Below are 144179 nucleotides of genomic sequence, written 5' to 3'. Positions count from 1 at the left end.
ACAAAAACAAAAGACAGTAAGGGAAATAAGAAAAGTGATAGGCAGAAAAATCAAGGGCCAGAATCAAACAGGGCCACAGTGAAAAATAGTGGGAAGGGGACAAGTAATGTTAAAAAGACAAGCCTTAAGGCTTTGTGCCTTAACACACGGGGCACTTGCAATAAAGTGGATGAATTAATCGCGCAAATAGATGTAAACGGGTATGATATAGTCAGGATTATGGAGACATGGCTGCAGGGTGACCAGGGATGGGAAATGAACATACAGTGGTATTCAGTTTTTAGGAAGGACAGACAAAAAGTAAAAGGTGGTGGAGTTGCATTGCTGGTTAAAGAGGAAATTAATGCAATAGTGAAGAAAGATATTAGCTCTGACGATGTGGAATCTGTATGGGTAGAGCTGAGAAACACTAAGGGGCAAAAAATGTTAGTGGGGGTTGGATATAGACCCCCAAACTGTAGTGGTGTTGTTGGGAATGGCATTAAACAGGAAATTAGAGATGCATGTGATAAAGGAACATCTGTAATTATGGGTGATTTTAATCTGCATATAGATTGGGCAAATTAAATTAGTCACAATACCGTAGAGGAGGAATTCATTGAGTGTATATGAGATGGTTTTCTGGACCAATACGTTGAGGAACCAACTAGAGAATAGGCCAATGTAGAATGGGTATTGTGTAATGAGAGAGGAATAATTGACAATCTAGTGGTGCGAGACCCCTTGAGGATGAGCGACCATATTATGATAGAATTCTTCATCAAAATGGAGAGTGACGTAGTTGATTCTGAGACTAGGGTCCTGAATCTTAATAATGGAAACTATGAAGATATGAGGCGCGAGTTGGCTCTGATGGATTGGGAAACGTTACTTAAAGGGATGACGGTGGATAGGCAATGGCAAACATTTAAAGAGCGCATGGATGAATTGCAACAATTATTTATTCCTGTCTGGCGCAAAAGCAAAACGGGAAAGGTAGCCAAACCATGGCTTACAAGGGAAATTAGAAGTAGCATTAGATCTAAGGAAGAGGCATACAAATTCGCCAGAAAAAACAACAGACCTGAGGATTGGGAGTAGTTTAGAATTCAGCAAAGGAGGACCAAGGGATTGATTAAGAAGGGGAAAATAGAGTACGAGAGTAAGCTTGTGGGGAACATAAAAACTGACTGTAAAAGTTTCTACAGGTATATGAAGAGAAAAAGATTAGTGAAGACAAATGTAGGTCTGTTATAGTCACAAACGGGGGAATTTATTATGGAGAACAAAGAAATGGCTGACCAACTAAATGCATACTTTGGTTCTGTCTTCACAAAGAAGGACACAAATATACCAGAAATGTTGGGGAACACAGGGCTTATTGAGAGAGAGGAACTGAAATAAATCAGTATTAGTAGAGAAATGGTGTTGGGGAAATTGATGGGATTGAAGGCCGATAAATCCCCAGGCCCTGATAATCTACATCCCAGAAAATTTAAGGAAGTGGCCCGAGAAATAGTGGATGCATTGGTGGTCATCTTCCAAGATTCTATAGACTCTGGAACAGTTCCTACAGATTGAAGGGTAACTAATGTAACCCCACTATTTAAAAAGGGATTTAGAGAGAAAGCAGAGAATTATAGACCAGTCAGCCTGACGTCGGTAGTGAGGAAAATTCCAGAGTCCATTATCAAAGATTTTATAGCAGAGCATTTGGAGAACAGTGGTAGAATCAGACAGAGTCAGCATGGATTTACAAAAGAGAAATCATGCTTGACAAATCTACTAGAATTCTTCGAGGATGTAACCAGTAGAGTTGATGAGGGGGAGTCTGGTTTATTTGGACTTTCAGAAGGCTTTTGACAAAGTCCCACATAAGAGATTAGCGTGTAAAATTAAAGTGCATGGGATTAGAGGTAGTGTATTGCGATGGATAGAAAATTGGTTGGCAGACAGGAAACAAAGAGTAGGGATAAATGGGTCTTTTTCCGAATGGCAGGCAGTGACTAGTGGGGTACCGCAGTGATCGGTGCTAGGACCCCAGCTATTCACAATATATATTAATGATTTAGATGAGGGAACTAAATGTAATATCTCCAAATTTGCAGATGACACAAAACTGTGTGGGAGGGTGAGTTGTGAGGAGGATGCAGAGAGGCTTCAGGGTGATTTGGACAAGTTAAGTGAGTGAGTGACAGATGCAGTATAATGTGGATAAATGTGAGGTTATGCAATTTGGTAGCAAAAACAGGAAGGCAAATTATTATCTGAATGACTATAAACTGAGAGTGGGGAATATCCAACGAGACCCGGGTGTTCTCGTACACCAGTCGCTGAAGGTAAGCATGCAGGTGCAACAGGCAGTTAAAAAAGGCAAATGGTTTGTTGGCCTTCATAGCGAGAGGATTCGAGTACAACAGCAGGGATGTCACTGCAATTATACAGAGCCTTGGTGAGACCACATCTGGCATATTGTGTGCAGTTTTGGTCTCCTTATCTGAGGAGGGGTGTTCTTGCTATAGAGGGAGTGTAGCGAAGGTTTACCAGACTGATTCCTGGGATGGCGGGATTGACGTATGAGGGGAGATTGAGTCGGCTAGGATTATATTCGCTGGAGTTCAGAAGAGTGAGGGGAGATCTCATAGAAACCTATAAAATTCTAATAGGACTTGACAGGGTAGATGCAGGAAGGATGATCCCGATGGTGGGGGAGTCCAGAACCAGGGGTCATAGTCTAAGGATATGGGGTAAACCTTTCAGGACTGAGATGAGGAGAAATTACTTCACCCAGAGAGTGGTGAGCCTGTGGAATTCACTACCACAGAAAGCAGTTGAGGCCAAAGCATTGTATGTTTTCAAGAAGGAGTTAGATATAGCTCTTGGGTTTAAAGGGATCAAAGGATATGGGGGAAAGCGGGAACTAGTTACTGAGTTGGATGATCAGCCATGATCATAATGAATGGCGGAGCAGGCTCGAAGGGCTGAATGGCCTACTCCTGCTCTTATTTTCTATGTTTCTATGACACCCATGTCTCACTGCACCTCCCCCTTTCCCAATCTGTCACCATTCAGATAATAATTTGCCTCTCTGTTTTTACAACCAAAGTGGATAAACACACATTTATCCACGTTATACTGCATCTGCCATGCAGTTGCCCACTCACCCAACTTGTCCAAATCACATTGGAGCTTCTTTGCATCCTCCTCACAGCTCACATTCCCCCCTCTATTTGTACATAGCTAGACAAATTGGCAATGATTTGGTCCTTTTAGCTCTGGAATCTTCAAGACTCAGTTTAAGAGATCCAGTGAAGCCTTTGCAAAGCCCACTGCATGAAACAGGCTGGAAAGGACTGGTCCTTTATTCAACCAATTCCTACTGTCAGCATCCTCAAATATGAAGCTGAACCGATAGGCCATGAGCTCAACTGGCAGACAACTAAAGCACAAAGCTTCAGAATTCCAAATCCTCCTGTTTACAGCACTATGAACGACAAAACCATGGAGATAGCTGACAATTGCTACTACCTTGCAATGACACACAGCTGAGGTGCCTGTGAAGGAGAGGTATATTGGTGAATAGAGCTTGCCAGAGGTGTTACAAAATCTCTTGTCAAGTGTTGAAATCAAGAACCCAACTAGTCACCATACTAAGATTATTGTTATCCCAGATCTAACAAATGAGCTCCTACAGTTTGTCACCAATCCAGATTGGATACCTTTGACCGAATGGCACCTCTGACTTGGAGTCCACTGGTACAATGGTGCCAAGCAGCTGGACAGCAGAAGGCACACAGAATAACCCACTTCTGCAACAACATCAGTCTCCAAGGATTGTAAATATTCAGGCATATTGGCTGGTGAGATGAGGACTTTTATGTGAAGGGAGCCTTGCAGGCATCTGAATCAAGGCTCTCTCCAGACTGGCCTGGACCTCAAGGCAGACTAAGAACCCCTTGTTCTTCCCAGACATACAGGTTCAAAAAATGGTCAGCTTAGACTTCCTCACTGCATGGCAAGACAGAGAAGGATGGAAACGCCACATATTCAGCACTACGCTCACACATGTGGAGCGGCTGAGCAGTGGCAGTGACAGTCCAGCCAGCACAGAATCAGTTCAATCCTTGAGCAATTCCCTCAGTTCCATTCCCCTGCCTTTTCCCCATGACCCTGCACATTCATCCTTTTTCATATAACTGTCTAATTCCCTTTTGAATGCTTCGTTTGAATCTGCCTCCACCAAACTCTCAGGCAGCGCATTCCAGACCTTAACCACTCGCTGCGTGGAAAAAGTTTTTCCTCATGTCACTTTTGCTTCTCTTACCAAATACTTGAAATCTGTGCCCTCTCGTTCTCGATCCTTTCATGAGTGGGAACAGTTTCTCTCTATCTGCTCTGTCCAGACCACTCATGATTTTGAATACCTCTATCAAATCACCTCTCAGCCTTCTCTTCTCCAAGGAAAACAGTCTTAACTTCTCCAATCTATCTTCATAACTGAAATTCCTCATCCCTGGAACCATTCTTGTGAATCTTTTCGGTAGTCTCTCCAATGACCTCATGTCTTTCCTAATGTACGGCGCCCAGAACTGGACGCAATACTCCAGCTGAGGCCAAACTAGTGTCTTATACAAGTTCAACATAACTTCCTTGCTCTTGTACTCTATGTCCCTATTAATAAAGCCCAGGATACTGTATACTTTATTAACCACTCTCTCAACCTGTCCTGCCACCTTCAATGACTTATGCACATATACACCCAGGACCCTCTGCTCCTGCAACCCCTTAAGAATTGTACCCTTTATTCTACATTGTCACTCCATGTTCTCCCTACCAAAATGAATCACTTCACATTTCTCTGCATTGAACTTCATCTGCCACCTGACTGCCCATTCCACCAATGTGTCTATGTCCTTTTGAAGTTCTACACTATCCTCTTCACAGTTCACAATGCTTCCAAGTTTCATATCATCTGCAAACTTTGAAATTGTGCCCTGTACACCAAGGTCTGGGTCTTTAATATATATCAGGAAAAGCAAGGGTCCCAACACTGATCCCTGGGGAACTCCACTACAAACCTTCCTCCAGCCCGGAAAACATCCATTAACCACTAATCTTTGTTTCCTGTCACTCGGCCAATTTTTTATCCAAGTTGCTACTGTCCCTTTTATTCCATGAGCTTCAAATTTGCTCACAAGTCTGTTGTGCAACACTGTATCAAACGCCTTTTGATAGTCCATGTACACCACATCAACAGCATTGTCCTCATCAACCCTCCCTATTACCTCCTCAAAAAACACTAGCAAGTTAGTTAAAAATTATTTTCCCTTACGAAATCCATCTGGCTTTCCTTATTTAACTCACATTTGTCCATGTGACTATTGATTTTGTCCCAAATTATTGTTTATAGAAGTTTTCCCACCCCGACATTAAATTAACTGGCCTTTAGTTGATGGGTTTATCTTTACACCCTTTTTTGAACAAGGGTGTAACGTTTGCAATTCTCCAGTCCTCTAGCACAATCCCCCGAGTTTAAAGAAGGTAGAAAAATTATGGCCAGTGCCTCTGCGATTTCCACCCTCACTTCCCTCCGTATCCTTGGATGCATCTCATCTGGCCGTGGTGCTTTATCCACTTTAAGTTCAGACAGCCTATCTAATACTTCCTCTTTATCAATTTTAAACCCCTCTAGTGTCTGACCTACCTCCTCTTTCACCATTGCCTGTGTTGCATCTTCTTCCTTGGTAAAGACAGATGCAAAGTATTCATTTACTACCTCAGCTATGGCCTCTGCCTCCATGTGCAAATCCCCTTTCTGATCCCTATTTGGCCCCACTCCTCCTTTTACCACCTTTTACTATTCACATGTCTATAGAAAACTTTGGAATTTCCTTTAATGTTAGCCGTCAGTCTCTTTTCATGCTCTCTCTTTGCTTCTCTTATTTGCTTTTTCACTTCCCCTATAACCCTTCTATATTCAGCCTGGTTCTGGTATCTGTCATAATCACACTTTTTCTTGTTTATCTTAATCTCTATCTCTTTTGTCATCCAGGGAGCTCTGGATTTGTTTGCTCTACTTTTCTCCTTCGAGGGAACATACCTTGACTGTGCCCGAACTATCTCTTCTTTGAAGGTAACCCATTGTTCATCTACCAGTTTTGCTGTCAGCTTTTGACTCCAATTTATTCACCCCAGCTCCATTCCTACCCCATTGAAATTAGCCTTCCCCCAGTTAATTATTCTTACCCTGGATTGTTCTTTGTCCTTTTCCATAGTCAGCCTAAACCTTATGATACAATGATCACTGTCCCCTAAATGCTCTCCTACTGATATTCGATCCATTTGGCCCACCTCATTCCCAAGAATCAGTGCCTCCTTTCTTGTTGGACTAGCAACATACTGTTGTAAAAAAAATTCCTGAACACACTCTGGGAACTCTTGCCCCTCACTGCCCTTTACACTACTATTATCCCAGTCTATGTTTGGATAATTAAAGTCCCCCATTATAACTACCCTATAATTTTTTCACCTTTCTGTAAATTCCTTGCAAATTTATTCTACTGCGTCCTTCCCACTAACTAGTGGCCTATAGACAACAGCGAGCAATGTAACTGCACCTTTTTTGTTCCTTAGCTCTAGCCAAATTAATTCTGTCCTCGACCCCTCTGGGACATCCTTTTTCCCAGCACTGCAATGCTCTCCTTAATCAATACTGCCACCCCTCCCCATTTTTCCCTTTCCTATCTTTCCTGAACACCTTGAATCCAGGAATATTTAACACCCAGTCCTGCCGTCTTTGAGCCAGGTCTCTGTTATAGTCTCAACATTATATTTCCATATCTCCAAACCTCCACTGACAGCCCAGAGCCGACCTCCACTGACAGCCCAGAGCCGACCTCCACTGACAGCCCAGAGCCGACCTCCACTGACAGCCCAGACCGGACCTCCACTGACAGCCCAGAGCCTACCTTCACCCATGTCGTCACTGGGTGAAGTGATGCTTGCGTTTTAAAATATATAAGGTTGCAGGAAGCAGTAAGTACTGGGGGGTGGGGGGTTGGCGGGGGGGAGACGCTATAGCGTGGATTGAACAACATTGAGGGAACCACAAGATGGTTGCAAGGACATTTTCCTCCTATGTATCTACAAATGTGTCCAGCCTCACACTCAGTATTTAATCATTTGGGATGGCTTGGCTCAGGGACTTTGTTCTCAAAGCCTCACAAGTATTCCTGTAACAGACACAGATCAAAATGACTCACCCCTGCCAACCCAACTCCTGGGGGTGCCCACTGGATCCCACAGAATACATGGCTGAGTATTTTGAGTATGCTTAGACTAGCCATTGGCCAGGCAGCCCAACCTGTGTTATTTTCCACAGTAAGAAAAAGGGGAATGAATTACCACCAAGGCTCTGGTTCTGATTTGTCTCACATTTTGACAGGCCTTGGAAACCGGGTTAGGTCATGGGCTGATGTCATCCAACAACCTCTCAAGCCCTAAAAAGGATAAAGTTAGGGCCTTCAGCAACCACATTGATGGTATTATTCAAATTGTAAAGGTTGCTGGGATCAATGGGGGGGAGAGGCATTACGCACTGTATGAATTGTTGTTGATTCAGGGCCTAGCTTAATTAACACTTTCCAAGCTGGCTCAGTGTGTTGTGCTGAGTTTCACCACAGAAGAAGTTATAAACTATAACTCTGAAGCTGCCTTGAGTATGCTCACTGAATTCCGCATACTTTTACTAAAGAAATGAAAGTTCTCAAATGCAACAAAACAGATTAAAAGAAATTGGATACATCATTTTTGCTACAACTGCAATCATGAACTTTCTTAGTGAATGGAGATTTTCAATCTGTGAATCAGCTGCTTTTTTAATTTTACAGTTTTCATATTTATTTCACACTATCATTGGAACTTCCAGAAGCAAATCAAATAGGTTTTTTGTGGTGCAGCTACTATTAGTATATTTTTCTTAAACAAAAAAGCATCTGTAATTCTTGGAACTGTCAGAAAATCAGCAACAGCGTCCCAAAAAAATCCAAAAATATAACAAAAATTAAATCTCTTTTTCTTATGTTTGGGTATTTTTCATAAAGGTTTGCTTTCTGTCGAGTGATAACTTGCCAACCATAAAACACACCATTACAGCATAAAAAACATTTAGTACCCTGGAATATAAATTGAACAGAAACTGCTAGTGCAGCTTAGAACTGCCCGTGCTAGGCCTAAAACATTTTAGCATTTTTATTATTGCTATACCAGTATTCCTGAAAGCTGTGGAAGAAAATCTCTTTTTAGAATGAAACAATTTTTTATTTTAACAAGCTAGGCCTAAAACCTGGCTTAGGCTATAAATTTCCACATGCATATTTGTAATTGGTCAATTTGGGCCAGATTTTGCTGTTATTTACATAGGAATTGTACAGTAACTTCAGCAAGGGATCGTGTTAAACATGAAAATCAGGAAGTTGCTGTCTGAGATGCAATGTCCCTGATGCATTTTGCCAGAAGGGATTGGGAGAGGCAATATCGATTTTGTGGTACAGTTCTAAAGAATGTACGGGGGCAGAGGGGCCTGGGGGTGCATCTTTGAAGGTGGCAGGACATATTGTAAGAGCAGTTCATGTAATGAGAAGTTTTTTATGTTATCTGATGCTCTATAAATGAGATGCATGGAGTTCAGTTGATTGAAGATCTCAAACGGGTTTATTAACAGCTAATGGGTATATACCATGCAGTGCTAACTATTTACAGGACTTGCCTCTTGGTGTTCCAGTTACAGAGAGAATCTGGCAAGCAGTCACGTGACTGCATCCTGGCACATAGCTCATTAGCATACTAAGATCTTAAAGGTACATTACTCTTAAAGGCAATCACACAACCATTAGGAAAGCATATGGGATCTTGGGCTTCATAAATAGAGGCATAGAATACAAAAATAGGGAAGTTGTGCTGAACATTTACAAAGCCCTGGTTAGGCCCCAACTAGAGTATTGCTTCCAGTTCTGATCACCATATTTTAGGAAGGATGAGAGGGTTCTTGCGATAGTGCAAAGGAGATTTACCAGAATGGTTCCAGGGATGATGGATTTTAGCTACAAGTTTAGGTTGGAGAAACTGGGGTTGTTTTCCTTGGAGCAAAGGTGGTTGAGGGTACAAGATTATGACTGGTTTAGATAAGATAGCCAAAGAAAAACTGTTCCCATTAGTTGATGGTACAAGGACTAGGGGACACAGATTTAAGGTTTGGGGCAAGCGATGCAGGGGGATGCGAGGAAGAACCTTTTACACAGCGAGTGGTAATGACCTGGAACTTGCTGCCTGTAAGGGTGGTGGAAGCAGAGACAATCAATTATTTCCAAAGGAAATTCGATGGGCACTTAAGTAAAATAAACTTGCAGGGCAATAGGACTGATTGGATTGCTCGACAGAGAGCCGACATGGACTCGATGGGCCAAATGGCCTCCTTCTGTGCCATTATGACTGTGTGACTCTATGACTGTGTCCCTCTATAAGTTTCCCAAAAACAGCAATTTGTTGTCTGCCTCATTATTCAAATGTTTGAACAGCGTTAAGTTCCTGTACTGATATTGTTGATATGGTCTAAATGCTCCAGAAAAAGTTCGAGCTTGACCTTTCCAGCATAAGTCTCCTTTTAACAGCATGATCAGTCCTAATTACCGACAAGCAACCTCTCTAGCACTGAAAATTAACTTTTAAAAGTATGCAGTCTCATTCCTTCAATTTTTAATTATTGTTGGATATTGAAAAAGAATTAAATGTTTTTTACATGATCTTTCTGCCTCTTTTATCTCTCTCCCTTAATCCAATCTTTCTTTCCCTGTCTTTATTTCACTTTCTGTACTAAATTTGACAATGAAGTAAATAGAACTGACATTTCTTGGCTTAGGCTCTGCACTGACCTGATTGGTTAAGGAGGCACATAATTGCTGCACTGTTCAGATGCTCTATAGAGGGTGCTGCACTGTTCAGGTGTTTGGCTGACATGAATTATCATGCAAAAACCCAGATGAAGTCTGTGGGCAAGTGCAAATCTAATGAATGGCTGGTGTTACTCTGAATTGGTTTCCCATGCAAAAGGTTCTAAAGTTCTTCTCCCTGCTTCCTGCTCCGCAATTTTTCTCTGCTTTTCCTTTCATTGCATGCTGCATATTTGACTAATTTACTAGGTACAGCCTGAGCCTCTCCAGAATTCCCTTTGGCTGCTTTTCCAAGTCAAAGCTCACTTTTTGAGGAATGTCACAAACAGTTTCTGTGGAGCATGCTGATTGGCTGGGTATCCTTGGCCAATACTTATTCCTCAAACAATGTCAACACAAAAAAAGATTATCCAGTCATTATCACATTGCTGTTAGTGGGAGCTTGATGTGTATAAACCCTAACAGAAAATCCAGAGCGGAACCCCGTAGGCGGTCATGTGTCACCTTTGGCATGTTTCCGGCAGTTCCTGCAGCCATATTGGTGCCAAACGTCGTGCTCTGCACTCCTTTGGACCTCACCAGAAAAGCCGAGAGGGGGGTTTTGGCACTTGGGCAACTCACAACCTCCATACATTCGCCCAGGCATGCGCCATGGAGAGGTCACTCCATAGTCGCCTCACAGCAACCGAAACAACACGGAAGGCAGCAGTTACGGGTTATAAGTCCAGCTCAATTGGTGCAGAGATTGGGCGCCACGGGTTGCCTTTGTTGGTGGGAGAGGTCATCGCACCTCACTGGACAGCTACCGCCCGCCTCAAACCGGGCAGCCCCCGGTCAATAAGGTTCTGTCCCACCACAGTCCACCTGCTTCAATGGGTGCTTGGAGCTCAGGGTCATTGCCCGAAAAGCGGACTGCAACTCCGCACCAAATAGCATGAAAAAAGGAAAGAAGGTACCAGCCCTCCGTTTTGCAAGCTGGAACGTCAGAACTATGTGTCCTAGCCTGTCGGAAGACCTTACACAAATCAACGATTCTCGGAAGACCGCCATCATTAACAATGAGCTCAGTAGACTCAATGTAGACATTGTAGCACTTCAGGAGACACGCCTCCCTGCGAGCGGATCTCTAAGAGAGCAAGACTACACCTTCTTCTGGCAGGGTAGGGATCCTGAAGAACCAAGACAGCATGGAGTGGGCTTCGCCATCAGAAACTCCTTGCTCAGCATGATAGAGCCTCCCTCAAATGGCTCGGAACGCATACTGTCCATCCGACTGCTCACCACCTCTGGTCCAGTACCCCTACTCGGCATCTATGCTCCAACACTCTGTTCCCCACCTGATGCTAAAGACCAGTTCTACAAGGAACTCCATAATATCATTAGTAGCATCCCCAATACCGAACATCTGTTCCTGCTGGGGGACTTTAATGCCAGGGTTGGGGCCAACTATGACTCATGGCCCTCCTGCCTTGGGCGCTATGGCATTGGAAGGATGAATGAGAATGGACAGAGACTGCTTGTGTTGTGTACCTATCTGCATCACCAACTCGTTCTTTCACACTAAACCCTGTCACCAGGTTTCTTGGAGGCACCCAAGATCACGTCATTGGCACTAGCTGGACCTCAATGTCACAAGGCGAGACTCTTTCAACAGTGTTCAAATCACACGCAGCTTCCACAGTGCAGACTGCAACACAGACCACTCCCTGGTGTGCAGCAAGGTAAGACTCAAACCAAAGAAGCTGCATCACTCCAAGCAAAAGGGCCACCCGCGCATCAACACTAGCAGAATTTCTTATCCACAGCTGTTACAAAAATTTCTAAATTCACTTGAAAAAGCCCTTCAAAACACTCCCACAGGGGATGCAGAGACCAAGTGGGCCCACATCAGAGACGCCATCTATGAGTCCGCTTTGACCACCTACACCTATGGCAAACGCATGAAGCGGAATGCAGACTGGTTTCAATCTCACTTTGAAGAGCTGGAAGCTGTCATAGCCGCTAAGCGCATTGCACTGTTGAACTACAAGAAAGCCCCCAGCGAGTTAACATCCGTAGCACTTAAAACAGCCAGAAGCGCTGCACAAAGAACAGCCAGGCGCTGCGCAAATGACTACTGGCAACACCTATGCAGTCATATTCAGCTGGCATCAGACACCGGAAACATCAGAGGAATGTATGATGGCATTAAGAGAGCTTTTGGGCCAACCATCAAGAAGATCGCCCCCCTCAAATCTAAATCAGGGGACACAATCACTGACCGCAAGCAAATAGACCGCTGGGTTGAGCACTACCTAGAACTGTACTCCAGGGAGAATGTTGTCACTGAGACCGCCCTCAATGCAGCCCAGCCTCTACCAGTCATGGATGAGCTGGACGTACAGCCAACAAAATCGGAACTCAGTAATGCCATTGATTCTCTAGCCAGCGGAAAAGCCCCTGGGAAGGAAGGCATTACCCCTGAAATAATCAAGAGTGCTAAGCCTGCCATACTCTCAGCACTACATGAACTGCTTTGCCTGTGCTGGGATGAGGGAGCAGTACCACAAGACATGCACGATGCCAATATCATCACCCTCTATAAAAACAAAGGTGACCGCGGTGACTGCAACAACTACCATGGAATCCCCCTGCTCAGCATAGTGGGGAAAGTCTTCACTCGAGTCGCTTTAACCAGGCTGCAGAAGCTGGCCGAGCGTGTCTACCCTGAGGCACAGTGTGGCTTTCGAGCAGAGAGATCGACCATTGACATGCTGTTCTCCCTTCGTCAGCTACAGGAGAAATACCGTGAACAACAGATGCCCCTCTACGTTGCTTTCATTGATCTCACCAAAGCCTTTGACCTCGTCAGCAAATGTGGTCTCTTCAGACTACTAGAAAAGATCAGATGTCCACCAAAGCTACTAAGTATCATCACCTCATTCCATGACAATATGAAAGGCACAATTCAACATGGTGGCTCCTCATCAGAGCCCTTTCCAATCCTGAGTGGCGTGAAACAGGGCTGTGTTCTCGCACCTACACTGTTTGGGATTTTCTTCTCCCTGCTGCTCTCACATGCGTTCAAGTCTTCAGAAGAAGGAATTTTCCTCCTCACAAGATCAGGTGGCAGGTTGTTCAACCTTGCCCGTCTTAGAGCGAAGATCAAAGTACGGAAAGTCCTCATCGAGGAACTCCTCTTTGACGATGCTGCATTAACATCTCACACTGAAGAGTGTCTGCAGAATCTCATCGACAGGTTTGCAGCTGCCTGCAATGAATTTGGCCTAACCATCGGCCTCAAGAAAACGAACTTCATGGGACAGGATGTCAGAAATGCTCCATCCATCAATACCAGTGACCATGCTCTGGAAGTGGTTCAAGAGTTCACCTACCTAGGCTCAACTATCACCAGTAACCTGTCTCTTGATGCAGAAATCAACAAGCGCATGGGAAAGGCTTCCACTGCTATGTCCAGACTGGCCAAGAGAGTGTGGGAAAATGGCGCACTGACACAGAACACAAAAGTCCGCGTGTATCAAGCCTGTGTCCTCAGTACCTTGCTGTACAGCAAGGTAGAGGCCTGGACAACGTATGTCAGCCAAGAGCGACGTCTCAATTCATTCCATCTTCGCTGCCTCCGGAGAATACTTGGCATCAGGTGGCAGGACCGTATCTCCAACACAGAAGTCCTGTAGGCGGCCAACATCCCCAGCTTATACACACTACTGAGTCAGCGGTGCTTGAGATGGCTTGGCCATGTGAGCCGCATGGAAGATGGCAGGATCCCCAAGGACACATTGGACAGCGAGCACGCCACTGGTATCAGACCCAGCGGCCGTCCATGTCTCCGCTTTAAAGACGTCTGCAAACGCGACATGAAGTCCTGTGACATTGATCACAAGTCGTGGGAGTCAGTTGCCAGTGATCGCCAGAGCTGGCGGACAGCCATAAAGGCAGGGCTAAAGTGTGGTGAGTCAAAGAGACTTAGCAGTTGGCAGGAAAAAAGACAGAAGCGCAAGGAGAGAACCAACTGTGTAACAGCCCTGACAACCAATTTTATCTGCAGCACCTGTGGAAGAGTCTGTCACTCTAGTATTGGCCTGTTTCGCCACTCCAGGCGCTGCTCCACAAACCACTGACCACCTCCAGGCGCTTACCCATTGTCTCTCGAGACAAGGAGGCCAAAGATGAGAAGATGATGTGTGTAAATTGGCTGCTGCATTTCTTAAATTACCACAGTGACGACTCTTCAAAAAGTAAGGTCATATAAATGTAGGTTCACATTTTCTTTCCTTATCGGCCCTCCAGACATATCAGTGACATCACCCCATTCACACCCACCATCTACGTAAAGAGTTCTGGTGATGATACAGCATAGATCATCAAAAAAACCTGCGCCTTGGGACATTAATTTCTTCTTCCATTCATGTATTCTAGTCTCACAAGGTGCTTTAATACACTCTCATGTGTCTGAAAAAGGTTTGAATTCCTGCAGACCTTTATTGAAAACAAGAAAGCTGATCTCAATGACTTTCTCAATATTTACTCCATTGATATCTCTAGTGATCTATTAGGCAATGAATGACCGATTGGAACAATAGATATCCAAGAGTGAGTCTGTGATGAAATATAGGTATAATAAGCTTAATTAGGTAGAATTTAGATATAATTAATGCATTATACCTTTTCGAATTAAAGATTGAATAAATGGTCAGTTTTCAAGACTCACTGAAATTCCCTTTAAGGGCGGTGTTAAAAATCCATGAACATGTTACAATGGAATGTGTACCAGAAACACCTTTTAAGTTAAATGAGACAGGCTATATATGGTCTGTACTGATAATTATAATCCTAATTAGTTGATAATGTTAATGATATAGACAGACTGACTTAAGGAGATGGCACAAGGTGCCATCAAAGAACCATCACAGATGATCAATCACAAAATGAAATGTTACCTACAAAAACAGATGCCACGTAAACCCAATTTAACCCAAAAAGGAAAAAAACTGTTACTGCACAAATTTAATGAAAAAATCTTTTAAGTATAAAACACATTTATAAAGTTAAGTCTTAGCGTTACTATAAAACACTACAAACATTTTGAGCAGATCAAAGCTCACAACTTCAGGAGAAGGGAATTCTCAACAGAAAATCAATTGGGAATAAGTAGCTAATGATATTACCATATGTGGATAACGAAAGCGGGAAAAACATGCACAAAAAGGTAACACCTACATTCCAAAAGATTAGATTAGAAACAGTATAAACGTGAGAGTTTTGAATTGAAAAATCAGAGGTATTGAAATTCCTCATCAATGCTTCTCAACCTATGGTAAGAATGGCTGACTGCATGACAAGAGAATTCTGCTCTTAACCGAGAGTGTTTTGCCTTGTTAAGCAGGAGCCTTACTCAGGGAATTTAAGGTAATAGTTTACTTTGAATTTTGACGGATATTCTAAGATATGTTACCGTAACATTGTCAAGGTTGAACTTTTGCATTCTATTTTAGAAATAAGATTATGTTTTACATCTCTTAGTAATCTTTGATATTGTAGTATACTTATCCACTTAAAAATAAATACATAAAAGTTAATAAATCATCTCATGTAGCATTCTGTATACAACTACAAGAACCCCCTCTCTGTGTCTCTCTAAGTGGAGAGATACGTATTGAAGAATTTCTGGGATATTTATGACTGAGCCATAATTATTTTTTTTTTAAAGCTATCCAAAAGATGGCAATATTCTCCGTTAGTTTTCTTTCTTTAAGGGAAATACAGTTCAATTCTCTGGACCCAAATAAGTGTCTATAAGAGTTTGTCTGGTTTGAACTTAATTAAAGGAGATTCATAGGGAAGTACTCCTAATTTGGTTTAGTCCCTATAAGGGGTTAAAGTCATAAATCACTTCAAGTCACAGGCTGGAATTTAACTGAGGGGTTCGACTGTTTATATATAAAATAACAGACACCCAGGAATGGGTTACAGGCTGACATTTAACCAAGGGGTTTGGGTGGTTTATATATTGAATTACAGATACCCGGGAGTGAGTTACAGGCTGGAATCAAATCCAGCGGTTTAGGTGGTTTATACATAGAATAACAGATACCTGGGAATGAGTTACAGGCTGAATAAAATGCCACAAAAAACTTGTTAGCAAAATTGGAGGCCTTAGGATTAAAATGACAGTGTGGATGTGAAATTGCTGAGACAGAAAGCAGAAAGTAGTGGCGAATGATTGTTTTTCAGACTGGAGGGGAGAAATACACTGGTATTTCCCAGGAGTTGGGATCAAGCCCAATGCTTTTTTTGATATATATTACTAATCTGGACTTGGGTATAAAGGGCATAATTTCAAAGTTTGCAGATGACATGAAGCTTGTAAATGTAATAAACAGTGAGGAGGATAGTAGCAGATGTCAGAAGGACATCGACAGACTGTAAAATGGGCAGACGGATGACAAATGAATGCAGAGAAGTGTGAAGTGATGCACTTTGGAAGGAAGAATGAGGAGAGTCAATATAAACGAAATGGTGCAATTTTAAAGGGAGTGCAGGAACAGTGAGACCTGGGTGTTCACATACGCAAACCTTTGAAGGTGCTGGGATAAGTTGATAAAGCTGCTAAAAAAAATAGACACTGGCTTTATAAATAGAGGCACAGAGCCTCAGTGGGGCCGGAAAAGGGTGCTGTTCCTATTCATCATGTAGGCGGCCGACCCACTACGATTACGTGGCAGGTGACCATTTTGCCTAGTGGAGGCACGGGCCTCCCCACAATCACGTGGTGGGGATGGGAGGCGAGTCGCCCATTATGCCGTCAGATGATTCCAGAGCAGATGCTGGTGCCATATTTAAAGGCCTGCCAGCCCTGCATTCACTCCTGCCTTAGAGTCACAGGCAGCTTTCAGTGTATGGCTGAAAAAGTCACCGAACTGATTCATGGACACCCCCAAACCCGCAAGGGGCTCAGCAAAGGATGTCCGAACAAAGACACAGGGCGGCCCTATGGTTCAGTGATGCCTCCTTGTAGATTCTCCTCCAGGCTGCGAGGGAAAGGTTTAGAGATACAGCACTGAAACAGGCCCTTCGGCCCACTGAGTCTGTGCCGACCATCAACCACATATTTATACTAATCCTACATGAATTCCATATTCCTACCATATCCCCACCTGTCCCTATATTTCCCTACCACCTACCTATACTAGGGGCAATTTATAATGGCCAATTTACCTATCAACCTGCAAGTCTTTGGCATGTGGGAGGAAACCGGAGCACCCGGAGGAAACCCACGCAGACACAGGGGGAACTTGCAAACTCCACACAGGCAGTACCCAGAATTGAACCCGGGTCGCTGGAGCTGTGAGGCTGCGATGCTAACCACTGCGCCACTGTGCCGCCCTGTGGCACAGAAGGGGAGTCCTCTTCCCCTGTGATGGAAGAAAGGCGTCCTCCACACAAGATCAGGTGGCAGGTTGTTCAACCCTGCCCGTCTAAAAGCGAAGACCAAATTACAGAAAGTCCTCATCAGGGAACTCCTCTTTGCTGACGATGCTGCATTAACATCTCCCACTGAAGAGTGTCTGCAGAGACTCATCGACAGGCTGCCTGCAATGAATTTGGCCTAACCATCGGCCTCAAGAAAACGAACATCATGGGACAGGACGTCAGAAATGCCCCATCCATCAGTATCGGCGACCACACTCTGGAAGTGGTTCAAGAGTTCACCTACCTAGGCTCAACTATCACCAGTAACCTGTCTCTCGATGCAGAATTAAACAAGCGCATGGGAAAGGCTTCCTCTGCTATGTCCAGACTGGCCAAGAGAGTGTGGGAAAATGGCGCACTGACACAGAACACAAAAGTCCTCGTGTATCAAGCCTGTGTCCTCAGTACCTTGCTCTATGGCAGCGAGGCCTGGACAACGTAAGTCAGCCTAGAGCGACGTCTCAATTCATTCCATCTTCGCTGCCTCTGGAAAATCCTTGGCATCAGGTGGCAGGACCGTATCTCCAACACAGAAGTCCTCGAGGCGGCCAACATCCCCAGCATATACAACCTATTAAGCCAGCGGCGCTTGAGATGGCTTGGCCATGTGAGCCGCATGGAAGATGGCAGGATCCCCAAAGACACATTGTACAGCGAGCTCGTCACTGGTACCAGACCCACCAGCTGTCCATGTCTCCGCTTTAAAGACGTCTGCAAACGCGACATGAAGTCCTGTGACATTGATCACAAGTCGTGGGAGTCAGTTGCCAGCGATCGCCAGAGCTGGCGGGCAACCATAAAGGCGGGGCTAAAGCGTGGCGAGTCGAAGAGACTTAGCAGTTGGCAGGAGAAAAGACAGAAACGCAAGGAGACAGCCAACTGTATAACAGCCCCGACAACCAGTTTTATCTGCAGCACCTGTGGAAGAGTCTGTCACTCTAGAATTGGCCTTTATAGCCACTCCAGGCGCTGCTGCACAAACCACTGACCACCTCCAGGTGCTTACCCATTGTCTCTCGAGACAAGGAGGCCAAAGAAGAAAGATTCTCCTCCAGGCTGCAAGGGAAAGGTGGGAGTCCTCTTCCCCCGTGATGGAAGAAAGGCGTCCTCCTACCAGACCAAGTAAGCCTGGGTGGAGATCGCAGAGGAGGTCAGCAGCCATGGGGTCACCCCCCCCGGAACTGGGTCCAGTGTCGACAGAGGGTCAATGACCTCCTGCGTTCTACCAAGGTGACTGATCCATAACTCTCCTTTTTGGGGACTGCATGTGATTACGCACGAGGGTGTGCAACATGGGGAAGGTGGTACTGCAACAGTGATAGCAGAGGGGCTAGGGTATTACCTCATCCTGGCACATGGATAGCTGCATCTCAGCCACAGGCCACCTTCCTTCATAGCTCACCCCCGTTAACTTCCCTGACGGCATGTGTCAGCATGATCCGCCAGTAGGGGACAAGGGGCTGACATTAGCAGAACTATCATGTTGATCTCTCTGCCATGCTCAATTATCTCCATCCTTCCTCTTGCAGGACAACAGGAGGGAGACGGCCTGGACTGGCAGAAGAGTTCCATAACTGTGTCCTCTCACTTCCATCAAGGAAGGGGCCTTGCAGCTGGCGGGCACTCAGGGTGGCCGCACAATATCAGATGGGGAGCCTGGAGTCCCTATGCAGGAAAGTGAGGACTGGCTCTCATTGGCATGCGCATTAATTTTGGAGACGCACATCACACATGGTTGACATTGGGAGATCTGCACAGCCTAACCCATGCGTTTTTTTTCTCTCACGCAGGTCAGTGCACACAGGGGTCCGCAGTCACAGGGTGACAGTTGTTCACCTCTGAGGAGGAGTAGGGCCACTCAGAGGATGCACCATCCCATGAATCTCCTCCACTTTCCATCAGTGCAGATGCTTCACCTCAGTGGGTTTGCGCTCGGCTTTAGAATCAGGCTCACAAGCTGGTGAGAGCATTGCACATGCACTCGAGCAGCTGGCTGAGGCCGAGACAGGCGAGGTCTCTGACAGGTGAAGGACTGTGGGGAGCCGGGCCGATGCTGAGCTCCAGGCTGATGACGAGCCTCTGGTGTCGACAGCATTGGGCATTATGGAGTTGCAGAGAGAGGTAAGATAGCATCTGGTGGTGATGCCAGAGGCCATACACAGCCATGACCGGATGATAGAAGAGTCCATCCATGCCATGACTGTTGCCATGTCTCAGGCATGTGAGTCCATGGCTTCCTCCGAGAACTTGGCGACCCTCATGGAGAGTCAGATCCCACAGATTGTGCGCCGACCTGCACATCATCACCTTGGCCATGAGCTCAACTCAGCAGTGGCAAAGTGAGAGAAGGAACAGGAGCCTGGAGGTTTCTCCAGCTCCTGGTCCTTCTCTGGTCAGCAGGGAGGCTCAAGAGAGTCTTGAAAGGGAGGAGAAGAGGCTGATCTCCACAGCTGGGGTCTCCCCTCAGGGTGCTGTTATTGTGGACACTGGCTCCTCTGCCAGTGAGTCCAGCTCCAGCAGCTGCAACACCTGAGGAGAGTCCTGCACCAGTCCAGGGCACCACCAGGCAGCCGGGGGTCTCCAGGCCTCAGGCAGCCAGAGGATGCCCGCCAAAATCATCACAGGCCAAGGAGCAGCCTGATCAGCAGCCTGCCTCCAGCCCACTGCTGCCACAGGGATCACTCCGCATAGCAGCACCGCATTACGAAGTGGGTATTCACATATTAAGAAGACCACCTATTCACATTTGGGTCTCATGGGTGCAGCTAATATGTTTTGTAGTTATTAATTAAAAGTTCCTTTGTCCAAATCATTAGCCATCATTGTCTGAAAGCCATGTGCCATTATGTCTTAATTGTGAGCTACTGACCTCTCCTGCGTAGGCGGGGCTGTGCCAATGTGACCACGGCCCTCATTAACATGCCAATGTGACGAGAGCCCTCGTTAACATATGGTCTCCCATGGGCACTACCTCGCCTTCCAAGACACAGAAAACAAATGGAAAGGGCAACAGAGTTCAGGCATTATGGTGAACCTTTATTTGACTCTCTGTGAATGGACATCAGTGTGGCTGGAACTGAATCATTACGAGGTTGTCTCTGGCCTCCTTTGTGCATCGCTCAATCCATCTGGCCTCCTGCGCAGGGTCTTCATCATCCATTTCTACTTGGCCCTCTCCATCCTCCTCATTGGTGGATGAGTGTCACTCAGGCATCTCATTGGCACATAAGGCCTCCCCCCTTTGCAGCGCTAGATTCAGGGGTCGGCAACACGTCCGTACAGAGACACCAGTGTCCGTGGTAAAAGTTTTGAGGTCCATGGTAATTTTAAATGTCTTGCTCCAAGCCTTTAAATTATTTTTGAAAATAATTTGGCAGCCAGAATCTGGCCTGCCAAAGGTTTCCATCTGGCCTGCCAATCCTCTGTGACTAACAGTGGCTCGGCTTTGATTGATGGCTCTCCTATTAAAGTGTAGGTAAAGCAAAGAGGATAGGCCGGACCTGCGTCTGACGGATAGCAGCCGTCTGTCTGTGATTGCTCAGTATCTGTGACTGACAGCGGGCTTCCCAGGCGGGTGAGCCCTCATTGGCAGTTTGTGGCGTAGGCATGTTGGAATCGGCCGCTCCTGCTTTTTTGGCGGGGTTCAGGGAGTGAGCAGGAATGGCTGCTGCCGGGGAGAGGGAGAGAAAGGCCAAGTGGAGAGCAGGAAGCCGGCCAACACACAGCCAGAGACACAACACAGAGTCAGGCAGCCCCTTAAACAAGTACTGGCCCGGGGAGCAGGTGGAGATAGAGAGAGAGAGAGGGGAGTGAGAGAAGAGAGATAGATAGGGTGGGGAGAGAGAGCGAGGGAAGAGAGAGATGGGGGAGAGAGAGAGGGCAGAGGAAAGAGGGAGAGAGGAAAGAGAAGGACACGGGGGGGGGGGGGGAGAGGGATGGACACAGAGAGGGGGCGAGAGATGGTCACGGGAGAGAGAGAGGGGGAGAGAGATGGACATAGTGAGGAGTGAGGGGAGAGGGATGGACACAGAGAGGGGGAGAGAGAGAGAGAGAGAGAGGGGGCGGGGGGAGAGAAAGAGATCAAGATAAATGGACATCTATCCGGATTCTCTGCATTGCTACATCAAGTGTGTGGACAGACATTGACTACTTATGCAAGCAATAAACAGTACTCACTAAATAGGGAGAAATGTGTTCTAAATCAGACTGTGTTTTGATGGCATTATGTTGCCTATGCACTTTATATACAGCTTAATTGCCCCCATGTCTGTGGTTGAGTCAATAATTTTGTCAAATGTTCATGGTGCAACATGTTGATGCCTATCCCTGGCTAGATTGTGTAGACCGCAGCAGACACCCTCGATGGGGCATACTGCAGTGCTCCACCTGATCCATCGAAGCAGCAGAATCTCATCTTCAGCAGTCCAATGGGTGCTCAATGTCGCTTTGGTGAAGCCGTGACAATTGCTGCACCTCTCCTCTGCTGCATTGCAAGGGTTCCTCACAGGTGCTAGTAGCCATGTCTTCAGTGAGTAGCCCTTGTCCCTGAGAGTCCATCCCTGGAGGCAAGCAGGGGACCTGAAAAGCTGTGGTACCTCGGACTGTCGAAGTATGTAGCCTAACCCTAACCCTAACGTGTTGTGGCTGCTTCTCGGGAAATGGGCGCACACCTGCAGAAAACGCATTTGATGATCGCAGACCAGTTGAACGTTGATTGAATGGAAGCCTTCCTGTTGGGCTGGTCCATAGGAGCCTTGATGGCCACATTTGTACAATCTATCACACCTTGCACCCGGGGAATCCCAGCAATGGCCCTGAATCCAATGGCCCTGACTGTCAGGGTCGGTCTAGTAGCACTCATAGTCACCGGCACTCTCAAATAGGGCTTTGGTCACCTCCTTGATGCAGCAGTTGGCAGCTGCCTGGGAAACCCCACACATGTCCCCGGTGGATCCCTGGAAAGATCCAGGTGTGCAGAAGTTCAGTGCAACGGTGATCTTCAGGGCCACTGGCATAGGGTGACACCCAAATCCCAGAAGTCGCAACTGGTCCTGCAGCGGGACGCATAAGTCAGTGACGACCTCCCTGGAGAGCTGTAGTCTTCACTGACAGTGGCACTTGGACATGTGGAGGTAGCTAATCCGAGTCTGGTACACTCTCTGGTGAAGGTGAGCCCTTCTTGGCCTGGCTGGTTGCTGTTGATCTCCTCGTGGAGATTCACGGGCAGGCACAGCAGCCTGTTCTCTCTCCCTCGGTCATAGGGACTGCATCATACCATGAGCATCTAAACGTACAGGGTGTATGAGACCTGTGCAGGTGACCAGTGGGCCTACAGATCGCTGATGATGCAGAGACGACCCTGTCTTGGCAATTCAGGTTCTGACAATTCTCTCGGCGGAGTCAGTGATGGACCTCAGAGCCCAACCTTGATGATGGCCTACCCTCTGTTTCAGCAGTTTGCGAGCAACCAAACAAATCACACAGCAGTTTGAAAACCCTATACTGCACCCCCCAAGTCACTGTAGAGTCTCCCCGACCCAGACCTCCTTGCAGAACCCCTCAGACCCCCTTGCAGAGCCCCCGACACCCCGAACCCCTTGCAGAGCCCCCGAGACCCTGAAACCCCTTGCAGAGCCCCCCAGACCCTGAAACCCCTTGCAGAGCCCCCCAGACCCCGAAATTCCATTGCAGAGCCCCCCAGACCCCGAAATTCCATTGCAGAGCCCCCCAGACCCCGAACCCCCTTGCAGAGCCCCCCAGACCCTGAAACCCCTTGCAGAGCCCCCCAGACCCCGAAATTCCATTGCAGAGCCCCTGAGACCCCAGGCCCCCTTGCAGAGCCCCCCAGACCCCGAAATTCCATTGCAGAGCCCCTGAGACCCCAGGCCCCCTTGCAGAGTCCCCGACACCCCGAACCCCATTGCAGAGCCCCCGAGGCCCCAGTCCCACTTCCAGAGCACACAGAAACACAGTCCCACAATGGTCTCTTATTCCCCTCTCTTCCCCTATGCAGCCTCCTCATTACAGCAATGTGGCCTCTTGCCTCAGTACCACCAGGTTTTAATGTTTGTGATTCCGAAAGCACGTGAGTGCCGCCCACGGTTCACAAAATCGAAGCCAATCATTAAATTGGAATTCATTGTATTTAAATTCATTTAAATCAGCATTTTAAAGTAGCTTCCCATCTTATTGCGGCAACAATGATGCCATGGTGCTTTCCCACCAGTGGCAAAATCCGGATCTGATGTCACGGCGCTAGTTTTCCAGGTGGACAGTTCCAATCCGGCACTCTGTCCCTCAAGCCATGATACCCGCTTTCAACAGCCGCACTAAATTCAGCCCATAGAGCGCAAAAGCAAGAAGGTTCTAGTAAACATTTATAAATGACTGGTTAGACCTCAGCCAGAGTATTGTGTCCAATGCTGGACACCATACTTTAGGAAGAATGTCAAGGCCTTAGAGAAGGTGCAGAGGAGATTTATCAGAATGGTACCAGAGATGAAGGACTTCACTTGGAGACTAGAGAAGCTGGGATTGTTCTTAAAGCCGAGAAGGATAAGGGGAGATTTAATAACATTCAAAATTATGGCAGTTTTTAATAGAGTAAATGGGGAGAAGCAGTTTCCAGTGACAGAAGGGTTGGTAAACAGAGGACACGGATTTAAGATAAATGGCAAAAAATGAGAAGTGAGTCATGATCTGGAATGTGCTGCCTGAAAGGGCGGTGGAAGCAGATTCAATAAGAACTTTCAAAAGGGAATTTGGTATATACTGGAAAAGGAAAATTTGCAGGGCTGTGGGGAAAGGACAAGGGAGTAGGACTAATTGAATAGCTTTTTCAAAGAGCCAGCACAGACATGATGGGCAGAATGGTCTACTTCTGTGCTGTAAAGGTTCTATAATTCGATAAATCTGAAAGCAGGAGCTGGCTGGTAGCTCTGGTCTTTCGATATATAGAAATGCACATGTGACATTTCGAGCTGTTGCACTGAATGCTGCTGGAGGGCACAGAGTGTGAAGAAGGGAGTTTAGTAAGGAGGGGAACTATAAATTAATTTAAAAAAAAATTGAGTGCACAGAGTGTAAAGTGGGAGTTTGATGCATGACGGAGGGGCTCCTTTCTTTCTTTCTTTCGTCTGCCTTTTTTCAGCCTCCAGTAGCTGCCTCTCTCTTTGGTACAGGAGAAGAAGTTGATTGGTGAGTAACTGGTAAGTTATTCTCCTTGTCATTATAATAAAAAGCTTTTTAAATTACATTACGGCAGGTCAGCTCGGCCAAGTGGAAAGTACGTCCTGCGGTATGTGGAACATCGTGGACGCACCATGTGTCCTCGATGAACACGTCTGTAGGAAGTGTCACCGGCTGCAGAAGCTTGAGTTTCGGAACTCGAGCGGCAGCTGGAGTCACTGTTGTGCATCCGCGAGGGAGAGAACTATTTGGATAGCATGTTTAGGGAGGTGGTCACACTGCAGGTTAGGAGCATGCAGGCAGAGACGAAATGGGTGACTGCCAGGCAGTCTAAGAGAACCAGGCAGGCAGTGCAGGAGTCCCCTGAGTCTATCTTGCTTGCTAATCGGTTTTCCATTTCAGATACCGGTGAGAGCAATGGTTCCTCGGGGGAGTGCAGCCAGAGCAAAGTCTGTGGCACCATGGGTGGCTCAGCAGCACAGGAGGGAAGGAAGAGTGGAAAAGCAATAGTGATAGGGGATACGGTAGTTAGGGGATCAGACAGGCATTTCTGTGGCAGTAAATGTGACTCCAGGATGGTATGTTGCCTCCCTGGTGTCAGGGTCAAGAATGTCATGGAGCAGCTGCAGGACATCCTTCAGGTGGAGGATGAACAGCCAGAGGTTGTGATCCACATTGATACCAATGACATAGGTAAGAAGAGAGATGAGGTTCTGAAAGCACTTTTTAGGGAGTTACGAAGGAAATTAAAAAGCAGGGCCTCCAACGCAGTAATCTAGTGAGCATAGGAATAGGAGGATTGATCGATTGAACATGTGGCTGGAGAATTGGTGAAGGAGGGAAGGAATCAGATTTTTGAGGCATTGGGACTGGTTCTGGGACAGGTGAGACCTCCTGTACAAGATGGACGGGCTACACCTTAACAGGACTGAAACTAACCTCCTCGCAGGGAGATTTGCTAGTCTTGTTGGGGAGGGTTTAAACTAGCTTGTCAGGGGGATGGGAACCTGAGGGGTCGCTTAAATTGGAAAGAAGTAAAGCTGGTAACAGGAGGTAGAAAAGTAGCAAGTGACATTAGATGGCAGGCGAAACAAAGTCGAGCATCAACTAGGCTTAGAATGCAGAATAATGTCAAGAAGACAAGGTTAAGGACATTCTACCTGAATGCATATAGCATTTGCAATACGGTAGATGATTTAAAGGCACAAATAGAGGCAAATGGGTATGATCTAATTGCCATAACGGAAACATGGCTACAGGGTGACCAAGACTGGGAACTGAAAATTCAAGGATATTCGACATTTAGGAAGGACGGGCAAAAAGGAAAAGGAGGTGGTGTTGCACTGATAATAAGGGATGGGATCGGTACATTAGTAAGGGAGGATCTCAGATTGGAATCTGTTTGGGTGGAGCTAAGAAACAGCAAGGGGCAGCAAACATTTGTACGAGTTGTTTAGAGGCCACCAAACCATAGTGGAAGTGTGGGACATGAAATTATTCAGGAGATTAGCGAAGCATGTAGCATGGGTAATACAGTCATGAGAGTAGACTGGGCAAACCTAATGAGCACTAATGCTGTGGAGGACGAGATTTTGGAGTGTGTTAGGGATGGTTTTCTGGAGCACAATGTTGAGGAACTGACTAGAGAACAAGCTATTTTAGATCTATTATTATGTAATGAGAAAGGGCTAATTAATAATCTTGTTGTAAAAGAACAGGGTAATTCCAAAGATTCACAACTCTCTGAGTAAAGACATTTCTCCTTATATCTGTCCTAAGTGGCTTCCCCCTTATTTTGAAATTGTGTCCCCTGGTTCTAGACGCCGCAACCAGGGGAAACATCTTAGCAGCATCTACCCTGTCTATCCCTTTAAGTATTTTGTAGGTTTTAATGAGATCACCTCTCATTCTTCAAAACTCTAGTGAATACAGGCCCAGTTTCCCAATCTCTCTTCATAGTACAGTTCCGCCATCCCGGGAATAAGTCTGGTGAACTTTTGTTGCACTCACTCTATGGCAATAATATCCTTCCTAAGGTAAGGGGACCAAAACTGCACACAGTACTCCAGGTGCGGTCTAAAAAAGGTTCTATACAATTGAAGCAAGACTTCACTACTCCTGTACTCAAATCTTCTTGCGATAAAGGCTAACATACCATTAGCCTTCTTAATTCTTTGCTGCACCTGCATGTTAGCTTTCAGTGACTTATCGACAAAGACACCCAGGTCCTAATCTACACTTTCTAATCTCTTACCATTCCTCCTACCAAAGTGGATAACCTCACATTTTTCCATATTATATTCCACCTGTAATGTTCTTGCCCACTTACTATGTCTGTCCAAATCCCCTTGAAGCTGCTTTGCATCTTCCTCACAACACACATTCCCACCTAGTTTTGTGTCATCTGCGAATTTGGAGATATTACATTTGGTCCCCACATCCAACTCGTTGATATATATTGTGAACAGTTGGGGCCCAAGCACTGATCCCTGCTGTACCCCATTAGTCACAGCCTGCCAACGCGAGAATGACCCTTTTATTCCTACTCTCTGCTTTCTGCCTTTTCATCAATCCTTAATCCATGCCAGTATATTACCTCCTATCCCATGTGCTTTAATTTTGCTAAACAACCTCCTGTGGGGGACTTTATCAAAAGCCTTTTGAAAATCCAAGTATACCACGTCCACCAACTCCCCTTTATCAATTCTGTTAGTAACATCCTCAAAAACCTCCAACAGGTTCGTCAAACATGATTTCCCATTCATAAATCCATGTTGACTATGCCCTATCAGATTGTTATTATCCAAGTGTCCATTTATCACATCCTTTTGAATAGATTCTCACATTTTCCCAATGACTGATGTAAGGCTAACAGGTCTGTAATTCCCTGTTTTCTCTCTCCCTCCCTTAGTGGGGTTACATTTGCAACCTTCCAATCTGCAGGAACCGTTTCAGAATCGATAGAATTTTGGAAGATGATCACCAGTGCATCCACTATCTCCATAGCTACCTCTTTCAACACTCTGGGATCAGGTCCTGGGGACTTATCAATCTTCAGCCCCATCAATTTCTCCAATACAACCTTCTCATTAATACTAATTTCCTGTCCAACATCAACAAGGCACTAGTCAGATGTGTGATGGAATAATCTCCACTTCCCTGGATGTGTGCGGCTCCAACACCCCACAAGAAATTTGACGCCATTCAGGACAAAGCAGCTCACTTGATCGGCACCCCATCCACAACCTTAAACATTCACTCTCTTCACCACCAGCGCACTGTGGTAGCAGTGTGTACCATCTACAAGATGCAATGCAGTAACTCGCCATGGCTCCTTCAACAGCAGCTTCCAAACCCACGAACTCTCCCGCCTGGAAGAGCAGGGGTAGCAGACGCATGGGAACACCACCAGCTGCAAGTTTCCTTCCAAGTCACACAGCATCCTGACTTGGAACTATATCACCGTTCTTTCACTGTCACTGGGTCAAAATCCTGGAACTCCCTTCCTAACTGCACTGTGGGTTGACCTACACCACAAGGACTGCAGCGGTTCAAGAAGGCAGCTCACCACCACCTTCTCCAGGGCAATTAGGGATGGGCAATAAATGCTGCCCTTGCCAGCAACACTCATACACCATGAACGAATCAATAATAAATGTCCCACAAACAGCCCTGAGATAAAGGTCCAGATAATCAGTTTGTGTTGATGTTGGTTGAGCAGTAAATGTTGGCCAGTTAGGCCGATCAGTTTTGCACTCCAGTGTCACTCTGGCGCATTTCCCTACATTACATCAGTGACTGCATTTCAAATATATTTCACTGGCTGTGAATCCCTTTGGGACATCCAGAGATTATGAAAGTCACTGTATAAATAGAAGTTTCAATCTAATTAAAAGAATTCTAAAATGAGAAACATGTGATCCTCACACACTTTCATCTATCTACTGGGAAAAGCTGGAAGGAAATTTGAAAATCAGAGCAGGCTGCCCAAACGGCATATAAAAAGTCAGAGGAACCAGACACAATGTTACACGTCTCCCAGGCAGGACTGAACACAGCTTGGGGAATCCAGGAGGATCGGCAGACACAGTGGTGTATCTATTTGGGTGCACAGTCTTCATGAGTGAGTGTGATGCTGACATGAGAAGGACCTATCCCAGGCGAGGAAGATACATGTCTCATCACAGGATTTCTGACAATGCTATCATCAGGAGACCTCAGTGCACTATTTTAAAAATGTTACTATTGAGTTATACTGAGTGATCAAGGGGTTAAATTCATAGCAGGGCTGGAGATGTGGATTAAGATTCAAACAGGGTGTCTGAAGGGATCGATTAAGAAGGGGAAAATAGAGTACGAGAGTAAGCTTGCGGGGAACATAAAAACTGACTGTAAAGGTTTCTATAGGTATGTGAAGAGAAAAAGATTGGTGAAGACAAATGTACAGTCAGAAACAGGGGAATTTATTATGGGGAACAAAGAAATGGCTGACCAACTAAATGCATACTTTGGTTCTGTCTTCACAAAGGGGGACACAAATATCATACCAGAAATATTGGGGAACACAGGGTTTAGTGAGAGAGAGGAACTGAAGGAAATCAGTATTAGTAGAGAAATGGTATTGGGGAAATTGATGGGATTGAAGGCCAATAAATCCCCAGGGCCTGATGGTATGCAATCCAGAGTACTTAAGGAAGTGGCTCTAGAAATAATGGATGCATTGGTGGTCATCTTCCAAGATTCTATAGATTCTGGAACAGTTCCTACAGATTGGAGGGTAGCTAATGTAACCCCATTATTTAAAAAAGGAGGTAGAGAGAATGCAGGGAATTATAGGCCAGTCAGCCTGACGTCAGTAGTGGGGAAAATTCTAGTGTCCATTATCAAAGATTTTATAGCAGAGCACTTGGAGAACAGTGGTCGAATCGGGCAGAGTCAGCATGGATTTACAAAAGGGAAATCATACTTGACAAATCTACTAGAATTCTTCGAGGATGTAACCAGTAGAGTTGATGAGGGGGAGCCAGTGGATGTGGTTTATTTGGACTTTCAGAAGGCTTTGGACAAAGTTCCACATAAGAGATTAGCATGTAAAATTAAAGCACATGGGGTTGGGGGTAGTGTATTGCGATGGATAGAAAATTGGTTGGCAAAGAGTCAGGATAAATGGGTCTTTTTCCAAATGGCAGGCAGTGACTAGTGGGGTACTGCAGGGATTGGTGCTAGGACCCCAGTTATTCACAATATATATTAATGATTTAGATGAGAAACTAAATGTAATATCTCCAAATTTGCAGATGACACAAAACTGTGTGGGAGGGTGAGTTGTGAGGAGGAGGCAGAGAGGCTTCAGGGTGATTTGGACAAGTTGAGTGAGTGGGTGAATGCATGGCAGATGCAGTATAATGTGGATAAGTGTGAGGTTAGCAAAAACAGGAAGGCAGATTATTATCTGAATGGCTATAAACTGAGAGAGGGGAATATGCAGCGAGACCTGGGTGTTCTCGTACACCATTCGCTGAAGGTAAGCATGCAGGTCCAACAGGCGGTAAAAAAGGCAAATGGTATGTTGGCCATCCTAGGGAGAGGATTCGAGTACAGGAGCAGGGATGTCTTGCTACAATTATACAGGGCCTTGGTGAGGCCACACCTGGAATATTGTGTGCAGTTTTGGTCTCCTTATCTGAGGAAGGATGTTCTTGCTATAGAGGGAGTGCAGCGAAGGGTTTACCAGACTGATTCCTGGGATGGCGGGATTGACGTATGAGGAGAGATCGAGTTAGTTAGGATTATATGTGCTGGAGTTCAGAAGAGTGAGGGGGGAATCTCATAGGAACCTATAAAATTCTAACAGGTCTTGACAGGGTAGCTGCAGGAAGGATGTTCCCGATGGTGGGGAAGTCCAGAAGCAGGGGTCATAGTCTAAGGATACGGGGTAAACTTTTCAGGACTGAGATGAGGAGAAATTTCTTCACCCAGAGAGTGGTGAACTTGTGGAACTCACTACCACAGAAAGCAGTTGAGGCCAAAACATTGTATGTTTTCAAGAAGGAGTTAGATATAGCTCTTGGGTTTAAAGGGATCAAAGGATATGGGGGGAAAGCGGGAACATGTTACTGAGTTGGATGATCAGCCATGATCATAATGAATGGTGGAGCAGGCTCGAAGGACCGAATGGCCTACTCCTGCTTCTATTTTCTATGTTTCTATGAAGCAGCATGCTTTGGACAATTAAAGCTAGTTTGGAAATTTCTATGATCATCAGCATCTATTCTCGTTGGTGACTTAATTTATTTGAGTTCAGTAAGAGTATCTGTCAGGATCATCTGGTGAAAGTTTGCATCCTGGGGGACCAGGATTAAGAAAAAAGGACCGAAAACCCGAAATTCTGGGTCTGTGAAAAGCCATGTCCTGGCCTGAGCTGGGAATTAAGAGAGAGCCAAGTCACTTGTCTAGCTAGAAACTGACCTGAAAGGACATAAACCAAGAAATGAATATTCCATGTCACTTGTCTTTGTTGTTAGGGGAAGGATTGTTGAAGTCACTAACTCTTGTTCATCTTATCATATTATTGAAAGTAAACCAATTTCACGCTTGGTCATGGACCTTGTCTCTCTCAGCCCCTCTACTGCCTCTAATTGGTCACACTGCTTGTCTGACAAACAGTATTGGATGAGCTGAAATTTTCCCCAACTAAATATTGGGACGACCAAAGCCATTGTCTTTGGCCCCCACCACAAACTTGGTTCCATAGTCACTGACTCCATCCCTCTGGTCACTGTCTGAGGCTAAACCAGACTGTTCGCAACCTTGGTGTCCCATTTGACCCTGAACTAAGCAGCTGACACCATATCCTCTCCATCACCATGACCGCCTACTCCTACCTCCGTAACATTGCCTGTCTCAGCTCATCTGTTGCTGAAACACTTATCCAGGCCTTTAATTACCTTCAGACTCGACGATTGCCATGCTGTCTTGGTTGGCCTCCCATCTTCTATCTGCTATAAAGTTGAACACATCCTATGCTGCCACATCCTAACTCACACTAAGTCCCATTCACCCATTGCCTCTGTGCTCACTGACCTACACTGGCTCCCCGTCCCATAATACTTCCATTTTAAAATTCTTATCCTTGTTTTCAAATCTCTCCATGGCCTCACCCCTCCTATCTCTGTTACCTCCTCCAGTCCTATAGCCCTTGAGATCTCTGCGCTCTTCAAATTCTGGCCTCTTGTGTATTCCTAATTTCCATTGATCCACCATTAGCAGTCGTGCCTTCAGCTGCCTAGAACCTAAGCTCTGGAATTCCCTCGCTAAACCTCTCCACCACTCTCTTCACCATTTAGACATCCTTTCAACGCTTGGGCAAGCTTTTGTTCACCTGTCCTAATATCTCTTCATGTGGCTCAGGGTCAATTTTTGTCTGATAACGCTCCTGTGAAGCAGCTTGGGACATTTTGCTATATCAAAGGTGCTATGTAAATGCGAGTTGTTGTTGTTGTTGTCGATATTGGGCAGTGGGAGTAGGCTCTGGAATGTAGCAGCCCTGTGACCATATACAGCAGTGACTAACATCACTGAAGCCAAGCAGATAAATACTGCTCTGCATTTGTAACAATTAAGAATTAACCATCAATTATGTAAATCTGAGTCCATTATGTTAGTTATCTAATTGTGGGAATGTTTTAAACAAACCACATGAAGAGAGAGAGACAATTGTATTGGCGCCTGCTGGTCCCAGGGCAGGTTGGCCCAGTGATGTGTCCATGTAATAAAAACAAGAAATGCTGGAACCACTCAGCAGGTCTGGCAGCATCTGTGGAAAGAGAAGTAGAGTTAATGTTTCGGGTCACCTTCCGAAGAAGGGTCAGGCATGCCCGACATATGACCTTTGATCTGTGTTGACCTCACAAAAGCTTTGTTATCCAGCACTTTTCCAACCGGCAAGCTCTATTATCCGGAATTTCCAAAATCTCCCAAAGCTCTCACGGGCTGAGTTTTCCCAAGTGCAGTTGATTGCTCACGGCATTGGTTCGTGATGCTCATTGGGAAGGGCTGACTCTCAAACGTACTACAGGTATATTGGGGCGTTGAACCTGAAGGACTAAGGGAAAATTAAAAATCAGCTTTCCCAATGCCAGCATCCTTCAGTCCTCTGGCAATAACTTCGGGACGGAAGGTCCGATCTCCTTGTGGACAATGGCAGATGACTGTGCTTGGTGAGGCGCGGCAGGCAGTACCAGTGCCCTTTGGCTGCACCTCTGCCTGGCCGAGTGACAGCAGGAAAGGCGGAAGCCATTTTCCGTCTCTTGAATCCGCAAGGCTGAGGCCGACCTTTTCTGTGCGTCGGTTGGCAGTAGCAGGGCTCATGGGGCATCCAACGGTACTAGAAACAACCCGGTTGGACACCGGGAAGCGGGTTGGGAGACTTCTCAACCTATCAGGTTAGACCACCAAAAACTGTGGGCATTAAGGTTGCCATTTGCAGGTGGAAATACTACCTTGCCTCGGTGACTGGTTCCCCATTCACGATACTGGGATTCTTGGTCCCTGCAATCAGATGCATTTTGCTACTATAAATCGCACTTTGGTGATGTGGACAATTGTGTAAGAGTTATGGTCAGACCCCATCTGGAATACTATGTTCAGTTTTGGGCACCGCATCTCAAAAAGGATATTCAGGAGTTGGAGGGGGTGTAGCTTAGATCCTCCAGAATGTTACTAAAGCTTAGAGGGCTAAATTATGAGGATGGTTGCATAAACTTGGCCTGTATGAAGATTGAGGGGTGATTTGAATGAGGTGTTTAAAGGATTTGATAGTTTCTATCTGGCTACCCTATAAAGATTAGTGAAGACAAATGTAGGACCCTTACAGTTAGAAATGGGGGAAATTATAATGGGGAACAAAGAAATGGCAGAAGAATGAAACATATACTTTGGTTCTGTCTTCAGAAAGGAGGACACAAATAACCTCCCAGAAATGTTATGGAACCAAGGGTCTAATGAGAGGGAGGAACTGAAGGAAATCAGTATTCATTAAAAAAAAATTGCTAGAGGAATTAATGGGATTAAAAGATGACAAATCCCCAGGGCCTTGGAAATAGTGGTCATCTTCCAAAATTCTATAGACTCTGGAGCAGTACCTACAAATTGGATGGTGGCAAATGTAACCGCACCATTTAAAAAAGGAGAGAAAAATCAGGGAATAACAGACCAGTTATCCTTACATCAGTAGTGAGGAAAATGCTAGTGTCTATTATAAAGGATGTGATAGCAGAACACCTGGAAAGCATAAATGGGATTGGACAAAGTCAGCATGGGATTACGAAAGGGAAATGATGCTTACCAAATCTGCTGGAGTTTTTTGAAGATGTAACTAGTAGAATAGATAAGGGAGAACCAGTGGGTGTGGTGTCTTTGGATTTTCAAAAGGCTTTCGATATGGCCCCACATAATAGGTTGGTGTGCAAAATTAAAGCACATGGGATTGGGGGTAATATACTGGCACGGATTGAGAATTGATTGACAGACAAGAAACAGAGAGTTGGAATAAACGGGTCTTTTTCTGAGTAGCAGGCAGTGACTAGTGGGGTACCTCAGCTATTCACAATATATATTAATGACTTGGGTGAGGGAACTAAATGGAACATTTCCAAATTTGCAGATGACACAAAGCTGAGGGGTAATGTGAGCTGTGAGGAGGATGCAAAGAGGCTCCAATGTGATTTGGACAAGTTGCGTGAGTGGGCAAATGCATGGCAGATGCAGTATAACGTGGATAAATGTGAGGTTATCCACTTTGGTTGTAAAAACAGAAAGGCAGATTATTATCTGAATGGTGATAGAATGGGAAAGAGGGAGATGCAATGAGACCTGGCTGTCCTCGCACACCAGTCGCTGAAAGCAAGCATTCAGGTGCAGCAAGCAGTTAGGAAGGCGAATGGTATGTTGGCCTTCATTGCAAGAGGATTTGAGTACAGGAGCAAGGATGTCTTACTGCAGTTATACAGGGCCTTGATGAGACTACATCTAGAGTATTGTGTGCAGTTTTGGTCTCCTTATCTGAGGAAGGATGTTCTTGCCATGGAGGGAGTGCAAAGAAGATTTACTAGGCTGATTCCTGGGATGGCAGGATTGACATATGAGGAGAGATTGGGTCAACTAGGCCTATATTCACGAGAGTTTAGAAGAATGAGAGGGGATCTCATAGAAACCTATAAAATTCTAACAGGACTAGACAGGCTAGTTGCGGGATGTTCCCGATGGCTGGGCAGTCCAGAACAGGGGTCACAATCTCAGGATATGGGGTATGCCATTTAGAACAGAGATGAGGAGAAATTTCTTCACTCAGAGGGTGGTGAATCTGTGGAACTGTCTACCGCAGAAGGCAGTGGAGGCCAAGTCAGTAAATATATTCAAGAAGGAGATAGATATATTTCTTAATGCCAAAGAGATCAAGGGATATGGGGAGAAAGCGGGAACTGGGTACTGAATTAGACGAGCAATCATGATCATAATGAATGGTGGAACAGAGCTGAAGGGCCTACTCCTGCTCCTATTTTCTATGTTTCCTCTTGTGGTGGAATCAAGAACCATGGGGACGTTATCTTAAAATTAGAGCAAGACCATTTAAGGAGTGAAATCAGGGAACACTTTCACATGAAGGCTAGTAAAAATCTGGAATTCTCTTCCCCAAAATGCAGTGGGTCAATTTGAGTTCAAGACTGAGACCGATAGATTTTTGTTAGGTAAAGGTATCAAGGGACATGAAGGGGCAGGTAAATGGAGTTTGTACAGAGCAGCCATGGTCTAGTGAATGGTGGTGCAGTCTCAAGAGGATGAATGGTCTCCACTTGTTCTTGTGATCGGGCAAGACTCACACGTAAAGATTGACACCTGAGCCGGTTACTGCAAGACTGGTGACATTCATGGAACCCTCGCCAAGTACAAGTCATCCATCACCAGCACAGCAGGTAAGAGGAAATCAAAACCTAATCCCTCGGCTGACAGGGCCGGAAGACATTATCATAATTAATTGTCATAGGGAGTGACAAGGTATTGGAGGTTTTGGCAGGCTTAAAAGTGGACAAATTTCCAAGTCCGGACGAGTGGCGCAGTGGTTAGCACTGCAGCCTCACAGCTCCAGGGACCCGGGTTCGATACTGGTGTGCGGAGTTTGCAAGTTCTCCCTGTGACCGTGTGGGTTTTCGCCCGGTTCTCCGGTTTCCTCCCACAGCCAAAGACTTGCAGGTGATAGGTAAATTGGCCATTGTAAATTGCCCCCAGTGTAGGTAGGTGGTAGGGAATATGGGATTACTGTAAGGTTAGTATAAATGGGTGGTTGTTGGTCGGAACAGACTCGGTGGGCCAAACGGCCAGTTTCAGTGCTGTATCTCTAAATAAATAAATGACACGGCTGTTTTAGTGACTGGAAGCCAGTGTCCAGTGGCATACCACAGGGATCTGTGCTGGGTCCCCTATTGTTTGTCATTGATATAAACGACATAGATGACTATGTGGAGGGCAGGATCAGTAAGTTCGCGGATGACACAAAGATTGGCCGAGTGCTTAACAGTGAGGTGGAGTGTCTTGGGTTACAGGAAGATATAGATGGGATGGTCAAATGGGCAAAAAATGGCAGATGGAATTTAATGCTGAAATGTGTGAGGTGATACACTTTGGAAGGAGTAATGCGACATGGAAGTATTCAATGAATGGCCTGACACTGGGAAGTTCCGAGGAACAAAGGGACCTTGGCGTGTTTGTCCATAGATCTCTGAAGGCAGAAGGGCAGGTTAATAGGGTGGTGAAAAAGGCATATGGGACACTTGCCTTTATCAATCGAGGCACAGATTACAAAAGCAGGGAGGTCATGTTGGAGTTGTACAGAACTCTGGTAAGGCCACAGCTGGAGTACTGTGTGCAATTCTGGTCACCACATTATAGGAAGGATGTGATTGCATTGGAGGGGGTGCAGAGACGATTCACCAGGATGTTGCTTGGGATGGAACATTTAAGCTATGAAGAGAGGTTGGATAGGCTTGGGTTGTTTTCGCTGGAGCAGAGAAGACTGAGAGGTGACCTGATCGAGGTGTACAACATTATGAGGGGCATAGACAGGGTGGATAGGGAGCAGCTGTTCCCCTGAGTTGAAGGGTCAGTTACGAGGGGTCACAAGTTTAAGGTGAGGGGCGGGAGGTTTAAGGGGGATTTGAGGAAGAACTTTATCCAGAGGGTGGTGACGGTCTGGAATGCCCTGCCTGGGAGGGTGGTAGAGGCAGGTTGCCTCACATCCTTTAAAAAGTACCTGGATGAGCACTTGGCACGTCATAACGTTCAAGGCTATGGGCCAAGTGCTGGCAAATGGGATTAGGTAGACAGGTCAGGTGTTTTAATGCATTGGTGCAGACTCGATGGGCTGAAGGACCTCTTCTGCACTGTATTATTCTGTGATTCTGTGAAGACAACTAACATGTAGCCCTCCCTCCATTATCACAGCAACAGGCACCTCAGTGTACTGTTCAACCTCCCAGTTAGAGTAACAAACCGCCTCAGTGTGAGCAGGAAACAAATCAGATTATGGTCAAGCTTTCATTTGATATTTATATTCCTTTAATACAACATTGAAAACATTTTTCTCAGTACCAGCTACAGTCTGATAGAAATGCCGTTATATGTAATTGCAGCTTTGAGCCTAAAACACTTTTTTTTTTTACAAACTTTTTTACAAAAGAAATTTTAAAAATTGGATTTATAACTTAAAACTTCTCATTCATTTCAGCTGGGTATAAAAATGTTTGGTATCCAAATCTATCAGATATCTAGTCAGTTTTCTCCTCAACATAGCAGGTGTTTTTACAGTGAGGAAATTCCAGTGCCTTACAGGATATTGAACAGAATGAGAGATGAATACTGCATCATTAAATTGGTAAAAATTACTGCCCCGTTCATATACAATTAGCTTTCTAAAAAAAAAGCTCTCTTAAAAAATATATACCCAGGTTGAGATGATCTTAAGATTAATTACAAAATTAAGAAAATAGAACAGTGTTCTGACTACAGAAATATTACTTCCTTTCCAAAGTTCTTTTGCATATTGAAATTAATTAGCAACCTATTAATTTATAATCTACTTACAATAATTTATACAATGGTAGCTGAACAACTAACTTTTCTCTTTCCCCAGTTGCGATTCACAGCTCATCGCAATAAATATTAAAAAGTAGTCACAATTTTTTTCCTCTGTAAGGCATTGATAAATAATAGAAGTTTTTATACAACAAAAATAGCGTTTTGTTTGTGTTCTTTTATCTCCCTGTATTGTTTCTGCTGTAGTTCGTACCTTATAATAAACAATCTGCGACTCTTCATTCTAAGAGGTGGGGATGAGGAGAGAATACATTATGTAACTGGGGGAAAGGGCAGGGGTGGGCATCGAGAGCGAGAGAGTCACATAGGGACAGAGAGAGAGGGAGAGACCAAGAGCAACAGAGACAAAGACAGAGAGAGAAAGACAGAAAGAAAGTGGTCTGCTTTCCTGGCTTGTGATTAATGTTCGGTTTCTGATTGGAGGCACTTCTTTCCAGCAGACAAGCTGAAAGACAGGATTTATCCTCAAGGATCCCAGGCCCCTGGTGGCTCCTGTCTGCCCCTGTTAATACTTCAAACAGCTCTCCATATTCACCCGCTCTGAGATCTGACAGCAATATCCCACGAATCGCCCATGTGTCTTTCCACCTTAGTGGATGGTGCAAGGTCCTTTTTTCATATCCACCTTTCCTTCCTCCATTTCCTTTACTGCATGCGGTCAGGTTGCAACGGTTGAGCGGGATACTGAACAAAAGCGGCTGTGGCAGCAGCAGTGGGACTCCCACTCACCACAGGCTGCTGCAGAGCGGAGTAGCCGAATCCAAGGTAGCTTGCAGCAGGCGAGGCGGCGTACGGGTACTGATCATAGGTGGCATATTGCGCATAGGCAGCAGAAGCAGTATAGTCAATGAAAGGAGAAGTCACCGACTGCAGCTGGGTTGGGAGGACGACTCCAGGCTGTACGATAGCCTGTGGGTAAAGGTACTGGGTGGTGAGCCTGCAAAACAGAAGGGTACATGTTATAAAACCTCCATACAAGGCAATAGTAGAACACACAAAAAGAACTGAAAGAAATGACATAGAAAAGAATAAATAGAAAAAGAACATATTTCTATCGCACATTCCATGACCTCAGTATGTCACAAAGCACTTTACAGCCAATGAGGTACTTTTGAAGCGTCGTCACTGTTGTAGAAAATGCAGCAGCCAATTTGGACACATCAAGATCCTGCAAACAGCAATATGATAATGAGGAATCTGTTTTTTAAGTGATGGTGGTTGAGGGATGAATTTTGGCTGGAACACCGGTGAAAACTCTCCGGCTTTGCTTTGAAATAGTGGGATCTTTTATGTCCACCCGAGAGGACAGATGGAACTTCAGTTTAATGGCTCATCCGAAAGGCGGCCCCTCCGACGAGTGTCAGCCGAGATTTTGAGCTTAATTTTCTGAAGTGGGGCTCGAACCCATGACCTCCTGACTCAGAGGAGAAAGAGTGAGACAAGAGCCATGGCTGGTACCTAGGTATAGGTAAGAGGAGACATAAAGTTTACACATTTATGCAAAAACTCACTTTACAACTAGATAGAGCTTAACTGTAAATCTGCCTACAAAAGCAAATGGATTTTAATTTTACAAAAATCTCATCAGGCCCAACATGGCCTGACTCATGGAACAGGCCTACTCCAGTTTGATTCTTTCTCTGCAGAAATACAGCTAATTGTCTCTTGCACCCACTGTTCAATGACATTTGTAATTCCTTCCATAAATCCATTCCACTTCGGTGAAAAAACTTTTTCTTTGGACTACTCAAGTTCCTCATTTTCCTCCCTGGTCTTTGTACTCTCCAAGGTGCTTTTAATTTAACTTGAACAGAATTTAATGTTCCTTTCTGTGACTAAGTAAAAAAAATGCAGGCTCCCCCCATTTGTGGGCAGTACCATTGCAATGTAGTAATGGTCGTGTCCGTCAGATGAGCAGGTTCTCCTTCCCAGTTGTTCTACACACCACAGCCAAACATTCAATCAGGAGGTAGAAATTGCAATGCACTGGGAGATACATGGATGCTCAAATCGCATATCTCGAGCTGGAAACAGCAGAGCTGGGATCCAATGCCAGTGAGTGGCAGATGGCGTAGTGCACCAGGTTTGACAAACTTGGGCTGAATGTACCAGTCAGCCTCCTCTGCTTTAGAGAATTAAACTTGAGCAGTAGAGTCAAAACGCAGAAACAAACAGCCAAGTGCGATGAACAAAGAGTAACACACTAGTTGAAGTGAGAGTGAATAGGCAGAAAACACATCTATAGATGCCAGTAACATAAGGGTGATCATATTGGTGCTGTCATGTAGGCCCCCATTTGCCAAGAATGAGGCATATTAATTTTATCGTATGAACATTGATTTTAAACTGTTGCTGGGAAGAAGAGAAGGCCTATTACAAGGGCTGCCAGACACTTGGCTGAAAAACAGTTGCATACTAACAAACAGTGCTTGTGGAGATAAAGGACTATTCCCTGACACATTCAACCCACAATGGATTTTGATCACCAAACATTGAAGATGTAAGGAACAGCATTCCAGATACTAAGGTGATACAATCCACAAAAGCCAGGACTGGTTAAACCAGCTGGTCACATGACTAACTGACTGGTGCAGGGTTTTTTGAACTAGCCGCAGAGTTTTTGAACTCAAAGACTGTTTGCTCCTGGAGTGAGAAGACCTCTCCTGTCTGCTCCCATCTCTTTCTCACAAGCCTCTGGACCCACTGAAGACACATGAACTTCAAGAGAGAAAAGTCTCCTACATCAAACAAGGTTTAAGAAGAATACTGGGCTCCAACGAAAAGCAAGTCCTACCTACAATCAAGGGCTTTACAGCGAGCTCGGAGAACAGTAACCAAAACCATCTTCAGATATTGCCTCAAACTTTTCCACTTTATTTCTTCTGCTCTTTTCTATCTCTATCTGTGTGTGGGTATCCGTAGGTGTTAACCGGATTAGAGTTTAAGTTTAATAAAGTTCAATCTTTTTTCTTTAAACCTAAGAAAACCTGTTTGGCTAGTTTCTTTGCCTTATAATTGGAAATTAGAGAACAAGGATTCACTAAGGGGGAGCTAAAAACAACAGTGTGTTTAAAATTAAACCCTCTTACGGTAAGACCAGGTGAAGGGAGAATAGGGAACCTTAGACCCCTTTCTCACCTGATCATAACAGTGCAGAGAAGCTTTTTGATGGTCATCCTCATCTTATATAAGGGCTCTGCTCCCCCTCCCCTTCCATAGCCAAATGAACCTCATTTACAGTGAACTGTGCTATCAACTGCCATTGTTCACACATTAAAATCTCACTCAACGACCAGCTGGTTGGGGGTTGGCAGGGTGGGGGAGGGGGGGATCGTATTCCCATTTGCAGAAGGTCAGACCAACCAGAATCTCTAACTACTTAGCAAGTTACATGGCATCATGCCTGAGATTGCTAATCCTTCAATGCAATGAGAAGCTTTTTTAATGTTATCTGATGCAACATAAATGAGGTCAGGTAGTTTGAAGATCTCAAAACAGGTTTATTAAACAGCTAACAAATATATACGCTATTACAGAACTTGCCTCTTGGTGTTACAACAGCAGAGTGAGTCTGGCATGTAGTCACATGACTACGAACTGGTACTTGGCTCATTAGCATCTTAAAGGTCCATTACTCTTAAAGGCAATCACACAACATTCACCATTTTTCTTTGCCTACTTGCTGCATCAAGTCTTGTGCAACCCTCCCTTATCCTCCAACCAGCTTCTCCTCAAAAGTTAAACTGCACATTGTATGCATCCTAAAAAAAGAACAGGAAGTGTAGAACAACTCAGCAGAAACTATGTGCCTCCAAAATAGTCTTACAAGTAATGCAGATGTATTGAAGCCGTTGATTAACACATGGGAATATGATATTATTGCTATCACAGAGACATGGTTGATGGAAGGGCAGGACTGGCAGCTCAATATTCCAGGGTATAGAATCTTCAGGCGTTATGGGGTGCGGGGAGAGGGGGGTGTGTGTAAAAGAGGAGGTGGCATTGCACTATTGATCAAGGAGTCAATTACTGCAGTAAGGAGGGAGGATATCTTAGAAGGTTCCTCAAATAAGGCCATATGGGTATAACTTAAAAACAAAAAGGGGGCAATCACTTTGCTGGGAGTGTACTACAGGCCTCCAAACAGGGAGAGATAGAGGAGCAGATATGAAGGCAAATCTCAGAGAGGTGTAAACATAATAGGGTAATAATAGTAGGGGATTTCAACTTCCCCAATATGAACTGGGACAGTCTTTGTGCAAAAGGTTTAAAGGGGACGGAATTCTTAAAGTGCATCCAGGAGAGTTTTTTGAGCCAGCACATAGAAAGTCATACAAGAGAAGAGGCAGTACTGGACCTAATCTTAGGGAATAAAGCTGGACAAGTGGTAGAAGTGTCAGTGGGGCAGCATTTCAGGGATAGTGACCATAACTTTAAGATTTAAGGTAGTTATGGAAAAGAACAAAGCTGGACCAGAAATAAAGGTACTGAATTGGGGGAAGGCTGATTTCAATATGATAAAACAGAATCTGGCCAAAGTGGACTGGGAGCAGTTACTTGTAGGAAAGTCTACATCAGACCAGTGGGAGTCATTCAAAAAGGAAATAGTGAGAGTTCAGGGCCAATATGTTCCCATAAAGGTGAAGGGTAGGACCAACAAGTCCAGGGAACCCGGGATATAGAGGATTGGATAAAGAAAAAAAAAGGAGGCTTATGGCAGATTCAGAGGGCTGAAAACAGCAGAGGCCCTAGAGGAGTATAGAAAGTGTAGGGGGGTACTTAAAAAAGTAATTAGGAGAGCGAAGAGGGGGCATGAAAAAACACTGGTGGCATGAAAAGACACTGGCGGGCAAGATAAAGGAAAATCCCCAGGCGTTTTATATGTATAAAAAGAGCAACAGGATAACCAGGGAAAGATAGGGCCCATTAGGGACCAAAGTGGCAATGTGTGTGTGGAGCCGGAGGACGTAGGTGAGTTTTAAATGATTACTTTTCATCTGTGTTCACTATGGAGAAGGACAATGTAGGTGTAGAGATCAGAGAGCAGGGGTTGTGATGTACTTGAACAAATTAGCATTGAAAGGAAGGAGGTATTAGCGGTTTTAGCGGGCTTAAAAGTGGATAAGTCCCCAGGCCCAGATGAGATGTATCCCAGGCTGCTATGTGAGGCAAGGGAGGAGATTGCAGGGGCTCTGACACAAATTTTCAAATTCTCTCTGGCCACAGAAGAGGTGCGAGAGGACTGGAGGACAGCGAATGTGGTATCATTATTCAAGAAGGGTAGTAGGGATAAACCAGGTAATTACAGGCCAGTGAGTCTAACATCAGTGGTAGGGAAACTATTGGAAAAAATTCTGAGGGACAGGATTAATCTCCACTTGGAGAGGCAGGGATTAATCAAAGATAGTCAGCATGGCTTTGTCAGGGGGAGATCATGTTTAACAAATTTGATTGAATTTTTTTGAAGAGGTGACAAGGTGTGTGGATGAGGGTGGAGCAGTTGATGTAGTCTACATGGACTTCAGTAAGGCTTTTGATAAGGTCCCGCATGAGAGATCGGTCAAGAAGGTAAGAGCCCATGGGATCCAGGGCAATTTGGCAAATTGGATTCAAAATTGGCTTACTGGTAGGAGGCAGAGGGAGATAGTCGAGGGTTGTTTTTGCGAGTGGACGCCTGTGACCAGTGGTGTACCGCAGGGATCGGTGCTGGGACCCTTGCTGTTTGTAGTGTACATTAATGATTTAGACGTGAATATAGGAGGTCTGATCAGTAAGTTCACAGATGGCACAAAAATTGGTGGTGTCATAAATAGTGAAGAGGAAAGCTTTAGATTACGGGACGATATAGATGGGCCGGCAAGATAGGCAGAGCAGTGGCAAGTGGAATGTAATCCTGAGAAGTGTGAGGTGATGCATTTTTGGAGAACGAACAAGGCAACGGACTATACAATGGATGGTAGGACCCTAGGAAGCACAGAGGGTCAGAGAGACCTTGGTGTACCTGTCCATAGATCACTGAAGGCAGCAGCACAGGTAGATAAGGTCGTTAGGAAGGCATATGGGATACTTGCCTTTATTAGCCGAGGTATAGAATATAAGAGCAAGGAGGTTATGATGGAGCTGCATAAAACGCTAGTTAGGCCACAGCTGGAGTACTGTGTACAATTCTGGTCACCACACTATAGGAAGGATGTGATTGCACTGGCGAGGGTGCAGAGGAGATTCACCAGGATGTTGCCTGGGCTGGAACATTTCTGCTGTGAAGAGAGACTGGATAGGCTAAGGTTGATTTCCTAAGAGCAGAGAAGGCTGAGGCGGGACCTGATTGAGGTACACAAAATTGTGAAGGGCATAAAAAGGACAGATGGGAAGAAAATCTTTCCCTTAGCGGAGGTGTCAATAACCAGGAGGCATAGATTTAAGGCAATGGGCAGGAGGTTCAGAGTGGATTTGAGGGAAAAAAAATTTCACCCATAGGGTGGTTGGAATCTGGAACACACTGCCTGAAGGAGTGGTAGAGGCAGGAACCCTCACAACATTTAAGAAGTATTTAAATGAGCACTTGAAGCGCCATAGCATACAAGGCTACGGGCCAAGTGCTGGAAAATGGGACTAGAATAGATAGGCTTGATGGTCGGCATGGACACAGTGGGCCGAAGGGCCTGTTTCTATGCTGTTTCACTCTATGACTATGACAAGACAGGCTAAAAGCAGCACTGAGAATTAAATGATGCAAGTAAGCCATTTTGCTGCAGTGTGAAGCTGAAGATTTCTATAATGCTCAATGATAAAGCCTTCTTTTTTTATATTCATGCATGGGATGTGAGTATCAGTGGCAAGGCCAGCTTTTGTTGCCCAATCCTAACTGCCCTTAAGTTTCTGGTCAATGGTAACCCCATGTTGTTGATGTTCAGGGATACTGTTGAATGTCAAGGGGAGATGGTTAGATTCTCTCTTGGTGGCTATTGCCGAGCACTAGTGTAGCATGTTAGTTTCCACATCATCCCAAGCCTGAATACTGTCCACAACCTGCTGCATGTGGACACAGACTGCCTCATTATTGAGGAGTTACGAATGCTACTGAACACTGTGCAATCAGCAAACATCGCCACTTCCCACCTTATGATGGAAGGAAGGACACTGACGAAGCAGCTGAAGATAGTTGGGCCTCGAACACTCCCCCAAGGACCTCCTGCAGTGATGCCCTGGGACTGAGATGATTGGCCTCCAACAAATACAACCATCTTCCAGTGCATTCTGATTTAGCCTCCCAATCCAAACAAACAATCCATTAAGCAACTCTCTCTCTATCCTTTTATCATCATATGCATAACAGCACAAGAGACAACCCACTTTTTCCTATTTCTTTACATCCAGGTCAGGTCTGGGTTGTTTCTGTAACAAATTCCATTTTTCCATGGACGGGTTATCAGCCTGACTTTCAACTTCACAGCAGAAGAACCAGCTAGATACCACGGGTGAGATGGTGCAGGAAGAGGTCATCACTCTACTCCTATTAGAAGTATTGTGCTATATGTCAACACGGTATTCAGAGCACAGAACACCTGTCTCCACTCCTCAGGGAGCTCCAGGCGCATAACTTGAACCCATAACCTTCCGGCTCAGAGGCAAGAAATCTACGACTAAGCCAAGATACACCCCCTGCCCACCAGTGTTATACTGTAAGATTCTATAATTGTCTAGGAGGAGGCTGACTCCTGGAGTGAGCTACTTAAATAAGCCATTACGCCACTCTTTCCCTCTGGCCATGCAAACTTTTCCTTAAGTATTTATCCCATCAACTCTTCAAAGCTACTATTGAATAAGCTTCCACCACACTTTAGAGCAGTGTATTCCAGATCATAACAGTTATACACTGATAGACCGGTACCCACCAGTACTGTACTCATGTTATACAGTGACAGACCTGTCCCCACCAGTACTGTAATCATGTTATACAGTGACAGACTCGTACCCATCAGTACCGTTCCCTGGTGTTATACAGTGACAAACCTATCCCCACCAGTACTGTTCCCTGGTGTTATACAGTGACAGACCTGTCCCCACCAGTACTGTTCCCTGGTGTTATACAGTGACAGACCTGTCCCCACCAGTACTGTTCCCTGGTGTTATACAGTGACAGACCTATCCCCACCAGTACTGTTCCCTGGTGTTATACAGTGACAGACCTGTCCCCACCAGTACTGTTCCCTGGTGTTATACAGTGACAGACCTGTCCCCACCAGTACTGTTCCCTGGTGTTATACAGTGACAGACCTATCCCCACCAGTACTGTTCCCTGGTGTTATACAGTGACAGACCTGTCCCCACCAGTACTGTTCCCTGGTGTTATACAGTGACAGACCTGTCCCCACCGGTACTGTACGCCAATGTTATACATCAACACAGCTGCAGTTGCCAGTACTATACTCGTGTTATACAGTTACACACCTATCCCCACCAGTACTGTACCAGTGTTATACAGTGACAGACCTGCCCACAACAGTACTGTACCCTCTTGTTATACAGAGACAGACCTGTCCTCACCAATACCGTATTCCGTTGTGGTACAGTGATAGACCGGCACCCAGCAATACTGTACCCCAGTGTTATACAGTGACAGACATGTCCCCACCAGTACTGTACCAGAGTTATAAGTGGGAGACCTGTCCCCACCAGTACTGTACTCGTTATACAGCGACAGACCATTACCCACCAGTAGTGTACCCGTGTTACATAGTGACAGACAAGTCCCCACCAGTACTGTACCCCAGTGTTGTACAGTGACAGACCTGTCCCCACCAGTACTGTACCCAAGAGATATACAGTGACAGACCTGTCCCCACCAGTACTGTGCCCCAGTATGATACAGTGACAGACTTGTACCCACCAGTACTGTACTCCAGTGTTATACAGCGACAGACCTGTACTCACCAGTACTGTACCTGTGCTATACAATGACCGACCTGCCCCAACCAGTACTGTGCCCCAATATTATACAGTGACCTATCCCCACCAATACTGTACCCATTTTATACAGTGACAGACCTGTACCCACTAGTATTGTACCCCAATGTTATTCAGTGACGACCCTGTCCCCACCAGTACTGTATCCCCAGTGTTATACAGTGACAGGCCCGTCCCCACCATTATGGTTCCCTAGTCTTATACAGTGACAGACCTGTCCCCACCAGTACTGTACCCGTGTTATACAGTGACAGACCTGTCCCCACCAGTACTGTACCCGTGTTATACAGTGACAGACCGTCCCCACCAGTACTGTACAGTCATAGAGTCGTACAGCATAGAAACAGGCCCTTTGGCCCACCGTGTCCATGCCGACCATAATACCTATCTATACTAATCCCACCTGCCTGCATTAATTCCATATCCCTCAATGCCTTGCTCATTCAATTACCTGTCCAGATGCCTCTTAAATATCACTACTGTTCCTGCCTCCACCACCTCCTCAGGCAGCTCATTCCAGATACCCACTATTCTTTGTGTGAAAAATTTACCCCTTTGATCCCCTTTAAACCTCCTCCCTCTCACCTTAAATCTATGGCCTCTAGTTTTACTCACCCCTACCATGGGAAACAGTCTCTGGCTATCTACCCTATCTATGCCTCATAATTTTATATACCTCTATCATGTCCCCTCTCAGCCTCCTTCGCTCCAGGGAAAACAGACCCAGCCTATCCAATCTCTCTTTATAACTCAAGCCCTCCAAACCAGGCAACATCCTTGTGAATCTTTTCTGCACCGTCTCTAGCTTAATCACATCTTTCCTGTAGTGCGGCAACCAGAACTGCACACAGTACTCCAAATGCGGCCTAACCAACGTTATGTACAACTGTAACATGTACTGTACCTGTGTTATACAGAGACAGGCCTGTCCCCACCATTATGGTACCTCAGTGTTATACAGTGACAGACCAGTCCACACCAGTACCGTAGCCATGTTATACAATGACAGACCTGTCCCCACCGGTACTGTACCTCATTATACAGTCACAGACCATTACTCACCAGTACACCAGTGTTACACTGCCCTGTCCCAACAATACTGTACCCCGGTGTTGTACAGTGACAGACCTGTCCCCATCAGTACTGTTTCCCCAGTGTTATACAGTGACAGGCTGTACCCACCAGCACTGTACCCAGCAATTATGCAGTTACAGGCCTGTCCCCACCATTATGGTACCCTAGTGCTATATAGTGACAGACCTGTACCCAGCAGGATTGTACCCCAGTGTTATACAGTGACAGACCTGTCTCCACCAATACTGTACCCCAGTGTTATACAGTGACAGACCTGTCCCCACCAATACTGTACCTCAGTGTTATACAGTGACAGACCTGTCCCCACCAATACTGTACCTCAGTGTTATACAGTGACAGACCTGTCCCCACCAATACTGTACCTCAGTGTTATACAGTGACAGACCTGTCCCCACCAATACTGTACCTCAGTGTTATACAGTGACAGACCTGTCCCCACCAATACTGTACCTCAGTGTTATACAGTGACAGACCTGTCCCCACCAATACTGTACCTCAGTGTTATACAGTGACAGACCTGTCCCCACCAATACTGTACCTCAGTGTTATACAGTGACAGACCTGTCCCCACCAATACTGTACCTCAGTGTTATACAGTGACAGACCTGTCCCCACCAATACTGTACCTCAGTGTTATACAGTGACAGACCTGTCCCCACCAATACTGTACCTCAGGGTCGGCAACATGTCCATTCATGGACACCAGTGTCTGTGGTTTAAAAAAAAAATTTGCAGTCTTTGACTGGTAATTTCAGGGATGAGAAATTTCCCATTGGCTTCTTCTTTCTGACCAGACCGGCCTTTTAAAAAAAATCTCTCTGTCCATTTCACAGCTGATTTGGAAATTCTAAGCTGAGATCTTTATCTAATGCTCAGTAATCCTCTTTTCCATATTCACAGTTACATGGGAGTTTATTTATTTATTATTTATTTAGAGAAACAGCACTAAAACAGGCCCTTCGGCCCAACAAGTTTGTGCCGACCAACAACCACCCATTTATACTAATCCTACATTAATCCCATATTCCCTACCACATCCCCACCATTCTTCTACCACCTACCTACACTAGGGGCAATTTATAATGGCCAATCAACCTGCAAGTCTTTGGCTGTGGGAGGAAACTGGAGCACCCGGCGGAAACCCACGCGGTCACAGGGAGAACTTGCAAACTCCGCACAGGCAGTACCCAGAACTGAACCCGGGTCGCTGGAGCTATGAGGCTGCAGTGCTAACCACTGCGCCGCCCGCTTGGAACAGCAATTTCTGAACTTCAAACAGATTCTGGGTTGTCCAGTGGGCTTTTTAAAAAAAAATCAGAACCTGCCAGAAACCACTGTTCCCACTCCCAGCACTGTCACTACAGCTTTGGGGTTTCCGGCAGGTTCCAATTTATTTTTGAAAAGCCCACCGGAAAACCACAAAGCTTTCTGAAGTTCAGAAACTGCTGTTTTTTTTATTCGTTTCATGGAATATGGGCATTGCTGGCTAGGCCAGCATTTATTGCCCAAACCTAATTGCCCTTGAGAAGGTGGTGGTGAGCTGTCTTCTAGAACTGCTGCAGTCCATGTGGGGTAGGTACAACAACATTGCTGTTAGGAAGTGAGTTCCAGGATTTTGACCCAGCAACAGTGAAGGAACGGCGATATAGTTCCAAGTCAGGATGGTATGTGACTTGGAGGGGAACTTGGAGGTGTTGGTATTCCCATGCATCTGCTGCCCTTTTCCTTCTAGGTGGTGGAGATTGTGGGTTTGGAAGGTGCCGTCTAAGGAGCGTTGGTGAGTTACTGCAGTGCATCTTGTAGATGGTACACACTGCTGCCACTGTGCGCCGGTGGTGGAGAGAGTGAATGTTTGTAGATGGGGTGCCAATCAAGCGGGCTGCTTTGTCCTGGATGGTGTTGAGCTTCTTGAGTGTTGTTGGAGCTGCACCCATCCAGGCAAGTGGAGAGTATTCCATCACACTCCTGTCTTGTGCCTTGTAGATGGTGAACAGACTTTGGAGAGTCAGGAGGTGAGTGGCTCGCCACAGGATTCCTAGCCACTGACCTGCTCTTGTAGCCACAGTATTTATATGGGTACATCAGTTCAGTTTCTGGTCAATGGTAGCCCCCAGGATGTAGATAGTGGGGGATTCAGCGATGGTAATGCCGCTGAATGTCAAGGGGAGATGGTTAGATTCTCTCTTGTTTGAGACGGTCATTGCCTGGCACTTCTGTGGCGCAAATGTTACTTGCCACTTATCAGCTCAAGCCTGGATGTTGTCCAGGTCTTGCTGCATATGGACACAGGCTGCTTTAGTATCTGAGGAGTTGCAAATGGTGCTGAACATTGTGCAATTGGCAAACATCCCCACTTCTGACCTTATGATTGAAGGAAGGCCATTGATGAAGCAGCTGAAGATGGTTGGGCCTAAGACACTACCCTGAGGAATTCCTGCAGTGATGTTGTGTGACGGAGATGATTGACCAACAACCACAGCCACCTCCCTAAGCTAGGTATCATTCCAACCAGCGGAGAGTTTTCCCCCAATTCCCTTTGACTCGAGTTTTGCCAGGGTTCCGTTTTGCCATACTCGGTCAAATGCTGCCTTGATGTCAAAGGCAGTCACTCTCACCTCACCTCAGAACTTCAGCTCTTTGGTCCATGTTTGAACCACGGCTGTAATGAAGTCTGGAGCTAAGTGGCCCTGGCAGAACCCAAACTGAGCGTCACTGAGCAGGTTATTGCTGAGCAAGTGCCACTTGATAGCACTGTTAAGGACACCTTCCAGCGCTTAGCTGATGATTAGAAGTAGACTGATAGGGCGGTAATTGGCTGGGTTGGATTTGCCCTGTTTTTCCTGGACAGGACATACCTGAACAATTTTCCACATTGCCGAGTAGATGCCAGTGTTGTAGCTGTATTGGAACAACTTGGCTAGGGGCGTAGCTATTTCTGGAGCACAAGTCTTCAGTACTATTGCCAGGATGTTGTCAGGGCCCATAGCCTTTGCAGTATTCAGTGCCTTCAGTCGTTTCTTGATATCACGTGGAGTGATATCAGCAATGGTCAGAGAGAGATTAAAGGACAAGGTTTACAAGTATGTCAAAGATCAGTAACTGCAATGTGCATCATTTACGATCCAGTTTGAGGGCAGATAACCTGAGTGTCCAATGTCATTTGAAAGTTGTCTGTATCATATAATTACATTATGTTAAAAGTGCACCTTTCCTAACAGGTAATAGATTTGGCTTGGACATAAATTGGTTCGTCTGAAGTATATGTAACTGAATAATACATGCAGTAACAACCGCTCGACTTTTTGCAGAAAAGCTTTTTGTTAATAATTATCCTGTCAGAGCTGAATCATAAATCGACAGTGATAGACTGATATATAGACATAAGTGAATTTAAGAGAAACACTTTATTGGAGGAACTGAAGGACACTCTTTATTTGTAATTGTGTTGATCTTATTTTCTCACTAGCTTTGATGAGTAAATGACATTTTGTCCATGAGAGTTGCTGTTGTTTTTGCATTTTAGAATCCAGGACCTAGTTTAACATCCTGTCAAGATGAATAAACTAGTCTTGGTTACCTACCGTTAATCTCTCTGTCCCTTCCTGTCCCGCTCTACTTTTCTGTTTTACATGACTTTTCTGAAGTACTACCTGCTCCATCCTATAAAATTCTCCTGATTTGGAGATCACTGCCCTTTTGCTGGCTGTCCTATCTTCAGACACATATTACAAGCAGGCGGAGAAGTTGCACAAACATTGACCATCACAAGTTAAACTGTCTTGTGACAACAGCAGTGTGAGAAATAGTCCATCTTCCTACTGTCTCACCTCAATGACCACCATAACAATCCTCTCCTTGAGATTTATGGTTTATTGGATGAATTTACACTCCTGACAGTGCGAAATCCAGAGGTCATCCAATAAGGTCCATCTACCACCTCGTGACGTGGTGTAGCTAGCTCTATTCGGTCAACAAAAATAATCCGCGTTGGCATTGTAAACTATTTTACTGGCTAGCTAGATAATACAGTTGTGCTGCTCCAGATTGACATTTGTATTCTTAGCAACTTTATTTATAGGGAGAAATGTGTTTAAAATCAGACTGTGTTTTAATAGCATTAGATTGACTATACTCTTTATAAACAGATTAATTGCCCCCATGTCCGTGGCTGAGTCAATAATTTGTCAAATGTCCATGGTGCAACATGTCGGTGCCTTTCCATGACTGTACTCCTGTGTTATACAGTGACAGACCTGTCCCCAGCAAACACTGTACCCCAGTGTTATGGTGAAGTCCTTAGCCATCAGTATTTCACTGTCATATTGAGAGAGTTCTATATACTCCACACACAAGGCGTACTCAAGGGCTGTATTTATAGTTGTTCTGCTGGTTATTTCTGTACTAATCGAGTGACAATGAATGGAATTTTCACATACCCTTCGTTGCATGTTGTTAAACCCTAACTAAGAATACTGACAGTGAGTTCAGACTGTCAAAAGAGAAACCAATGCATTCTTCCAGTAGTGAGACAAAGAAAGAAAGACTTGCATTTATATAGTGCCTTTCATGCGTCAAGACATCTTAAAGTGCATTACAGCCAACGCAGTACTGTAGGAAGTGCAGTCACTGTTGTAATGTAGGAATTACACTGGCCAATTTGTGCACAGCAAGCTCCCACAAACAGAATCTGTTTTATTGATATTGGTTGAGGGATAAATATTGGCCAGGACACAGAGTAGTGCTCTCCTGCTCTTCTTCAAATACAGGCCATGGGACCTTTTACATCCATTGGAGGGGCAGACAGGGCCTCAGTGTAGCATCTCATCTGGAAGACAGCACCATTGACAGTGCAGAACTCCCTTGGCACTGCACTGGAATGTCAACCTAGAGTATGTGCTCAAATCCCTGAGTGGGACTTAAATCCACAACCATTTCAGAGGTTAGGGTGCAACCCCCGAGTCACAACTGATGCTTCTTAGTATCTTCAAATGGAACAAAACAAAGTAGCTGAGCCATTAAACATGGCTGCCAGCTCAAACGGTAAATGCACAGTGGGTATCACTCAGAGGCCCCATGCTTGAACAAATGCTCCAAGCTGGGGTGGAGGGAGGCAGTGGTGGGTGCACTACAACTGGCCTCTCTTCACCCATGCTGGGAGTATGCAATTAGCCAAGGTAACTACAGATCCCCACCTAAAATGAAAATGATGGACAATGCCCTCCCTTTGTCCCTCTCCCTACCTCACAGAGCTAAATGATACAGTCAGCATCTACAGGAGAGGGAGTGGGTCCATGGAACTGTGCCCCAGGAGTCAGCACCTACTGGAGAGGGAGTGGGTCCATGGAACTGTACCCCAGGGGTCAGCCCCTACAGGAGAGGGAGTGGGTCCATGGAACTGTACCCCAGGGGTCAGCCCCTACAGGAGAGGGAGTGGGTCCATGGAACTGTACCCCAGGAGTCAGCACCTACAGGAGAGTGAGTGGGTCCATGGAACTGTACCCCAGGGGTCAGCCCCTACAGGAGAAGGAGTGGGTCCATGGAACTGCACCCCAGGAGTCAGCACCGACAGGAGAGGGAGTGGGTCCATGGAACTGTACCCCAGGAGTCAGCACCGACAGGAGAGGGAGTGGGTCCATGGAACTGTACCCCAGGAGTCAGCACCTACAGGAGAGGGAGTGGGTCCATGGAACTGTACCCCAGGAGTCAGCACCTACAGGAGAGGGAGTGGGTCCATGGAACTGTATCCCAGGAGTCAGCACCTACAAGAGAGGGAGTGGGTCCATGGAACTGTATCCCCGGGGTCAGCCCCTACAGGAGAGGGAGTGGGTCCATGGAACTGTACCCCAGGGGTCAGCCCCTACAGGAGAGGGAGTGGGTCCATGGAACTGCACCCCAGGAGTCAGCACCTACAGGAGAGGGAGTGGGTCCATGGAACTGTACCCCAGGAGTCAGCACCTACAGGAGAGGGAGTGGGTCCATGGAACTGTATCCCAGGAGTCAGCACCTACAGGAGAGGGAGTGGGTCCATGGAACTGTATCCCAGGAGTCAGCACCTACAGGAGAGGGAGTGGGTCCATGGAACTGTACCCCAGGAGTCAGCACCTACAGGAGAGGGAGTGGGTCCATGGAACTGTATCCCAGGAGTCAGCACCTACAGGAGAGGGAGTGGGTCCATGGAACTGTATCCCAGGAGTCAGCACCTACAGGAGAGGGAGTGGGTCCATGGAACTGTATCCCAGGGGTCAGCCCCTACAGGAGAGGGAGTGAAAAATACAACCAACTTTCTTGCATTGACAAGGCTGACTTCACTTCCCGAACAGTACCAACAGTTTGAGAGTTATCTACTTTGATAGCTGAACTTTGGGTGTAGTTATGTCTCTGTTTACCTTATATTGTATAACTTTTCCCTCGGGTTTTTTTTTAGTCTCTTGCAGTGAATGAGAGGCATGTGTTTTGGAAAGTTTGAGAGTGGCTAATGGCCCTGAGCTGCTGACAGTGAGGTGACTGTACCCAAATACAGCCCCTGTGAGAACAATGGACCTATCCTGGGGAAGAGGAGAAAGTGGAGAGGGAAGATTCTGTGTCACCTACTATGGTCCCCAAAACACGTCTCCAAACCATCACACCACCTGCAAGTTCCCCTCCAAGTCACACACCATCCTGACTTGGAACTATATCGCCGTTCCTTCACTGTCGCTGGGTCAAAATCCTGGAACTCCCTTCCTAACAACACTGTGGGTGTACCTAACTCACATAGACGGCAGCGGTTCAAGAAGGCAGCTCACCACCACCTTCTCAAGGGCAAGTAGGGATGGGCAATAAATGCTGGCCTGGCCAGTGATGCTCATATTCTCATCATGGAATTTTAAAAAGACAGCTGGCAGATGATTGGGTTTGTGAGCAACCAAACCCAAATTCGTCAACTTGAAAATAACGAAGTTTTACTTTTGAAATGAGTGTTTATGCTACAGTTTGAAGAATGCAGTGCCACCTGGAGCTACTTCCTTATCTGTGTGTCACTGTGCATGTTCTGAGGTCAGGCCCACCTGACCAGACACTTCCGCAGTAATGTCTCTGCTCACTCCCTCCTGCTTGTTTTGCAATCTCCTTCCCTCCCTCTTTCTCATCAAGCTGCTGAACTGAAAATCACCTTGCTCTCTTTTGGAGGAACAATATGACCTTGGTAAGCCGTGGTCAATGTTAGACCTGCCTTACACCACATCAGCTTCTATTTACAGCAGAACTTTGAAAGCCTTTCCAAAGCAGTGCTCAATATCACAGCCAGATTTGTTAGCTCTGAAGTGTGCCGGGCTGCATGACTATAAAAGGCTCTGTAAATCAGAGAGAATCGACAGCTGACTGGCTCTGCAAGTCGATTTTCCTCGGGAAAAACGTATCTTTCCATTAGACATGACGAGGGGATTAAATCAGATTTAAGAGTGCAGCTGTTTACCTTCTATCCTGGATTCAGTACACAGTGAGAGAGATAGAGACAGAGAGATACACACACACAAAGAGAGAGAGACACACACACACACAGAAAGAGACAGAGAGATACACACACACAAACAAAGAGACAGAGAGATACACACACACACAGAGAAAGAGACAGAGAGATACACACACACAGAGAAAGAGACAGAGAGATACACACACACACACACACAGAGACAGAGAGATACACACACACACACATACAGAAAAAAACAGAGACACACACACAAACACAGAGGGAGAGAGAGGCACAGAGAGAGAGACACACACAGACACAGAGAAAGAGGGATACACACAGAGACATACACACAGAGGGAGAGACACACACACATGCAGACAGACAGAGAGACACACAGAGAGATACAGAGACACAGAGAGAGAGAGAGAGAGAGAGAGGGAGACACACACACACAGAAAGAGACACAGAGACAGAGAGGGAGAGACAGACAGACAGACACACACACACACACACACACACACACACAGAGACAGAGAGTGCGCAAGAGAGTGACACAGAGAGAGAGAGAGAGACAGAGAGAGAGAGAGAGAGAGAAACACCTACACGCACACAGACAGAGATAGAGACACACACAGAGACAGAGAGTGCAAGAGAGTGACAGAGAGAGACACACACACACAGCGACACGCATGCGCACAGAGAGAGACACACACACAGACAGAGAAAGAGGGATACACACAGAAACACACACACACCCACACAAATACACACAGTGACAGAGAAGAAACAGACACACAGACAGAAAGACCGACATGGTAAAAATGGATAGAGATACAGGCAGAGAGGCCCACACAAACAAAAGGGAGCGAGGGAGCAAAAGTGAGGGGGAAGAGAGAGAGAGAGACACATGCACGCACGGTGACAGAAACACACTAACAATTTCAAGGGTTTGGGCTGGGTGTATGGTGATCACAGGTTTGCTGCATTAAACAAACTATTTGTTCTTTCCCAGGATGTTTCAATGGGACCATCAGAAGTATTGAGGTGGTAAAGCTCCATTTACACAGCAGAATGTGCTGTCCACGGCCTGGTCCATGTTGAATTGCTTCAGGTAGATTCAAGGCGCTACGACTTTCCGTTCTAAGTGGAGGCAACACCATCGCATAATTCAAAAAAAATAGAGAAGTTAATGGAAAAAAGGATGTTAGATTTGATCTATTTCTGCTCCAAGTTGCCACGGTTACTTTGCCATAAGTGGTGAAGGAGAAGAGCCAACCAATGAAATAAAGCCTACAAAATTCAGCAATCTATCAGGAGCCTCGCTGGTGCTGTTAATTCAGCTCTCCTCATTTAGTCAGTTCTCTACGCAGATACTTGGAGTGTAACTCGCCAGCAAAAAGTAAAATACATTGAATTTTGCCCAGAAAGTGGAAATAATTTGTTAAACCAAAAGTCAATGTTGCTACAGGTCAGCCACCCAGTTTACTGCAGCGAGTTAAGTGAGAATAGGCAATGCAGAAGGAATCACATAACCCACTGAGGTCAGATTATCAGGACACTTTAAACCCAAGCCTACATTTCTAATTGCTGTCAAAATTAAACAGAATAAATTTACAGCAAAACCGCAGTCACAAACACTGGTGCTTAAAAAAGACAGAACTGTCAGAAATTGCTTGACAAACATTTTATTGGGGGGATGGGAAACAAGTAGGAAAAGGTGGAGAGTGAGGGGGACCTAATTTCTTCAAAGACAGTTCATAAATAACCTGGTAATAGCTCAATGGGTTTTACATCATCTAGGGCATCAATAAACAAACGAGGGGTGGGGAAGTAAAGAAGAGAGGGTGTTTAGACTGTTCCCATTGACACATAGCCCTTTTAAATCTCTTACCTGGCAGAGGAAAAAGATGGGACTTTCTAAATAACCCATTGAGGAAGTGTGCTGCTGAACTCAATCCTGAGTAGACGCAATTAGAGGACAGGAGACAGAAGTCAAGGGGAAAGTGAAGGGGGAGAAAAGGAGGATAAGGATGAAAAAAAGAGAAAGGGAAGGAGGAAAATGAATAGGTGAAGAAAGAGGAACTAAAGGGGAAAGGGAAAGAGGCACAAGTGCTATCTGAAGTCAAACAGCTTGTCAACACTGACCATCTAATGTCACACAGTAAGAATGGTCACTTGAACAAGATATTGGATCCAATAGTACTATACCCTATCGTGAGTCCAAGCTCAAATCGAGATGGGGCAAACATGGGAAAAAAGCTGTGATGCAGCTTTAATGCATATTTATATTACAGTGCGGCTGATGCAACCACAGCACAGTCCTCAATCAACACATTGTTACTTCACCACACGCTGTTGTACATTCTGCATCTGCAACACATGCACTGACCTACAAAACACACTATTGTTCTTCTCAACCAGCACAATACGCCTTTTGAAGAAAACAAATCAGTTGCAACCTTTGTGCCCATGACACCATCACAGTATCAAAGACAACTAAACTGGCCAAGGTCCACTTTCAGTTCATTTACAGGCCAAAAAAAGCGCCTTGGAAAACAGAGAAATATTTCAGGCATCTCAACAGCCACACAAGTAAGGACCCATGAGTGTGCCAGACAGCTAATCATCAATAAACCCAACAGTTTTACAGATATTCAAATTGTTATCCAAATGGAGGGTATTCAAACAATGCACTTTTTAGAATTTAAGTTGACCTTCAATTTAGCAGCATCTGACCTTTACTCCACCAGAAAAGTCATCTGTACTGAGCACTAGTTTATTTTGTTTTTTTTTATTTTGGGCTTTGGAGGCCTGAACAGGTTACTATAGCAACAGTGGAGTCAGACCCCACAGCACCTCCATTGAAAGAGTGAATGGCGGGGGTGGGGAGCCCTTGTATGCAGTGCTAGTCCTAGAGAAAAGCAAGTGAAAAATTGAAGAGCTGTAGCATTGGAAAATACCCCACTGCCAGGGTGGCCTGTCCTCCTCCAGACTTTCAACATGACTCAGAATAATAATTCATGATTGCTCAAAACAGAACAAGCGAATAGAAAAGCACTCCCACACAGCACCAATGGTTAATGCCAGGATGAACACAACTACAGATGACTCATTTTTAAAAGATGATTTATCAGAGTCACAGCTGACAGTACAAAGTCCTCAGCAAACCAACGATCTGTCGGATCCTAGGGACAGCTGTCCATCAACTGACTGAAGAACCCAAATTTGTGACATTGTTACAGGGCTTCACTCCCAAATGGCCCACGGCTCCCAAAATGTTAGATCACGTCCAGCAGCTACAGAAACCACCTTATCGACAGTAAACACAGAGCAGCTTCTGTGTAAAAAAATATATACAGTTTATCTAGATTGGGCAGGAGAAGGGGTAAAGAATCCATTTGGGCACTGCCCCAACTGAAGCCAAGTTGGCCCATCCATGTCCACACTGACTATACACAGAGTTTCAATCTACAGTTTGTTTGGCAGCAGTAACAGAGACTGAGCTAAGAGGGGAAAAAAAGAACACAAGTATTAGATAGCATACCAACTCAGAAAAAGCACATAGAAGGAAGTGGCTCGGATCTGAACACTGGTTTAGATCCAAATAAAAAAAGAGGAAGAGTTTGCTTGCAGTAGGCAAACCAACATTCTTCCTCATCCATTCAACATCCTCATATTTACAAATTAAAACAAAAAAAGCACATAAGTTGGAAGCTTTAACTTAAGTTGGAGGCCAACCTGGATCATTACTGCATCAAACTGTCCCTTAGACACAGCTGTCTGGTCGACATAATAAAATGTAAAAATTGCTCCAAGTTTTGTAGTTAGAATTAGAGGAATGAGATGCTAAAGTAAAACCTTGTCTGCTTGCAGAAGAGAGTTCTCCCAGTGCCCTGGCTAACTTCCTCAAATGCCACCAACAAAAACACAGATCAACTGGTGAAGTATCTCATTGCTGTGTGTGGGAATGAACTGTGTGCAAAATGGCTGTCGTGTTTTCCTACATAACAGTGACTGCATTTAAAAAGAATTCATTGTAAGAGAAGCACTTTGGGTTGCTTCCAATAGCAGTGATAAAACTCTACAAATCCAAGAGTGTCTTTCTTTTCACAATGTAGTGACAGCTCAAATGAAAGAAATGTTAAACTTCCGTCGGTAGATCAGAATAAGAGTTGTATTCTCTAATCGCCATTCAATGACAGAAAATCACTAGTTAAACCTTTAAAAACAAGAAGAACAGTAGCCCATAAAAATGGATGAAGCTCCTTAGGTTTATCTTGTTATTGGAAAGGATCGCTGCATGTATGTGCTGGCTGCCAACGTCAGTGCTTCTGAGAGGGCAGAGGAGCACTGATCAGGAGATTGGTCAGCATCTTCAGTGATTATCAGCTGGCACAGATTAATCAGAATCCTCACAGGTACACTGGGAGATACAACAACAAAAGTCAAGGAGATGAAAAGGCCATTCAGCCGATCCATGTCCATTCTCTTTGGACATAGTAATGCAAATAGCTGTTGTTGGGGTGCAGTGATACTGGCTCTGCCTCCAGCAGGCGAGGAGCCAAACCATTCAGGCCATCAGCTCCAGACACTAAGGACCCTAATCAGGTCAGCCATGTGTCAAGAAAAGATGCTATGCCACATGAGGAATTTTAATTCATCGGTTGGAAACCTACATTAAACTATTAATGACAAAAAAAGAGCTGGAATCCTACAGTTAACCTTTGAAAAACTGGCAGCCAAGATGGTCATCGCAATTTGCATCTGAAACACCTTTCAGATTCCAAGGCATCAAAGGGAGATGCATGTCTGATTAGTCTTTACCCAAAACAATGGCTTTCCCTATTGATTGAACTACTTGATTGCTTTCATTAGAAAGACCCCACCTGCTGCAAATGAGACATATTAATTTCGTCATATGAACATTGATTTTAAATTGTTACTGGAGTGAAGAGATGACTTCTTTAAAGAGATCAGCAGTGGCTGGAAAACATTTGCATACTGAGAGACAGTGCCCGGAGACAATAGAACGGCTTCCTGATCCAATTAACCCAAATGGATTTTGATCACCAGGCATTGAATGTGTAAGAAAGCTAGCATTCCAGGGTGTCTGCTAAGGTGGAGAATCCACAAATGCAGGAGTTTGTTAAAACAGCTAGTCACATAACTAACCTGCTGGCCCAGGTTTTGTTTGAACTGCTCACAGCACAGTTTGGGTCAGATTGCAACTGAACTTAGAAGAGGACAGTCTCTCTCCTGGCTAGCTCTCTCCCTCTCTATCAAATCTCCGGATCCACTGAAGTCACTTAAACCTCAAGAGAGAAAAGATCCTACATTGAAACACGTTTTAAAGCTTGCACTGGGCCCCAACAAAACAGCAACACTTACTGGCAATCAAAGACACCACTTCGAACTCAAAAGGACCATAAATATATCCCAGCTATTGCCTCAAATTTTTCCCCTTTATTCTTTCTACTTTTCTGTCTCTATCTGTATGGTTGTTTATTGTGTATGCATGCTAGTGTGGTCACGTCGTGTATTCGTAGTCGTTAACTGAATTAGAGTTTAAGATTAATAAACTTCCACCTTTCTTGTTTAAATCTAAGAAAACCTGTCTGATTGATTTCTTTGCCTTACCATTGGAAAGCAGTGAACAAGGATTCACTGAGGGGGAGCTAAAAACACGGTGTTTTTTAAAATTAAACCCTGTTACGGTCAAACCAGGCGAAGGCGGAAAGGAAACCCCTAGAACCCCCCTTCTCACCTGGTCGTAACAGAAATTTGGGGGCTAGCATCCCAGATTTGACAAACAAGGAAATTGGAAGCGGGAAGTCAAATTGATCCCAATCAAAAAGAGAAAAGATTTCAATACAGGTTTTCTTGTGGTTGTGTGTGCTAAAATACTAACATGTCCACGACTGAAGCTAGTAGCTTCCCAAGCCAGGGTGAAGTAACTTGGGGTAAGTTAAAAGCACTGTCTATGGAGGAGTTAAGGAAAATGTCTGAGCAGTGTGGGATCACTGTACGTGGCAAGGCTAGGAAGTCTGAACTCCTAAGACTAGTGGCCAACCATTTTTCCCTTGAATCTGAAGAAGCAGAAACAGGGTTAGAAATAGATTCCGACAGGGTATTGCTAGCAAAAATACAATTGGAACAGAGGAAACCTGAATTTGAGGAAAGAGAGAGAGAGGAGAGAAAGAAAGCCTTCCAGAAGGAATGCGAGGAGAGAGAGCTGAGGCAACTTGAGTTAACTAGGAGGTGAGAGAGTAACCCCAGTGAAAGCATGGCCAATATGGAGGATCGTAATTCAGGAATGGGTACAGAATTGTTAAAACTTTCCCAATTGATTCCAAAATTCAATGAGGGAGACTTGGAAGCATTTTTTGTATCTTTTGAAAAACTGGCAAGGCAGTTAAAGTGACCAGCTGAGGCCTGGGCCGGAACTTTACCGCACTCGGCAGATCAGAGTCCGATGAGGCGGAAGCGGGTGAAGAACTCACTCCCGCTCCACGCCTCGTTGCCACTGGTAACACATGCAGGGCAGCCAATTAGCGGCCCCGCGGAGTATTTGAGTGAAAAGGGTGCGCGCAGGCAGGAGGTTGAGCATCGGCAGGGACGGGGTGAGAGCCGGAAGAGTTTGCTGAAAGTCATTTAAAAGGGCTCTCAGCAATCTCTGTGGCTCTGAGAGGCTTACCTGCAGCAAGGAGGACATTGAGAGGAGACACTGCACATCTGCAAGGGTAAAACAAGGGACTGAGGGTGAAAGGACTGTAGGCGGACTGAAACTGCACATCAAGGCAACACTTTGAGGAAAAACAGAATCCCACCAGAACCTGCTTGTAGCAGTGGAAGGGAGAAGTAGCCCCATGGCACCCAACTTCTCCGAGGACTCCTTACATGTCCTCCTCCAGGCAGCTGAGGCAAGGCGGGAGGTCCTCTTCCCATCCGACGGAAGAAGGAGGCCTTCCTAGGTTACCAAGAAGGCCTGGCTGGCAGAAGCGGAGGTGGTCAGCAGCCATGGAGTAGTTAAGAGGACATGGCTCCATTGCCGCAAGCGGGTCAATGACCTTCTGCACTCTGCCCGGGTAAGGGGCATTCCTCAGTCAATGCTACATTTATGTGACACTGGGTGGGGCAGTCTATGAGTGCTGATGCTGCAAGGTCGTAGTCATCCATATCCAGTGATTGGCTGCAGCCATGACTTGGGGTTTTATAATGGGCACATCTGCAAACACAGTGGTCCAGATGTGTTCCATCTGTGCATTGCACCGGCATTGGTTTGAGATGCAGCGCTCAGCCCAAGGGGTGAGTATATGATCTTTCAAGTGATATGTCTTAACTAATTTCTTTGTGTATATACAGGAGAAGAGGGCACATAATGCCCGAGAGAGGTCCCGCAATGGTGGCAGCGTGGCCTACCTGACAGATTTGAGCAAACTGGAGGAGGATGCATTAATGCTGGCAGGGGAGGACAGAAAACGTGCGAAGAGACATTCACCTCGGTTGGCATGCGTCTCTCCTCGGATTCATGGTCACAACCTAGTGTCAGCACCACACAATTGCCGGACCAGCTGCCAGAGGTATTACCAGCCGATGCCCCTGACAATCGGAGGACTGTGGGAGGGCAGGCCACTGCAGAGCCACAAGCTCACAACGAGCCTCTGATGACATCCATTCAGCAGGAGATGCTTCAGGTGCAGCGTGCGGTGGGTGGAGATCTAGCGGAGTTACCAGAGCCTTTGCGTGCTATGACTTTGGAGATGCCCATCCAGGGCCTCAGTGCCACACATTCTCTGTCATCTGTCCATTTGTCTCCTCCATTGACAGATTGGCGGCTGCAGTGGAGGGGCCAATCCTGGAGGCCATGCATAACCTCACAGAGAGAGTGGCGTCCATGGATCAGAGCATTAGTGATCGGACTCTGATGCTCTGGCAACAGTTTGAGGCTGCTCCTCCCTCTGAGGTTAGCAGAGAGGACCAACTGAGCCTCAGAAGGGCACAGGGGCAGCAGCAGATTTCATATGGGGGCTCTTCTCAGGACACTCCTGATACATCCTGCAGCTCCTTGTCCCCTCTGCCAGTGACATCAGCACTGCATACTCCCAGGGTGTCAGAGGGTGTTCCTGAGACTTTTCAGGGTGACCTTGAGATGCCACGGCCTGCAGGGCCTCAGGCGGGCAGAGGACACCCGCCAAAGTCATCCGGAGCAACACGGCAGCCTGATCAGCCACCTGCCTCTGGTTTGGCTGGCGGCAAAGGGTCGTCCACACATGTGAGCACTCGCAAATGTCGCAGATATCCACACTAACAGCACTCCGGAGTCACTGGTGCAATTTGTAAATATTTACTTGATGTATAAATGCACTAAAAGCTATTACATTTTTCACTTGGCATTTTTACATGTCATAGGTCATTGCTGATGTTGTAGGCGAAATGGTTGCCCTGCATGAGAAGGATTATTTGAGAGGTGACACATTTGGGCTGGGTGGGGTTAGTACCAGAAGCCTATCGCCAAAAGTTTAGAACCCTCAAGAAGCAAGCCAATCAAACTTACCTGGAGTTTGAGAGAAATAAGCAGCTGGCTTTTGACCAGTGGCTGAGGGCTCTTAAAGTATAGCCCAGCTATGAAAATCTCAGTGAGGTAATTTTGCTAAAGGAATTTAAAAACTCTCTCCCACTCTCCATAAAGACACATGTAGAGGAACAGAAAGTTCATAGAGCCCGGCAAACCACAATGCTGGCTGATGAGTTTGCTCTCATTTATAAATTGGTTGCCCGGGGAAATCCTTTCCTAGTCTTTCTCACAAATCCAAAAAGGACAAAGGGTGGGAAGGTGATAGGAGCCCACGCAGTCCTCGGAGAAAAGGAAAAGCAGGAGACACAGGGGACCCTCCTCCAGCCATAAAGGAAGGTGCTGTACGTAGAAGTGAAACTCAGAGACCTGTGTGCTTCCATTGTAATAAAACAGGGCATCTCACAGCTGACTGCTGGAAACCACAGGGAAAGCCTGTAGGGTTAATCAGGGCACACACGCTCAGTGAAGGAGAAAGGACCCTGATGGAAAGCACAGCTGAACAAGCTGTGGCTTCAACTGCAGTAAGAGTGAGACCCAGGAAGCTTACTGCTGTAGGTGTAGGAAATTGTGATAGGATTCCTGAAGGTTATCAGGGTTTTGTGTTTGAAGGGAGAGTAACCCCATACCCTTTGAGTGGCGCCAGCAAGCCCATAGTAACTCTCAGGAACACAGGGGCCACTAGATCCCTTTTATTGGGAAAAGGCCTGATCTTTCCCCCAGAAAGAGTATTACAACGACAGAAAGGACGTTTGAGGACTCGTCTACTGAGGTAGTATGGGCCGAGGTTAGAAACAGGAGAGGTGAGGTCACCCTGTTGGGAGTCTTTTATAGACCTCCAAATAGTTCCAGAGATGTAGAGGAAAGGATAGCGAAGATGATTCTCGACAGGGGCAAGAGTAACAGGGTAGTTGTTATGGGGGACTTTAACTTTCCAAATATCGACTGGAAATACTATAGTTCGAGTACTTTAGATGGGTCAGTTTTTGTCCAGTGTGTGCAGGAGGGTTTTCTGACACAGTATGTAGACAGGCCAACCAGGGGCGATGCCACATTGGATTTGGTACTGGGTAATGAACCCGGCCAGGTGTTAGATTTAGATGTAGGTGAGCACTTTGGTGATAGTGATCACAATTCGGTTAGGTTTACCTTAGCGATGGGCAGGGACAGGTATATACCGCAGGGCAAAAATTATAGCTGGGGGAAAGGAAATTATGATGCGATTAGGCAAGATTTAGGATGCGTAGGATGGGGAAGGAAACTGCGTAGGATGGGGAAGGAAACTGCGTAGGATGGGGAAGGAAACTGCGTAGGATGGGAACAATCGAAATGTGGAGCTTATTCAAAGAGCAGCTACTGCGTGTCCTTGATAAGTATGTACCTGTGAGGCAGGGAGGAAGTTGTCGAGCGAGGGAGCCGTGGTTTACTAAAGAAGTTGAAGCACTTGTCAAGAGGAAGAAGAAGGCTTATGTTAGGATGAGACGTGAAGGCTCAGTTAGGGCGCTTGAGAGTTACAAGCTAGCCAGGAAGGATCTAAAGGGAGAGCTAAGAAGAGCAAGGAGAGGACACGAGAAGTCATTGGCGGATAGGATCAGGGAAAACCCTAAGGCTTTCTATAGGTATATCAGGAATAAAAGAATGACTAGAGTTAGATTAGGGCCAATCAAGGATAGTATTGGGAAGTTGTGTGTGGAATCAGAGGAGATAGGGGAAGTGTTAAATGAATATTTTGCGTCAGTATTTACAGTAGAGAAAGAAAATGTTGTCGAGGAGAATACTGAGATTCAGGCTACTCGGCTAGATGGGATTGAGGTTCACAAGGAGGAGGTGTTATCAATTTTGGAAAGTGTGAAAATAGGTAAGTCCCCTGGGCCAGATGGGATTTATCCTAGGATTCTCTGGGAAGCTAGGGAGGAGATTGCAGAGCCTTTGTCCTTGATCTTTATGTCGTCATTGTCGACAGGAATAGTGCCGGAAGACTGGAGGATAGCAAATGTTGTCCCCTTGTTCAAGAAGGGGAGTAGAGACAACCCTGGTAATTATAGACCTGTGAGCCTTACTTCGGTTGTGGGTAAAATGTTGGAAAAGGTTATAAGAGACAGGATGTATAATCATCTTGAAAAGAATAAGTTCATTAGCGATAGTCAGCACGGTTTTGTGACGGGTAGGTCGTGCCTCACAAACCTTATTGAGTTTTTCGAGAAGGTGACCAAACAGGTGGATGAGGGTAAAGCAGTGGATGTGGTGTATATGGATTTCAGTAAGGCATTTGATAAGGTTCCCCATGGTAGGCTATTGCAGAAAATACGGAAGTATGGGGTTGAAGGCGATTTAGAGCTTTGGATCAGAAATTGGCTAGCTGAAAGAAGACAGAGGGTGATGGTTGATGGCAAATGTTCATCCTGGAGTTTAGTTACTAGTGGTGTACCGCAAGGATCTGTTTTGGGGCCACTGCTGTTTGTCATTTTTATAAATGACCTGGAAGAGGGTGTAGAAGGGTGGGTTAGTAAATTTGCGGATGACACTAAGGTCGGTGGAGTTGTGGATAGTGCCGAAGGATGTTGTAGGGTACAGAGGGACATAGATAGGCTGCAGAGCTGGGCTGAGAGATGGCAAATGGAGTTTAATGCGGAAAAGTGCGAGGTGATTCACTTTGGAAGGAGTAACAGGAATGCAGAGTACTGGGCTAATGGGAAGATTCTTGGTAGTGTAGATGAACAGAGAGATCTTGGTGTCCAGGTACATAAATCCCTGAAGGTTGCTACCCAGGTTAATAGGGCTGTTAAGAAGGCATATGGTGTGTTAGCTTTTATTAGTAGGGGGATCGAGTTTCAGAGCCACGATGTCATGCTGCAGCTGTACAAAACTCTGGTGAGACCGCACCTGGAGTATTGCGTGCAGTTCTGGTCACCGCATTATAGGAAGGATGTGGAAGCTATGGAAAGGGTGCAGAGGAGATTTACTAGGATGTTGCCTGGTATGGAGGGAAGGTCTTACGAGGAAAGGCTGAGGGACTTGAGGTTGTTTTCATTGGAGAGAAGGAGGAGGAGAGGTGACTTAATAGAGACATATAAGATAATCAGAGAGGTGGATAGTGAGAGTCTTTTTCCTCGGATGGTGATGGCAAACACGAGGGGACATAGCTTTAAGTCGAGGGGTGATAGATATAGGACAGATGTCAGAGTAGTTTCTTTACTCAGAGAGTAGTAGGGGCGTGGAACGCCCTGCCTGCAACAGTAGTAGACTCGCCAACTTTAAGGGCATTTAAGTGGTCATTGGATAGACATATGGATGAAAATGGAATAGTGTAGGTCAGATGGTTTCACAGGTCGGCGCAACATCAAGGGCCGAAGGGCCTGTACTGCGCTGTAATGTTCTAAAAAAAAAGAGTGCAGTAAACACCAGAATGGTTGTGAATGGTATTGGAGGGCAGTGTATGCCTGTATCTTTACACCAGGTGCACTTGGAGTGCGACCTAGTTTTGGGACCAGTGACCGTAGGGCTTGTCCCTAGTTTGCCTGTGGAAGGCATTGACCTGCTCCTAGGTAATGATCTGCGGGGGTGAAGGTGGTAGCTTCCCCAGTAGAGAAAGAAAGACCGCAGGAGGTCAGAGAGACAGGGCAGTGGCTGGAGATGGTCCGCTGCAGTTCCCTGAATGTGTACTGAATTGGGCCATGATCAAACCAGCTCCCCCAGAGGAGACTGAATTGGCACTGCAGGCAGATGACCATGAGGTCTGTCTGTCTGACACTTTCTCTGGAAAGTTAGAAGACCCAGGGAATAAATTAAATGGATTTTCCCTAGCCGAGGCTCAGCGAGCTGACCCAGTATTGCGAGAGTTAGCACAGGCTGCCTAGTCTGAAAGTGAAGCAGAGGGAGACCCTGATTGCTACTATTTAAAAGAATGAGGTACTGATGAGGAAATGGAGTTCTCCTCACAGAACTGAGAGCAAGGAGTGGACAGTAGTTCACCAGTTAGTGGTGCCGCAGAGGTACCAGAGAGAAATATTAAGAATGGCCCATAAGACTACATGCGGTATATGAAAGACCAAAGCCCGCATAGACAGCAGTTCAACTGGCCAAACTGCACAAAGATGTGGTGGAGTACTGCAGGAGTTGCCACATCTGCCAGGTTGAGGGGAAACCCCAACCTACAGTGAAAACTGCACCGCTATGTCCTGTATAGGTGTTTGGACGACCCTCCAGCAGAGGGCTGGTGAACTGTATGGGACCCCAGCTGAGATCAAAAGGCGACAAGCAGGCACAAGTCTGGCAAAAGGTTAGAAAGGAAAGGGGAAAAAGGGACAAAGAAGACAGGTTAAAGGAAGTCGGGGAGGAATCCTGGATGAAAAGCACTACTGTCCGGTCAGCCAACGTCAAAATATTTGGAAAATTAGACCCCACATCCTCCTATGTAAATGCAGACAATAGAAGCACCCCACCAGAGTTGCTAACAGCATTTACAGGAACTTGCAGAGACAAAGAAAGTCCTCAAGAGGGCAGAGAAACTGTGAGGGTTATACCTCACCTAGTCAAAGTGCCACAGGGGAGTGCAGTAGAATCTGGGCAAATACCTGCAAGCAGGAGTGTCAGAGGACAAAGGGAGGATTAGCAAAGAATCCACCCCACAGTCAAGAGAAAAGGGAACTAACCATCCCCTAAGATGAAAAGCTCTTGCCTGACTCATCAAAGCACTGAAAGAGAGTTCAGAGTGGAACTACCCACTGCCGACGCTCATTAGCAGAAATCCAACCTCGGGCTAATTAAATTTAACCCTCCCCTTGCAGACCTCAACAGGAACAAAGACACCCTACGCAGTCATGGAAATCTGCAAACTGAAAAGCTTCCCCAAAAATCATGTTTATTGGGATGCCAAATAAGGGTCGTTTAAAGCAGCACTGCTACTGAGAAAAGACAGGTTGTAACAATTTTTAGGATTTCTGAATGAATGAGAGAGATGCATGTGTGTTTTCCTGTACCTACTCTTCTCTCTAGTCCCTATTAAATGAAATGCTCTTCAAAAAAAATCACATTTCATTCCACTGGGTATGGAAGTGTCATGAAGACTCTACCTGCCATGAATGAGGCATATTAATATCACATGAACATTGATTTTAAACTGAAGTGAAGAGATGACTTGTTTAAAGAGATCAGCAGTGGCTGGAAAACATTTGCATACTAAGAGACAGTGCCTGGAGACAATCGAACGGCTCCCTGATCCAATTAACCTAAATGGATTTTAATCACCAGACATTGAACGTCTAAGAAAGCCAGCACTCAAGGATGTCTGCGAAGATGGAGAATGCACAAATGCAGGAGTTTGTTAAAACAGCTAGTTACATGACTGACCTGCTGGTCCAGGTTTTGTTTGAACTGCTCACAGCACAGTTTGGGGCAGATTGCAACTGAACTTAGAAGAGGACAGTCTCTCTCCTGGCTAGCTCTCTCTCTCTCACACTTATCTCCAGATCCACTGAAGTCACTTAAACCCCAAGAGAGAAAAGATCCTACATCGAAACAGGTTTTAAAGCTTGCACTGGGCCCCAACGAAACGGCAAGACTTACTGGCAATCAAAGACAATACTTCGAACTTAAAGGACTGTAAATAAATCCCAACTAGTGCCTCAAACTTTTCTCCTTTATTCTTTCTACTTTTCTGTCTCTATCTGCGTGTGTTTATTGCATATGCACGTTTGCGTGGTCGTGACACGTATTAGTAGTCATTAACTGAATTAGAGTTTAAGGTTAATTTTAAGGTTCTGAAGAAGGGTCACTGACCTGAAACGTTAACTCTGCTTCTCTCTCCACAGATGCTGCCAGACCTGTTGAGTATTTCCAGAGTTTCTTGTTTTTATTTTATTATAGAGTTCAAGGTTAATAAATTTCCACTTTTCTTGTTTAAATCTAAGAAAACTTGTCTGATTGATTTCTTTGCCTTACAATTGAAGGGGGAGCTAAAAACAGTGTTTTTAAAATTAAGCTGTTACAATTAAACCAGGCAAAGGCAGAGAGGAAACCCCCAGACCCCTTTCTCACCTGGTCATAACAAAGACATTCAAAGCCATCCTGGGACATTAACATTGAAAGGGTGAAGGGGAGAGATTGAAATTCCTAAACTTGAGTGTCTCGTTAGAAGGCATGAGAGAATATACTGAGACAGTCATGTGATTGTCCATCTCTGTGAAAGCTGTGAGTTTCCATTGGACAAGGCAGGCAAGCCATTCTCCTCTCTCCTCACTATTCAAAGCCCCAAACACTCCTTTCAGGTGAAGCAGCGATTTACTTGTACTTCTTTCAATGTAGTATACTGTATTTGCTGCTCACAATGGGGTCGCCTCTACAATGGGGAGATCAAACGCAGACTGGGTGATCGCTTTGTGGAACACCTCTGCTCAGTCTGAAAGCATGACCCCGAGCTTCCGGTTGCTTGCCATTTCAACACCCCCCCCCCACCCCCTGCTCTCATGCCAACATTTCTGTCTTTGGCCTGCTCCAGTGAACATCAACGCAAGCTCGAGGAGCAGCACCTGAGCTTTCGATTAGGCTACAGCCTTGCAGACTGAACATTGAGTTCAATAATTTCAGTGCATGACTGGTCTTTTTTATATATTTTATTTGTTAACCATGTGCCTGCTTTGCATGTATTCAGCGCTGCTCATTATTCTGCTATTAACAGTCTTTCTGGACTAATGCTTTGTCTTTCACCATAAGCATTAACATACACTTTGCCTTTGTCCCAGGACAGCTTTGTTATTTCATCTCTCCTGCCCTATCAAACACCTTCCCCTTTGTTCTCTCCCCCACCCTCCTCCCCTTCACTTGCTTAAAAGCTAATTCTTTTCTATCCTTTGCCAGTTCTGGTGAAAGGTCACAGACCTGAAATGTTAACTCTGTTTTTATTTATTTAGAGATACAGCACTGAAACAGGCCCTTCGGCCCACTGAGTCTGTGCCGGCCAACAACCACCCATTTATTCTAACCCTACAGTAATCCCATATTCCCTATCACCTCCCTACACTAGGGGCAATTTACAACAGCCAATTTACCTATCACCTGCAAGTCTTTGGATGTGGGAAGAAACCGGAGCACCTGGCGAAAACCCACGCAGACACAGGGAGAACTTGCAAACTCCGCACAGGCAGTACCCAGAATCGAACCTGGGTCCCTGGAGCTGTGAGGCTGCAGTGCTAACCACTGTGCCACCCATATTTTTCTCTCTCCACAGATGCTGCCAGACCTGCTGAGTATTTCCAACACTTTTTTTTTGAACACGGACTGTGTATTATTTTTATTGGTTCTGGACTCTAATCCAGAACCTATTCCTCAGCACTCTGTAATCTATTTGTGAGAGTTTGATTCTTGTGTGTGTATGCGCATGTGAAAGTATAGCGTAATTTTATTATTTTAATTTAGATCCAGTTTAGATTTTTAAGTATAATAAACTCACCTCTTTCTTGTTTAAACTCAAGAAAACTTGTCTGATTGGTTCTTTTACGATCACAACAAAGGTAAAAGATAAAACATTCACTGAAGTGGTAAGCACATCTATTGTTTAGAAAGGAATAAACCCTGTCGCAGTCAAATAAGAGGAAGGACAAGAGAGGAGCCTTGTGACCACTCCTCACCTGATTGTAACACATGGGTCAGATGGTTGTGGCCTCCCACTCCAGGGACTTGAGCACAAAACCTAGTGCAGTACTGATGGAGTGCTGCACTGTCAGAGGTGCCATGTTTCAGATGAGGTGCTGAGCCAAGGTGGATGTAATAGATCCCATGGCACTATGAAGAGCAGTGGAGTTCTGGTCAGTATTTATCCCTCAACCATAAATGAATTCAGTTAATTAAATAAATCTGGAATAAAAAGCTAGACACAGTAATGGTGACCATGAAACTACTGGATTGCCGTAAAAACCCATCTGGTTCACTAATGTCCTTTAGGGAAGGAAACCTGCTGTCCTTACCCAGTCTAGCCTATGTGACTCCAGAGCCACAGCAATGTGCCTGACTCTTAATTGCCCTCTGAACTGGTCTCACAAATCACTCAGTTAAGGGCAACTAGGGATGGACAATAAATGCTGGCCTTACCAGCGACGCCCACATCCTGTGAATGAATAAAAAAGACATCATGTGAACAAGTGACTTAATACTGGAGAAGTGAAACTTATCAAGATAATAGAATTGTAGAATGATACAACACAGGAGGTGGCCATTTGGTCCATCGAGTCTATGCTGGCTCTTTGAAAGAACACATTCCTGTTCTTATCCCATAGCCCTGCAAATATTTCCCCTTCAAGTATTTATCCAATTCCTTTTTGAAAGATACTATTGAATATGCTTCCACCACCCTTTCAGGCAGCACATTCCAGATCACAACAGCTCACTACAGAAAAAGTGTTTCCTCAAGTCGCCTCTGGCTCTTTTGCCAATTATCTTGAATGTGTATCCCAACCCACCTCTATCAAATCTCCACTTAATCTTCTCTGCTCTAAGAAAAACCTCAGTTTCTCCAGTCTCTCCACATAACTGAAATCCCGCCTTACTGAATGTCACTGGTACATGTAAAAAAAAATCCTGTTTTTGGAATGTCTGCAGCAATGGCAGAGCCAGTTAACAGTGACAGAGAGCTCAGGGATGACCAGTTTGCACAACAGATTCACTCGGGCTTAGCAAAGGCAGAGGTACAACATCCTGACTTCAAAACACTTCTACCTAATGGAGACACACCCAGAATGGAAAACCTCAAATCAGTTGGTTTCCATGGTTAGAAAATGTTTTACACTGGCATAGAGAACTGTGTACATGGCAGTCAGTTTGCAGAATGGGGGGAGGGGCTGCATGTTGCCTGCTCATCTGTCAATCATACCACAGATCTCAGAATAGGTAGCTCTAATTTTACAAGCTACTCGGTCCCCATTTTCCCTCAAGTCTGCGGAGGGAACAGGTGGGAACCCCGCTGTCTGGTTTCTTTGGTTCAAGAGGAGCTGGAGATGGGAGGAGCAGGAATACTCCCTCCTACCTCACCTGTAGGTTTCTTATGGGCCTAATCTAGGGTAGGAACTCCCAACCATCTGGGAGTCTCCAGGAATTAAAGATTAATCTCCTGTTGTAAGCAACCCAGCAGAAAAATCATAGGGGCAATAAAGTGTGTATTTTTACCCCCATGTTCTTTGAACACTTGTGTTTATTAGTTATAAAAAGTACTGAAAATGGGGGAAAAAAAGCTTTGGTGTGGTTGGAGGAGGGAGGTCATGTAGTGAACATGTCCAACCAGGGTTGCCGACCCCAATCTCACAGTAACACATTAACGTGAATTAGCAGATTCCTGGGAAATCCCAGAGCAAGGATATGGCAGCAGTGATCTGGTGTAATGGATCCCTGCCCCCATTCCCTCTTTGTTGCACTTGAGAGCTGTGTTCCCCAAGAATGAATAGGAGAATCTCTTGGTCTAACCACATAAAGGATCCTTCCCCTCCATCAAGAGCTCCTTTTTCTATGCAAAGGGGCTAGGTCAATGCAGAATCAGATGGGCCATGTACCAATTCAACATAACAGAATCCTGGGGTAGGATTAGAGGATGGCTGCACAAGGCCTAGATACAGGATAGAGCATGGAAGTGTCTGCCACATATGCAATGCAGAGAGAGGGTGTGGGAGCAATGGAATGGCCCAAGGGGAGTGGTCATGGTGACATGGACACCCTGCAGGAGGAGAAAGCAAAATGCACAGAAGGAAGGAGGTTTACTCTGTAATACTGAGCCTGGGAGTATTGATGAATATTATTATACATTGCTGATCAGGCAGTACTGACAAGACACTGTGTCCAGCTGGACATCACAGTAAACTAACAAAGACTGCTGTTCCCCAGGTTTTTTTTTTATACACCAAGCATTTTACCTTCAGTTCTTGGAACTACTGTTGCGTTATAGGGAACATTAAAGTGAATGCACACACGCACAGACCCACCATCACTCTGTTGAATAAATCAGGAAAAGGCCCCAAAACCATCTCACCCTGCGAACCATCTAGATTTCTCACACACATTCTGCCCTCAATTTGGTGCTCTCATTCAGGCAAGAATGGTTGATGTGGAAGAAAGAATGTCAAATGAGTGCTGAAGGGAGGTTATCCTCTGAGGTTGGGAATGAGGTACATTAGAGGTAGCTTTACTCTGCATTCAGTTATGCTCTCACTGACCAGGAAGTGCTCAATGCCAGCTCAGAGGGCCCGAAACATGAAGAGTACCACATCATCACCACCACAACGAGTATTTATATTAGCGCCTTTGACAGAAACAAGTCACAAAGTGCTTCACAGGAGTGTGATCAGATAACAAGGAACGCAGAGCCAAAGAAGGAAATACCTGGAAAAAATTGTAGAATGGTAACAGCACCAGCACAGAAAGAGGCCATTCAGCCTGTCCTGTCTATACCAGCTCTCTGCAAGAGCAACTTACCTAGTACCACTCCCCCGTCTGTTCCCCACAGCTGTGCAAATTTTCTCTCTTCAGATAATTACCCAATTCCCTTTTGAAAGTCATGATTGAATCTGTCTCCGTCACTCACAGGCAGTGCATTCCAGATCCTAACCACTCACCGCGCAAAAAAGTTTTCCCCTCTCATGTCGCCGTTGCTTCTTTTGCCAATCACCCTAAAATCAGTCTCCTCTCGTTCTCCATCCTTCCGCTAATGGGAATTGTTGCTCTCTATCTACTCTGTCCAGACCCCTCATGATTTTGAATACTTCGATCAAATCTCCTCTTAATCTTCCCTTCTCCAAGGAGAACAGACCCAGCTTCGCCAATGTATCCACGTAAATGAAGTCCCTCATCCCTGCAACCCTTCTTGTAAATCCTTTCTGCACTCTCTCTAATGCCTTCACATCCTTCTGAAAGTGTTGCACCCAGAACAGGACACATTATTCCAGTTGAGGCCAAACCAGAGTTTTATACAGTTTATCATCATTTTCTTGCTTTTGTACTCTATGTCCCTATTTATAAAGCCCAGGATCCTGTATGCCTGATTAACTATTTTGTCAACCTGCCCTGCCACCTTCAATGACTTATGCACATATACCCCCAGGTCCCTCTGCTCCTGCACCCCCTTTAGAATTGTACCCTTTAATTTATATTGCCTCTCCTCATTCTTCCTATCAAAATCTATCACTTCACACTTGCTCTGCATTAAATTTCATCTGTCACTTGTCCGCCCATTTCACCGGCCTATGCAAGTTTATCACTATCCTCCTCACAGTGCATAATACTTATAAGGTGACAAAATACTTAGTCAAAGGTTTGAAGTGGGGCCTTATGGAGGCAAGAGAGGTGGAGAGGTTTAGGAAGGAAAATCCAAAGCAATGATGGGGCAGCTAAAACACGGCTGCCAATGATGGAGTATAAGTAAGAAGGATATACAAGAGATTGGAGTGGGAGGAATGGAGCTTTCTGGAGGGGATGGTGTAGGGCTGGAGGTAGAGAAGAACAAAGCCACAAAGGGGTTTAAGAACAAGGATAAGAATGTTAAATTGCAGGTGTTTGGGGACCGGGAGTCAAGGTAGGTCAGTGAGCACCCGAGGTGATGGATAAATGGGTCATAATACACGTAGCAGCGTTTTGGATGAGCTGAAGTTCTTGGAGAATGGCTGGGTCTGGAGATGAACAGGCATGGCTGAGGGTTTCAGCAGCAAATGGGCTGAGGCGGGGATGGAGAGCCAGGGGCGGAAGATGGTGGTCTCGGTGACAGAGAGGTTGTGGGATCAGAAGCCCCACTCAGGATTAACTCGGACGCCATGGCTACAAACAAACAGTCAGTCTAGTTCAAGCCAAAACAAGCTGATGAATGGGAAACCCATTCCTGCTGAGCATCAATATTTAAAAACAAAACTGCTATTTATAGATTGGATGATTCGATTTGTCTCTGCAATGCTTCCTCTGTAAATAACATTTTTTGTGAATAAATCTGTTCATTAGTTTATCCTCTTACAAAATGTGGCCAACATTACAGATTATTATCCCATCTTCTGAACTGAAGAGAAGCAGAATTCTACACCCTGGGGTGCACGTGCCCCCACCGCCCCCCATGTGCATGTGTCCCCAACTCCACCCCCACCCCAGGGTGCACGTGTCCCCACGCTCTCTGGAGTGAATGTGTCCAGCGTGGAAGATCTGGCCATTATAGATCCCATCCTATTTTCACTTTGTTGATTTCATTGGGCAGGTTCTATAATGGGCGAGTGGCCCACTCCTACAGGTTACCAGCAGAGACAAAAATCTTTTCAACCACTGAGTAGTGGGTTGACAATACCGGGGAATTTCTTCCCTTGTAACCCCCTACGGCCCCTATACTAAACCATAGGGAGCTATGTGTCACTGTAGCAAGGATTGACAGCAAGCCTGGGATTGGCAGCATTGGGGCAATCCAGAATTGAGAGGAGGGTGAAGGCACATTGAGCACACAGCAGCAGGAACAGTCCGTTCAGCACCTTGAGCCTGTTCCTGTACTACAGCCTTTTCTTTAGTTATAATCACACACACTAGTTGATCTGGCATAAGATTATTCTAGGATCTCTCAGTTACCCACCTCAACCATGCTGAATATCTTAAAACTGCTTAGAGGCAGCCATTTTGAAATACACTCACCCAGACTCAGACACTACGTGGGGTAGGGATTGGGCGGAGGGCAGCGTGAATTGGGGGGGGGGGGGGGGAGAGAGAGAGGAGACACTGAGTAGGGTAGGGATTGGGAGGAGGGCAGGGTGAATGGGGGGGGAGGAGACAGAGTAGAGTAGGGATTGGGCGGAAGGCAGGGTGAATGGGGGGGGGGGGGGGAGGAGACAGAGCAGGTAGGGATTGGGCGGAAGGCAGGGTGAATGGGGGGGGGGGGAGGAGACAGAGTAGGTAGGGATTGGGCGGAAGGCAGGGTGAATGGGGGGGGGGGGAGGAGACAGAGTAGGTAGGGATTGGGCGGAAGGCAGGGTGAATGGGGGGGGGGGGGAGGAGACAGAGCAGGTAGGGATTGGGCGGAAGGCAGGGTGAATGGGGGGGGGGGGGGAGGAGACAGTAGGGTAGGGATTGGGCGGAAGGCAGGGTGAATGGGGGGGGAGGAGACAGAGTAGGTAGGGATTGGGCGGAAGGCAGGGTGAATGGGGGGGGGGGGGGAGGAGACAGAGTAGAGTAGGGATTGGGCGGAAGGCAGGGTGAATGGGGGGGGAGGAGACAGAGTAGAGTAGTGATTGGGCGGAGGGCAGGGTGAATGGGGGGGGGGGGGGAGGAGAGAGGAGACACTGAGTAGGGTAGGGATTGGGGGGGGAGGAGACAGAGTAGGTAGGGATTGGGCGGAGAGCAGGGTGAATGGGGGGGAGGAGACAGAGTAGAGTAGGGATTGGGCGGAGGGCAGCGTGAATGAGGGGGGAGGAGACAGAGTAGGGTAGGGATTGGGCGGAAGGCAGGGTGAATGGGGGGGGAGGAGACAGAGTAGAGTAGGGATTGGGCGGAGGGCAGGGTGAATGGGGGGGAGGAGACAGAGTAGAGTAGGGATTGGGCGGAGGGTAGGGTGAATGGGGGGGGGGGAGGAGACAGTAGAGTAGGGATTGGGTGGAGGGCAGGGTGAATGGGGGGGGGGAGGAGAGAGGAGACACTGAGTAGGGTAGGGATTGGGCGGAGGGCAGGGTGAATGGGGGGGGAGGAGAGAGGAGACACTGAGTAGGGTAGGGATTGGGCGGAGGGCAGGGTGAATGGGGGGGGAGGAGACAGAGTAGGTAGGGATTGGGCGGAGGGCAGGGTGAATGGGGGGGAGGAGACAGAGTAGAGCAGGGATTGGGCGGAGGGCAGGGTGAATGGGGGGGGAGGAGACAGAGTAGGTAGGGATTGGGCGGAGGGCAGGGTCAATGGGGGGGGATAGACAGAGTAGGGTAGGGATTGGGCGGAGGGCAGCGTGAATGGGGGGGAGGAGACAGAGTAGAGTAGGGATTGGGCGGAGGGCAGGGTGAATGGTGGGGGAGGTGGGGGGGGAGAGGGGTAGTGGGACATGGCAGAGGGCAGCACTCTCCATTTGATGATGTCCTGGAACACAGCTTTATTATGACAGAGAGGAGCAGCCCTATACAAAATGGCTGCTGCAGGGCCAGCTCCAAAAAGGGCTGATGGTTCAGAGATAATAACAGTGTATTTCCTCTTTAAATTCAGGCTGATTTGAACTAGTGCCAGCTTTCACCTAACTAAATATATTCAGAATAAATGCTTAAATAATAGGAGTGAATGTACAATATTTGGGCCCAAACTGTGCAGAGCGCAGGCTCTGTGAGGCAGTACAGCATATTTGGAAAAGGTCAGCCAGACTTTTGAAAGAAAAGTCTCGAATGGTTTTTAAATCCCCTGGAGAAGAGGCTGGATGGTGCTGACAGGGAATAAACAACAGGTGCCCGAGAAGACTGGCTGGGGCCTTCCTACTGTCTGACTGACAGTACAAGCTGCTAACTCCAATCCCCTGATCGCTTGAGAAAGTATCAGACAGGAAGCTGAGGTGTTGAGCAGTAGCTGTGAGGACTCAACTGGAGTTAAGAGTGACTGAGAAAGGAGAGAGGAAGAGGGAGAAAGAGAGGAAGGAGAGAGAGAGAGAGAGAGAGAGTGTGTGTGTGTGTGTGTGTGTGGGGGGGGGCAAGGAGAAGGAGGGAAGGAGAGAGAGAGGTGGAGGAGGAAGGGGAGAGAGGGAGAGGAGGGAAGGAGAGAGGGAGGAGGAAGGAGAGAGAGAGAATGAGTGAGTGAGTGGGGGTAAGGAGAGTGAGACAGATAGACAGAGAAATGGAGGAGAGAGAGAGAGACAGACAGACCAGGCGAAGAGCGAGAGAATGACATCTGTACAGAATTGAACCATCCGGTACCTACACTGCAAACAGAACTATGCAGAATTGTGTGTATGAAAGCTCCCACTGAATTTCAAACACTTGTACATGAGATTTGCATAACTGTCTCTGTACAGAGAACAAGGCAGCACAGGCTGTTGGTTTAGGAGCAAGGGAAAACACAGGGCCAGTGAGCTCACTTTAAAAGGGACTGTCCCAGTTCACCAAGCCCAGGAGCTAACAATCCCAGGGGTACGAAATGCTGCCCCCTTTCTGGAAACGCCAGTTCGAATTGTGAAATGGCGGCAGCATTTCCTCGGTGCGAATCAGAAAGAACAAACAAACGCATTTCAATAGCGCCTTTCACGATCTCAGGATGTCCCAAAGCTCTTTTCAGCCAATGAGTTGCCTTTGAAGTGTAGTCAATGTTGAAATGTAGCAAATGCAGCAGCCAACTTGAGCACAGAAAGATCCCACAAACAGTGATAAAATAAATGACTAGATACTGTTTTAGTGATGTTGGTCGAGGGTTAAATGTTGGAATGGACACCAGGGAGAACTCCCCTGTTGTTTGAAGTTGCCCCATGGAATCTTTTCAGTCCACCTAAGGATGTGGCCTTGGTTTAATGTCTCATCTGAAAGGCGGCCCTGCCAACAGTGCAGCACTCCCTCAGTACAGCACTGGCGCGTCAGCCTGGATTTTGTGCTCATGTCTCTGGTGTGGGATTTGAACCTACAATGTTCTGAAGTGAGTGCTATCTGAGTTACAGCTGAACTAAAATAAACCTGTCCCTCGACCAATAGCTTAAGAAGAGGCTGGATCAGTCCAATCTTTGGGTGAACAGCGATTCCAGCCAGGCTCAATCCCATATTGATAAGTCGAGCATTCCTTGTGAACAATAAAGCCATAACAGGGCCAGACCAGCATCTGCAGGTCACTTCCACCCGTCAAAAGGGAAATCTCATTTTGAAAGTGTCGCAGCAGCATTATAAATAGAACAGATACACCGCAGTCAAGACATGATGAATCACTTCATTCTGACTGCCAACAGTAGAACTGGTTAACGTCTACCAAAACATTTTGCACCTTACTGCTGTTGCTGCTGAAACATCTTCCTTGTTCACTAATCAGACGATACTGGAGGAGTGAGCACCACAGACAACAAGTCAAGTGAAATGATCATGTTCAAAGAGGTGTAAAATACTCAGTACAACAGCAAAGCTTAAAAGTTAATTAATGGCTGGGAAGGGGTTGCAGTGGGGAGGAGGAAAGATGGAAATAGCTACACACCACTGGGACTGGTGTCTGTACCTGGACCCCAAGTGGAATTAATTAGAACTCTCTGGGGTAATTCTGACTGTGCAATAATATAAAACCAGGGATAGTGAATCAGCCACCCATTTTACATCTCTCTCCATTTTTATTTCAGTTGACTTCAATGGAAAATGGGAAGAGATTTAAAGGGTTGGCTGATTCACCAGCACCCATTTTAGGCAACCTCACAAAGTTAACATTTTCTTTTCCCTTTTCTCTCTCTCTCTCTCTCTCTCTCTCATTCGCAGTGGCTCAGTGTCCACAGCTCAAGCTCCACCAGTCAGCATTAACTGGCCATTTCACTCAGAGATGCTAAGTGAGAGATGTGGAGAGGTCCCTCTCTGCTTTGTAGGAAGCATTCACCTCTGGTTTGGACTGTGGGATGTCACTGGTGCAGATCAGAGGGACATTTACTTACTCTGAACCCTGACGCTCAATGGCGTCACCAAGACCCAACTGCGGCACAAGTCTGTACAAAGTGGCCCACTGCGGTTCGCACACTGACACGGTATACTCAATCATCCCCAAGACCCCATTCACCCCGGACAGTTTTTATTCTGCCACAGTTTCAATTCCGATTCTGACAGCTTGATGGCGGTCAGTTGATTCCCAGACTTCAGATGACTTGTTGCTGCTGGAGGATCCTAGTTGCTGGGGGGCTGAATTTTCAAAATGGTCGTGGAAGCGGGCGGGCGGGCCGGCCATTTCCCGGTCTCCCGCCATGGTCCCGCTTCGTCAAAAATTGCATTGAGTGTCAGCAGCCGACGCGACACAGGGGCGGGTCCTGGAAACACACCCGACGTTAGGGTCCTGATCCCAGAACAAAACTTCAGCCCGGAGTCTCCCTTTAGGATGTGGGAGCCAGATTTAGCTGTGTGAATGGCCAGAGCAGACTTGGAAAGTCACCCTCCCAGAACTATACTCAACACCAAAGCAGTATAAATCAGCAGAAGATAGAAACCACCTGAGGCCACTGCTTCACACCCAGAACCACCCCAATAGCAGCATTCATGATGTTTAAAATACATTACATTGAACTTACAGCACAGAAACAGGCCATTCAGCCCAACAGGTCCTTGCTCCACACAAGCCTCCTCCCATCATTCTTCATTTAGTTCTATCAGCAGATCACTCTCTTCCTTTCTCCCTTGTATTTATCTTGCTTCCCCTTAAATACATCTATACTATTTGCCTCAACCATTCCCTTTGGTAGTGAGTTCCATATTCTCACCACTCTCTGGCTAAAATGTTTCTCCTGAATTCCCTATTGGATTTATTCATGTCTATCTTATACTTATGGCCTCTAGTTTTGGTCTCCCCACAAATGGAAACGTCTCCCCTACATCTACCCCATCAAAGCCCTTCAGAATTTTAAAGACCTCTATTAGGTCACCTCTCAGCCTCCTATTTTCGGGAGAACAGAGCCTCAGCCTGTTCAGCCTTTCCTGATTGTTATAACGTCTCAGTTCTGGGATCCTCCTTGTACATCTTGTAAATATGGAAGCAGTTATTTACCAAGGTAATTAAATGTGAAAGTAAAGACCAATCTGTTTAAGAGCTCCATTTGATACAGAAAATGGTTAAAGATTTGGATTTAACCTGTTGTTTGAAAATACCAGTCAGGCCAATCTAACTGACGGAGGCACCAGTGTGGGAGATGTATCTTGTCCTATCCTGAAGATAGGGCCCTTCCTGCCACCTCTCCGGTATGCAACCTAAGCGAGCTTTCTTCATATCCAAGCTTAAAACCAGGATTATCCGCAGACTATTCCAGCATGAGGTACCTCACAGCCACGCCCCCTCCTTTCTCACGTACACTACCCACACATACGAGCTGTGGGGTCACTGCAGAGAGTGAGTAGGAAGGCTAGCCGTCTCATTCTCTTCCTCATGGCTACTGGAGGTGTTGACCGAGCAAGGACTTGCTGCTCATCATCCGACAGGATTGTTAGAATCCACCCAAGCTCAGGACAGCACTCGGTACTGCACTGAAGTCTTGAAATTATGGTTGCCAACTGTGGTTGAACACACACTGGGCGACGGCTGGGGGTGGGGTGGGGTGGGGGGGGGGTTGGGGGTGTTGACAACAGGATCTCCCGAACACAGGCTCCTGCCATTGGCCACCTGATACCTCATAAATGGTGGCTACAATACCCAGGAGCCTCTGCACCCCACATACCCCTCTCTCCATCACATGGCTTTACTGGGACATTCATGTGCATCCTGGGAACGTTGCAGTCTTACTGTTTGTTGAGTCTCCAGTTCAAGCAAAACAGGAGAAGAAAGTATCCTTGTGAGTGTTCCCCCGGACTGCTCACAGATGTATCTCCGAGATTAATCTATTGTTCTGGGAGGCTTGCCAACTTGAGTTCAAGTCTTGGAGAACGGCTTAGACCCACAACATTAGGACTGAAGGAGATAAGAGTGCTACCAGCTGAGCCAAGCTGACGACATAGTCCAGGCACTGAACCTGGGGCTTTCCCAGTCTATTCGAGTCAGTGTCCCACATTAGCTACCAGCCAGAGGGATTAGCCCCAAGGTCAGATTCCAAACTAAAACCCTAAATCGTTTGGCGTCAAACTTGACCCAGCACAGATCAAAGAATTGGAGAGATCAGCACACACAAATTAAGAAGGAAACCTGCAGTCCTTACCTGTTCTGGCCTACACATGAATTCAAACCCACAATGTGGTGGACTCTTAACTGGCCGAACAGGCCATTCAGTTGTATCAAACTCCAGGCAACTATTTTTCACCTGGATAAGTAGTTGAAAAGGAAAGATTTGCAGGGTGATGGGGAAAGATCAGGAGAGTGGGACGGATTGGATAGCCCTTTCAAAGAGCTAGCACAGGCATGCTGGATTGAATGGCCTCCTTCTGTCCTGTATCATTCTATAAACTCGGGATGCGCAATAACTGCCAGCAACGCCCACATTCCGAATGTAAATTTTTTAAAAACAACCCTGGTTGAAAGTGACAATCCTCTATGTTCTATGAACTGAAACAAAGCTACCTACACACACAATGCAATGAATTCCTACTTATAAAAATAGAGTAATTGTAAAACAGCAAAGGGCCCCCTTCCCCCACCCGCCCACCAGCACAGACTTGGTTGACCTCGTGTTTCCCTCATACTCAGCCCACCCACAAGATACAGCAGAGAGTAAGACAAGGCAGAAGGGAACCCGAAGAAAGAGTGAGAAAGCAACAAGAGAAGAGGAGGAAGAAAAGGGGAAGGAAAGAGGATTGAAATGAAAAGGTTGCTGGAAGAGAGATGAAAGCTTCAAAAACAATTCCCTGAAAATGGCTTTATCTGTCACACTAAAAAAAAAAAATCGGCATTTTAGGTTTTACAAATAGAGGCAGAGCGTACAAGAGTAAAGAAGCAATTTGTATAAAACATTGATTAGACCAGAGTTAGAGGATTCTATGCCATTATAGAAAGGACATTAAAGCCACAGGCCGCATACAGTTTTGATTCAGCAGGATGATGCCTGGATTGGAAACAATAGTTATGAGGAGAGACTTGAGATACTGGGACTATTTCCACTGGAAAAGGGATGGTCAAGAGGAGATTTAATGGCTGTTTTTAAAACTGTGCAGAGTCTGGTTAGAGTGAATACAGAAAGATTATTCTGTCTGGTTGGAGAGTTAGTGACAAGGAAGCATCAATTTAAAATTGACAGAGTGAGGAGAGAGGTTATGAGAAATGTCTTTACACAGACAGTAGTTGGAGGATGGGAAGCTTTGCCATAGGGAGTGTTTGAGACAGAGACCACTGCATCTTTTAAAAAGGGAAAACTGGATGAACATGTGAAGCTATGGAAGATACAGGTTCATTAGGGGAGAGCGGTACAGTGGAGTGAGCTTTGGTTTGCTGTAGCAAAGAGCCAGCACAGGCACATTGGGCTGAATGGCCTCCAGTACGTGAAACTGTATGGCCCATCTATGTAATTGTAAGAAACTCCACCTTCAAGTTATAAACGTGAAACTTAAAAAAAACATTCATAGCAGCTTCCTGTTGTCATGGAAACTGTAAACAATATCACATATCAGTTGGGGCTGGACTGAGCGAACTAAATCTTTGTCACTTCATGCTAAAGTGAATATAAACCCACAAAAAAAAACCCCACAGAAATATTAGTAGAGAAATATTACCAGCTGCTGCCCCAGTGTCAAAACTGATGCTCCAAACTACACATCAAAACGTATCATTGTAAGAAGTCAAACACGTTCAAAAAGGAAAATCTAAAAGGATACAGATTAAACAATCATTGACTTCAACTTGCCAAACCCTAGAAAAATCCCCCAGTCTCACTAGGGATAGCCTTAACATAATCCCAGCCCGTTTCCATTGAAATTGTGTTTATTTGGCCTTCACCAGCGCAGTGCAAAACTACTTTCTGTACCTTTTGGTGTCTTTCACAATGGGAACCAACAGTCTGACTTTAAGAGAACACGGATAAAAGCCAATGCTGTTTACTGGCTATAGGGATAGCCCTCATCTTTATACTGCCCATCATTAACTCCTCCTTCCTTGGACTATATTTGTATGTCTTTCTCTTTCTCTGCATGTTTCACTCTCACCTAATCACAACCTCCATTAACAACGGACTTTTCACAGACATTTATTACAAGCCCAACAACTCCCATAGCAACCTGCTATTACTCTTCTTCTTCCAATCACTTTCTCCTGGCTTCTCAGTCATCATCACATTTGCTCTCATGTCTCCACTTTCCACTCCAGAGTTTCTGACAAGAACCCCCCCCCATCCCCACCCCATACCACCTCAACCAAGGACTCCCCTCATGCAATGGTCAACAGAACCCCATGACCAAGTCTACTCCATTTCCTGTGCCTCTACCCCTTTTCTCTCAATGACACAATCCCCATGTCTTCATCTTGCATCCTACCAGTGTTCACAATCACCAGATCTTCCAACAGCTACAACATGGTCCTACCAACACGTACATCCTTCCTTCTCCTGGAAGAGCAGTTCCCTTAGTGATGCCCATCTCTAAACACCTCCACCCCCACCCAACTTCCTCTGACCCTAAGCAATCAATAAGAGGCAATCCACTCTATCCACTCACTTTTCCCAAAGTCCACGGTCCTTAAATGTCCCCTTCATGAGGAGAGTGATTTACTTGTACCTCTAATCTTGCCGAAGGTGCTCACTGCACAGTGAGCTCTGCTCTACATTGAGAGACTGAATGCCCAATACATAATGTCTTCATCCACCACTTCTATTCTATGTGAAAATGACTGAGTAATAAATATTCAACTGTAAGAAAGGCCAGACAAACTTGTATTTCTGTAATCTCTTTCATGACCTCAGGACGTTTCGAACTGCTTTACAGCCAATGAAGTACGGTCACTGCAAGGTCACAAATAGCTATGTCATAGTGATCGGATCTGTTTTAACGATGTTGGTTGAGGAATAAATAATTGTTCAGGACACTCCCCTTCTCTTCAAAATAGTGCCGCGGAACCTTTTATGTCTACCCGAGAGGTCAGACGGAGCCTCAGCTTATTGTCTCATCCAAAAGACGGCACCTCTGACAGCTCAGCACTCCCTCAGTACTGCACTGAAGTGTCAGCCTAGACTTTTGTGCTCAATTCTCTGGAGTGGAACTTGAACGCACAATCTACTGACTTGGGTGAGAGTACAATTACTGAGTCATTGATGACACTACAAGGGAAGGTTACAAAATAGATAGAACAAGATCAACTTCCTGAATTGCTGTGAAATTGTGGAACAGAAAGCTGTACTTTACAAATCTGAATCCCAACAATGACATAGCCCTGTGCGAAAACCCAGTGGATATTAGAGCGTTCGCAATTACATAGAACCTTTCGTGTTTTTTGACATCGCAAAGCACTTCAGAGTCATCAAGTTACTTCTGAAGCACAGTCACTTGTTGTTTTGGGCAAACGCAGCAGTCAAGTTACACACAGCTGGCTCCTACAAACAGCAAGGAGATAGCAAGGCCTCAGCTTAACATCTCATCCACAAATCAGCACCTCCAACAGTGCAGCATTCCCTCAGTACTGCACTGGAACATCAGTCTGGATTACATGCGCAAGTCCCAGAGTGGGGCTCAAACTCTCAGCTTTCTGACTCAAGAGACAAGCCTGCTACCACTGAGCCAAGCTAAAACTTAAACTTTTATCATTGTGATCAAAACACTTTGAATTAGAGCCATTCGATTTGGGCCACGATTAATTGTGGTCCCTCCAAATACTGTTACGCTGTCAGACTGTATGACAGTGAATTCAGTACTGGGTCACTGCAGAGTTCCAAGATCCTGCTCATTTTATTTATGATACCACGTATAGAATTGCACCCTTTAACGAGAAATTGTCATACTTTAATTGTGGGTAAAGGAGTGCAGTTTGATGAAAACAGATTGAACAAAAACACAACAGAAACACCCATCAATTATTGAAGCTGTACTAAATCTGCCAAATCAGATGTGTAATCCTCAGCCCAACCCCAGACCTCCTTCAATCTATCTCTTAGCGACAAGGCAAGGCATTTGCTGCATAGTGTACACAACAGGCTAATATTCCTCAGAGTTTGAGTCCATGCCAAAGGCATAGGGTTTGCCTTTGGCATTTCTACACTGCCAAGGGTTCCACAGTGCTTGTACCTGCCTCACTCATCAGTAAATTTTAAAATAATACCTTCAGGCCTTTTTAATTATTCATTCTGGGGATGTGAGCAATGCTGGCAAGGGTGGCATTTATTGCCCATCCCTAGTTGTCCTGAAGACTGAGGGTAGTCAAGAGCCAACTACACTGTTGTGGGACTGGAGTTATATAGAGGCCAGACTGGGTAAGGGTGTCAGGATTCCTTCCCTAAAGGACATTAGTTAACCAACAATCTGACAGCTTCATGGTCACTTAGATTGAAGCCAGCACTCTGGTGTATTCTTATTTTCAAACTGAATTCAGATTCGCAAATATGGAGTTGGATCGCAGATCAGCCATGATCTCATTTAATGGCGGAGCAGGATTTTGAGGCTAAATAGTCTTCCCATTTTTCTATGTCCCCATTTTGGGGTTCAAACTCATACTCACTGGATTATTAGTTCAGGCCTCTGGAATACTAATTCAGTAACATAACCATACTCTACCATACCCACGTAAACTTTGAAACTACTCTTCAGGTCTTTACCGTATTACTCAACCAGGTACAATGCTAGACGTGGTCGAAATTTCTGAAATCAATTGAAAATTTCCCAACATTAATATACAACCAGACACAGAATTAGTGAAGAAAATGGTGGCAGAGAGCTCCCTCACCCAACGTGTACACCCTCGCGCTCACTGAAGATGCACATGCCTGTCTGCATCTCCCTCTTGTCAGAAACATGAAACTGCTGCCAATACAAGGCACAGTGATTGACACAATGACACAGCCAGGATATGATTACCAACAACTCCAGGGCAGATTGAAATGCATCTTGCAATTCATTCTCAGGTGGTGGGCATTACTGGAAAGGCTGGCATTTATTGTTCATCCCTCAATACCTTGGGAAAGTGGTGGTGGGCCTGCTAGTTTATTGCTATGGTACATTGGGCACGAGATTTTCTTTTTAAACGGTCCAAAACTCAAAACTGGTTAGCTGGCATGGTGTGCATCATTGACACCTTTCTAGCAGACAGGTGGTCTAATGGTCATTGTACTAGACTAACAATCCCAAAGTCATGAGTTCAAATCCCACTAAGGTAAAGTTGGGACTTTAATGCACTGGCACCAAACATAAACACTGTAACAAAGATAACTGGTTCATGGTCCCCTTTAGGGGAAGAGAATTAGCTGTTTCCAGGCAGCCCGATCTACACAGGAGCCCCCCACTGACTCTCGGGATGGGCAATAAATTCAGCCCACATGTCAAGAACATATTTTCCAAAAAATATATATTTAAGATTCCTGGTAGATCATTATGCAGCAAAAATACAACAAGGAATAAGTCGTCAAACAGATTTCTTAATATTGAGAGAGTTTACAAATGTTGGTAGACTAGTCAGATGAAAATGCAGTGATAGCCGATCCACAGCATCTCCACAAGGATTGAGCCTTTGGCTTAGTGGTAGCATTACATCTCGGAGTCAGAAGGTGCTGGGTTCAAACTCCACTCCAGACGGAGGTAGAGTACTTATAAAGGCCAGACTCAAATGATTTTGCATTTACAGAATCGGCAAATTTCATCACCAGCAAACCAGGAATCAGCATCAATTCCTTGGGATTAAAGCCTGGAGTGGCCTGGCACAGCACAACACCATCATTGGGACCAGTGACATGAGAAACTCCACTCGGACTAGCAGGCAGTGTAAACAATGGGAACCTCTAACTCACACACAGCAAGACTTGAAGCCCTGTGATGGAGGCTTGAATTTTGTTTAAGAAACTAGGTGACAGGCCAAAACCCATTACGCAGGACATGTCAAGCTTGAAGGGAATAGGAAAGATAGTGAGAAGATCAAATAAGTGACACCAAGCTTTTATTTCAAAAGGTAGTAGATTGCAGGGAGAAGGAAAGACTGACTTTATGATTAATACCTAGAGCCTTATGGACCATTTTAGTATGAATCTTGGCTCAGTTGGCCGCAATCCCGTCTGAGTCTGAAGGTCAAGCGTTGGGGTTTGAAGCTATGATCTCCAGGGCCTTGAATCCATAATCTAGGCCTGTGTTGTCCAATACTCTCGCATATGTGGCGAATTGATGCTCTTCATTTTTAGAGCCACACAATACAGAGTTTTGTTAAAATTGCAACTGTGGGTATGAGTATTGGTATCACTCACTAGACCGCTATTTGTCATCTCTTCCTAACTGAACAAGGAAGAAACAACCACATTGCTGTTAGACAGGAGTCACATATCGGTTTGATCACCACTATGTTTATCAGAATATCATTCAGTTGTCAAGTTTCTAGTGACCTGGAAGCTGAACGGCCACTTTCTCAATGAAACGAGAAAAATAGCCGGCTGTTTGTTACCTTCTCTGTTTCTGTTCTCTCTGGGTGCCTCTAATGATGATAGATCTTCGGGACCGCTCCGTGAAGCACTTTAAAAGCAGGACAGTGGTCCAATTGCTTTCAACTTTCTTGAGGATATCTAGTGACACAGGGAATCTAGTGACACAGGGAATCTAGTGACACAGGGAATCTAGTGACACAGGGAATACTCACTGAAGAACTTGGTTTTGTCTGGCTGGCAGTTGACAGTTTTTACAAAACAGTTGAAGTATGTGAGCAATGGACAGTGCTGCATGGCCTGCTAATAAGGGTTGAAAAGTATAATTTTGGAAAATTGGGCGGTGTAGCAACATCCAAATGTGTTCAGCCTTCATCTCAATAGATTTGCTGAAAAGAGCAATTGAAAGGAATAAGGTGCCATTGGCATCAAAGGAGAGTTTACAGGAGGTTGGCCATGAGCCAAAGGTCTATTAAATGCCCAGACACTGTGTTTGGAAATGGCAAATGACACAACCTAGGCAGGGCAAGAGTCAGAGGGCAGAAGCCAAAACATTGAGATTTGTCGATGCTTTTCCCTCCCAGAGTCTCCTAATATATCAATTTTGATAAAATAGAGACAGATTACTCTTGAAGAAATGTGTTTATTTTTTTTAAAATAAACTGGAGCACACTGTCAGAAACAGAAGACTTTAGTTAACAGATTGTCACCACCCTTTGAGAGTGTATACAGCAGGCTTGCTTTGCGGAACAGTTGGATATAAAAACCCTCTTGAAGCTGTACTGACTCTGCCAGTGAGTGTATCAGTCTTGATTGCTGACAGTTTTGAACTTCAAACCTACTTTCAAAAGGTTGCACATTTAGTTTAGTTTAGTTTAGAGATACAGCACTGAAACAGGCCCTTCGGCCCACCGAGTCTGTGCCGACCATCAACCACCCATTTATAATAATCCTACACTAATTCCATATTGCTACCACATCCCCACCTGTCCCTATTTTTCCCTACCACCTACCTATAATAGGGGTAATTTATAATGGCCAATTAACCTATCAACCAGCAAGTCTTTGGCATGTGGGAGGAAACCGGAGCACCCGGAGAAAACCCACGCAGACACAGGGAGAACTTGCAAACTCCACACAGGCAGTACCCAGAATTGAACTCGGGTCGCTGGAGCTGTGAGGCTGCGGTGCTAACCACTGTGCCACCCTTTGTTTTAATATTGCATATATTTTGTATCATGTGGCAAATAAGGTGACCTGATTACTGCAAGTTTGGCGAGCATCAAGCTCCTATTGGACAACACAGATTTAGGCTGACACTCCAATGCAGTGTTGAGGGACTGTCAGATGTGCCGTTTTTCAATTGAGACTTTAAATCAAAGGCCCACCTGTCCTTTCAGCAGGACATAAAAGATCCCAGGGTGCTATTAGAAGAGCAGGGAAGTTCTCAGTGTCCTGCCTAGCATTATCCCCAAGTCAATGCCACCTGAAACAGATTAACTAAACAATTATCTCATGGTGGGACCTTGCTGTGCGCAAAACAGCAAATTGGCTGCTGCATTTGCCTATATTACAAGAGCGACTACACTTTAAAAGAACGTAATTGGCTGTAAAGCACTTTGGGACATTGGGGTTGTGACAGGCGTTATATAAATGCAATTCCTTTCTTTCTCCCATGAATACTGAGCTGATTCTCCAGTTGGATGGATGCTCAAGCCTTGACAGGAATTTCCACGAATTGAATAATCACCTCGTCCAAGCCAATGAGCTGGGCAGGTTCTTATAGCATTTCCACACAGTATCCATGGCAACTCACTCTAAAGTCTGATGCTGAATCACACTGACTGGATGGAGGAGCATTTGTTGCAATCATCAGTATTTACATTTAAAACTGCCCCCTTTCCAATTTTCTACTCACATTGAGGTCATTGGGTACAGGGTACCAATCTTTTGGTAACTGGCCTCAGGAAACATTTCTCATTTGCAAGCACAGAGAATGAGTGTACAGCAGGGTATTCAACAGCAGAATGGAGCCGAAGCACGCACACGCACATTCCAGTGAAGGTCAGTGGGCTATCAGGAGCAGGAACATTAGCTGTTCTCCCCCCTTTGTCACATCACCTTCTATAGCACAGACAGCCCACGAGATCAGCTAACTCAGCTCAGACCAGGAATCAAACTTGGGATCTTCCTTCTCAGTATGGCTCAGTACCTCATAACCCAGTGTACTAATAGTCAGAAGCTCCCTGAGCCGCTCTGCAATGCAAAAGCCAGAGTAATTGGGAGCAACTCTGTATGGATTCTCTGCCTCTGAGAAACAGCACAACATAAAGGAAAGGAAGATTGATTAGACAAATACACAAGAGACTCGAGAGTAAAGCTACACAGAATTCAGTCTGTACATTCTTTCTGCCCGAGGATCTAATGCAATGTGAAAGGTTCAGTTTAGTGTGAATTCATCTGAACTACACTCAAAAACAAGGGATTATCCATCTCCTTCGGGAATGGAAAGGCAGCACTGTGTACTCAGTGCTAATAAAACTGAGTGACTATTTCCCATCAAAATTAAGAAGAGAGAGAGGGGGCTGGGAAAAAAAAAAAAGCAGACATATCAGTGAACGGTATTGCCGAGATAAAGGACATGCTAGAGTAGATAGAGAGAAACTGTTTCCTCTGGTAGAAGAGTTCAGAACAAATTGTTGGAGGTGTCGTCTTTTGGATAAGATGCTAAACAGAGGCTCTGTCTTTTTTTAAAATTCGTTCTTGGGATGTAAGTGCCACTGGCAAGGTCAATATTACTGCCAATCCCTAACTGCTCCAGCAGATGGTGGTGAGTCCTTGCAGAGGTGTAAACGATCCCATGGCACTAATCAAAGAAGACCAGAGAAGTTCTCCCCAGTATCTGGGCCAATATTTAATCACAAAACCATCACTAATTTTATCTGGTCATTATCACATTGCTATTTGCGGGAGTTTACTGGATACAAATTGCTGCCGTGATTCATACAACAGTGACGACACTAGCAAAAGTAGCTCATTGGCTGTAAACTGCTTTAGGACAGCTCGAGATTGTGACAGGCTCTATATAAATGCAGGACTGTCTCAGTACAAGTCATTTTTAAAACAAATGTTTTTCTCCCTTACCCGAGGGGACGCTGGATCAGAGCTGGGTGAATCTGCTGGATACCCAAAGCAAATCCTGAAAACAAAATAGATAAGATGGTTGAAATGTGCAATAAAGCTTTCTCTACTCTGTCCCCAATCAGGTCTCTTCACTCCCAATCCCAGTGTTAATGCCACTCCCAGCACCTTCTCCCACATCAGCAATCCCTTCCAACTGTCTGAGCACAGCCCTTCTGTCAGAGCTACGCAGCCACAGGACACTGTGCCAAGACTGTCCCAGGCGAACTGCACAGCCACCCTTAAAATCAGCAGCCATTGGAGGTTACGAATCCCCCCAGTCTGGCCTGCATTCAGATCCTAGAGATGAAAGGAGAAGGTGCTAGCTGACTCCTCCACACAGAGAGGAACATTCAACCTTGGTTGGGATGAAAAACAGACAGCAGATCCGAGATCACTCATTTTACATGTGCTGAAGGTGAACATTCCAGTGACAAGTTTCACACAAAAACACACATTCTAGTGACCCAGGTGCCTCCAGAATTCATTCACCCTGTGGCCTGCTCCAATAAAGAGTTACTCCCTGGGAGGGATCTGGATTCCTTTAACCAAGAGAACATAAGAAATACAGGAGAAATCCCCTCCAAAACGAGTCAGTCTGTCTTTGACAGATATTCAGTCAGCTAGCATGGTAAAGAGTCTGAGGGGGTACAACATATTTCGCTGGGGGGATACACAGAAAGCTGAGTTCTTTCCTACAAGGTTCCAGAAGGGCAGATGCTCTGTATAGAGACTGGTTACTCACCAGTTTGGATAGCTCTTGGTTTTGCACCCAGATAAGCTAGATTGACATTGGCTTTTCTGCCGTCGATGATGGGATTGGGATCTTTACATGCTCGGTCCGCTGAGACTCTGTCTGCCATGGTGACCTGTGACAAATAATTAAATACATAAAACCGTTAGTCATTAAACTGAACCAACACCCATAGCTCCCTCAGTATTTCAGCTGGTAAAGGTATTATGAAACTGAGCCTTGCAGACCAGTAAGGCCCCGGCAGCCTGAGCCAAGGTAGCTGATCCAGGCCCAGGCGCCAGGAGGAATGTGTCAACTAGCCTTACAGATCTTGGGCTAGAGCAACTCCAGTCCGCCCAGGCTCTCTCCATACAAGCCTACACATAAACAGTTATTTGCACAGGGTAGAGGAGGATAATCCAGTCTCCACTGAACTGAACCCCAACACTGAGGTTAGAACAATGTGGGGAATGAACCTGAACTGGCGCATTTAAAGAGCGAGCCTTTGATATCAACAGCGCACATCGGTTCAATACAGGCCTCAAGTTCTTTATACAGCATCTTTCACATCCTCAAGATGTGTTCAACCAATAAGTATTTTTATAGGCAAACAGGGCAGCAAGATCCCACAAACATCAATGAGCAGATATGTTAGTGATAAATATTGGACAGGATACCGGAGAGAATTCCCTTACTCCTCTTCGAATAGTGCTGTGGGATCTTATATGGGATTTGAGGAGGCAGTTGCGGCCTCAGCTTAATATCTCCTCCAAAAGACAGCAGCTCCCTCAGTACGACAGTGCAATGTCAGCGTGGATTATATGATTAATCCCTGGAATGGGGCTTGACCCTATAAACAGTGCTACCACTGAGCCAAACACTCAAGTTATATGAATTTTCAAAAAACATTTGATAAGGTTCCATATAAGAGACTTATAGCAAAGATAATGGCAAATGGAATGAAGGGGAATGTGACCACATGATAAGAGAGGTGGGTGAAGCACAGAAAGCGAAGGGTGGAGATATGAAAAAATGAACTAGAACCTTCTGCGATCTCAGTACTTCTCAAAGCACTTCACAGCCAATTAAATACTTTAAGTGTAGTCATTGTTGCAATGTAGGAAACACAGCAGCCAATTTGTGCACAGCAAGATTCCACAAATGGCAATGTGACAATGACCAGATAAATGTTTAGTTTAGTTTAGAGATACAGCACTGAAACAGGCCCTTCGGCCCACCGAATCTGTGCCGACCATCAACCACCCATTTATACTAATCCTACACTAATCCCATATTCCTACCACATCCCCACCTGTCCCTATATTTCCCTACCACCTACCTATACTAGGGGCAATTGCTAATGGCCAATTTACCTATCAACCTGCAAGTCTTTGGCATGTGGGAGGAAACCGGAGCACCCGGAGGAAACCCACGTAAACACAGGGAGAACTTGCAAACTCCATACAGGCAGTACCCAGAATTGGTCACTGGAGCTGTGAGGCTGCGGTGCTAACCACTGCGCCACCCATCACATAAATGTGTTTTAATAGTATTGGTAGAGGGATAAATATTCAATGGAAATCCAGGGACGCCTCCCTTGTTCTTAAAAATAGTGCCGTAGGATCTTTTACGACTAGCTGAGGGAGCAGACGGAGTTTCTGTTTAAATCTCATCCAAAAGACAGCACCTCTGACTGTGCAGCATTCCCTCAGTACTGTACTGGAGTGTCAGCCTGGATTATGTGCTCAAGTCTCCAGACTGGGTCTTGAACCCACAACCTTCTGCCTCAGCAATCCACGTGAACAGGGAAGTTTCTCTGAATGGTAATGAATGGCACGTGGAGTTCTCCAAACGTCAGTGTGGAAGTCACTCCATTTACTCTATTACAAGTGATCAGAGATTGAGAAATTGAAGGAACAATATTGAGGTTTACTGATGGCAGTACATTAGAGTGTCGGACAAACTGTGAAAGACCAAAGGAATCCATAGGCTGGCATGATGGTCCGGCCTAATTTAGTTGGACCAATAGTGTGGCACTGTGCTACCTGGGACACATATCAGTATCTCAATCTGAGGAGGGCACCACTAATAACACAACCTAACATAAGGTCTAACCAAGCTAAAGTGTCATACTGGATCAGGGTCCAATTCCCGCTAACAAATTATTTAGTTTATGTCCTGTGCTGCTCACTCACTCAGGTAATACATTCCGGAAAAACAAGGAAAGAATGGACTTTAAATGGAATAGAGGAAGAAAGGAATGATGGATAGTGGCCAATCGAGGAGCACAGAGGTGGTGTCGTAAATACATAGAGATTAAAAAAAGAAAATACAATCAATGCTTTTGTGTGTAATGGTATAGAATACAAAACAAGGTAAAGTTGAACTGGTACTATAGCTGCTGAAGCCACAGTTGAAGCATTGATATATACTTTTGGCCACCCCATTACAGGAGGAATGTAACATCAATGGAAGTGCTGATTAACTGAGATGTTATCAAGGATGGGAGGCAACAGTTATGAAGAAGGATTTGAGAATTGTTTTCCATTTGAGCCAAGATGGCAACTTTCAATATTGTAGGGGGTACAATGCAGTAAATGGCGATAGGTAATCTCCATTGGCTGAACACACTGTAATAAGGGCACAAACTGGAGATAAATCAGATAGCTAACATACAGGTACAGCAAGCAATGAAGAAGGCAAATGGTATGTTGACCTTTATTACAAGAGGATTTGAGTATAGGAGTAAAGATTTCTTACTGCAATTATACAGAGCCTTGGTGAGACCACATTTAGAGTATTGTGTGCCTTACCTAAGGAAAGATATACATGCCATAGAGGAAGTGCAACGAAGGTTCACCAAACTAATTCCTGGGATGGAAGGATTGTCTTATGAGGAAATATTGACTAGTCTGGGCCTTTATTCGCTGGAGTTTAGAAGGATGAGAGGTGATCTCATTCCAACATACAAAATTCTTAGATGACTCAACAGTGCTGTTGCAGGAAGGATGTTTCCCCTGTCTGGGGAGTCTAGAACCAGGAGACAGAGTCTCAGAATCAAGGGTAGGCCATTTAGGACTGAGATGAGGAGGAATTTCTTCACTCAGAACATGGTGAATCTTTGGAATTCTCTGCCCCAGAGGACTGTGGAGGCTCAGTCGTTGAGTATGTTCAAGACTGAGTTCGATAAATGTCTACATATTAAAAACACGAAGGGTTACGGGGATAGTGCAGGAAAATGGTGTTAAAGTAAATCAGAGATGATCTCATTGAATGGTGGAGTAGGCTCGAAGGGCTGAATGGCCTACTCCTGCTCTTATGTTCTTAAAAAGAAGCATTTTATAGAGGGTGATTACAATTCTCTGCCTCAAATCACTGCTGAAAGTCCACAAATTGTTGTGAAAGAGAATTAGATAGCTGCTTGAAAGAGAGGAATGTTATAGGATACATGAAGAACAAGCAGGAAGGGTGAGATTAGATGAAATAGCTCAATTGGAAGAACTCTCTAACACAGACTGATGGGCTGAATGGCCTGTTTCTGTGCTGCAAGAGTCTATGTTTCTACAAATACACATTGCGCCCTAGTTTTCCCACAGAATCTCGCTCAGAGCGCAGCCTGTGGGCAGGGAGAGCGGTCACTCTGGATGCCTGCCTCTCTTCCACAGCCTTATCCGTGACCGGGTAGGTGACCTTGGAGAAGGCGGATGCAGTGTCTAGCAGTACGCTTGATGTGTTCCACAATCAGTGGAACCCACGGTGAATAGTGCGCCTCATAGACACTGGCAATATCATGATTTTGTGAAGTTTCTTTTGATGTTGTTGGAATAGGATTTTGTTGCTTTATTTTAACATTTCTCAGTTGATTAAATCTCACATTAGTTTATTATTTTAGTGGTGCTGACTTCAGTCCGGTGACTCTGGGACAACTCAGTCACTCTTGTTGGTCCAATTGAAACAGGCCCACAGAATCTCTAAATGACCATGTCACAATCCCATCTGCCGTCACTTAACCCAACAGTTGCACTTAATTAGGTTCACTAACTGCCCTGCGAAGAGTGCAGCAGGCCCCATCTGTTCAGACCAGATAAAGGCCTGAATGAAGCACAGAAGAGCTAACACCCAAAGTGCAGCCAGTCCAACAACCTGTTAACCATAGCAAAAAGGAAGCAGTATGAAGCTTCAGTTGCCTTGTGTTCACCACTACAAGTTGTGCAATCTCCTACTTTTGAAGCAGTCACTGTTGTAATATAGGAAACAACGGTTAATTTGCAGACACCGAAATAATGAAATGTTTTAGACTTTTATTTTTCTTTAACTTTTTCCACTAATAAGCTCTCCACTGGCAAATGTATCTGAAAGTAAGATCAAGGAGCTGTGTTTGTGTCTGTCTGACTTTCAGAAACCAATTGAAGGTGAGATCCAAAAGAAGTTGCTGTTTGTGGGATCTTGCTGTGTACAAATTGGTTGCTGTGTTTCCTACATTACAACAGTGAATACACTTCAAAAGCACTTCTTTGGCTAGAAAATAGTTTGGGACATTCACAGGTCATGAAAGACACGATATAAATGCAACTTCTTTGTAAAACAATGCCCCTTTAAGAAAGTAGAGCCCATTGTATAGCTGGAGTATTTAACATCTGCAGCAGGCAATGTGTGAAAAGATAACATGAGAGACTCTGTAACTCATTTACTGGCATAGTGGACCAATTAGCCTGCGGTGCTGCATAAGCGGATTTGGGCCCTGTACCTGGCTCAGGCCTAGTTCAAATCTTTTGCCTTTGGAGCTTTTCTCAGATAACTGCAGCAAGTTTTTGATTCTAAATATTAAAACTACAAAAGATATGTGGGGGTGAAACTCAATCATTGACTATTGCTGGTAGAGCCCATAAAAACATAAACACAAAAACAAAAATTCCTTTGTGTATGTGATTTTATGTTTGAACAGTGGAAGCTAACAACACAAGGCAGGTGAGATGATCAGAGTGAGGCGGTTACTCTGTCCAGTGTGAGGAAGCTGTAGTTAGCTACAAAACACCCAGTGCTACTGACAGAATCTCTACTTGATGTGAATCCAGTTCTCATGCGTTAACTGGGACTCAGTAACCCCTCCCAGCCTGTTACACTTCGACTGACTGTCCCTCTGTGTTAATCCAGCTTCCAGCCACTTCTGGGCTCAGTCAGCTCCTCCCAGTCCCTTCCCTGGAGACACTACTTAAAAGGAAATTGCCAGGGATTTTCTCAGTCGCCGTCCATATTTATTTATTCTATTTTGAAGTTACTAATGGATAAGTTTGCTTAGAGTGATTGGAGGCAGTAAAGGTACAATGATTATCTGATTCAATCTCAGTTTTACTAAATTCGAACAGCACATTTGAATAAACTGCTAGGCAAAGCTTCAAACAATAAAAACAAGCTTCCCTCCCTCACCACCCCCATTACCTTCAAGTTCATTATTATAGGGGAAGGACAGGATACTCAGTTTACAGTATTTTCGCCATTGTCCCCACACCTCTGCCCTTCTGAAGGCAGGGGAATGTCTGCACCAGTGCCAACCATCCTTCAGTGCAAGCATAGACAGTTACCACAGCAGACTATTCCACTGTGACAGGTATCACAAACAGACAGATTCTGCCCTCACACAACATCCACGGACACGCACTTTCCAGCAGATCATTAGGAGCAGGAATCTTTGGTTTCTTCCCCTCTCTCCCTCACTCCTCTGTAACTTGCAGGTGCTGAGGTCAATTAGAACACCCTTCCCGTTTCTCTGGCAGGGCTCAGTGCACACAGCACAGAGCAGATACTTCCTATTCTCTGATACATCACTATTCTTACCCACAGTCATGAGGAAAGCTTGAAATTGTTCTCTGAATGATTGTGGAGACCCTATAGTTTCCGGGTCAGGTTGTCGTGTTCAGAGAACAGTTCAATTTGAAGTAAGTGAGATTGGATCCCTTTGTTCTTTGCAGAAGGACATCAGAATATGAGGGAATGCAAAATACCAGGCTGGCCAGTACATTTCAAATCACGGCTAGCTTTTGATACTGTACAGACACTGGTCTCTGATCTGCTCTTCGCCTGCTCTCTTTGGAGGAATGAGCCACACTAACAGATCACTGGCCATCGATGGGGAGACCGAGGCCACCTGTCTTTCTAATCACTTGACTCACTGCAGGAGCAACACTTCAACACTTCCGTTCCCTCCTCCTCCACTGCATGGGTCACACAGATACAGGCCACCTCACACTAATCAAACCGCCATTCCAGGACACCCTTCCTCACTGAGGCTGCTCCTCCTCTTGCCCCAACTCAAACAGAAATCTGCACTCCCCTCCTACCAGAGAGCAGGAACAAAATGAAGTTAAATTCAGACACTCTCACCACATGCTAAAAGCTGCTGCCTGTTTACTATGGGACAGCAGAGCTTTAATGCCAGAAAACGTCAACCTGCATGTGACATGGACAAAATTAAAGATAATTATAGGTTTTGTGGGGGAGGGGAAAGAGCAAAATTAAACTCTGGTTAGACGCAGGACTAGATAGATGCAATATATAAGTCAGGTGGTTAGTGTGTGTGGGTCTCTCCCTGCTTTCTTCATATACTACAGATTTCACTGTACAAAGCACCTGTTCTATTCTCCCAGGACCCTGTGATGAGACACAAGCGGGTTACTAACCCCATTCTAGACTCGTCCTATTTCCTGACTGAAGAGTTGGGTAGTTTTTTTCCTAAGCATTAGCCTCAAGAGTTAGTAATTTCACAATACAAATATCACATCGGGTGAGAATCAACCAGCTACTTCTGTATTTCGGGCGAAAGAAGAAGTAAGACTTTTTTCAGAAGACACGATAGGGTGGAGCTCACATCCCTGGCTGCAGACTCAGTACGGAGTCAGGCTGCTACATGAACGGAGTCTGCACGATTGTCCAGTCCCGCATTTTAACATCAGTCAGTGGCAAAGGATCGGAACACAGCTCACTAACTGGTGGGGTCCACTAGCAAACCCAGTCCCATTTAAACAGGCTGTTCGTGTTTAAATCCCGAAGCCAGCGTATGGCAGTGAAAGGAGGGAGAGGTAAAACACTCAGTGAATCAGTAAGAGCAGCGCCAGTAGTCACAGTCCCTGGTAAGTGCCCCCCTCTCCCGCAGGTACTTACAAAGCCGTAGCCCCGGGATTTGCCCGTCTGCCGGTCAGTAATCACCACCGCCTCCTCGATGTCCCCAAACACCTCAAAGTATTTCCTTAAGGACGAGTCAGTAGTGTGATAGGGCAAACCGCCCACAAAGATCTTGGTAAAGGTCGTGTCCTTCTGCAGGGTGTGCATGGTGTCAGGCTGGGTGCAGGGAGATGGCTGCGAGAGCATTGAACAGACCCAGAGTCCCTCTTACACTCACTCACTCAGAGCTGGAGCAGCTTGTGCCCCCAGTGCTCACACAGACACTCAGTCCATACAACAACCTACACAGCCAGAGGAGCTAACTCCACTCACACTGCAGCACTGGGGCTTATAGACTCAACACTTAGCTCCACCTCGCAGTCCGTTCATTGGTCCTGTCTTATCTGACTAACGGACTATGGGAACTGTAGTTCTGTTGTCTAAAACAGGGGGGCCGTGCTTGCAGCAAGTGCATTTGTATTGTTCGGCGAAAGGTGCTGGAAATCCGAAACCAAGACAGGAAATGCTGCAAAACGCATTCCAGGCCAGGTGGAGACGGATTAACGTTTTGGGTGCGAACCCTTTTCAAGAGTCCGTGCCCCAACATGACCCTGGCCCTGGGGAAGGCTGGGCACCAGGGTCTGTACCCCAACATGACCCTATCCTGGGGAAGGCTGGGCACTAGGGTCTGTACCCAACATGACCCTATCCTGGGGAAGGCTGGGCATCAGGGGACTCTACCCCAACATGACCCTATCCTGGGGAAGGCTGGGCACCAGAGGACTGTACCCCAACATGACCCTATCCTGGGGAAGGCTGGGCACCAGAGGACTGTACCCCAACATGACCCTATCCTGGGGAAGGCTGGGCACCAGGGGTCACTACCCCAACATGACCCTGGCCCTGGGGAAGACTGGGCACCAGGGTCTGTACCCAACATGACCCTATCCTGGGGAAGGCTGGGCACTAGGGTCTGTACCCCAACATGACCCTATCCTGGGGAAGGCTGGGCACCAGGGGACTCTACCCCAACATGACCCTATCCTGGGGAAGGCTGGGCACCAGAGGACTGTAACCCAATATGACCCTATCCTGGGGAAGGCTGGGCACCAGGGTCTGTACCCAACATGACCCTATCCTGGGGAAGGCTGGGCACTAGGGTCTGTACCCAACATGACCCTATCCTGGGGAAGGCTGGGCATCAGGGGACTCTACCCCAACATGACCCTATCCTGGGGAAGGCTGGGCACCAGAGGACTGTACCCCAACATGACCCTATCCTGGGGAAGGCTGGGCACCAGAGGACTGTACCCCAACATGACCCTATCCTGGGGAAGGCTGGGCACCAGGGTCTGTACCCAACATGACCCTATCCTGGGGAAGGCTGGGCACCAGGGGTCTCTACCCCAACATGACCCTATCCTGGGGAAGGCTGGGCACCAGGGTCTGTACCCAACATGACCCTATCCTGGGGAAGGCTGGGCACCAGGGTCTGTACCCAACATGACCCTATCCTGGGGAAGGCTGGGCACCAGGGTCTGTACCCAACATGACCCTATCCTGGGGAAGGCTGGGCACTAGGGTCTGTACCCAACATGACCCTATCCTGGGGAAGGCTGGGCACCAGGGTCTCTACCCCAACATGACCCTATCCTGGGGAAGGCTGGGCACCAGGGTCTGTACCCAACATGACCCTATCCTGGGGAAGGCTGGGCATCAGGGGACTCTACCCCAACATGACCCTATCCTGGGGAAGGCTGGGCACCAGGGGACTCTACCCCAACATGACCCTATCCTGGGGAAGGCTGGGCACCAGGGTCTGTACCCCAACATGACCCTATCCTGCGGAAGGCTGGGCACCAGGGGTCACTACCCCAACATGACCCTGGCCCTGGGGAAGGCTGGGCACCAGGGTCTGTACCCCAACATGACCCTATCCTGGGGAAGGCTGGGCACCAGGGTCTGTACCCAACATGACCCTATCCTGGGGAAGGCTGGGCACCAGGGTCTGTACCCAACATGACCCTATCCTGGGGAAGGCTGGGCACCAGGGTCTGTACCCAACATGACCCTATCCTGGGGAAGGCTGGGCACCAGGGTCTGTACCCAACATGACCCTATCCTGGGGAAGGCTGGGCACCAGGGGACTCTACCCCAACATGACCCTATCCTGGGGAAGGCTGGGCACCAGGGTCTGTACCGAACATGACCCTATCCTGGGGAAGGCTGGGCACCAGGGTCTGTACCGAACATGACCCTATCCTGGGGAAGGCTGGGCACCAGGGGACTCTACCCCAACATGACCCTATCCTGGGGAAGGCTGGGCACCAGGGGACTGTACCCCAACATGACCCTATCCTGGGGAAGGCTGGGCACCAGGGGTCTCTACCCCAACATGACCCTATCCTGGGGAAGGCTGGGCACCAGAGGACTGTAACCCAATATGACCCTATCCTGGGGAAGGCTGGGCACTAGGGTCTGTACCCAACATGACCCTATCCTGGGGATGGCTGGGCACCAGGGTCTGTACCCCAACAAGACCCTATCCTGGGGAAGGCTGGGCACCAGAGGACTGTACCCCAACATGACCCTATCCTGGGGAAGGCTGGGCACCAGGGGACTCTACCCCAACATGACCCTATCCTGGGGAGGCTGGGCACCAGAGGACTGTACCCCAACATGACCCTATCCTGGGGAAGGCTGGGCACCAGGGTCTGTACCCCAACATGACCCTATCCTGGGGAAGGCTGGGCACCAGGGGTCTCTACCCCAACATGACCCTATCCTGGGGAAGGCTGGGCACCAGGGTCTGTACCCAACATGACCCTATCCTGGGGAAGGCTGGGCACCAGGGTCTGTACCCAACATGACCCTATCCTGGGGAAGGCTGGGCACCAGGGTCTGTACCCAACAGGACCCTGGCCCTGGGGAAGGCTGGGCACCAGGGTCTGTACCCCAACATGACCCTATCCTGGGGAAGGCTGGGCACCAGGGGTCACTACCCCAACATGACCCTGGCCCTGGGGAAGGCTGGGCACCAGGGTCTGTACCCAACATGACCCTATCCTGGGGAAGGCTGGGCACTAGGGTCTGTACCCCAACATGACCCTATCCTGGGGAAGGCTGGGCACCAGGGTCTGTACCCAACATGACCCTATCCTGGGGAAGGCTGGGCATCAGGGGACTCTACCCCAACATGACCCTATCCTGGGGAAGGCTGGGCACCAGGGGACTCTACCCCAACATGACCCTATCCTGGGGAAGGCTGGGCACCAGGGTCTGTACCCCAACATGACCCTATCCTGGGGAAGTCTGGGCACCAGGGGTCACTACCCCAACATGACCCTGGCCCTGGGGAAGGCTGGGCACCAGGGTCTGTACCCCAACATGACCCTATCCTGGGGAAGGCTGGGCACCAGGGTCTGTACCCAACATGACCCTATCCTGGGGAAGGCTGGGCACCAGGGGACTCTACCCCAACATGACCCTATCCTGGGGAAGGCTGGGCACCAGGGTCTGTACCCAACATGACCCTATCCTGGGGAAGGCTGGGCACCAGGGTCTGTACCCCAACATGACCCTATCCTGGGGAAGGCTGGGCACCAGAGGACTGTAACCCAATATGACCCTATCCTGGGGAAGGCTGGGCACTAGGGTCTGTACCCAACATGACCCTATCCTGGGGAAGGCTGGGCACTAGGGTCTGTACCCCAACATGACCCTATCCTGGGGAAGGCTGGGCACCAGGGTCTGTACCCAACATGACCCTATCCTGGGGAAGGCTGGGCATCAGGGGACTCTACCCCAACATGACCCTATCCTGGGGAAGGCTGGGCACCAGGGGACTCTACCCCAACATGACCCTATCCTGGGGAAGGCTGGGCACCAGGGTCTGTACCCCAACATGACCCTATCCTGGGGAAGTCTGGGCACCAGGGGTCACTACCCCAACATGACCCTGGCCCTGGGGAAGGCTGGGCACCAGGGTCTGTACCCCAACATGACCCTATCCTGGGGAAGGCTGGGCACCAGGGTCTGTACCCAACATGACCCTATCCTGGGGAAGGCTGGGCACCAGGGGACTCTACCCCAACATGACCCTATCCTGGGGAAGGCTGGGCACCAGGGTCTGTACCCAACATGACCCTATCCTGGGGAAGGCTGGGCACCAGGGTCTGTACCCCAACATGACCCTATCCTGGGGAAGGCTGGGCACCAGAGGACTGTAACCCAATATGACCCTATCCTGGGGAAGGCTGGGCACTAGGGTCTGTACCCAACATGACCCTATCCTGGGGAAGGCTGGGCACCAGGGTCTGAACCCCAACATGACCCTATCCTGGGGAAGGCTGGGCACCAGAGGACTGTACCCCAACATGACCCTATCCTGGGGAAGGCTGGGCACCAGGGGACTGTACCCCAACATGACCCTATCCTGGGGAAGGCTGGGCACCAGGGTCTGTACCCCAACATGACCCTATCCTGGGGAAGGCTGGGCACCAGAGGACTGTACCCCAACATGACCCTATCCTGGGGAAGGCTGGGCACCAGGGTCTGTACCCCAACATGACCCTATCCTGGGGAAGGCTGGGCACCAGGGTCTGTACCCAACATGACCCTATCCTCTGGAAAGCTGGGCACCAGGGGACTCTACCCCAACATGACCCTATCCTGGGGAAGGCTGGGCACCAGAGGACTGTACCCCAACATGATCCTATCCTGGGGAAGGCTGGGCACCAGGGTCTGTACCCCAACATGACCCTATCCTGGGGAAGGCTGGGCACCAGGGTCTGTACCCCAACATGACCCTGGCCCTGGGGAAGGCTGGGCACCAGGTCTGTACCCCAACATGACCCTATCCTGAGGAAGGCTGGGCACCAGGGGACTGTACCCCAATATGACCCTGTCCCTGGGGAAGGCTGGGCACCAGGGTCTGTACCCCAACATGACCCTATCCTGGGGAAGGCTGGGCACCAGGGTCTGTACCCAAACATGACCCTATCCTGGGGAAGGCTGGGCACCAGGGTCTGTACCCAAACATGACCCTATCCTGGGGAAGGCTGGGCACCAGAGGACTGTACCCCAACATGACCCTATCCTGGGGAAGGCTGGGCACCAGGGTCTGTACCCCAACATGACCCTATCCTGGGGAAGGCTGGGCACCAGGGTCTGTACCCAACATGACCCTATCCTCTGGAAAGCTGGGCACCAGGGGACTCTACCCCAACATGACCCTATCCTGGGGAAGGCTGGGCACCAGAGGACTGTACCCCAACATGACCCTATCCTGGGGAAGGCTGGGCACCAGGGTCTGTACCCCAACATGACCCTATCCTGGGGAAGGCTGGGCACCAGGGTCTGTACCCCAACATGACCCTGGCCCTGGGGAAGGCTGGGCACCAGGTCTGTACCCCAACATGACCCTATCCTGAGGAAGGCTGGGCACCAGGGGACTGTACCCCAATATGACCCTGTCCCTGGGGAAGGCTGGGCACCAGGGTCTGTACCCCAACATGACCCTATCCTGGGGAAGGCTGGGCACCAGGGTCTGTACCCAAACATGACCCTATCCTGGGGAAGGGTGGGCACCAGGGGACTGTATCCCAACATGACCCTGTCCCTGGGGAAGGCTGGGCACCAGGGGACTGTACCCCAACATGACCCTATCCTGGGGAAGGCTGGGCACCAGGGTCTGTACCCAAACATGACCCTATCCTGGGGAAGGGTGGGCACCGGGGGACTGTACCCCAATATGACCCTGTCCCTGGGGAAGGCTGGGCACCAGGGTCTGTACCCCAACATGACCCTATCCTGGGGAAGGCTGGGCACCAGGGTCTGTACCCAAACATGACCCTATCCTGGGGAAGGGTGGGCACCAGGGGACTGTATCCCAACATGACCCTGTCCCTGGGGAAGGCTGGGCACCAGGGGACTGTACCCCAATATGACCCTGTCCCTGGGGAAGGCTGGGCACCAGGGTCTGTACCCCAACATGACCCTATCCTGGGGAAGGCTGGGCACCAGGGTCTGTACCCAAACATGACCCTATCCTGGGGAAGGGTGGGCACCAGGGGACTGTATCCCAACATGACCCTGTCCCTGGGGAAGGCTGGGCACCAGGGGACTGTAACCCAACATGACCCTGTCCCTGGGAAGGCTGGTATGTCTGGACTTTCAGGAACATACCTACATAGCTGAACGTTGTGCATTGGATACTTGCCCTGGTGCCAGGGAAATGAGTGACAATGGATAATTGGTGGAATGGTGAAAGGTCATTGACTTGAAATATTAATTCTGTTTCTCTCTCTTCGCAGATGCTGCCTGACCTGCTGAGTGTTTCTCACATTTTCTTTTCTAATTTCAGATTTCCTGCATTCACAGTGTTTTGCTTTTGCAGCAGTGGGATGTGTCTGGCTTCTTTGAGTGTGTGTGCATGGCTCTATCAGAAACAGCTCAAAGTTAGTAAAATGCAAATGTAGTAAAGAAATTCACAATGATCCCCATTTGTGTTCAATTCCTTTTCCAGTTTTGTCCCCTCCTTTTCTGAAGGTCTTCTCTGGTACCTCACACTAGTGACCATTATTCATACATGAACCTTGACAGTGGATGTCAGCTGTCCACTCAATGACAACAGTATAAATCTTTTCTGCTCTCTCTGTAAAGCCTTCACATCCTTCTTAAAGTGCGGTGCCCAAAATTGGACACAATACTGCAGCTGAGGCCGAACCAGAGTTTGATAAAGGTTCATCATAACGTCCTTGCTTTTGTACTCTATGCCTATATTTATAAAGCCTATCTTCCCGGTAGCTCTGCTGAGGAAAGATTTGCAGGGTTACCGGGAATGGGCAGGGACGTGGAACTAGCTAAATTGTGCTTGCAGAGAGGTGGCATGGACTTGATGGGCCAAATGGCCTCCTTCTGTGCTGTAACATTCTATGACTATAGGAATTGCTGGACCATGAACCAATGTAGATCAGAGGGAAAAGACGTGATTAGTGAACTGGACTTGGTGAGGGATCAGATATGAAGAGCAGAGTTTTGGATTCGCGGAAGGTTATGGAGGGTGGAGAACAGGAGAGCATTGGAATCCATGATGATGGTAAATGAACAGTGGGAAACATTTAAATAAACAATTCGAAGGGTTCAACAAAAGTACATTCCGTTCAAAAACAAAAACTCATCCAGAAAGACCCATCTGTGGCTCACTCAGGAAGTTAAGGAGAGTATTAGACTAAAAGAAGAGGCTTACAATGTTGCAAAAAATAGTAGCAAGTCTGAAGATTGGGAGTGTTTTAGAAACCAGCAAAGGGCCACCAAAAAGTTGATAAAAAGGGAAAAAATAGAATATGCTGTGCCAGTAATATAAAAACAGAATGTAAGAGCTTTTATAAGTACATAAAAAGAGAGTAGCTAAAGTAGACATCAGTCCCTTAGAGGCAGAGACAGGAGAAATCATCATGGGGAATGAGGAAATGGCAGAGGCATTGAACAAATATTTTGTGTCTGTCTTCACAGTAGAAGACACAAGTTCCATACCAGAAATAGGCAGTAACCTAGGGGCTAAGAAGAGTGAGGAAATTTAGGATATTGATATCAGCCGAGAAAAAGTATTGGAGAAACTTGAGGGACTAAAATCTGACAAGTCCCCAGGAGCAGATGGCCTACACCCGAGGGTTCTAAAAGAGATAGCTGCAGAAATAGTGGATGCACTGACTATGATTTTCCAGAATTCCTCAGATTCAGGAATGGTCCCATCAGATTGGAAATTGGCAAATGTTATGCCACTTTTCAAGAAAGGAGGTAGAGAGAAAACGGGGAACTACAGTCCAGTTAGCTAAACATCAGTCATTGGGAAGATGCTGGAAACTAGTATTACAGAAGTCTTAACATTGCACTTGGAAAAGCATAGTATGATCAGAACAAGTCAGCATGGTTTTACTAAAGGGAAATCCTGTTTGACAATTTATTAGAGTTTTTTGAGGATGTAACTAACAGGGTAAATAAAGGGGAACCAGTAGATGTAGTATACCTGGATTTTCAAAAGGCATTCGATAAGGTTCCACATGAAAGATTAATAGGCAAGATAAGGGCTCATGGTGTTGGGGATAATATATGAGCATGAACAGAGGATTGGTTAACAGACAGGAAGGAGAGAGTGGGCATAAGTGGGGCATTTTCAAGTTGGCAGGCAGTGAATAGTGGGATGCGGCAAGGATCAGTGCTGGGCCTCAGTTATTTACACTCTATATTAATGACTTGGATGAAGAGACAAGGAGTCATGTTTGCTGATGATACAAAGCTCAGTGGAAAGGTAAGCCGTGGGGAGGATGTAGGGAGGCTGCAAAGAGATATAGACAGGTTAAGTGAGTGGGCAAGAAGATGGCAAATGAGTATAATGGCGCAGTGGTTAGCACTGCAGCCTCACAGCTCCAGGGACCCGGGTTCAATTCTGGGTACTGCCTGTGTGGAGTTTGCAAGTTCTCCCTGTGACCGTGTGGGTTTCCGCCGGGTGCTCCGGTTTCCTCCCACAGCCAAAGACTTGCAGGTTGATAGGTAAATTAGCCATTGTAAATTGCCCCTAGTGTAGGTAGGTGGTAGGGAATATGGGATTACTGTAGGGTTAGTATAAATGGGTGGTTAATTGTCGGCACAGACTTGGTGGGCCGAAGGGCCTGTTTCAGTGCTGTGTATCTCTAAAAAAAGAAAATAATGTAGGGAAGTGTGAAGTTGTTCGCTTGGGTTGTAAAAATAGAAAGCAGAATATTTTTTAAAAGGTGGGAAACTGGTAAGTGTTGATTTTCAGAGAGACTTGGGGATACTCGTACAAGGAACACACAAAGTTAACATGCAGGTGCAGCAGCCTATTAGGAAGGCAAATGGCATGTTGGCCTTTATTGTAAGGGGATTGGAGTACAGGAATAAAGAAGTCTTACTAAAATTGTACAGGGCTTTGGTGAGACCGCACCTGGAATACTGTGTGCAGTTTTAGTCTCCACATTTAAGACAGGATATACAGCGAAGATTTACTAAATTGGTCCCTGGGACGAGAGGGTTGTCCTATGATGAGAGGCTGAGTAAATTGGGTCTATATTCTCTGGCGTTTAGAAGAATGAGAGACGATCTAATTGAGACATGCAAGATTCTGAAAGGGCTTGATAGGGTAGAAGCTGAGAGATTATTCCCACTGGTCAGGGAATCTAGAACATGGGGACACAGTCTCAGGATAAGGGATCAATCATTCAGGACTGAGATGAGGAGAAATTACTTCACTCAAAGGGTTGTGAATCTTTGGAATTCTCTACCCCAGAGGGTTGTGGATGCTCCATCGTTGAATACATTTAAGGCTGGGATAGATAGATTTTTGGTCTTGCAGGGAATCAAGGGATATGGGGAGCAGGCAGGAAAGTGGAATTGAAGCCCAAGATCAGCCATGATTGTATTGAATGGCGGAGCAAGCTCGATGGGCCTATTTCTTGTGTTCTTGTGATGAGTTTGAACGTCACAAAGGCATCAATGAGGGTGTGTGTAAGTGCCAGATGGGGCAAGGTAGGCGCATGGTGGGTGATGTTACAGCGGTGAAAGTAGGCTGTCTTTGAGATCAACTCAGAGGGTATGGCAAGCAAACATAATTCTGTTCGCTCCTTGGGTCCACATGGGTACACAGTCCAGTAAGTGTGGTCTCTCCCTAACCCAGACTAGCTGTAGTGCCAACCTCCCCCACCCCCCACCCCTCCCCAAGTCAGCACAGATCATAGGTTGAATTTGGAACCTGCTTGGCCTGTGTATCAAGCGGAGCCAGTCAGCCAGTATCAGGGGAAGAGGGAGGGAGCAGCCTAGACTGGTGTTAGCAAAGTCAGCGCAGGCCATGATTGTATCTGTGACCTTCCTGTGGTGCAGCTATTCACCAGAGGAGCTTCCTGAACCATTATGAGTGCTAACACATCGGAGCACTGGCAGTTCAACCAGTCAGTCTGCACTTAATATCTCAGCAAAGACTGAACAAGGGCCCTCAAATATCGGATGGGTAAGACAGAGAGTGAGAGGGACAAAGTTATTTTAATGATCTTTCCACCAGTTTGCACTGATATCTAGTGGTGTTTCTTTATGAGGGGCAGCAAGGGTCTGAGAATAATAATACTGAAGTGAGAATCATTCCGAAATCAGCAGCCCAGTGAATAATATCACAAATTTGATGATTATAAGCCTGTTAAACATCAGTCCGTTATCAGAAGAAACATATTTAAACCGAGGCAATTGTTGCAAGTCATCATGGGTCTGTGTCAATACACAGTGATGTAGATGTGATTCATTGAGATTTAACAGAATTAGTGCCTGGTGGTTAAATGGTGCTTAGTTTTATCTTGATTTTGAGGACAGATTTGATAAGGTTCACCGGCAAGTGTGTTGTCACTAATATGAAACCCTCTGGGGAAAAAAAAAGAGAACTGAATAAAGGATTCTATAGATAACAGCAGACTAATGGATAGTTCTATCTGAGCAGCTGTAACCAGCAAAGTGCTCCCAGGATTAGCCCGGCCTCTTCTCTCCCTCCCCTAGTTGTGAATTCTGACCTCGTAAAGGCCCCTTCTAATCTGCCCCATTTAGTGCATCAGCTCCAACCTTAGAAGAGTGCCCCATAGTGCACATGCATGACATTTCCCATTTCCCCACACTCCTGCAGTCTCTCTGAGTGAGATTTAGTGCTAGGTTTGTGCTTAGGCCTCTTCTCACTAGAAAGCGGTTTCCGTCAGATCAAACATATTTCACAGAGGATCCCAACAGAGACAGTGAACTGGAGCTGTGTTCAGACCCATAGGTGAAAGGTCGGTGTTTCACCTACTGAACTGGCCACTTGCTCCGCCATTCTCTTGATGAGGGAACTAAAGGCAGGGAAACTGTCTGGGTGGGTCAGACAGCCTTTGGTCAGGCTTACTTCAACTGCCCTCTGAAGCAAAGTAGGTTTGGGCCTGTTTGGTACCTGGGTGGAAGGAAATTATTCACAATAGAATATTTCAATTAGGGGTTGATGACAAGTTACATGTGAGGGTAGAATGTTGAGATAAGGGATAAAATTTAGAGAGAGTCACAGAGACTGTAATTGTGCAATATGTTTCTGAATATTGAGAACTACAAAGTAATGCACATTGGTGCAAAAATGGAAAGGGCGTTTGATTAAATACAGAGTGTCAGCAGAAAGGCCTATGTGTTATAGTTGAACAGATAATAAAATATTATTATAGAGAAGGGCTGTTGTTGTCAACGATCAATTTAATGTTTGGTGGCTATAAACAGATGGTTGGAATACAAGTCAATGGCAGGATTAGCCACAATCTATAAAGTGAGAATGCATTCATTTGTGGATTGCATTGAGCAGTCAGTTTAGTTATGCTTGATTGGGGGATTTTTGAAAGGATGCTTGGAAATTTAATTGTTATTAATAGTTCTATGGAGGGTTTGAGTGAACAAGATCCTGCAGTCTGGGGCCTGAGGATTTTCCACGTGTGTGTGTGTGTGTATGCATTCATATGTTTATGAGTTTCTATATGTGTGTGCATATGTGTCACTGCATACAAGTATATGTGTGCATTCTTGCATATGTGTGTGCACGTGTAAGTGTATGTGTATGTTTGTGTGTGGATATGTGTATGAGTGCATGTCTCTGTATAAGTGTGCGCTTGTGTATGTGTGCATGTATCAGTGTGTTTATGTGTATGCATGTATCAGTGTGTGTGCATATATCAGTATGGGTGTGTTCACATGTGCGTGAGTGTGTGTTCATGTATCAGTATGTGTGTGTGTGTGTGTGGGCGTTCGCGCATATCAGTATGCATGTGTGCACATGTGTGTTAGTGTGTATGAGCGTGTGTGTGTATCAGTAAGTGTGTGTGTGTGTGTGTGTGTCCGCATGTGCTAGTATATGTCCGTGTATGAGTGTGCGTGCATGTATCAGTAAGTCTGTGTGTGTCTGCAGGTGCATTAGTGTGTGTGCGTGTATCAGTATGCGTGCATGTATGAGTGTGTGTGTATATATGTGCACGTATGCTTCAGTGAGTGTGCCAACTTGACTATTCCAACGCAATCTTGGCCGGCCTCCCAAATTCCTCTGTAAATTTGAATTCATCCAGAACTCTGCTGCCTGTGTCTTAACTCGCACCAAGTCCCATTCCCCTATCACCCTGTGCTCACTGACCTACGTTGGCTCCCAGTCAAGCAACATCTTGATTTCACAATTCTCATCCTTGTTTTCAAATCCCCCATGGCCTCGCCGCTCTCTATCTCTGTAATCTCCTCCAGCCCCACAACCCTCTGAGATATCTGCATTCCTCTAATTCTGGCCTCTTGAGTATCCCTGATCATAATCACTCAACCATTTGTAGTGATGGTTCAGTCGCCTAGGCCAGAAGCTCTGGAATTCTCTCCCTACACCTCTCCATCTCTTTACATGCTTTCCTCCTTTAAGACACTCCTTAAAACTTACCTCTTTGACCCAGCTTTTCCTCATTTACCCTAATATCTCCTTATGTGGCTCACTGTCATATTTTGCTGAAAAATGTTCCTGTGAAGCACCTTGGGATGTTTTATTAGTTTAAGGCATTATATAAAGATAAGTTGCATGTTACATTTATGAATATGAGTGCCTGTGGATGAGCATGAATGAGTGTCAGTGGCTGGATCACATCGAGCACCATCAGGCTACATTGCCCTTTGCAAATACAGACCATCTGTTCAGCCGCTTTTTCTCCTCCCACTCCGCCCCCCCAAACAGTCCACCAATCCAAAACTGTCCCATCCCAGCCTTGAAGCCACATTGCTCTCCAATTACGCCCATCATGCCTTCTCCAAGCTAAGCTTGGCCATTAACAACACCTCCTCGTGCCCCACCCCATTCCCACTAAACCTGATTTCCCTCCTGACCCCCATGAAATAGTTCTCTCTCCTCATACATTGACCGGTAGAGCATGGCTACCCGACCCGAACCCGACGGGACCCGACAACATGTGTCAGGTCGGGTCGGATCGCTCTTCTGGGTCCGGCATTCCGGCTGTAATAAGCTGTATTCACAGACTGGAATGTCGCCAGATTTTTTAAAAAATTTGTTCATGGGATGTGGGCATCGCTGGCTAGGCCAGCATTTATTGCCCATCTCTATTGCTCTTGAGAAGGTGGTGGTGAGCTGCCTTCATGAACCGCTGCAGTCCATGGGGTGTAGATACACCCACAGTGCTGTTAGGGAGTTCCAGGATTTTGACCCAGCGACAGTGAAGAAACAGCGATACAGTTCCAAGTCAGGGTGGTGTGTGGCTTGGAGGGGAACTTGCAGTTGGTGCTATTCCCATGGATCTGATGCCCTTGTCCTTCGAGGTGATAGAGGTCACGGGTTTGGAAGGTGCTGTCGAAGGAGCCTTGGTGAGGTGCTGTAGTGCATGTTGTAGATGGTACACACTGCTGCCACTGTGCATTGGTGGTGAAGGGAGTGAATGTTGAAGGTGGTGGATGGGCTGCTTTGTCCTGGATGGTGTTGAGCTTCTTGAGTGTTGTTGGAGCTGTACCAATGCAGGCTTTGGAGAGTATTCCATCACTCTCCTGACTAGTGGCTTGTCCATGATGGACAGGCTTTGGGGAGACAGGAGATGGGTTATGTGCTGCAAAATTCCCAGCCATTGACCTGCTCTTGCAGCCACAGTATTTATGTAGCTGGTCCAGTTCAGTTTCTGGTCAATGGTAATGCCCAAGATGTTGATAGTGGGGGATTCAGTGATGGTAATGCTGTTGTCCATCAAGGGCAGATGGTTAGATTCCCTCATGTTTGAGATGGTCATTGCCTGGCACTTCTGTGGTGCAAATGTTACTTGCCACTTATCAGCCCAAGCATGGATATTGTCCAGGTCTTGCTACATCTGTACATGGGCTGCTTCAGTATCTGAGGAGTTGTGAATGGTGCTGAACATTGTGCAATCATCAGCAACAATCCCAACTTCTGACCTTAGGATTGAAGGAAGATCATTGATGAAGCAGCTGAAGATGGTTGGGCCTAGGACACTACCCTGAGGAACTCCTGCAGTGATGTCCTGGAGCTGAGATGATTGACCTCCAACAACCACAACCATCTTCCTTTGTGCTAGATATGATTCCAAACAGTGGAGAGTTTTCCACCTAATCCCCTTTGACTCCAGTTTTGCTAGGGCTCCTTGAAGCCATACTCAGTCAAATGCTGCCTTGATGTCAAGTGCAGTCACTTTCACCTCACCTCTTGAGTTTAGCTCTTTTGTCCATGTTTGGACCAAGGCTGTAATGAGGTCGGGAGCTGAACGGCCCTGGCGGAACCCAAACTGAGCATCAGTGAGCAGTTATTGCAGAGCAAGTGAGGTTGATAGCACTGTTGACGACCCCTTCCATCACTTTGCTGATGCTCGGGAGTAGACTGATAGGACGGTCATTGGCCGGGTTAGACTTGTCCTGCTTTTTGTGTACAGGACATACCTGGGCAACTTTTCACATTGTTGGGTAGATGCCAGTGTTGTAGCTGTACTGGAACAGCTTGTCTAGGGGCACGGCAAGTTCTAGAGCACAGGTGATCAGTGCTATTGCCAGAATATTGTCAGGGCCCATAGCCTTTGCAGTATCCAGTGCCTTCAGTCATTTCTTGATATCACATGGAGTGAATCGAATTGGCTAAATTCTGGCATCTGTGGTGCTGGGGACCTCAGGAGGAGGCAGAGATGGATCATCCACTCGGCACTTCTGGCTGAAGATGCAAATACTTCAGCCTTGTCTTTCGCACTGATGTGTTGGGCCCCCCCATCATTGACGATTGGGATTGTCAATTGTCCACCACCATTCACGACGGGATGTGACAGAACTGCAAAGGTTAGATCTGATCCGTTGGTTATGGGATCGCTTAGCTCTGTCTATTGCATGCTGCTTACGCAGTTTGGCATGCAAGTAGCTTCACCAGGCTGACATCTCATTTTGAGGTATGCCTGCTGCTGCTCCTGGCATGCCCTCCTGCACTCTTCATTGAAACAGGGTTGGCCCCCTGGCTTGATGGTAATGATAGAGTGAGGGATATGCCGGGCCATGAGGTTACAGATTGTGGTTGAGTACAATTCTGCTGCTGCTGCTGATGGCCCACAGCACCTCCTGGACGCCCAGTTTTGAGTTGCTAGATCTGTTCGAAATCTATCCCATTTAGCACGGTGCGAGTGCCACACAACACGATGGAGGGTATCCTCAATGTGAAGGCGGGACTTCATCTCTACGTGGACTGTGCTGTGGTCACTCCTACCAATACTGTTATGGACAGATTGCACTTAATGTGGTCCAGCCACCCACACTCATGCACACTTGTACACGCAGCAACTCATACACACGTAGACTCATACTGATACATGCACACGCTTTCTTCCCTTGCAATGTTTCTTAAAAGCTACCTCTTTGACCAAGCATTTGGTCGTCTGTCCTAATATCTCCTTATGTGGCTCAGCATCATGTTTTGTTTGATAATGCTCCTGTGAAGTGCTTTGGGACATTTTACTATATTAAAGGCACTATATAGATGCAGGTTTTTGTTGAACTGTTAATATATGGATGAACAAACTCATCGAAAGGAAGAAAGAAAAGAATGGTCGATGATTAGGTGAAGGACAGGAGATGATTAAATGAAGTGATAAAGGAGTAATTCAAAAGAAGCCAATAAATGAGCGAAATTAGAGGGACAAATGGTTAATCGGCAACCCAGCGGATGTGTGAATAGTCCCAGCAAAATAGTAGAGGGGAAGCATGGAAATCTGGCAAAGTGCAGAAGGCTTCCGTAGCCCAGGAGTATTATGGAAGAAAAATGCAGGCAACACGAGGTTGCAGACCACCCTGCCAGTGATGTAACCCATCCCCAGCCCAAGCATCAGCCCACAACCAGCTCCATTCCCGGAAACACTGGTGCATCCTTTAATTATTTCCTGTCATAGAGTCATAGAGTCACACAGCATAGAAACAGGCCCTTCAGCCCACCATGTCCATGCCGACCATAATGCTTATCTATACTAATCCCACCTGCCTGCATTAATTCCATATCCCTCTATGCCTTTCTCATTCAAGTACCTGTCCAGATGCCTCTTAAATGTCGCTACTGTTCCTGCCTCCACCCCCTCATCAGACAGCTCATTCCAGATACCCATTATTCTTTGTGTGAAAAATTTACCCCTTTTGGTCCCCTTTAAACCTCCTCCCTCTCACCTTAAATCTATGGCCTCTAGTTTTACTCACCCCTACCGTGGGAAACAGACTCTGGCTATCTACCCTATCTATGCCTCTCAATTTTATATACCTCTATCATGTCCCCTCTCAGCCTCCTTCGCTCCAGGGAAAACAGACCCAGCCTATCCAATCTCTCTTTATAACTCAAGCCCTCCAAACCAGGCAACATCCTTGTGAATCTTTTTTGCACCCTCTCCAGCTTAATCACATCTTTCCTGTAGTGCGGCGACCAGAACTGCACTCCAGGTGCGGCCTAACCAACGTTATGTACAACTGTAACATGACGTCCCAACTCTTGTACCTCAATGCCTCGGCCGATGAAGGCAAGCATGCCATACGCCTTCTTCACCACCCTGTCTACCTGTGTTGCCACTTTCAGGGAACTATGTACTGTCCTCCACCGAATTACAGATTGTACTTTTCCCTGTGCACATCTATGCAAATTCCCCAAATTACTTCCTGTGTGTAAGGAAATCCTTCCCCCTCCCCCACCAAATAACAGAAGGAAAAGTCCTAGCTGATAAGGTCACTCCGGATACTGAGGCGGGTTCAGAAACTAGAAGACATCAGTTTAAAATTCAGAATTAGGAGTAAATGGAGAACTAAACAACAATTAACGTGCTTAACAAAGAAAAAGACCCAAAGTGGTACACAGACCTGTAATTGGAAAAAATAGATGCTAAACCAAAATACGGGATATTAGGAGGGATAAACTATTTTACAAAACAAAATATAGAATAAGTAATGCCTGGAATGGGTTCATGAGCCAACTGGATGTATTTTTGAAGAAAGAAATTTGAGGAGATGATTAGCTGGAAGGTGGGGCTGAAATCATTTGAAAAGGGGGTGGATTCGTTCATCTCTAATGTCTGCTTGGCCTAGTGGTTACACTCTCACCACTGAATCATAAAGTCATTGACCAAGCCTCACACCAGAGATTTAGGTCAATAATCCAGGCTGACATGAGTGCAACGCCATGGGTGTCAGATGTATTGAATTTCAGGTAAGATGTTAAACCCTGGCCCCGTCTTCTTGGAACATAAAAGATCCCATGGCACTATTAAAGAAGGGCAGAGAGTTCTCCCCAGTGTCCTGACCAGCATTTATTCCTCAACCAACACTTCCACAACCAGATTATCTGGTCATTTATCTCAGTGTTGTTTGTAGGATCTTGCTGTGTACAAATTTGCTGCTTCATTTCCTACATTCTACAGTGATTACACTTCAAAATGTGAAGTGCTTTGGGATGCCCCGAGGATGTGAAAGGTGCTATAAAAATGTAAGTTTTTTTTGCCTTGCTTTGAAACTTCCTGTTCTTCTAATTCTTCCCCTCTCAAGGGGAAAATATTTCCATTTGAATTTTTTTAAGCCTTCACTACTGAAGAGTTTGCCATCTGCCTTGATGTTCTGAGCAAAGAATTGGCCTCTGTCAAAATGAATTCAGATAGATGTGTTTTAAGATGTGGCATTGAGACAGTAGCTCATGGAGACTAGTGCAGTACACTTGCTGTTAGCAGGATGTATGCAGCTCTGCAATCTCACTTGTGGAGCTGGATCTGATGCAACTTCTATTTACAACTTTGGTGTGATAATATAAAACTCATAATTCACAGCTTTCACACAAGGTCATTTCAATGGCACAAAGCAGCTCTCTTACATCTCTATCAGTTAAGAAAATAGACACTGAAAATATCAGCCACCCCCCACCCCACCGATCCCGTTAATGAATCCATGGTATTCCCTGGAGTGAGTTAAAAGCTGGAATCTAATCAAGGGTTTTGGATAATTTATATCCAGAAAGAGAAAATGAGATATAGGCTGTAATCTAATCAAGTAGTTTATATATAAAATAACAGATACCCAAGAATGAGCTGCAGGCTGCAATCAAGTTGAGGGGTTTGGGTGATTTATATATAGAATAACAGATACCCGGGAGTGAGTTACAGACTGGAATCTAATCTAGGGGTTTGGATGGTTTATATATCAAATAACAGATACACAGGAGTGAGATACAGGCTGAAATCTAATTGAGAGGTTTCCGTGCTTTGTGTATAGAACAGATACCCGGGAGTGAGTTTCAGGATGGAATCTAATCGAGAGTTTTAGGTGGTTAATATATAGAATAATAGATACCTGGGAGTGAGTTACACTTGGCCAATAAGTCTGTATAAGTTCTCCGCTCCACTCCCACACTGAACCCCCTGTCTCTGCCTCTTACACTGTTCCAATGCAGCTCAACGTAAACTCAAGGAACAGTATCTCATCTTTCGATTAGGCACTTTACAGCCTTCTGCACCCAATATTGAGTGCAACAATTTCAAATCTTAACCTCTGCCCCCATGTCTTTGTTTATTTTTGGATGGCAGCTGTTGGTAATGATTCTGCTTTTTGCCATTTACACTGCCTCTAGACACATCTTTTGTTTCTTTACTTGTCCCATTAGCACCCCCTTTTGCCTTGCACCATCACCTGTTTTGTCATTTAATCTCTCCTGTCTTCCACCATATCACAAGCTTTTCCTTTTGTTCTTTTCCTCCATTCCTCCCTTTCGCTGTCTCTATACATTTTAAACCAGTTAGATCTCTCTCTAACTTTTTCCCAGTTCTAATGAATGGTCATCCACCTGAAATGTGAACTCTGTTTCTCTCTCCACAGATGCTGTTTGACCTGCTGAGTATTTCCAGCACTTCCTGTTTTTAGTTCAGATTTCCAGCATCTGCAGTATTTTGCTTTTGTGCAAGTCTGCATTTGTATCTACCGAGTCTGTTCCCATCTTTCGCACGCGCTGACCATACCCTTCATCTTTTTCAAGCAACTAACTAACCTCCTTACTTCAACAATAGTCAGAAATCAGAATATTCTAAATTCCAACCACTTTCCGTGTCTGAGACTAAACCAGCCAATTCGCAACATTGACAACCTATTTCACACTATGCTTAGCTTCCAACACACTAGCCTCTCCATCACCAATTTCCACCTCCTTAAATTTCAACCCTGTTACTATCTCGCCGACCGGTGAAAACAACTGAGCACTAGTTACCATATAACCGTCTGCGTGATAAAAAGAAACAACTGAAGGCACTGGATACTGCAAAGGCTATGGGCCCTGACAACATTCTGGCAATAGAATTGAAAACTTGTGCTCCAGAATTAGCTACTCCCCTAGCCAAGCTGTTCCAGTACAGCTACAACACTGGCATCTACCCGGCAATGTGGAAAATTGCCCAGGTATGTCCTGTACACAAAAAGCAGGACAAGTCCAACCCAGCCAATTACCGCCCCATTAGCCTACTCTCAATCATCAGTAAAGTGATGGAAGGTGTCATCAACAGTGCCATCAAGTGGCACTTGCTTAGCAATAACCTGCTCAGTGACGCTCAGTTTGGGTTCCACCAGGGCCACTCAGCTCCTGACCTCATTACAGCCTTGGTTCAAACATGGACAAAAGAGCTGAACTCAAGAGGTCAGGTGAGAGTGACTGCCCTTGACATCAAGGCAGCATTTGACCGTGTATGGTATCAAGGAGCCCTAGCAAAACTGGAGTCAATGGGAATCAGGGGAAAACTTTCCGCTGGTTGGAGTCATACCTAGCGCAAAGGAAGATGGTTGTGGTCGTTGGAGGTCAATTATCTCAGCTCCAGGACATCACTCTAGGAGTTCCTCAGGGTAGTGTCCTAGGCCCAACCATCTTCAGCTGCTTCATCAATGACCTTCCTTCAATCATAAGGTGAGAAGTGGGGATGTTCGCTGATGATTGCACATGTTCAGCACCATCCGCGACTGCTCAGATACTGAAGCAGTCCGTGTAGAAATGCAGCAAGATCTGGACAATATCCAGGCTTGAGCTGATATGTGGCAAGTAACATTCGCGCCACACAAGTGCCAGGCAATGACCATCTCCAACAAGAGAGAATCTAACCATTTCCCCTTGACATTCAACGGCATTACCAATGCTGAATCCCCCACTAACAACATCCTAGGGGTCACCATTGACCAGAAACTGAACTGGAGTAGCCATATAAATACCGTGGCTACAAGAGCAGGTCAGAGGCTAGGAATCCTGAGGCGAGTAACTCACCTCCTGACTCCCCAAAGCCTGTCCACCATCTACAAGGCACAAGTCAGGAGTGTGATGGAATACTCTCCACTTGCCTGGATGGGTGCAGCTCCAACAACACTCAAGAAACTCGACACAAAGCAGCCCGCTTGATTGGCAAATTGATTTGATTGGCTTGATTCACAAACATTCTCTTCCTCCACCAGTGATGCACAGTGGCAGCAGTGTGTACCATCTACAAGATGCACTGCAGCAACTCACCAAGGCTCCTTAGACATCACCTTCCAAACCTGTGACCTCTACCAACTAGAAGGACAAGGGCAGCAAATACATGGGGACACCACGACCTGTGAGTTCCCCTCCAAGCCACACATCATCCTGACTTGGAACTATATCGCCGTTCCTTCACTGTTACTGGGTCAAAATCCTGGAACTCCGTTCCTAACAGCACTGTGGGTGTACTTGCACCTCGTGGACTGCAGCGGTTCAAAAAGACAGCTCACCACTACCTTCTCAAGGGCAATTAGGGATGGGCAATAAATGCTTGCCTGGCCAGTGATGCTCATATCCCAGGAATGAATTTTTAAAAAATAATCTTGAAGGCCTCTGTCAGGATCATCCTTAACCTTGTTAACCACAGCAAAAGTGGGATTAATTTCTCAAATCTCTCTTCATAACTGGAATGCCTCAATCCTGCTATCAACTTCTCCAGCAGAGGACTCATCCATTAGTGTATTGCTTCCAACCTGAGGGTAACAGTCTGATGCCTGTAACACTGTGCTGGTAAATCCCAGCCCTGCTCTTGGTCTCCTTCACTAGAAGCAATGGAACACAATGGAAGTGGGGCTGTCCAGCACTCATAGCAATAGCAAAAATACTCTATTATACTAATGGGTAATCAACAGCTTTTATTACCACTATTACAATTAGGAGATACCTGCTTCAATTCCTTTACAGTCTCTCTCCCTCACTCTCTCTCTCCATTTCTATCTCTCTTCCTCCCTCTCGCTACCCTCCCTCTCTCTCAGGCACTTTAAGGCAGCATGGGAAGAGTGAAGGAGAGCATAAGGTCAAAGGACAAGAGGCAGAGATGGAGGAGGAAAACATTCATATCATTTGGACAACACGAACTGTCCATGATGCAGTTGTCTGCTTTATCTCACAGGCAGGAAGCTTCTTTCTTTTGGGCCTCCTTATCTCGAGAGACAATGGATACGCGCCTGGAGGTGGTCAGTGGTTTGTGAAGCAGCGCCTGGAGTGGCTATAAAGGCCAATTCTGGAGTGACAGGCTCTTCCACAGGTGCTGCAGAGAAATTTGTTTGTTGGGGCTGTTGCACAGTTGGCTCTCCCCTTGCGCCTCTGTCTTTTTTCCTGCCAACTACTAAGTCTCTTCGACTCGCCACAATTTAGCCCTGTCTTTATGGCTGCCCGCCAGCTCTGGCGAATGCTGGCAACTGACTCCCACGACTTGTGATCAATGTCACACAATTTCATGTCACGTTTGCAGACGTCTTTATAACGGAGACATGGACGGCCGGTGGGTCTGATACCAGTGGCGAGCTCGCTGTACAATGTGTCTTTGGGGATCCTGCCATCTTCCATGCGGCTCACATGGCCAAGCCATCTCAAGCGCCGCTGACTCAGTAGTGTGTATAAGCTGGGGGTGTTGGCCGCTTCAAGGACTTCTGTGTTGGAGATATAGTCCTGCCACCTGATGCCAAGTATTCTCCGAAGGCAGCGAAGATGGAATGAATTGAGACGTCGCTCTTGGCTGGCATACGTTGTCCAGGCCTCGCTGCCGTAGAGCAAGGTACTGAGGACACAGGCCTGATACACTCGGACTTTTGTGTTCCGTGTCAGTGCGCCATTTTCCCACACTCTCTTGGCCAGTCTGGACATAGCAGTGGAAGCCTTACCCATGCGCTTGTTGATTTCTGCATCTAGAGACAGGTTACTGGTGATAGTTGAGCCTAGGTAGGTGAACTCTTGAACCACTTCCAGAGCGTAGTCGCCAATATTGATGGATGGAGCATTTCTGACATCCTGCCCCATGATGTTCGTTTTCTTGAGGCTGATGGTTAGGCCAAATTCATTGCAGGCAGACGCAAACCTGTCGATGAGACTCTGCAGGCATTCTTCAGTGTGAGATGTTAAAGCAGCATCGTCAGCAAAGAGGAGTTCTCTGATGAGGACTTTCCGTACTTTGGACTTCGCTCTTAGACGGGCAAGGTTGAACAACCTGCCCCCTGATCTTGTGTGGAGGAAAATTCCTTCTTCAGAGTATTTGAACGCATGTGAAAGCAGCAGGGAGAAGAAAATCCCAAAAAGTGTGGGTGCGAGAACACAGCCCTGTTTCACACCACTCAGGATAGGAAAGGGCTCTGATGAGGAGCCACCATGTTGAATTGTGCCTTTCATATTGTCATGGAATGAGGTGATGATACTTAGTAGCTTTGGTGGACATCCGATCTTTTCTAGTAGTCTGAAGAGACCACGTCTGCTGACGAGGTCAAAGGCTTTGGTGAGATCAATGAAAGCAATGTAGAGGGGCATCTGTTGTTCACGGCATTTCTCCTGTATCTGACGAAGGGAGAACAGCATGTCAATAGTCGATCTCTCTGCACGAAAGCCACACTGTGCCTCAGGGTAGACGCGCTCGGCCAGCTTCTGGAGCCTGTTCAGAGCGACTCGAGCAAAGACTTTCCCCACTATGCTGAGCAGGGAGATTCCACGGTAGTTGTTGCAGTCACCGCGGTCACCTTTGTTTTTATAGAGGGTGATGATGTTGGCATCGCGCATGTCCTGGGGTACTGCTCCCTCGTCCCAGCACAGGCATAGCAGTTCATGTAGTGCTGAGAGTATAGCAGGCTTGGCACTCTTGATTATTTCAGGGGTAATGCTGTCCTTCCCAGGGGCTTTTCCGCTGGCTAGGGAATCAATGGCATCACTGAGTTCCGATTTGGTTGGCTGTATGTCCAGCTCATCCATGACTGGTAGAGGATGGGCTGCATTGAGGGCAGTCTCAGTGACAGCATTCTCCCTGGAGTACAGTTCTAGGTAGTGCTCAACCCAGCGGTCCATCTGTTTGCGTTGGTCAGTGATTATGTCCCCCGATTTAGATTTGAGGGGGGTGATCTTCTTGATGGTTGGCCCAAGAGCTCTCTTCATGCCATCATACATTCCTCTGATGTTTCCGGTGTCTGAGGCCAGCTGAATATGACTGCATAGGTGTTGCCAGTAGTCGTTTGCGCAACGCCTAGCTGTTCTTTGTGCAGTACTTCTGGCTGCTTTAAGTGCTGCGGATGTTAAATCGCTGGGGGCTTTCTTGTAGTTCAAAAGTGCAATGTGCTTAGCGGCTATGACAGGTTCCAGCTCTTCATTATGAGATTGAAACCAGTCTGCATTTCTCTTCGCACTTTTGCCGTAGGTGGTCAAAGCTGACTCATAGATGGCGTCTCTGATGTGGGCCCACTTGGTCTCAGCATCTCCTGTGGGAGTGTTTTGAAGGGCTGTTACAAGTGAATTTAGAAATTTTTGTAACAGCTGTGGGTGAGAAATTCTGCTCGTGTTGATGCGCGGGTGGCCCTTCTGCTTGGAATGATGCAACTTCTTTGGTCTGAGTCTAACCTTGCTGCACACCAGGGAGTGGTCGGTGTCGCAGTCCGCACTGTGGAAGCTGCGTGTGATTTGAACACTGTTTAAGGCGGCTCGCCTTGTGACAATGAGGTCTAGCTGGTGCCAACGACGTGATCTTGGGTGCCTCCATGAAACCTGGTGACAGGGTTTAGTGTGAAAGAACGAGTTGGTGATGCAGAGGTTATGATAGGTACACAACTCAAGCAGTCTCTGCCCGTTCTCATTCATCCTTCCAACGCCATAGCGCCCAAGGCAGGAGGGCCATGAGTCATGGTCGGCCCCAACCCTGGCAATGTGAATGTGAAAGCTGTCTCTGGTATGTTCACTGACAGCTGGTGTGTGCATTAGAACTACAACTTCCAGCAACCCCTGCACTATCTGTTTGCACCTGACACTCTCTGAGATCATTTGCTATTAGTGCAATTAGAATGACAAAGGGCCTCTGGCATGGAGTGATCAACTTTCACAAACTCAGACCTCACCCAGCTATTTAAAAGAAACAGAATAAAAGAAGGAAATAACAGACGCTGAGCAGGGCAATTGGACCTGGTGTCGGCTACACAGGCACTGGATCACCAGGGATTCTCTATGCAAAGAGACATAAACCAGGAGCAGCTCAATACATAAACCAGGAGCAGCTTCATACATGAACCAGGAGCAGCTTCATACATGAACCCAGGGCAGCGCCACACATGAACAAGGAGCAGTTCCATACATGAACCCAGAGCAGCTCCACAAATGAACCAGGAGCAGCTCCACACATGAACCAGGAGCAGCTCCATACATGAACCCAGAGCAGCTTCATACATGAACCAGGAGCAGCTCCATACATGAACCAGGAGCAGCTCGACACATGAACCAGCAGCAGCTCCATACATGAACCAGGAGCAGGTCCATACATGAACCCAGAACAGCTCCACACATGAACCCAGAGCAACTCCAGACATGAACCAGGAGCAGCTCCATACATGAACCAGGAGCAGGTCCATACATGAACCCAGAGCAGTTCCATATATGAACCAGGAGCAGCTCCATACATGAACCAGGAGCAGCTCCATACATGAACCAGGAGCAGCTCCATACATGAACCAGGAGCAGCTCCATACATGAACCTAGAGCAGTTCCATATATAAACCAGGAGCAGCTCCATACATGAACCAGGAGCAGCTCCATACATGAACCAGGAGCAGCTCCATACATGAACCCAGAGCAGTTCCATATATGAACCAGGAGCAGCTCCATACATGAACCCAGAGCAGTTCCATACATGAACCTAGTGCAGGTCCATACATGAACCCAGAGCAGTTCCATATATGAACCAGGAGCAGCTCCATACATGAACCCAGAGCAGTTCCATACATGAACCAGGAGCAGCTCCATACATGAACCAGGAGCAGCTCCCTACATGAACCCAGAGCAGTTCCATATATGAACCAGGAGCAGCTCCATACATGAACCCAGAGCAGTTCCATACATGAACCTAGTGCAGGTCCATACATGAACCCAGAGCAGTTCCATACATGAACCAGGAGCAGCTCCATACATGAACCAGGAGCAGCTCCCTACATGAACCCAGTCCCTGGCAGTACAGAGCTTTGGATCTCAGTCGCTTCCTCCAGACTCTGATGTACAAGCGCTGCCACCCGGTGGCCATGACAACCGCTGTAACAGAGAGAGTGAGAGAGGAGGCAGGATCACCACCTCCCACACTCAGTGCAATTATTACAATGGCTTACAGTTTCAAACTCTCACATTGTGTAAAATAGAAAGTGTTGCAATGCTGATGGGCGCGGAGTTTCAATTTGTTTGAATGTGTCAATGAGTTTAAATGTTTGCACGAGTTCTTTTCCAAGCTGCAGTGAGGTTGTGCAGGAGCTGGTGCTGCATTGACTGTTCAGGATGAGCTGGCCCGGTGTCAGTGACTCCCCGCTCCTGGTGTCCCAGTGAATGGGGATCTGGTTTCCCGGGCTCTCTTTCTAACCGGTGGAACCGGCAGCTGCTGTCTCGCTGCCGCCTGCCCGGCAGATCCCAGGGTCAGCTCGGTTAGACAGAGAGAGAAAGCAAGCACACTAAAGACCAGTCAATCTGCTAAAACAAACAGTGTACCGTCTATTAAAACAGAATAAACAGGGAGTGTACAATACAGCCAAGCAGGGACAGAGAAAGCCAAAGGAAATACATTGCAGTTTTAAGGGTTGCGCTGTGGGACCTGTTCACCCTTCACTATTTCTATGCCTTGCATTTAACTGGAGCTGTCAACACTGGCGAATTGAGAGATTTAAAGAGTGAGATAGAGCACAGACCCACTGAGACACAGGCAGCTGGTTCATTTATTAGAGAGAGAGAGAGATACTGGGTCAAAATTCCAATTATCAGGAATCTGTGAATCCGATGAAGCAGTGACTCCAAAGTTAACTCAGTCAATTCAAAGAACTGCACCCGGCACCTCTTCACTAACTCACTCACTTCCTAGCGGTTTGTGTTCGTTTGGTGCTTTTGCTTGGTTCCGGTCAGATAAACCCCATGTTGAACACCACTTGGAGGAAGCACTGAGGGTGGCAAGGGTGCAGAATGTGCTCTGGGTGGGGTTTCAATGTCCATCACCAAAAGGGGCTCGGTAGCACCACTACTGACCGAGCTGGCCGAGTCCTAAAGGACATAGCTGCTAGACTGGGTCTGCGTCAGGTGGTGAGGGAACCAACACGAGGGAAAAACATACTTGACCTCGTCCTCACCAGTCTGCCTGCCGCAGATGCATCTGTCAAATGACAGTATTGGTAGGAGTGATCACGCACAGTCCTTGTGGAGATGAAGTCCCGCCTTCATATTGAGGATACCCTCCATCGTGTTGTGTGGCACTATCACCGTGCTAAATGGGATAGATTTTGAACAGATCTAGCAATGCAAAACTGGGCATCCATGAGGCGCTGTGGGCCATCAGCAGCAGCAGAATTGTACTCAAACACAATCTGTAACCTCATGGCCCGGCATATCCCCCACTCTACCATTACCATCAAGCCAGGAGACCAAACCTGGTTCAATGAAGAGTGCAGGAGGGCATGCCAGGAGCAGCACCAGGCACACCTCAAAATGAGGTGTCAACCTGGTGAAGCTACAACACAGGACTACTTGCATGCCAAACTGCGCAAGCAGCATGTGATAGACAGAGCTAAGCGGTCCCATAACCAACGGATCAGATCTAAGCTCTGCAGTTCTGCCACATCCAGCCGGGAATGATGTGGACAATTAAACAACTAACTGGAGGAGGTGGCTCCACAAATATCCCCATCCTCAATGATGGTGGAGCCCAGCACATCAGTGCAAAAGACAAGGCTTAAGTATTTGCAACAATCTTCAGCCAGAAGTGCCAAGTTGATGATCCATCTCGGCCTCCTCCCAAAGTCGCCAGCATCACAGATACCAGACTTCAGCCAATTCGATTCACTCTGCGTGATATCAAGAAACAACTGAAGGCACTGGATACTGCAAAAGCTATGGGCCCTGACAATCTTCCGGTAATAGTACTGAGGACCTGTGCTCCGGAACTTGCCGCAACCTGAGCCAAGCTGTTCCAGTACAGCTGCAACACTGGCATCTACCCTGCAATGTGGAAAATTGCCCAAGTATGCCCTGTACACAAAAAGTCCAACCTGGCCAATTACCACCCCATCAGCCTACTCTCAATCATCAGTAAAGTGTTGGAAGGTGTCATCAACAGTGCCATCAAACGGCACTTGCTTAACAATAACCTGCTCAGTGACGCTCAGTTTGGGTTCCACCAGGGCCACTCAGCTCCTGACCTCATTACAGCCTTGGTTCAAACATGGACAAAAGAGCTGAACTCAAGAGGTGAGGTGAGAGTGACTGCCCTTGACATCAAGGCAGCATTTGACTGAGTATGGCATCAAGGAGCCCTAGCAAAACTGAGGTCAATGGGAATCAGGGGGAAAAGCCTCCACTGGCTGGAGTCATACCTAGCACAAAGGAAGATGGTTGTGGTTGTTGGAGGTCAATCATCTGAGCTCCAGGACATCACTGCAGGAGTTCCTCAGGGTAGTGTCCTAGGCCCAACCATCTTCAGCTGCTCGCCGATGATTGCACAATGTTCAGCACCATTCGTCACTCCTCAGATATTGAAGCAGTCTGTGTAGAAATGCAGCAAGACCTGGACAATATCCAGGCTTGAGCTGATAAGTGGCAAGTACCAGGCAATGCCCATCTCAAACAAAAGAGAATCTAACCTTCTCCCCTTGACATTCAATGGCATTACGATCGCTGAATCCCCCACTATCAACATCCTCGGGGTTACCATTGACCAGAAACTGAACTGGAGTAGCCATATAAATACCGTGACTACAAGAGCAGGTCAGAGGCTAGGAATCCTGAGGCGAGTAACTCACCTCCTGACTCCCCAAAGCATGTCCACCATCTACAAGGCACAAGTCAGGAGTGTGATGGAATACTATCCAATTGCCCGGAAGGGTGCAGCTCCAACAACACTCAAGAAGCTCGACACCATCCAGGATAAAGCAGCCGCTTGATTGGCTCCCCATTCACAAACATTCACTCCCTCCACCACTGACACATAGTGGCAGCAGTGTGTACCATCTACAAGATGCACTGCAGCAACTCACCAAGGCTCCTTAGATAGCACCTTCCAAACCTGCAAACTCTACCAACTAGAAGGACAAGGGCAGCAGATGCATGGAAACACCACCACCTGCAAGTTCCCCTCCAAGCCACACACCATCCTGACTTGGAACTATATCAGCATTCCTTCCCTGTCACTGGGTCAAAATCCTGGAACTCCCTTCCTTACCGCACTGTGGGTATACCTACCCCACATTGACTGCAGTGGTTCAAGAAGGCAGCTCACCACCACCTTCTCAAGGGCAATTAGGGATGGGCAATAAGTGCTGGCCTAGCCAGCTACGCCCATATCCCAGGAAATAAAAAATAAAAACTCAGCCTCTTGGGTTCTGATGAAAGATCACAGACCTGCTGAGTATTTCCAGCATTTCTTGTTTTTATTTCAGCCTCTGGGGGTGGGGGGGTGGCGGTGGGGAGGGGGGTTCCCGCTCTAGACTCTTCCTGAAGGAACTTTGCAGCCCCACCCGTGATCTTATTAACCTGGCTCAAAACAAAAGAGGCATTCCAAAAAAACTGAATAAAGCCAGGTGGTAAATTCAACAAAAGCAGCAAGGCCACGGGAACACCATCACCTACAAGTCACAGCCCATCTTGCGCTGGAAATCTATCACCATTCCTTCATGCTTGCTGCATTAAAATCCTGAAACTCCCAGCACAACAATACTGTGGCATTGGGGTCACCACAGAGACAGTAGTGGGTCAGGAAAGCAGCTCACCACCGTCACCTTCTTAACACGAGCAATAACTGCCACCCATCCCACCTACATCATGTGAATAAGTTGTTAGTTTGTCTCTCAGGCAATATCATCAAATCAAATCATTTATCTCATTTCATTTTCTAATTGAATGGCAAAACAGGCTGATTGGCCCCATCCAATGGTCCTAATGAGCAAGCAGCTGCTGTGGGGACAAGACAGGAGAAGTCAGCGTTAAAGTGAACACCACACATACAATAAATTCTGGGTTGACACCATTCTGCATCGATGTTTATAGTGTTAAAGGTTTCAGAACTGACCTCTGAATGACACCTTGGTCTGACCTTTCAGCTGGAAAGCTGCCCCGTTCACAGTACCACAAGCCTCCCTCCACCCTCCATCTGGGCTTATTGCCCTCCACTGGAGGAGCGGAGGGGTCCTGCAGGAATGGTATAACTTCAGTGGGGTTTGGGAGCTCCGAGCTGGTGCTAAATTGACAATTCCCCCACCCGCCTCAATCATGTAAATTATTTGCAACACCAATACAAAAATACAGATTATTGAATCAGTTCACTTTATTGTACTAATTATTACTATAAGGATATAAACAGCCACATCATGAGGTGACCTTGGAAACAACGTGTCAGCACTTTGGGGGTCCAATGGTTTATGGGTGTGGTTTGCTTTATGTCCTGCAAGCGTTGTTGCTCAGGAGGCAATTTGAGAATGATTGAGGGGTTGTGTTATCTGTAGTGTATGCGCTGCTCTGAAGAGGGGCTGTGTTATCTGTACCCTGCGTACTGCTCTGTAGATGGGTTGTGTTATTTGAACCCTGTGTACTGCTCTGCAGAGGGGTTGTGTTATCTGTAATCTGTGTGCTGCTCTGCAGAGGGGCTGTGTTATCTGTACCCTGTGTACTGCTCTGTGGAGGGGTTGTGTTATCTGTACCCTGTGTACTGCTCTGTAGAGGGATTGTGTTATCTGTACCCTGTGTACTGCTCTGCAGAGGGGCTGTGTTATCTGTACCCTGTGTACTGCTCTGCAGAGCGGTTGTGTTATCTGTACCCTGTCTACTGCTCTGCAGAGGGGTTGTGTTATCTGTAATCTGTGTGCTGCTCTGCAGAGGGGATGTTATCTGGACCCTGTGTACTGCTCTGTAGAGGGGTTGTGTTATCTGTAACCTGTGTACTGCTCTGCAGAGGGGTTGTGTTATCTGTAATCTGTGTGCTGCTCTGCAGAGGGGCTGTGTTATCTGAACCCTGCGTACTGCTCTGCAGAGGGGCTGTGTTATCTGTACCCTGTGTACTGCTCTGTAGATGGGTTGTGTTATCTGCAATCTGTGTGCTGCTCAGCAGAGGGGTTGTGTTATCTGTACCCTGTGTACTGCTCTGCAGAGGGGTTGTGTTATCTGTACCCTGTGTACTGCTCTGCAAAGGGCTGTGTTATCTGTAATCTGTGTGCTGCTCTGCAGAGGGGCTGTGTTATCTGAACCCTGCGTACTGCTCTGTTGAGGGGCTGTGTTATCTGCACCCTGTGTACTGCTCTGCAGAGGGGCTGTGTTATCTGTACCCTGTGTACTGCTCTGCAGAGGGGTTGTGTTATCTGTACCCTGTGTACTGCTCTGCAGAGGGGCTGTATTATCTGTAAACTGTGTGCTGCTCTGCAGAGGGGCTGTGTTATCTGTACCCTGTGTACTGATCTGCAGAGGGGTTGTGTTATCTGTAATCTGTGTGCTGCTCTGCAGAGGGGTTGTGTTATCTGTACCCTGTGTACTGCTCTGCAGAGGGGCTGTATTATCTGTAAACTGTGTGCTGCTCTGCAGAGGGGCTGTGTTATCTGTACCCTGTGTACTGCTCTGGAGAGGGGTTGTGTTATCTGTACCCTGTGTACTGATCTGCAGAGGGGTTGTGTTATCTGTAATCTGTGTGCTGCTCTGCAGAGGGGCTGTGTTATCTGAACCCTGCGTACTGCTCTGTTGAGGGGCTGTGTTATCTGCACCCTGTGTACTGCCCTGCAGAGGGGCTGTGTTATCTGTACCCTGTGTACTGCTCTGCAGAGGGGTTGTGTTATCTGTAATCTGTGTGCTGCTCTGCAGAGGGGCTGTGTTATCTGTAATCTGTGTGCTGCTCTGCAGAGGGGCTGTGTTATCTGAACCCTGCGTACTGCTCTGCAGAGGGGCTGTGTTATCTGTACCCTGTGTACTGCTCTGTAGATGGGTTGTGTTATCTGCAATCTGTGTGCTGCTCAGCAGAGGGGTTGTGTTATCTGTACCCTGTGTACTGCTCTGCAGAGGGGTTGTGTTATCTGTACCCTGTGTACTGCTCTGTAGAGGGGCTGTGTTATCTGTAATCTGTGTGCTGCTCTGCAAAGGGCTGTGTTATCTGTAATCTGTGTGCTGCTCTGCAGAGGGGCTGTGTTATCTGAACCCTGCGTACTGCTCTGTTGAGGGGCTGTGTTATCTGCACCCTGTGTACTGCTCTGCAGAGGGGCTGTGTTATCTGTACCCTGTGTACTGCTCTGCAGAGGGGTTGTGTTATCTGTACCCTGTCTACTGCTCTGCAGAGGGGTTGTGTTATCTGTAATCTGTGTGCTGCTCTGCAGAGGGGTTGTTATCTGTACCCTGTGTACTGCTCTGTAGAGGGGTTGTGTTATCTGTAACCTGTGTACTGCTCTGCAGAGGGGTTGTGTTATCTGTAATCTGTGTGCTGCTCTGCAGAGGGGCTGTGTTATCTGAACCCTGCGTACTGCTCTGCAGAGGGGCTGTGTTATCTGTACCCTGTGTACTGCTCTGTAGATGGGTTGTGTTATCTGCAATCTGTGTGCTGCTCAGCAGAGGGGTTGTGTTATCTGTACCCTGTGTACTGCTCTGCAGAGGGGTTGTGTTATCTGTACCCTGTGTACTGCTCTGTAGAGGGGCTGTGTTATCTGTAATCTGTGTGCTGCTCTGCAAAGGGCTGTGTTATCTGTAATCTGTGTGCTGCTCTGTAGAAGGGCTGTGTTATCTGTACCCTGCGTACTGCTCTGTAGAGGGGCTGTGTTATCTGTAATATGTGTACTGCTCTGCAAAGGGCTGTGTTATCTGTAATCTGTGTGCTGCTCTGTAGAAGGGCTGCGTTATCTGTACCCTGTGTACAGCTCTGTAGAGGGGTTGTGTTATCTCTACCCTGTGTACTGCTCTGTAGAGGGGCTGTGTTATCTGTACCCTGCGTACTGCTCTGTGGAAGGGTCGTGTTATCTGTAATCTGTGTACAGCTGTGTAGAGGGGTCGTGTTATCTGTAATCTGTGTACTGCTCTGTAGAGGGGTTGTGTTATCTGTAATCTGTGTACTGCTCTGTAGAGGGGTCGTGTTATTTGTAATCTGTGTACTGCCGTGAAGAGGGGTCGTGTTATCTGTAATCTGTGGACTGCCATGTAGAGGTGCTGTGTTAGCTGTAATCTGTGTGCTGCTCTGCAGAGGGGCTGTGTTATCTGTAATCTGTGTGCTGCTCTGCAGAGGGGCTGTGTTATCTGTAATCTGTGTACTGCTCTGCAGAGTGGCTGTGTTATCTGTAATCTGTGTACTGCTCTGCAGAGCGGTCGTGTTATCTGTAATCTGTGTACTGCTCTGTAGAGGGGTTGTGTTATCTGTAATCTGTGTACTGCTCTGTAGAGGGGTCGTGTTATCTGTAATCTGTGTACTGCTCTGCAGAGGGGTCGTGTTATCTGTAATCTGTGTACTGCTCTGCAGAGGGGTCGTGTTATCTGTAATCTGTGTACTGCTCTGTAGAGGGGTTGTGTTATCTGTACCCTGTGTACTGCTCTGTAGATGGGTTGTGTTATCTGCAATCTGTGTGCTGCTCTGCAGAGGGGCTGTGTTATCTGTACCCTGTGTAGTGCTCTGTAGAGGGGCTGTGTTATCTGTAATCTGTGTGCTGCTCTGCAGAGGGGCTGCGTTATTTGAACCCTGCGTACTGCTCTGCAGAGGGGTTCTGTTATCAGTACCCTGTGTGCAGCTCTGCAGAGGGGTTGTGTTATCAGTACCCTGCGTACTGCTCTGGAGAGGGGCTGTGTTATCTGTAATCTGTGTGCTGCTCTGCAAAGGGCTGTGTTGTCTGTAATCTGTGTGCTACTCTGTAGAGGGGCTGTGTTATCTCTCATCTGTGTGCTGCTCTGGAGAGGGGCTGAGTTATCTGTACCCTGCGTACTGCTCTGCAGAGGGGCTGTGTTATCTGTACCCTGTGTACTGCTCTGGAGAGGGGTTGTGTTATCTGTACCCTGTGTACTGATCTGCAGAGGGGTTGTGTTATCTGTAATCTGTGTGCTGCTCTGCAGAGGGGTTGTGTTATCTGTACCCTGTGTACTGCACTGTAGAGGGGTTGTGTTATCTGTACCCTGTGTACTGCTCTGCAGAGGGGTTGTGTTATCTGTAATCTGTGTGCTGCTCTGCAGAGGGGCTGTGTTATCTGAACCCTGCGTACTGCTCTGTTGAGGGGCTGTGTTATCTGCACCCTGTGTACTGCCCTGCAGAGGGGCTGTGTTATCTGTACCCTGTGTACTGCTCTGCAGAGGGGTTGTGTTATCTGTAATCTGTGTGCTGCTCTGCAGAGGGGCTGTGTTATCTGTACCCTGTGTACTGCTCTGTGGAGGGGTTGTGTTATCTGTACCCTGTGTACTGCTCTGTAGAGGGATTGTGTTATCTGTACCCTGTGTACTGCTCTGCAGAGGGGCTGTGTTATCTGTAATCTGTGTGCAGCTCTGCAGAGGGGCTGTGTTATCTGTACCCTGTGTACTGCTCTGCAGAGGGGTTGTGTTATCTGTAATCTGTGTGCTGCTCTGCAGAGGGGCTGTGTTATGTGTATCCTGTGTACTGCTCTGTAGAGGGGTTGTGTTATCTGTAATCTGTGTGCTGCTCTGCAGAGGGGCTGTGTTATCTGAACCCTGCGTACTGCTCTGCAGAGGGGTTGTGTTATCTGTACCCTGTGTACTGCTCTGCAGAGGGGTTGTGTTATCTGTAATCTGTGTGCTGCTCTGCAGAGGGGCTGTGTTATCTGTACCCTGTGTACTGCTCTGCAGAGGGGTTGTGTTATCTGTAATCTGTGTGCTGCTCTGCAGAGGGGTTGTATTATCTGTAATCTGTGTGCTGCTCTGCAGAGGGGTTGTGTTATCTGTACCCTGTGTACTGCTCTGCAGAGGGGCTGTGTTATCTGTACCCTGTGTACTGCTCTGCAGAGGGGTTGTGTTATCTGTAATCTGTGTGCTGCTCTGTAGAGGGGTTGTGTTATCTGCAATCTGTGTGCTGCTCTGCAGAGGGGCTGTGTACTCTGTCATCTGTGTACTGCTCTGTCGAGGGGCTGTGTTATCTGTACCCTGCGTACTGCTCTGTAGAGGGGTTGTGTTATCTGTACCCTGTGTACTGCTCTGTAGATGGGTTGTGTTATCTGCAATCTGTGTGCTGCTCTGCAGAGGGGCTGTGTACTCTGTCATCTGTGTACTGCTCAGTAGAGGGGCTGTGTTATCTGTACCCTGCGTACTGCTCTGTAGAGGGGTTGTGTTATCTGTACCCTGTGTACTGCTCTGCAGAGGGGTTGTGTTATCTGTAATCTGTGTGCTGCTCTGCAGAGGGGCTGTGTTATCTGAACCCTGTGTTCTGCTCTGCAGAGGGGCTGTGTTATCTGTACCCTGTGTACTGCTCTGCAGAGGGGTTGTGTTATCTGTACCCTGTCTACTGCTCTGCAGAGGGGTTGTGTTATCTGTAATCTGTGTGCTGCTCTGCAGAGGGGTTGTTATCTGTACCCTGTGTACTGCTCTGTAGAGGGGTTGTGTTATCTGTAACCTGTGTACTGCTCTGCAGAGGGGTTGTGTTATCTGTAATCTGTGTGCTGCTCTGCAGAGGGGCTGTGTTATCTGAACCCTGCGTACTGCTCTGCAGAGGGGCTGTGTTATCTGTACCCTGTGTACTGCTCTGTAGATGGGTTGTGTTATCTGCAATCTGTGTGCTGCTCAGCAGAGGGGTTGTGTTATCTGTACCCTGTGTACTGCTCTGCAGAGGGGTTGTGTTATCTGTACCCTGTGTACTGCTCTGTAGAGGGGCTGTGTTATCTGTAATCTGTGTGCTGCTCTGCAAAGGGCTGTGTTATCTGTAATCTGTGTGCTGCTCTGTAGAAGGGCTGTGTTATCTGTACCCTGCGTACTGCTCTGTAGAGGGGCTGTGTTATCTGTAATATGTGTACTGCTCTGCAAAGGGCTGTGTTATCTGTAATCTGTGTGCTGCTCTGTAGAAGGGCTGCGTTATCTGTACCCTGTGTACAGCTCTGTAGAGGGGTTGTGTTATCTCTACCCTGTGTACTGCTCTGTAGAGGGGCTGTGTTATCTGTACCCTGCGTACTGCTCTGTGGAGGGGTCGTGTTATCTGTAATCTGTGTACAGCTGTGTAGAGGGGTCGTGTTATCTGTAATCTGTGTACTGCTCTGTAGAGGGGTTGTGTTATCTGTAATCTGTGTACTGCTCTGTAGAGGGGTCGTGTTATTTGTAATCTGTGTACTGCCGTGAAGAGGGGTCGTGTTATCTGTAATCTGTGGACTGCCATGTAGAGGTGCTGTGTTAGCTGTAATCTGTGTGCTGCTCTGCAGAGGGGCTGTGTTATCTGTAATCTGTGTACTGCTCTGCAGAGTGGCTGTGTTATCTGTAATCTGTGTACTGCTCTGCAGAGCGGTCGTGTTATCTGTAATCTGTGTACTGCTCTGTAGAGGGGTTGTGTTATCTGTAATCTGTGTACTGCTCTGTAGAGGGGTCGTGTTATCTGTAATCTGTGTACTGCTCTGCAGAGGGGTCGTGTTATCTGTAATCTGTGTACTGCTCTGCAGAGGGGTCGTGTTATCTGTAATCTGTGTACTGCTCTGTAGAGGGGTTGTGTTATCTGTACCCTGTGTACTGCTCTGTAGATGGGTTGTGTTATCTGCAATCTGTGTGCTGCTCTGCAGAGGGGCTGTGTTATCTGTACCCTGTGTAGTGCTCTGTAGAGGGGCTGTGTTATCTGTAATCTGTGTGCTGCTCTGCAGAGGGGCTGCGTTATTTGAACCCTGCGTACTGCTCTGCAGAGGGGTTCTGTTATCAGTACCCAGTGTGCAGCTCTGCAGAGGGGTTGTGTTATCAGTACCCTGCGTACTGCTCTGGAGAGGGGCTGTGTTATCTGTAATCTGTGTGCTGCTCTGCAAAGGGCTGTGTTGTCTGTAATCTGTGTGCTACTCTGTAGAGGGGCTGTGTTATCTGTCATCTGTGTGCTGCTCTGGAGAGGGGCTGTGTTATCTGTACCCTGCGTACTGCTCTGCAGAGGGGCTGTGTTATCTGTACCCTGTGTACTGCTCTGGAGAGGGGTTGTGTTATCTGTACCCTGTGTACTGATCTGCAGAGGGGTTGTGTTATCTGTAATCTGTGTGCTGCTCTGCAGAGGGGTTGTGTTATCTGTACCCTGTGTACTGCACTGTAGAGGGGTTGTGTTATCTGTACCCTGTGTACTGCTCTGCAGAGGGGTTGTGTTATCTGTAATCTGTGTGCTGCTCTGCAGAGGGGCTGTGTTATCTGAACCCTGCGTACTGCTCTGTTGAGGGGCTGTGTTATCTGCACCCTGTGTACTGCCCTGCAGAGGGGCTGTGTTATCTGTACCCTGTGTACTGCTCTGCAGAGGGGTTGTGTTATCTGTAATCTGTGTGCTGCTCTGCAGAGGGGCTGTGTTATCTGTACCCTGTGTACTGCTCTGTGGAGGGGTTGTGTTATCTGTACCCTGTGTACTGCTCTGTAGAGGGATTGTGTTATCTGTACCCTGTGTACTGCTCTGCAGAGGGGCTGTGTTATCTGTAATCTGTGTGCAGCTCTGCAGAGGGGCTGTGTTATCTGTACCCTGTGTACTGCTCTGCAGAGGGGTTGTGTTATCTGTAATCTGTGTGCTGCTCTGCAGAGGGGCTGTGTTATGTGTATCCTGTGTACTGCTCTGTAGAGGGGTTGTGTTATCTGTAATCTGTGTGCTGCTCTGCAGAGGGGCTGTGTTATCTGAACCCTGCGTACTGCTCTGCAGAGGGGTTGTGTTATCTGTACCCTGTGTACTGCTCTGCAGAGGGGTTGTGTTATCTGTAATCTGTGTGCTGCTCTGCAGAGGGGCTGTGTTATCTGAACCCTGCGTACTGCTCTGCAGAGGGGTTGTGTTATCTGTACCCTGTGTACTGCTCTGCAGAGGGGTTGTGTTATCTGTAATCTGTGTGCTGCTCTGCAGAGGGGCTGTGTTATCTGTACCCTGTGTACTGCTCTGCAGAGGGGTTGTGTTATCTGTAATCTGTGTGCAGCTCTGCAGAGGGGCTGTGTTATCTGTACCCTGTGTACTGCTCTGCAGAGGGGTTGTGTTATCTGTAATCTGTGTGCTGCTCTGCAGAGGGGCTGTGTTATGTGTATCCTGTGTACTGCTCTGTAGAGCGGTTGTGTTATCTGTAATCTGTGTGCTGCTCTGCAGAGGGGCTGTGTTATCTGAACCCTGCGTACTGCTCTGCAGAGGGGTTGTGTTATCTGTACCCTGTGTACTGCTCTGCAGAGGGGTTGTGTTATCTGTAATCTGTGTGCTGCTCTGCAGAGGGGCTGTGTTATCTGAACCCTGCGTACTGCTCTGCAGAGGGGTTGTGTTATCTGTACCCTGTGTACTGCTCTGCAGAGGGGTTGTGTTATCTGTAATCTGTGTGCTGCTCTGCAGAGGGGCTGTGTTATCTGTACCCTGTGTACTGCTCTGCAGAGGGGTTGTGTTATCTGTAATCTGTGTGCTGCTCTGCAGAGGGGTTGTATTATCTGTAATCTGTGTGCTGCTCTGCAGAGGGGTTGTGTTATCTGTACCCTGTGTACTGCTCTGCAGAGGGGCTGTGTTATCTGTACCCTGTGTACTGCTCTGCAGAGGGGTTCTGTTATCTGTAATCTGTGTGCTGCTCTGTAGAGGGGTTGTGTTATCTGCAATCTGTGTGCTGCTCTGCAGAGGGGCTGTGTACTCTGTCATCTGTGTACTGCTCTGTCGAGGGGCTGTGTTATCTGTACCCTGCGTACTGCTCTGTAGAGGGGTTGTGTTATCTGTACCCTGTGTACTGCTCTGTAGATGGGTTGTGTTATCTGCAATCTGTGTGCTGCTCTGCAGAGGGGCTGTGTACTCTGTCATCTGTGTACTGCTCAGTAGAGGGGCTGTGTTATCTGTACCCTGCGTACTGCTCTGTAGAGGGGTTGTGTTATCTGTACCCTGTGTACTGCTCTGCAGAGGGGTTGTGTTATCTGTAATCTGTGTGCTGCTCTGCAGAGGGGCTGTGTTATCTGAACCCTGTGTTCTGCTCTGCAGAGGGGCTGTGTTATCTGTACCCTGTGTACTGCTCTGCAGAGGGGTTGTGTTATCTGTACCCTGTCTACTGCTCTGCAGAGGGGTTGTGTTATCTGTAATCTGTGTGCTGCTCTGCAGAGGGGTTGTTATCTGTACCCTGTGTACTGTTCTGTAGAGGGGTTGTGTTATCTGTAACCTGTGTACTGCTCTGCAGAGGGGTTGTGTTATCTGTAATCTGTGTGCTGCTCTGCAGAGGGGCTGTGTTATCTGAACCCTGCGTACTGCTCTGCAGAGGGGCTGTGTTATCTGTACCCTGTGTACTGCTCTGTAGATGGGTTGTGTTATCTGCAATCTGTGTGCTGCTCAGCAGAGGGGTTGTGTTATCTGTACCCTGTGTACTGCTCTGCAGAGGGGTTGTGTTATCTGTACCCTGTGTACTGCTCTGCAGAGGGGCTGTGTTATCTGTAATCTGTGTGCTGCTCTGCAAAGGGCTGTGTTATCTGTAATCTGTGTGCTGCTCTGTAGAAGGGCTGTGTTATCTGTACCCTGCGTACTGCTCTGTAGAGGGGCTGTGTTATCTGTAATATGTGTACTGCTCTGCAAAGGGCTGTGTTATCTGTAATCTGTGTGCTGCTCTGTAGAAGGGCTGCGTTATCTGTACCCTGTGTACAGCTCTGTAGAGGGGTTGTGTTATCTCTACCCTGTGTACTGCTCTGTAGAGGGGCTGTGTTATCTGTACCCTGCGTACTGCTCTGTGGAGGGGTCGTGTTATCTGTAATCTGTGTACAGCTGTGTAGAGGGGTCGTGTTATCTGTAATCTGTGTACTGCTCTGTAGAGGGGTTGTGTTATCTGTAATCTGTGTACTGCTCTGTAGAGGGGTCGTGTTATTTGTAATCTGTGTACTGCCGTGAAGAGGGGTCGTGTTATCTGTAATCTGTGGACTGCCATGTAGAGATGCTGTGTTAGCTGTAATCTGTGTGCTGCTCTGCAGAGGGGTTGTGTTATCTGTACCCTGTGTACTGCTCTGCAGAGGGGTTGTGTTATCTGTAATCTGTGTGCTGCTCTGCAGAGGGGCTGTGTTATCTGAACCCTGCGTACTGCTCTGCAGAGGGGTTGTGTTATCTGTACCCTGTGTACTGCTCTGCAGAGGGGTTGTGTTATCTGTAATCTGTGTGCTGCTCTGCAGAGGGGCTGTGTTATCTGTACCCTGTGTACTGCTCTGCAGAGGGGTTGTGTTATCTGTAATCTGTGTGCTGCTCTGCAGAGGGGTTGTATTATCTGTAATCTGTGTGCTGCTCTGCAGAGGGGTTGTGTTATCTGTACCCTGTGTACTGCTCTGCAGAGGGGCTGTGTTATCTGTACCCTGTGTACTGCTCTGCAGAGGGGTTCTGTTATCTGTAATCTGTGTGCTGCTCTGTAGAGGGGTTGTGTTATCTGCAATCTGTGTGCTGCTCTGCAGAGGGGCTGTGTACTCTGTCATCTGTGTACTGCTCTGTCGAGGGGCTGTGTTATCTGTACCCTGCGTACTGCTCTGTAGAGGGGTTGTGTTATCTGTACCCTGTGTACTGCTCTGTAGATGGGTTGTGTTATCTGCAATCTGTGTGCTGCTCTGCAGAGGGGCTGTGTACTCTGTCATCTGTGTACTGCTCAGTAGAGGGGCTGTGTTATCTGTACCCTGCGTACTGCTCTGTAGAGGGGTTGTGTTATCTGTACCCTGTGTACTGCTCTGCAGAGGGGTTGTGTTATCTGTAATCTGTGTGCTGCTCTGCAGAGGGGCTGTGTTATCTGAACCCTGTGTTCTGCTCTGCAGAGGGGCTGTGTTATCTGTACCCTGTGTACTGCTCTGCAGAGGGGTTGTGTTATCTGTACCCTGTCTACTGCTCTGCAGAGGGGTTGTGTTATCTGTAATCTGTGTGCTGCTCTGCAGAGGGGTTGTTATCTGTACCCTGTGTACTGTTCTGTAGAGGGGTTGTGTTATCTGTAACCTGTGTACTGCTCTGCAGAGGGGTTGTGTTATCTGTAATCTGTGTGCTGCTCTGCAGAGGGGCTGTGTTATCTGAACCCTGCGTACTGCTCTGCAGAGGGGCTGTGTTATCTGTACCCTGTGTACTGCTCTGTAGATGGGTTGTGTTATCTGCAATCTGTGTGCTGCTCAGCAGAGGGGTTGTGTTATCTGTACCCTGTGTACTGCTCTGCAGAGGGGTTGTGTTATCTGTACCCTGTGTACTGCTCTGCAGAGGGGCTGTGTTATCTGTAATCTGTGTGCTGCTCTGCAAAGGGCTGTGTTATCTGTAATCTGTGTGCTGCTCTGTAGAAGGGCTGTGTTATCTGTACCCTGCGTACTGCTCTGTAGAGGGGCTGTGTTATCTGTAATATGTGTACTGCTCTGCAAAGGGCTGTGTTATCTGTAATCTGTGTGCTGCTCTGTAGAAGGGCTGCGTTATCTGTACCCTGTGTACAGCTCTGTAGAGGGGTTGTGTTATCTCTACCCTGTGTACTGCTCTGTAGAGGGGCTGTGTTATCTGTACCCTGCGTACTGCTCTGTGGAGGGGTCGTGTTATCTGTAATCTGTGTACAGCTGTGTAGAGGGGTCGTGTTATCTGTAATCTGTGTACTGCTCTGTAGAGGGGTTGTGTTATCTGTAATCTGTGTACTGCTCTGTAGAGGGGTCGTGTTATTTGTAATCTGTGTACTGCCGTGAAGAGGGGTCGTGTTATCTGTAATCTGTGGACTGCCATGTAGAGGTGCTGTGTTAGCTGTAATCTGTGTGCTGCTCTGCAGAGGGGCTGTGTTATCTATAATCTGTGTGCTGCTCTGTAGAGGGGCTGTGTTATCTGTACCCTGTGTACTGCTCTGCAGAGGGGCTGTGCTATCTGTACCCTGTGTACTGCTCTGTCGAGGGGCTGTGTTATCTGTACCCTGTGTGCTTCTCTGTGGAGGGGCTTTGTTATCTGTAATCTGTGTTCTGCTGTGCACAGGGGCTGTGTTATCTGTAATCTGTGTACTGCTCTGTCAAGGGGCTGTGTTATCTGTACCCTGTGTACTGCTCTGTCGAGGGGCTGTGTTATCTGTACCATGTGTGCTGCTCTGCAGAGGGGTTGTGAAATCTGTAATCTGTGTGCTGCTCTGTCGAAGGGCTGTGTTATATACACCCTGCGTACTGCTCTGCAGAGGGGCTGTATTATCTGTAATATGTGTACTGCTCTGTAGAGGGGCTGTGTTATCTGTAATCTGTGTGCTGCTCTGTAGAAGGGCTGTGTTATCTGTACCCTGCGTACTGCTCTGTCGAGGGGCTGTGTTATCTGTAATATGTGTACTGCTCTGTAGAGGGGTTGTGTTACCTGTACCCTGTGTACTGGTCTGTAGAGGGGCTGTGTTATCTGTACCCTGTGTACTGCTCTGTAGAGGGGCTGTGTTAACTGTAATATGTGTACTGCTCTGCAAAGGGCTGTGTTATCTGTAATCTGTGTGCTGCTCTGTCGAAGGGCTGTGTTATCTGTGCCCTGTGTACTGCTCTGTAGAGGGGCTGTGTTATCTGTACCCTGTGTACTGCTCTGTCAAGGGGTTGCGTTATCTGTACCCTGTGTGCTGCTCTGTATAGGGGCTGCGTTATCTGTACCCTGTTTGCTGCTCTGTAGAGGGGCTGTGTTATCTGTACCCTGTGTGCTGCTCTGTACAGAGGCTGTGTTATCTGTACCCTGTGTGCTGCTCTGTAGAGGGGCTGTGTTATCTGTACCTTGTGTGCTGCTCTGTAGAGAGGCTGTGTTATCTGTACCCTGTGTAATGCTCTGTAGAGGGGCTTTGTTATCTGTAATCTGTGTACTGCTCTGTAGAGGGGTCATGTTATCTGTACCCTGTGTACTGCTGTGTAGAGGGTCTGTGTTATCTGTAATCTGTGTCCTGCTCTTTCGACGAACTGTGTTTAACCTGTGTCCTGCTCTGTGGAGGGGCTGTGTTATCTGTACCCTGTGTGCTGCTCTGTTGAGGGGCTGTGTTATCTGTACCCTGTGTCCTGCTCTGTCGAGGGGTTGCGTTATCTGTACCCTGTGTGCTGCTCTGTAGAGGGGCTGCGTTATCTGTACCCTGTTTGCTGCTCTGTAGATGGGCTGTGTTATCTGTAATCTATGTACTGCTCTGTAGAGGGACAGTGTTATCTGTAATCTGTGTGCTGCTCTGTCGAGGGGCTGTGTTATCTGTACCCTTTGTGCTGCTCTGTTGAGGGGCTGTGTTATTTGTAATCTGTGTACTGCTCTGCAGAGGGGCTCTGTTATCTGTACCCTGTGTACTGCTCTGTAGAGGGGTTGTGTTATCTGTAATCTGTGTGCTGCTCTGTTGAGGGGCTGTGTTATCTGTAAACTGTGTGCTGCTCTGTTGAGGGGCTGTGTTATCTGTAATCTGTGTGCTGCTCTGTTGAGGGGTTGTGTTATCTGTAATCTGTGTGCTGCTCTGTTGAGGGGCTGTGTTATCTGTACCCTGTGTCCTGCTCTGTAGAGGGGTTGTGTTATCCGTACCCTGTGTACTGCTCTGTAGAGGGGCTGTGTTATCTATAAAATGTGTGCTGCTCTGTCGAGGGGCTGTGTTGTCTGTATCCTGTGTGCTGCTGTGTAGAGGGGCTGTGTTATCTGTCACCTGTGTGCTGCTCTGTAGAGGGGCTGTGTTATCTGTAATCTGTGTGCTGCTCTGTCGAGATGCTGTGTTGTCTGTACCCTGTGTACTGCTGTGCAGAGGGTCTGTGTTATCTTTAACCTGTGTCCTGCTCTGTAGAGGGGCTGTGTTATCTGTAATCTTTGTGCTGCTCTGTAGAGGGGCTGTGTTGTCTGTATCCTGTGTGCTGCTGTGTAGAGGGGCTGTGTTATCTGTCACCTGTGTGCTGCTCTGTAGAGGGGCTGTGTTATCTGTCATCTGTGTGCTGCTCTGGAGAGGGGCTGTGTTATCTGTACCCTGCGTACTGCTCTGCAGAGGGGCTGTGTTATCTGTACCCTGTGTACTGCTCTGGAGAGGGGTTGTGTTATCTGTACCCTGTGTACTGATCTGCAGAGGGGTTGTGTTATCTGTAATCTGTGTGCTGCTCTGCAGAGGGGTTGTGTTATCTGTACCCTGTGTACTGCACTGTAGAGGGGTTGTGTTATCTGTACCCTGTGTACTGCTCTGTAGAGGGATTGTGTTATCTGTACCCTGTGTACTGCTCTGCAGAGGGGTTGTGTTATCTGTAATCTGTGTGCTGCTCTGCAGAGGGGCTGTGTTATCTGTACCCTGTGTACTGCTCTGTGGAGGGGTTGTGTTATCTGTAATCTGTGTGCTGCTCTGCAGAGGGGCTGTGTTATCTGAACCCTGCGTACTGCTCTGCAGAGGGGTTGTGTTATTTGTACCCTGTGTACTGCTCTGCAGAGGGGTTGTGTTATCTGTAATCTGTGTGCTGCTCTGCAGAGGGGCTGTGTTATCTGTACCCTGTGTACTGCTCTGCAGAGGGGTTGTGTTATCTGTAATCTGTGTGCTGCTCTGCAGAGGGGTTGTATTATCTGTAATCTGTGTGCTGCTCTGCA

General features: G+C 46.8%; 1 protein-coding gene across 1 annotated transcript; it reads right to left on the bottom strand.

Annotated features, from left to right (window-relative positions):
* Window positions 1-37182: 37182 nt before the first annotated feature.
* On the bottom strand, window positions 37183-100371 carry LOC137378012 (RNA-binding protein 38-like). The gene is made up of 4 exons (XM_068048043.1): window positions 100027-100371; window positions 92881-93004; window positions 92100-92154; window positions 37183-38673 (listed from the first exon to the last, which is right to left on the bottom strand). Exons 1-4 carry the CDS (start codon window positions 100231-100233, stop codon window positions 38382-38384), a joined length of 678 nt encoding a protein of 225 aa, XP_067904144.1. The 5' UTR covers window positions 100234-100371; the 3' UTR covers window positions 37183-38381.
* Between the last annotated feature and the right edge of the window lie 43808 nt (window positions 100372-144179).

Source organism: Heterodontus francisci, chromosome 16 (genome assembly GCF_036365525.1).
Source record: "Heterodontus francisci isolate sHetFra1 chromosome 16, sHetFra1.hap1, whole genome shotgun sequence".
Classification (NCBI taxonomy): Eukaryota; Metazoa; Chordata; class Chondrichthyes; order Heterodontiformes; family Heterodontidae; genus Heterodontus; species Heterodontus francisci.
The sequence above is the reverse complement of the archived record's forward strand: the minus strand, read 5'-3'. Positions and strand labels throughout refer to the sequence as shown.

Bases quoted from the DNA above. Each gene is read 5' to 3' on its own strand.
- LOC137378012 (XM_068048043.1), bottom strand. From the start codon at position 100,233: ATGCTCTCGCAGCCATCTCCCTGCACCCAGCCTGACACCATGCACACC. The intron at 93,005-100,026 runs GTAAGTACCTGC...TATTTGTCACAG, and splicing joins AATCCCGGGGCTACGGCTTT to GTCACCATGGCAGACAGAGT. The intron at 38,674-92,099 runs GTAAGGGAGAAA...TCTGTTTTGCAG, and splicing joins CTGATCCAGCGTCCCCTCGG to GCTCACCACCCAGTACCTTT.